Source organism: Pseudochaenichthys georgianus, chromosome 22 (assembly GCF_902827115.2).
Source record: "Pseudochaenichthys georgianus chromosome 22, fPseGeo1.2, whole genome shotgun sequence".
NCBI classification, from domain to species: Eukaryota; Metazoa; Chordata; class Actinopteri; order Perciformes; family Channichthyidae; genus Pseudochaenichthys; species Pseudochaenichthys georgianus.
The window spans coordinates 11,367,922-11,474,892 of record NC_047524.1 but is presented as its reverse complement, the minus strand read 5'-3'; the positions used below and the strand labels follow the sequence as shown (position 1 = coordinate 11,474,892).

General features: G+C 41.3%; 9 protein-coding genes across 15 annotated transcripts; 5 read left to right on the top strand and 4 right to left on the bottom strand.

Moving 5' to 3' along the window:
- Positions 1 to 2,221: 2,221 nt before the first annotated feature.
- kdm1a (lysine (K)-specific demethylase 1a) lies at positions 2,222 to 16,106 on the bottom strand. 2 transcript variants are annotated; one of them, XM_034111430.2, is made up of 22 exons: positions 16,022 to 16,106; positions 15,200 to 15,251; positions 14,383 to 14,685; positions 13,592 to 13,760; positions 13,238 to 13,371; positions 13,057 to 13,135; positions 12,853 to 12,945; positions 12,644 to 12,750; positions 12,350 to 12,431; positions 11,854 to 11,948; positions 11,055 to 11,072; positions 10,704 to 10,846; positions 10,482 to 10,572; positions 9,550 to 9,684; positions 7,792 to 7,865; positions 7,079 to 7,190; positions 6,834 to 6,966; positions 6,528 to 6,715; positions 4,793 to 4,907; positions 4,566 to 4,693; positions 3,944 to 4,090; positions 2,222 to 3,247 (listed from the first exon to the last, which is right to left on the bottom strand). In XM_034111430.2, exons 2-22 carry the CDS (start codon positions 15,242 to 15,244, stop codon positions 3,047 to 3,049), a joined length of 2,592 nt encoding a protein of 863 aa, XP_033967321.1. In that variant the 5' UTR covers positions 15,245 to 15,251; positions 16,022 to 16,106; the 3' UTR covers positions 2,222 to 3,046. The 2 variants fall into 2 exon arrangements, with proteins under 2 accessions (XP_033967321.1, XP_071063264.1); XM_071207163.1 differs by lacking the exon at positions 15,200 to 15,251 and having other exon boundaries at positions 16,022 to 16,080.
- tmem30b (transmembrane protein 30B) lies at positions 15,367 to 20,492 on the top strand. 3 transcript variants are annotated; one of them, XM_034111432.2, is made up of 8 exons: positions 15,367 to 15,988; positions 16,889 to 17,085; positions 17,372 to 17,479; positions 17,582 to 17,689; positions 17,880 to 17,970; positions 18,051 to 18,188; positions 18,299 to 18,505; positions 19,764 to 20,492. In XM_034111432.2, the coding sequence occupies exons 2-8, from the start codon at positions 16,897 to 16,899 to the stop codon at positions 19,940 to 19,942; spliced, it is 1,020 nt and encodes a 339-aa protein (XP_033967323.1). In that variant the 5' UTR covers positions 15,367 to 15,988; positions 16,889 to 16,896; the 3' UTR covers positions 19,943 to 20,492. The 3 variants fall into 3 exon arrangements, with proteins under 3 accessions (XP_033967323.1, XP_033967324.1, XP_033967322.1); XM_034111433.2 differs by lacking the exon at positions 15,367 to 15,988 and adding an exon at positions 16,213 to 16,422; XM_034111431.2 differs by lacking the exon at positions 15,367 to 15,988 and adding an exon at positions 16,423 to 16,504.
- Positions 20,493 to 23,045: 2,553 nt separating this feature from the next.
- On the top strand, positions 23,046 to 58,331 carry dync1h1 (dynein, cytoplasmic 1, heavy chain 1). Its single transcript, XM_034111141.2, has 78 exons — positions 23,046 to 23,420; positions 27,619 to 27,706; positions 27,905 to 28,078; positions 28,214 to 28,469; positions 28,590 to 28,776; positions 28,887 to 29,158; positions 29,267 to 29,494; positions 29,744 to 30,397; positions 30,533 to 30,955; positions 31,093 to 31,272; positions 31,420 to 31,569; positions 31,695 to 31,841; positions 32,055 to 32,195; positions 32,293 to 32,469; positions 33,656 to 33,766; positions 33,870 to 33,989; positions 34,100 to 34,339; positions 34,438 to 34,593; positions 34,795 to 34,908; positions 35,002 to 35,112; positions 35,214 to 35,423; positions 35,665 to 35,811; positions 35,917 to 36,083; positions 36,165 to 36,338; positions 36,474 to 36,828; positions 36,968 to 37,162; positions 37,238 to 37,520; positions 37,633 to 37,733; positions 37,935 to 38,094; positions 38,203 to 38,443; positions 38,528 to 38,711; positions 38,804 to 39,016; positions 39,141 to 39,379; positions 39,478 to 39,634; positions 39,730 to 39,954; positions 40,045 to 40,275; positions 40,383 to 40,523; positions 40,672 to 40,905; positions 41,074 to 41,280; positions 41,428 to 41,549; positions 41,662 to 41,827; positions 41,975 to 42,138; positions 42,332 to 42,461; positions 42,590 to 42,723; positions 42,828 to 42,942; positions 43,032 to 43,193; positions 43,307 to 43,521; positions 44,849 to 45,053; positions 45,138 to 45,311; positions 45,456 to 45,575; positions 45,771 to 45,891; positions 46,337 to 46,532; positions 47,209 to 47,326; positions 47,418 to 47,633; positions 47,801 to 48,013; positions 48,119 to 48,246; positions 48,362 to 48,515; positions 48,625 to 48,771; positions 48,919 to 49,069; positions 49,224 to 49,477; positions 49,664 to 49,798; positions 49,898 to 49,992; positions 50,087 to 50,261; positions 50,365 to 50,440; positions 50,806 to 50,966; positions 51,047 to 51,158; positions 51,275 to 51,335; positions 51,420 to 51,543; positions 51,657 to 51,770; positions 51,891 to 52,061; positions 52,356 to 52,573; positions 52,669 to 52,772; positions 56,049 to 56,257; positions 56,514 to 56,667; positions 56,907 to 57,049; positions 57,185 to 57,353; positions 57,631 to 57,755; positions 57,892 to 58,331. Exons 1-78 carry the CDS (start codon positions 23,171 to 23,173, stop codon positions 58,018 to 58,020), a joined length of 13,923 nt encoding a protein of 4,640 aa, XP_033967032.1. The 5' UTR covers positions 23,046 to 23,170; the 3' UTR covers positions 58,021 to 58,331.
- A 13,817-nt stretch (positions 58,332 to 72,148) lies between these two features.
- Positions 72,149 to 75,552, top strand: LOC117467850 (uncharacterized). The gene is made up of 2 exons (XM_034111735.2): positions 72,149 to 72,176; positions 72,951 to 75,552. The coding sequence occupies exon 2, from the start codon at positions 73,186 to 73,188 to the stop codon at positions 75,082 to 75,084; it is 1,899 nt and encodes a 632-aa protein (XP_033967626.1). The 5' UTR covers positions 72,149 to 72,176; positions 72,951 to 73,185; the 3' UTR covers positions 75,085 to 75,552.
- A 783-nt stretch (positions 75,553 to 76,335) lies between these two features.
- On the bottom strand, positions 76,336 to 78,459 carry LOC117467571 (uncharacterized). 3 transcript variants are annotated; one of them, XR_011645275.1, is made up of 5 exons: positions 78,075 to 78,459; positions 77,751 to 77,806; positions 77,552 to 77,620; positions 77,224 to 77,316; positions 76,336 to 77,055 (listed from the first exon to the last, which is right to left on the bottom strand). XR_011645275.1 is itself a non-coding variant. In XM_034111266.2 (5 exons), exons 1-5 carry the CDS (start codon positions 78,125 to 78,127, stop codon positions 76,473 to 76,475), a joined length of 927 nt encoding a protein of 308 aa, XP_033967157.1. In that variant the 5' UTR covers positions 78,128 to 78,459; the 3' UTR covers positions 76,336 to 76,472. The 3 variants fall into 3 exon arrangements, 2 of the variants coding, with proteins under 2 accessions (XP_033967157.1, XP_033967158.1); XM_034111266.2 differs by having other exon boundaries at positions 76,336 to 77,126; positions 77,552 to 77,622; XM_034111267.2 differs by having other exon boundaries at positions 77,243 to 77,316; positions 77,552 to 77,622.
- Positions 78,460 to 78,615: 156 nt separating this feature from the next.
- Positions 78,616 to 84,912, top strand: wdr20a (WD repeat domain 20a). The gene is made up of 4 exons (XM_034111262.2): positions 78,616 to 79,040; positions 80,830 to 81,012; positions 81,352 to 82,719; positions 83,822 to 84,912. Exons 1-4 carry the CDS (start codon positions 78,777 to 78,779, stop codon positions 83,873 to 83,875), a joined length of 1,869 nt encoding a protein of 622 aa, XP_033967153.1. The 5' UTR covers positions 78,616 to 78,776; the 3' UTR covers positions 83,876 to 84,912.
- A 1,419-nt stretch (positions 84,913 to 86,331) lies between these two features.
- Positions 86,332 to 91,077, bottom strand: LOC117467569 (MAPK/MAK/MRK overlapping kinase-like). Of its 2 annotated transcripts, none has more exons than XM_034111263.2 (12): positions 90,723 to 91,077; positions 89,354 to 89,468; positions 88,941 to 89,030; positions 88,779 to 88,849; positions 88,583 to 88,661; positions 88,438 to 88,486; positions 88,168 to 88,346; positions 87,829 to 87,930; positions 87,528 to 87,701; positions 87,255 to 87,414; positions 86,740 to 86,937; positions 86,332 to 86,624 (listed from the first exon to the last, which is right to left on the bottom strand). In XM_034111263.2, the coding sequence occupies exons 1-12, from the start codon at positions 90,979 to 90,981 to the stop codon at positions 86,547 to 86,549; spliced, it is 1,554 nt and encodes a 517-aa protein (XP_033967154.1). In that variant the 5' UTR covers positions 90,982 to 91,077; the 3' UTR covers positions 86,332 to 86,546. The 2 variants fall into 2 exon arrangements, with proteins under 2 accessions (XP_033967154.1, XP_033967155.1); XM_034111264.2 differs by lacking the exon at positions 90,723 to 91,077 and adding an exon at positions 90,312 to 90,529.
- On the top strand, positions 90,082 to 100,999 carry LOC117467567 (ribosome quality control complex subunit NEMF). The gene is made up of 33 exons (XM_034111260.2): positions 90,082 to 90,139; positions 91,224 to 91,299; positions 91,415 to 91,483; positions 91,906 to 92,008; positions 92,184 to 92,309; positions 92,423 to 92,574; positions 92,681 to 92,748; positions 92,877 to 92,966; positions 93,034 to 93,107; positions 93,204 to 93,274; positions 93,907 to 93,982; positions 94,126 to 94,266; positions 94,370 to 94,578; positions 94,657 to 94,830; positions 94,921 to 94,984; positions 95,101 to 95,189; positions 95,308 to 95,411; positions 95,511 to 95,573; positions 95,679 to 95,791; positions 96,391 to 96,448; positions 96,538 to 96,596; positions 96,677 to 96,797; positions 96,885 to 97,122; positions 97,234 to 97,276; positions 97,349 to 97,398; positions 97,591 to 97,732; positions 98,248 to 98,325; positions 98,459 to 98,674; positions 98,807 to 98,842; positions 98,987 to 99,093; positions 100,457 to 100,500; positions 100,582 to 100,661; positions 100,910 to 100,999. The coding sequence occupies exons 2-33, from the start codon at positions 91,241 to 91,243 to the stop codon at positions 100,985 to 100,987; spliced, it is 3,195 nt and encodes a 1,064-aa protein (XP_033967151.1). The 5' UTR covers positions 90,082 to 90,139; positions 91,224 to 91,240; the 3' UTR covers positions 100,988 to 100,999.
- A 66-nt stretch (positions 101,000 to 101,065) lies between these two features.
- klhdc2 (kelch domain containing 2) lies at positions 101,066 to 106,520 on the bottom strand. Its single transcript, XM_034111265.1, has 14 exons — positions 106,444 to 106,520; positions 105,460 to 105,771; positions 105,130 to 105,209; positions 104,932 to 105,049; positions 104,689 to 104,801; positions 104,133 to 104,217; positions 103,927 to 104,010; positions 103,615 to 103,695; positions 103,428 to 103,486; positions 103,199 to 103,308; positions 103,037 to 103,109; positions 102,846 to 102,933; positions 102,712 to 102,764; positions 101,066 to 102,630 (listed from the first exon to the last, which is right to left on the bottom strand). Exons 1-14 carry the CDS (start codon positions 106,516 to 106,518, stop codon positions 102,498 to 102,500), a joined length of 1,464 nt encoding a protein of 487 aa, XP_033967156.1. The 5' UTR covers positions 106,519 to 106,520; the 3' UTR covers positions 101,066 to 102,497.
- Positions 106,521 to 106,971: the final 451 nt, after the last annotated feature.

Genomic DNA, 106,971 nt, shown 5'->3' with positions numbered 1-106,971 from the left:
TTAAATAGGAGAAAATCCCTTGTTAACATTATCAGTAACAGCTGTGCTTTACCTACTGAAGTTAGCTGTGCTTCCAAATAAGGCCTATTTTACATCCCAGATGATTAGTCTCAAGGCCTCGTTCAGAGTAAACGGTAAGAGCCACAAGATAAATAAATTCCTCCCTTATCAAAGTTCACTGTTGGGGAATCAAGGGTAGGTTGATAAGGGGTCATGAATAAAAAATGGTTGAAACTCAGGGGTTAACGCTGTCTCCTGCTTGTGCGGTTTAATCTGTCCCAAGTTCAGATGCAGGGAGCTACTCTAACACAGCGGTGCCAGGGTCTGTTTAGACCCTGGTAGGCTACTCCTGAGCCTCAGCACCCATGCCTGACCTGAATTAGTGCTGTGAAGTCAACCATGGAAATGACTCAGTGGCACTCCAGGTGGGTGGAGGAGGAGGATGGAGAAATGTAAACAAGAAAGAGGAATCACTGACTAGGCCTACAACCAACCCAACAACAGGTGCCATAGGAAAGAGTGAGAACGCTGCCTTATAATGTCCTTAAGGAAAAGCACATGTGTAAATAATCAAAGTGATGATTTATGAATTCCATTTATCTATTTTGATTTCAGCTTCTGTGTTGTGCGTGATTTTTCACTGTCACTCAGCCATCTTAAATGTTATTAGTAACACATTTGTCATTTCCTTCTGTGAAGAGTCAAAAAGTACTTTGATAAAGGCCAATAAAGTAGTTAGAAAAACATACAGTCAAGCCTGCAGCTAAGAAAAATAAATCAGAAGTGATGCTTGCTTGATAATTTGTGCATGTTTTATGGAATTTTAGCTAATTTAGAACATTACAGTACAGCCATGCTAGTGACTCTATGATTCAAGCTAAATGCTAACTGCAGCATGCTAACATTTGTGCACAAAGACAACACCAACATAATAATAAATTTATTTTGGGGGGCGCCTTTCATAACACCCAAGGACACCTTAAAGGGCATAGGGGCAATATAGGGAACAATTTAAACAGTGGATTTAGTGAAGTATCAGCCAGGGTAAGACAAGACAAACAGGAAATGGACTACAGAAGGACACAGGGTACGGTTTATAAAGAAAATGCCAGTTTGAACAGGTGGGGTTTGAGTTGGGTTTTGAATGTTATGGAATGTGCTGATGTTTTGCAGGTAATTTTGACCATGACCACAATACAATACAACTTTATTTATAAATCACAAGTGAGTTAATTTACAAGGCCTACAGCTGAGGCAAATATAATGGGACTGCCATCAGTTTGCAGGTATTTAGCCATGAACCAAACTATTAGTTACGCGAGCTCAAGCCTAACACTATAACATTTGGCTAAAAATGCTATATCATTTTTAAAGCAACATAACTACAAAGGAATCACATACCCTTAGGGGATAAACAAAGCTAAAATACTGAAAGATGAAACCATTGTAGTCTCCATATCATCTCTGTATTTATGTCATGGATGATGTCCAATGTGCTTGTGAAACAGCACGTGGGAGGTGTTTGTACTAGTGTACATTCCACTCCACACCTATGATTCACACGAGATGTGCTCAGACATGCTGTGGTCTCATCAAAAGGACTTTAATAACTCCCTATCATACTTGGTACATCTCTGCCTTTCTATAAAGTAATCAGTTGGTGTGGGCTTGAGGCTATTATGAAAAATAACCTCACTAGTCAACAGTAACACACTGCTCTGAGCCTATGGTTTAGGTGAAAAATACCCGAGTGCCGCAGTCCACAACCCCAGCTCCAATTACTGTTGTGACATCAAACATCTCCTTTGGTCACGATAATAATAACCACATCTATGGGGGAAAACAAGGCCTGTGACGCTGGAGAGTGCATGGAAACAGAGGGGCACAGAGCCCTGAAATACAACTCACAGAAAGAAGCTCATAGTTCATGGCTGACCATTTTAATCTCCCCCCTCCTTCAGCAGATCTCCCACTATGTGGAGCTGCTGCCAGGGACCCTCATCTGTCCCTCACGCACACAGTGCCACAGACCCTGGGACGGGGCCAGGTCTGCAGTGAAGGAGGGTCATCGGCGGGTCAAAGTAGCCATGTTAATTTTGAACATGCATGTGCAAGTACATAAACTACACATCTGCAGGGGATAGGAGAGGAAGCATTTTGCAACATAAAACATCTGCATACAAACCACACAACTTTAAAAGAACACGCCGCTACCAAGAAACAATTTCTGTCTTCTTTTAATAACAAAACAACTGACAATATAAAAAAAGTATGTGATAACAGCCATAATAAAATACTTAAACCGCTATGGCAACAAAAACATTCACTATTCTCTCAACATATCTTTATTTTTTAGCTTTTAATACAAACTATATTCACTACACTCTGCAACCTAAGTGGTAGAAAGTAAATTTAGGAGGCGTACAGCTACAGTACATAGCAATGTTTTAAGACAACCAAGACAAGGCATTGAGGTTGAGACTGTGCTACCGGTTGGTCATCTGTTTTACAATATGATATCTGGCTCAATGTTGTGTGTACATTTAGGATTTAGACAAGGGCACATAAATAGATGTTGGGTTTTGCAGACATGCTCCACATGGAATAAAATACACTGAATCACTCCAAACATAAAGCCATGCTTCGGTTTTTAAGACTGGAACATAACATTTAGGATAGAATAGTTATTACATCATTATGTAACAAAATGGGAATTCATTAGTCATCCGTTAGCATAGCCCAGTCTTAGTAGAAGGTTACATCTGTCTCCATATTTAGCTGGAAATGTCAGCAGTCACTAACATCCCAAAATAAGTGTTAAGAACTGAAATACTCCATACATACAAGGAATCTCAATTTCACATCATAGCCAGAAAACTATTTCTGTGTGTTATTACTAGAGCAAATGCAATAATGCTAAGTGTTGTCAGGGTCTTCCAGGATCACGTTCAGAAATGTCCACAGTTTATGGATTTGTTTTTTCTCATTAACTGTTGAAGTTGGTCTCTAAGTTGGCCAGAGTTGGCAGTTACTATGAGAGGACATTTTAGACACTGGGAGTGGGCGGAGCCTGCTGAGGGTTGCTGGCCGTTGTGGGAGTGGCCTGTCGGGGAAGTGTGTACATGGCACCCAGGAACTGATCTGCGATGCGCCCGGCCTCCCGGAGCCCGCTGAGCAGGGCGCCGTGAACTGTAGCGGGGTAGTTCCTGATCGTGTGCTCTCCGGAGAAGAAGAGACGAGGAACAGGCTGAGAGGAAAAAGAAAGAAAAACACATTAAGATCTAAGTTGGATTGTTCCTAACGTAATAAGGGATTAAAAGAAAATAAGGGCGAAGTTGACAGAGGAAAAAGTGTGGTAGTCAACTGCCAGAACTCATCATCCAACACATAAATATGACTCAATCAGCATGCCAACATCAAAACAGCGGGAAAAACATTTGTGTGGAGAAGAAACAGCTCTGCTTTGGTTGAGTATTGTGGGCAGGCTGGGATGCCTGTTCTCCTTCGCTTTCACACACACACACACACACACACACACACACACACACACACACACACACACACACACACACACACACACACACACACACACACACACACACACACACACACACACACACACACACACACACACACACACACACACAATAAACTGACATTCTTACCCAAACACAAACTCAAGACTCAGGATTGTGTAAAATGTAAACACCAAAATCACAAGAAAACTCAAAGGCAATTTCTTTGAAACCATTCAAATGCCTTTATTGTAATAGCATAGTCGTGTAAGACCTAAAAACAAACGCCAACTTTTTACTTCTGACAAAGGCTTGATGGCGAAACGTCATCAAACATTAAAATGAAAGGCATGTTAATTGTTTTAAGGATGGTTCCTTGGAGTTGTCATTTTTGGTGACTATGGATTCTGTGCAGTTTGAGTGCTCACCTGTGAGGCTCCTGGTATCGCAGGGCCAGGCGTGATGGGCTGTGCCATGAGGTCATAGTCGTTGCCCGAAGAACCTGCAGCCACGTACGAGTAGGAGCCGCGGGCCCAGGGGTCGGCACGCCAACGAGTGACCACGGTTTCCTTTGGCTGCAATGAGGAGAAAACAACAAAAAGGAGTTTCCATCATGATATTAGAGGGACATGTAAACAGCTGCAACACTGGCCTCCAAGCATATGATTTTATCAGATTTGAAACCACAAGCAAGTGATTTATAATGACACATGGTTTGGATCCATATGCGCCTGCTGTGTAAAGTGGTGCTGGTTATGGGGATCAATTCAGGAACGGATTTGACATTCCAAAGATGCAACCAGAAAAAACACTAATGATGGATCATAAAAAAGAAAACTCTCCGTTGTTTACAGAAAAACAACGAACATAATTAACTGTATTTGAAGAAAACTTCCAGCTATTTCGAATAGTGTGCTTTTGGGTAATAGACAATTGGTATGTGGACTTGTAAAAGGTGAAGAAAAGACAGACAATCAAATGTCATAGTAATGTCAATGCACTGATACTAGGCAGTGTGAGGCTGTTCATAGATGAGGCACAAATGTGTACCTGTGGCACAGCGCTGCTTCCAAATATTCCTTTGAGGATGGCCAGGCAGCGTCCAACGATCACGTCATCGCTGATGTTCTCCATGATGCCAGCGGCCTCACCAGCCATCAGAGCCAGTAATATCGGGGCTGAGAAGACAGACGGCACAATTGGTTACCGGATATACAGGAAATACATCTTAATGCCACAACACCCTACAGTGTAAAGCTAAAAAAGGGATTTCTCACCTTTGTAGAGGTTCCAGAAGAGGAAGAGTTCGCCCCGACTTGCTGTGGTGGAGCCGACATGACCGAACAGGTTGACACTGGGATCCCAGAACACGCGGTCAAAACACAACACCACCTTCAGACAGGAGGGAGCACAAAAAAAGAGTCACAAAACAATCACAGTGCTGATTTTAATCAGAAGCTTCATTTCCTGTGGAGCAAATGTCAGTTCCATTTACTGCCATGGCTTTATGAGTTTTTAGAGTGGCTAAGTCCCTCCCCTTCTGGTGGACCTCCATGGGACCTTATTTTGGAAAAATCATGTATTGAAGTCAATGGAGAGAGAAATATTATCTTTTGATCCTGTTTGAATTGTGCAACGAATTACACATATGATGTTTGTCAATTGAAAAGATGATTTTGCAAGTCAAAAAAATAAAAATGTGTCGTAAAACTGTGAAGTAACACATTTTTTGTGTGAAACGCTCAATAAACTACAACTATGGTCTCGCACACGTCACCAACACCAAGATGGTCGTCACGTTAGCACATTTCCCCTCTTTCTTTCAGAATGAAGTGAAAAGTATTAAAAAGAGGTGAAAATCACTATAAGTCTGGGCATGTTGAGAACTGTACATACACACAAGGGGAGTTAGTCGGTTCCGTTAGAGCCAGCATGCGGGACCGGCTTTACAAGGTTTCGGTGAGTAACACGAGTGTAATGTGTAACGTTAATGTACGCGACACTGGGATTTGTAGTCTTTCTATTTGCGTATTTTTCATAGTCTTATATTTCAACAGTTTTAAGACAAACTGTGACTTTTCATGGAAATTACTTTTCATGGAAATGATTTTTTAAGATTGACAAACATCATATGTGTAATTCATGGCACAACTCAAACGGGATCGAAAGATACGTTTTCTCTCTCCATTGACTTCAATACATACTTTTTCAGAAATAAGGTCCCATGGGGCGGAAGTAGATGGGCGTGACTTCGCCACTCTATACTGTGTGAATAGGAGAGCGCCCTCTGCTGGAAAGATGGCATACTAGCAGCTCAGATTGCATAATAATGCAGTATTCTCCTCTGTGCTGCAGTAGAATTAGGAGATGAACCGCTCTGCTGCAGATGATGCTCAGTAACAGAGATAGAGAGCTGGTGCGTCAGTAGTGACACACAATGAGCACTCTGATCCGGTTACACACAAACTGGGAAAAAGCACCTTTCATTTGCACGCCATCCAGCTTCAAATGCCCCCATCATTTACACATTGATAATTCCTCCCTTACATCCCACCCTCAATCCTACGTCTGAGCACAGGTAACATCACTTAGGCACAGAAAACTACTAAATTCCAAATACTTGTTGTTTTTTTCCTCCTCTACCAATCAAGGTCAAGTTCCTAGCATAAGGACACTGCAACAGAAAGAGAAGGAGGAGGACTCTAAGGAACAGAATGCTCACTCCTGGCAGAAGCACACTACATGATTTAAAACCTGACTGAAACAGCGTGACTCACAAGACTTGAGAGTTTGCACTGGTCTACACAAAATGTGGTACATCACATTTGGCTCACATTTTCCTGTAGTAGGTGTGGGGGTTTAGTATTACAATCTATAGCACTAACTTATTGATTGTTCAGGGACATCTTAACTCATTTAGAATTTCGACAAATCAGAATGAGATGCTGTCATTTGCTTAAAATAAGCAAATTAAGGAAACAATCTCAGTCTGACAAATTCTAAGCTCCATACCTTGTTGAGGTTGCCGAAGCCCATCCTCTGAATAGCAGCTGTCTTCCACTCGGGCAGAGGGGGAACAAACTGCACAGCAGGGGGCTGCTGCTTCAGCACCCCGAGAGGCAGGGTGCACAGCACAGCGTCACACTTGTATATGAAGGTCTGGGTCGTGGAGCGTGTGTTGACTGCTATCACCTCACAGCCTGGAGAAAGAACATTTGAAAAACAGTTTTACACACATTTCACATCCATATACCATATACATCAAATATCAAATCCATAGAGAAACTTGTGGCCACATTTTGGCAGATGAACACGTACCAGAGGCCGTATACCGGACCTGCCGCACTGCTGTGTTCAGTTTGATGTCCAAGCCCTCAGCCAGGGCCACAGGAACACAAGAGTAGCCATTCCTTACAGTCAGGTGGCTGCCAGTGAACTCAAAGTCATCATCCTGTGGAGAAAAAAAGTACCTGTCACCGGTAGCACAATAACTTAAGAGGCCGTTGAAATACAAGACCGTTTTCAGGACAGTTATTAGGTTTCAAATGGGGACATGTATATACCTGATCCCAATGCTTGAGAGAAAGGGTGGAGAGGGGTGTAGCGTTGGCAAACTCCAAGTTGGCAAAGTGCCAGTCTAGGATCTGCCGATCCCTGGATGACAGGTAAACATCACTGTGGGAAAAAAAAGAAAGCAAAGAAACACGTTGAGGTATTCTGACAGATAATCACACTTCAGAGGGACAGGTTCAATCATGCACACGGTGAAAGAGCTTAACTCTAAGTGGTGCAAACGTAATAACACATACTGGGACACATAGCATTACCTTGAAACAAAAACAAAAATGCAAATTCCCAAAGGAGATACACAGGTAAACATCTGTTGCTAAGGGCTGCAGGGCTCCAACAAACAATTCTCTTCCATAACCATTAAGACTATTTTCACTTCAGGGCAAAAGGCAATGCTCTTTTCACATAGCCACTTAGCATAGCATAGTTGTGAGTGTAGGATGTCATTATTTAAAATATAAATAACAATCAAGTACATTTTTACAACTTGTATAAAGTCTTCTATCTAATACATTGTGACCAAATAAGAGTGTGATTTAACCATTCATCAAAATAGTGTTTGCATGCAGGGAAAAGAGGAGTAAACAAATACAGAAAAGTTCAATGTCAATCTGGCATTGTCATAGTGTACGTATATGATACCAAATAAAAAGAGAAGGAGAAGCAGCTCGGGAGATTATGCTGAAACTTCAGGAGGATTTGTTACCTGGGTGGATTGGCCTCGAGCTCCTGCAGCTTCTCCTCCAGCTTCACCTGCGTCTCCACCAACTCATCGTACTCCTACACAGGGACAGAACACACAGCCGGATATAAAAAAGACATCTATGTAGCATTGATGCTTGAAATATGATTTTCCACATTAAGTTCCAATGAAAACTAAGGACATCAAAAATCATTAAAAAAGAAATTGAGAGAAAAAAACCTGTTAATTGTCTGGTATATTGCGTCAACTTCAACTCAAACTGATTTGAATGTTACAATATTACTACTATGCTAATCTTTTTTTATTATTATTATTATTATTATTATACACTTGAAATTATTTCAATCCTTTAAAAAAACGTAATTTCGCCTGACACTGAATTGTAGTCAGACGTCAGGAGCTGGTGAGAACTTTAACTATGTGAACGTGTGCTGCGTGCATTGCGTGTATGTGCAGTAGGTACACACCCAGAGGGTTCAGGTCATGTAGAAAGGAGAAGCTGTTTTGACTGAGGGCTGACTCAACCTGTTCATCACTTCGCCACAATATAAACTATAGTCAATTCTGGTAATACCACCTACAACGCCAGGCCCCATCTCCACTGAGTCCAGTCTAAAAAAAATTACGTCCTTATGACGTCTATAAGCCAGCGAGCTGACATGGGAAAATATTACAAAGGGCAAGACTACTGGAAAGTATGCACAGCAAAAGCATTCTGGCCCACCCTTAAATCTTGTTATATGGTGTAGCCATGCATGTCTTACGCACACACACACACACACACACACACACACACACACACACACACACACACACACACACACACACACACACACACACACACACACACACACACACACACACACACACACACACACACACACACACACACACACACACACACACACACACACACACACACACACACACACACACACACACACACACACACACACACACACACACACACACACACACACACACACACACACACACACACACACACACACACACACACACACACACACACACACTTAAAGGGCTCATTCTGTCTCGTTGAAAGTGTGTGTCTGTGTGTACATCCGCAGACATGTGATTCAAAGACTTGAAGTGGTTTCTCACACAGCGGATGGGTCGCAGACTAATTCAGCGCAGACACAGCTGTGTTTAAACCAACTAAAACCTCCCTCTAAAACACACATGTATCATTGGTGGAGGTGATTTATCTGAAGCAAAAATAAAACAGCAGCGCTCACTCTAATAATACATCCTACCGAGGCATTAAACCACTTAAACACAGCCTGTCTGGTTTACTTAGAGAGCAAGGCATCCACCCTGACCTAGAAGCCCATAAAACATCCATCACATTATAATACTGCTTCAAAAGAGTTGATCTTCGGAACAAATTCAACGCTTCTGTGTTGGATACTGTGGTGGGTGACCACTGGGCCTACAGGTACACTTAAAAATGGTTCCCCCTCAAGTAGTTTAAACTATGCCAAAGGAAAGCTATGAAAACCAGAAATACAGTTCAATAAGATGTAAACTACATTTCCTTTATGTTTTTCAGCCTAATATCGATCTGAAAGTGATGAAAACATCATAGAAATGTGTTCTGGACAACAAGTCTGTATAACCTCCTACAGCTTTTAAATAAGTGTTAAGATGTAAGGTGGTCTTTGATCTTCATTGTACCTTTTCTTTTCTTTTTAGAATCTTTAATGTTTACATTTCTCTTTCTGGAACAGTCTTTGAGCTTACTTTGCAGTTTGCGGTGAGGTCACGGTTCTTGCTCTTCACCAGGAACTCAGCTGTGATATCTCTGGGGGGTTTGACGTCGCTGGCCTCTTTATGCTGCTGATGGAGCTCCTTCACCCGGTCCTTCGTGATCACCATCTAAAAAGGAGAGCAAAGAAAAGAGACGGAGGGGAAGAAAGTCATGAGAAGACGACGCAGATAAAGATGAGCCTCACATTTAAACTGTCTTTCAGTAATGAGCCTGCTTTTCCTCATAATGGCATTTTAGGACGGTCAGCAGCAATTTACAAAAAGTGCATACTGTCTTTAAGCTTTATTAGCAAATCAATCCCGCAAACATAGCTGACATAACAGCCAACAGATGTTTGCCAAAAGTAAACGGCAATTATATTTTGACAGTGAAATGTAGTCCCTTTAATCCCTTAATGACAAAACAATGGAAAATAAAAAGTCATTCACCACTTTAGAAGATTTCCCTTTAAGTTGGATTAAAGAAAACGTTTATTTTCAAGTTGAAAATTATGGAAACTACTCATAGCCGTTTACCCAAAATTAGAATATTGTCTTTTTTTCTCCCCTCTTTACTACGAAGTGTATTTAAGACTCCTGCAGCCTCACACTCTTGCATCATTGGGTATGTTTAAACATGCATTGTTATCTCACTTTCAACTGGTCTGTACTTGTTATAACTGATATTGATGAAACTGATTTGCTTGACTGTCTCAAATTGTAATGATTGTGTGCATTGCTTGAATTTCACTTAACAGACTGTATGTGGTTTGTCTCGTGTGTCATGTTTTGCATTTTGTCTTTTTGTTTATGTATGTCTGTAAGTTGTTGCTATTGTCGGGACCCCCTTGAAAACGAGATGGTGCATCTCAAGGGGTTTATACCAATGAATAAAAATGTCTATATACACAAGGACGTGTGCTCACCTTGTTTAGCTGATCCCGAAGATCTTCCTGAGTCTTTACGATCTTCTTCCAGTGTTCTATCTGCTCATCTTTGACATGCTTCTCCTGCAGCCTGCAAACACACACGAGATTAGCATTTGGAGTGTTTTTGTGTATTGGTATAAACGTCCTCCTTGGGTAAATGTACAGGATAAACCCATCACTATCTCCTGTGTGAGCTCATGTAGTGAACACCATACTCACTGGATGACCACCTCCAGGGCTTGTCCCAAAGAAACAGGCTTGTTGTTGAGGAAGTTAAAGTCCAGCTGGTGGCTGAGGAAGGAGGTGGCCTCCAGCAACCTGTTGAACTCCTGCTCCACCATCTCGTCCTTCTCTTTTGGCACCTGGACACACACATAATCACACAACAATCCATCAGTCACGCTAATGACAGCAGTAATGAATAAACAAAGGAACAGAAGGAAAACCATGCCAGATTCGAATAAAGCTTAAAATATATATGATATTGATGTGGCATTTATACATCACTATAATTCAACGTGTCATTTTGAATGTGTGATAAATGTGTTATGTTAATAGACCAATACTTACACTTGTGCATCGTTCACCCTTGAATAGTTCACCAAAGGATTACCATGGAGGAGGTTGAGGAGGGAAGAGGGGAGGGGGGAGAGAGAACATATTCAGTAAACAACAGTTTAACCTTGAACGGGTTTGCACAAAAGTAAAATATGAACATTTAATTTGCATTTTCCTGCGGAGGAGGAAACCAGTTACACATGATGTTGATGCTTCAAGAGCCCTGCCGGCTAGTCCCCACTTCAATGGATTTGCCCCAAACATGAACCTAAACATCCTACTACTGTGGCTGCCAGTTGACAGACAGAACACAAATGTGAGGGGAATATTTTCAATGTAATGGCATTAGGCAATATCTGGTGTCTGCTCTTACAGGAACTGAAGCTGTGGTTGATGACACGCAAGGGTAAGCGGTAAAATGAGCGCATCATTCTGTGTGATTGTGACTCGTGTAAAGCCAGATCCCTGCCTCAGGACAGGGCTTAGAGAATAGCTATAAACCCAAACACAGAGCATTCATATCCCGAGAGGAAACAACTGTGCATAAGTAAACATCTTCTCTTAAAGGAAGTAGACAACACAAGGTCCTGGTTAACCATGTATAATGCAGCTAAAGCCAGTGGTTAGCTGTTTGATCATAGCTACAATGTCGTAAGCAGACATTTTTCAGGAATCAGAAAATTAAGTATTTTTGCAATGTCTGTTCATATTTAGCCCCTAAGGAGGTATCCCTGGATTCCACTTAGTGTGAGAGTCTGCAGAAGATCTTTGCTGTGTAATGGAACTGATAAATACATGTTGTTATACTCACAGCCTGGCCATTTGCTTCATACAGTGGACACTTCTGTTTGATCTTGGCCAGCTCCATGTTCACCTGCTTGCTGATCACTGCCATGGGGTTCCCTCCTGAACAAGCACACAAGCACACAGTTGACATTGACACAACGTAAACATGGACAATGTCACCCTCTACAGGTAGGTGTCAGTAACTGTTGAATTGCATTCGAGGAATATGCAACTGCTTCTTATTTTGCATGAATAATATGTCACTAGATAATGAAGATTTATAGGAAAAGTAAAAAATAAGAAAATTAATTACCAGCTTACTTTTATTGCAAGGTAAACATCCTTTATTATTTATTTGTATTTAACTTACTATCAGGGACTTTTTCTGACTGCCAATCTATACCAAGGACTTCCTTAGAAATGTAGCTTGACAGTCATTGTTTAGATTTTAAGGAAGTTTTGGCATGTTACTGTTGTGATTGACTTCTGTATTTACAATTAAAAGAATATCAGAATCTTACCCAGCCCTGTCACCACCATGGCCCCCAGATCAGCGACATAATTGCCCTTCCTAAATGTTGCCACTCTGCCTCCAACACGGTCCTGCAAGGAAAAAGCGAGGATAGTAAAGGTCACTCAACTTGTTAAACCATTTGTATTTGTTATGCACCAATCTTACAATGCCATCAATTGCGAGAATACAGTAAATGTTTTACAATGATTGAATGATGTATACCAAAGCTTGTTAAGAAGATGTTACAAAACCACCTAATACCTGAAATAAAACATTGATAGAAAGCCTGTTGGTGACCTACCCTGGCCTCCAGTACTGTAACATCCATCCCGAAGCTCTGCAGCTGCCTGGCTGCAGCGAGGCCAGACACACCTCCACCAATGACTATAACCTTCCCGGTCTTCTTCGCTGCAACAACAAGCAGGGAGTACATTAAGAGGGTATTCTTACACTACTGACCATTCCGAGGTCAATGTCTCTGAAGGATTTAGTTTACAAGAGTGAACTTACTAGGTAATGGCTTGACCCTCTTGTAAATGCCAAAGTTAACGAGACCATGCCGTTCTAAGTAGCTGTGTATCCTGTGGACCAGCACAGCATCACCTGAAAGGAAAGCAACATCTCATCAAATCTCAATTTATGTGTAACAACAATATTCTTACAAAAAGAAAGAGAAATAAAAGTTACAATTCAATTCCAATATAAATGACTTACTGTTGTACGGAGCTTCAAGCTGTTGTGCAGTGGCCTCAAAGGTCAGCTGGATTTTAGGGTTGTCCAGCCACAGTTGGAGCTGTTTGAAGTTAAGATGAATTAAGAAAAAGTAGTACATAGGTTTAAAAGCATAATAACATAGTCCTTCTTTTTTTAGTCATGCGTTTATCCCAGTGCTTACCGTTCGGTTGCGGATGAAGAGGAAGACCTTCTGAGTCTGCTGGGGTCCGCTGATGATGTCAGGGAAGCAGGCTGCCTCCTGGGATGTCATACGGTCATGAGGAAGACGGCTCTGGAAAGCAGCCCCTTCTACACCTTAACAAGAAAATACATATAACCATACTATTAACATGATTAGGTGTCATTAAGGATTCATTTAGGACCAAAATATGGAGATATAATATGCGGTGAGCTGATACATTAAGCCCAAAACTAGGCAATTATCAGACTGTGAAAAACAAAGCCTATTACATTTAGTTTCTTTCCTCTGTTTTATGCCACTGCTTTGATATGATGCATCATATTGAAGACTCACCAGATGGCTCCTCTGGTTCACTGTCGTTCTCCTCCTCTGGTGGTGGAGGTGGTGGAGGGATTACTTGCTTCCTCTCTTTCTCTGCCTTGGCATTCCTCTCTTCCTCGGAGTAATATTCATCTTCCGACAGATTGGCCAGGCTTTCGTCCATCTCACGGTATTCCACCTGCTACGTTAGGCACAATAAAAGCAACATTAAAACCGGCTTTGCCATGGATTGGTCGGTGAGCTCCCACATCACCCCAAAACCTTTCTGGGTATAAGTACAATCCACTATTAATATCACACCCATTAGATTATCAATCAATCAACAACTTTATTAATCCTGCAAGGGGCAATTGGTTATGAGAATCTTATGTCATGTACACAGGCAGGAACATACAGGAATAAAGCACACAGATACACCTGGGAGCCTGGATGTGGATCATTCCAATATACACGATAAATAGTTCATAGCATCACAATAAGTAAATAAATAATCAAGTTAAAAGAACCTATCAAGAATTAAAAAGTGTGTGTGCAGAGGGGATAAATGATTTTGAAAAGAGCGATAAGAAATTACCTGTTGTACATTTCCACTGGGGCACATATAGAATGTAGGAACTTGTGACGTTAGGTAGATAGAAATATGGCACGTAATGTTTAAATTATGTTTAAAGCAAACAAATGGTCATACAATACCATGAATTTGTCACTGCCATAAAATACCCTTTTATTTATTTTTTTAATTGTCATTTTTCACCATCATCAGTTTTGGCAGCATGGAGGAAGGAAAACCCTTAGATATTTACTTTTGCTCGCTTGCGACGACTCGTTCTGCGAACTTCAGCTGCGTCTTGCTCTGCCCCCCCGGGGCCTGCTTGGTGAGGCACAGGGGCTCCTCCAGGCTCCCCACTAGGGGAGGACCTTTCCTTTTTCTTTACATCCATAGGGCCTGCCGCAGAGACAGATGGACCAGTCTGGGCATCAGCAACGCCGACCCTTTCCGCTCCTGCAGCTCCCGCAGCTCCCGCAGAAGACGATGTGGAAGAGGAAGAGGAGCCAGCATCTGACTTCTTGCTAGACAGCATCATAGACGATGTTGGAGGCCTCTCCTGAAGAAAGAGGGAACCACATTTTGAGGGAAAAAAACATAATGGAACAAACAACAGCACACATTGTGTTTTTGAAGGGATACGGTTTATTTGAATTTTCCAAAAATAAATTAAAAAAAAAGACATCAAACTATTATTTATAAAAAGATGAAAATGATGAAGTGTAGGCTTTGAGTGCTGGAAAAAATCAATTTAAAAAAAAGAACCTTTTAAGCATTCCCAAATGTGAGTGAAAGCCTACGAAATGGTAATTTCACTGACTTACTAGTGGTTTTCACATAAATTAATAACTCACTAAACATTGTTTACACCCCATAAGACTACTGGTCACTTGCTTTGCGGGGCAGTGAATGCACCTACAACAAAAGGCTAACCACCACCAAATACTCCCTGGCTTTGGGAGATGCTTCCCCCAAAAATGGCACATTTGCATCACTACATGTTTAAAGATACGTCAGCTAACGATGTATGAATGTCATGATTTATGAAATGAGGGCTCCATGGTAATAATAACCTTTTCCTGTTTTACCCATTTCTCCGGGCACCTGGTAATATCCATTCAAACACTAAAAAGAAATGAAGACAGAACCAGAAATATGGTTACGAACAGGACCAACTTTACAACAAATGTTGGCCTTTCACATCACATTGAAATCAAGCGATACCTGTTTGAAAATGTGTTAGCAAATATCATCTGAACAAGACCATCAGATAAAAGGAGTAGCTCACTGCTTTATCAGGACTCCAATTGAGGTTACCCACTCGAAAAAACCTTTAAAAAGCTGAGTGCGTAATGAACCCGGGTGTTTTATTAGTAACTTGAAAAGGACAGTCATCTTGTGCCGAGAGCGTTTGTAGTTGCTAGATATCAGTCCTGATCAAATTGACTTTGTTAGCTAGCAAGTCAACAGCAAAGCTAGCAACCGAATGCTAGCTAAGGCTATTAACGTTAGCTAGCGTTGACTAACGGTAGTTTTGTTCTAGACAGGGACTAGTATACAAGACAGATCAATAACAGATTACATTTATTTGTATGGGATTCCACCAAGGGCTGTACTGCAAACATGGATTTGGTCAATTCTTAATGATTTTCTTTTCACATCTATATTGCGAGACCATGCCATGTTAGCTAACGCCGCTAACAATGAGACATGGCTAGCTGCACTTCTGGCACAGTAGCAGGTGCGACCTAGTGAAAAACAAAGCACCGGCTTCGCTTTTGATGAGATTTGCGTTTATTAACTGAACGAATCGGTAGGCAGACTTCCTTTCACCACGCACCATCGTTGCTTTTAACGTAAAGGTAAGCAATACATATTGAAATTATTAATATTACCTCTCAGTCCTCCGAAAATGTCAACACAAAGACGGCAGAGTAGTAGGACTCCTTTCAATGAACTCTTCCGTGATTGGTCGACCGACAACGTTACCCAATACCTCCCTACAAAATGATTGATCAAAACAAACGTCCATCAATAAGTAGGCGGGTATTTAACACTTAAAACTGCTGCATTGGATCTACTTTAGTATAAACATGCCAAAAAAACATAATTCAATTTATTTTTGGTATGAAAGTAAAACAAACGTTTTTTTAAAGTTGTTTGTGGCAAATTGGGATGTGTCTGCCCCACTTGTCTTCCGTTAATGTAAAATAACAAAAAGAAGCTCTGCACACAAACTGACGTCATTCTGGAAGAAGAACAGGATGGGCAGGGGGGCGGGGCTAGACAGGTAAAGGTGAGCTTGTGTCGCGCCTATACAGGAAGGCATTCGGACTTTTTGTTGACTCCTTTGTTGTACCATTTTGAGCCGACTGAATGTAAGTAATACTTTAAATCCTGAAGTAAATGTGTTTGTGTGTGAATTTTACTATCAGAATGAGTTTTAAAGTGAACGAAAAGTCTTGCTCACTGTGTTGTTGAAAGGAGATGGTTTGGAGTTAAAATTCAAGATTTTTCTGTGTGATATGAAGCGCCTTTCGGGGTGGGGTGTGCTGTTTTAGTAAATACGCTATATAATTGCTGTGTGAAATCTGTAAGTCTCCGTCAGGACAGGTAAAATAGTGGCTCATTCATGTAGACTTTACAGGGAGTGTTTCTTATGTTTGCCATGGCCATTGTATTATACTAAGAGTATGATACCATGAAGGCCTTGTACAAACACTCACAAGTTGGTGAGCTGTTTCTGAAAATCTACCCAACAGAATCAAAAATGGTGAAGGAAGAAAAGGAAATAGCCAACCGGCCTGACAACACAGCCTTCACCCAGCAGAGGCTTCCTGCATGGCAGCCCATGCTCTCCGCTGGCATTGTCATCCCAGGGTTTGTCCTCATCGGCCTGGCATTCATTGGCATTGGTGTTGCTCTCTTTGTCACTTCAAGAAGCATCACGGTTTTGGAGGTATGACCTAAATAAGTTAGTTTGCATGCTTATATCATCAGCAAGAAGACAGGAAGTACAAGACAACGTTACACATCCAGATGGTAGATGTGAACAAACCACAAGCTGAATATAGGTTTTTCAGAATTGTTAAGTATTAAAATGACATGCATTCAATCTGTAAACTGCTCACCGACTTGTCGTTTGTAAGTAATATTGTACTGAATTAAGTGAGGTGTGGTGTAACATCGGATGGATAGGTGTTGTAGCCATCACTAATTAAAGCCTTTCTTGTCCTTTATCACAGATCGACTACACTGGTATTGAGAAAGATTCAGCATGCTTCAAGTGCTCAAACGCAGATGTCAAGAACTGTGTGTGCAACCTGGTCTTCTCCATTGACAGTCTCTTTGAGGTTGTATTGGAGTTTTGCAATATAACATTCACACATATACACACAATGATGAAGTTGAACTGACCCATGGATGTCCTTTTGTGATTCTCATTTTCTCCACAGGGACCCGTGTTCTTTTATTATGGTTTGTCAAACTACTTCCAGAATTACAGAAAGTATGCTGCGTCTAGAGATGATGAACAGCTGTCTGGGGACTTGGATGCCTTTACCGTGAGTTAAAAGAAATTGAAAAAAAAACAATAACAATGTGTTCTCAATTTCAATTTGGTTGAACATATGGGAACGGTTCATATTTGTAGCATTGAATATGTTTGTAGCCATGCTGTTGCCCATCTGAATTACCAAGAAAGATTTTTAGATATATTTTGAGAAATAAAAAACTATGTTTTGTCTCTTGAAGGCTCCCAGTGACAGCTGTTCACCCTATGATTATAACAGCAACGATAAGCCAATTGTACCCTGTGGAGCAATCGCAAACAGCATGTTCAATGGTATGTGAGGACAATCCATTAAGTCTAAAGTTCATTGACTGTATTATGGATGTATTAATTATTGTTTTTGTTTTTTAAAGACACTTTCGTGCTGTATAGGGTCGTCAATGGTGCAAATAAGCTGGTGCCCTTGGATGGAAAAGGGATTGCTTGGTGGACAGACTACAACGTCAAGTTCCGAAACCCCAGTGTGACACCTCTGAAGAATGCATTCAACAGTAATAACTTTCATTATTGTAACGCACTGTGTATTCTGTTGAAATCGTAATATTATTTGAAAATATAATGTAAGAAAACATGATGGCTGATTTATACATTTGTCTTCCAGATACTGTAAAACCCATATTTTGGCCCAAGCCCGCTTACCAGTTGGACGCCTCAGACCCTGCTAACAACGGCTTCATCAATCAAGATTTCCTGGTGTGGATGAGGAGAGCCGCCCTGCCAGATTTCAGAAAGCTGTATCGACGAATCACCGACGGGGAATATGCCAAGGGTCTCCCAGCTGGAAACTACTCTCTTACAATCGCCTACAGTATCCTTTTTATGAATACTACAGATTTTGGTACTTGGAGGTAAGAGTAATATTGTTAGTCCTGGGTTCAAGGATTAAACTAGGCCTTTTTAACTTGAATATTTTAACCATCACACAAATCAGTATTAAAAATGTCACCTTTTAGTGACAGAACAAGAATTTGCTAATGCAATTTCATTCAGCGAATATAACAAATTAATCCCCTGAGGAATGTGATATTATTAAGGGTATGTAAAAGAGGGCACTTATTTCTTGTTTAAAACCGTTTTAGCCTGGTTTAAACTCCTCGTGATTAGGTTTCATGCATTAACCAAAATCATCTACTGTATGTGGTTAGAGGAGTTTTACAATGTTCCATCAACGTGAACATATTTACAAGGCTTCAAGTAAAGGTGTTCAGCCATATTTTCAAATTAAATCAAGTTTTATTTATATAGCACATTTATATAAACGATTTTTGGTCGAGCCAAAGTGCTGTACATAAAATAAAAATAGCCTACAGTAGAGACACTTTACAGCAAATACAACAGCACAGATTGTTCAGAATATCAGTATGAGAAAAACGACACCCTCTATCCTTATGTTGTTTTGTGTCATGTTGCATCAACAGCAGCAGCAGCAGATTGGTTTAACTTGTTTGACCTGTTGGGTGTGGTTCACCTTTAAGTTAACACAATGACTCAGGACTTCCTTGATTTAAAAAAAAAAAATAACACAACAAAAAAAAAACCAGTCAAATATTTTTGACCTAAGTAAATGTGCTAGGCAAATAATTGTCTCATGATTGATTTCCATCAACCTGAAGCCTATGAAGGCCTATTGAAATACCTCAAACAGACCATAGCAATGTGTTTCCAAGTTAAACATCCTTTTAAAACATTTAAATACTTATGTATAGTTGTGTGTACAATTTTGCTTACCATTTTAATGTAAACCAGAGAAAGTTTATAGGTAGGTTTCTTTACTCGTTCAGGCAGCCATTGCTCTGATGGATTATACAGTGCAAGAATGTTTAGCGTCTGCTATTTTGACTTAGATATATTGGTGAAATGGGAGTCCCAAAAAAAAAATAAAAAACCCGGCATGTCTAATGGGTTGATACTGAATGTGTTAAACGTGCAAAAACCTCTGGTTGTAAATCATAGTATCTCAAAGGGGTTTTGTAAATTGAATTCTAACAGGAAAATGTTGTCTCAATGTCACTTTGTCGATTGTGCGTTTCCTTTTTTTCTGTATATCCTTAACATTTTGTCCCCAGACTATCCCGTTGAGAGCTTCGACGGGAGAAAGAAGGTGGTGTTCAGCAACGTGTCCTGGATGGGTGGAAAGAATGAGTTCCTCGGCATTGCCTACCTTGTTGTTGGCTCATTGTGCGTCTTGATGTCCATTGTCATGCTCATTGTCTATGCTAAATTCAAGTTTCCTGAGGAAGACTGAGTGCCTGGTGGGTGCAATGGTTTGCCTACTTAACCAAAATGTTTCCCTTTTTACTCAATGGCTCGATGAAAGCACAGTGCAGTGCTCACACAAAAGTTGGAGCGTAACCCCCTGAGAGTCTGAGCATGCAAGTCTGTTGATACTTTTTTTGAGGCTAGCATTGACACTGGAGTTTCCCTGCGACTGCAAGACATAATGATATCCATTATGGTTATGTTGTGTATATATTGATATTAAGTTAAAAACAATGCAATGTCAGCTAGCCTTCATTAAAAGTAGAACAGCTGAACGGGGTGGGTTTTTCGTCGTTACTTAATGAGCTGCCTCCTCATCTTAGGTCAGTAACAATATATTAAAGCCATAAACTGTTTGATAAGCCATATGATACAGACAATAATTTATAATTGATTTTGTGAGAGCTGTGACGTTTAGCTTAGCAATAGTGCTGTTAATTGTGGGAATATTAACTCAGGTATCTGGTGCACAGGCATGCAAGCCCATGTGTTAACTCTTAATGTGGTTCTAAGATTTTACTTCATGTTTATATTTATTTAATAAAATGTCTTTAAAACAATTCCTGTCTTATTGTGACACTTTGAATCCAAAAGGCAACAGTGCCTTGCTCAACTAATTTAGTTGTAATCACTTAACCACTTTATTATGACTTTAATAGGTCTCTATTTGATCTTTTAGACAGAACATATTCTGCATTATTTTTGGACTTTGGTAGGTCTGCCTTCTCATTCTTTATTGATGTTCAGATGTCGGGTTCAGGCAGGTTTTTATAAAAAATAAATGAGTATATATCTACTGCTGTTTGTGCACAGTTTCCCTTTGCAAAAATATATTGATTGAATTCAAAATAAAAACATCAGGTCGGGAGATTAGAGTAGTTCCGATGCTCTCCTCCCTCCACGTCTCGCACACACAGCCGTGCGGACATCGGCAGTCACTTCAGACAGACGGGTATAGTAGCACCTCCCACTTTACTGTTCCATGTTATGCCGGCTTTTCTTGACTTGTTTGAAGGTGAGTGGTGATGAGCAAATGACTAAACTGCCAGCAGAGTTGGGTGTAACGCGTTACTGTAATATTACTTTTGTCGGTAACGGAGTAGTGTAACGCGCTACTTTTACAATTCAGTAATCACACTACAGTTACTAACATTGCCCGACACGCGTGACTTCGTTACTTTTATAAAATCAGTCATAATCACACTGACAGACAAGAGGGGTTTCCGCCGCAGGTTTATATGTACATAATCTGCGCGATTTGCGCCTCCACATCTCCACGTGCAGTGCTGCATAAACATGGCTGAGTCAGCGATAACTTTCGAGGGGTGGAGGTATGCCCATTATTTTGAGTTCGTCCGAATAATAGACAGGAATGTGACGGTGAGGTGCAAACTGTGTCCAGGCCAGAAGCTGTTATCTACTGCTGTAAAACACCACGTCAAACCTCAACAAACACCTGCAAAGAACACATGCTAAGGTGAAGCTAACGCACACGCTATTTGTTGTTGTCTGTTCTTCTTCTCTGTCTTCCGGTTGTTGCCTGTTTTGAATGACGAATACACACTACCACCTCCTGCTGGTAAGGAGAGTTATTGCCACTCACGCATGTGCAGTTCGTACGTGCTCGGCGAGTAAAGTAACGAGTTACTTTATGTAGAGAGTAACGAAGTAGTGTAATATATTACTGTAATATATTACTTTTTTTTAGTAACAACCCCATCTCTGGCTGCCAGTGCCTCGAGTTTACAGCTAATTAGCCAAAAGACAAAAACAAATATAGTTAACTAAGGTAGGCTAATAAGTTAGCTCAAGGTTTAGCTAAGGCAATTTATCATCGGTAGCATAATGTACTGTAGGCTACTTGGGGGAGACACTAAAGGTGAACATGTGTATCTATTAACGTCATCATAATCGCCACATTGATATGCAAATTTGGCGTTAACTAGTACACTAATAAAGTACTATCTTATCTATTATCTTATCTTAATTCAAATGCGCTCATTTGCATGAAGTTACCAAGGCACATTGCAGGTGAAAAGGATAAAACAAACAAAAAAACACATCACCTCACAACTTCCCCAGATAGTTAGTGACAGTCAGTATTTCCCCTGAAATGTTATGTTTAAATCTACAGATTAGCTTTAAATCTATAGATGAATTCAGCCATGGTAGTAAAACGAACACCATTTATATGTGTTTTTTGGAAGTTTTCTTTCCATTAGAGTGAAAGAAAACATGGAAGCAAAATAGACCAAAATGTACAAGTACATGAAAAAACTATCTTTTTGCCTGTAATGTCCTGCCTTAAACAGTAACTTCATAATTTGGATTGTTGGCTGCTCATGTGCGTAGTGAATACTAAAGATCTGTGTTAACTGATTATTTTTTAGAATTCTATTGAGTTTTAAACAATTGCGTGAGTGTGAGGGTATTAAAATAAATTGGTCAGTAAGTCAGAGATGTGCAACTATATTTAACTTTTTTTTATATAAATGATTATGGGAAGTGCCCTTTTCTAATTTTAGCTCCCGCCCCCCAAAATGTCTGTGCACGTCCCTGTGTGTGCGTGTGGGGAGTGTTGCAGTAGAAAGTTCCATTGTAGCGCCCGGTACCTTAATGGGAAATCCTACGTGTTTGAGCAACCTCGAAACGTCAAGCTACCCCACAGCACCCCCAAAAGAAAATCTCTGGCTCCGCCACTGTGGGCTAAGACCCGAATGTTTCCAGGTCCAGAAAAACAAAATTGAGAATGAGGTTATGATCGTTTAATATCAAACACAACATCGTATTACCACTAAATCAGAAATACTATTATTAAAGGTTCAACAATATGAACAAAGTAAGTGTGTTGTAAAAGCTTTATTGCAGCTAAGAAGGATTTCTCGATTTTTAGCTGCATCATTGGAGACAACTCCCTTCTCCCCCTATCTGTCTAGACGGGAGAAGCATTGACTTATCGAATGCATTGTTGGTATTGTAGTTCTTGGCTTGCACAGTCTGACACAATACCATAGACTGTTGTGATCCCAAGAACTACAAATACCACAATCCCTTGCGCAAATAAACCTGACGGCCACGTGACGGTTGCTGCGTTTTGACAGCGGCAGTCAGTCTCTGACCAGCTCAGTAGACACTGCTGTCAGCAACAAACCCTCAACCTCGATTCTTTGTTCACTTTCACATTACTTCTGGCCTTCGTTGACCGCCTGAAAGTATGTCCGACGGAGGGGGGACGGAGGAAAACTCCGGCACCATGGAGGTGTCGGCCGTTCAGACGGTCGCAGATACATCGGTGCTGCAGAAGCACATGAGGAAGCTGGTACCGCTGCTCCTGGAAGATGGCGGCGAGGCCCCGGCCTCCCTGGAAACCGCCCTGGAGGAGAAGAGCGCCGTGGAGCAGATGAGGAAATTTCTGGCAGACCCACAAGTTCACACCATCCTGGTCGAGAGAAGTGCACTCAAGGGTACATTTAGCTAAATGTGAACCGCTAGCTAACATGAGTTTAATAACAACAGTAGTATGTTGGTGCTGCATTAAGTAAACCTAGCTGTTAACTCTGTATGAGATCTGGTATTATTTCTTTGCTATAACAATGTGAAGCTAGCTTGCTATCTCCATTACATTGTTCACGTGTAAGGCAACTGCGCCACACTGGGTGGGGAAGATAAAACTGAGCTATTAATAATGAAACAAACGATGAAGGTGCTCAGTGTTCGCTTTAAATGTGACACTGACTAACTTGTTCGCAGTTAAATATTCTTTGCAATGCTACTGTAGAAATAAAATGATAAAACCAAATAATTGCAGTGACACAACAGCAAATGGGATAGTGTCACAACAAATGACATCACTAAAGACAAACACCAAATAAACTATTTAACCTAAAAATGCAATGAGTAAACAATGTTGAATTCACATTTTAGCAATGATTGATATTGATAACGCACAGTTGCTAGTGGTTGACAGGTGACTGGGACACACTACTAATAATAACACAGCCCCCAATTTAAAAAGAACAAGCCTTACAATCTTAGACTTTGTAAGAGAATGAATCCTTTGTAATAACAGCAAGTCATGTTGTTTGCTCATCTTGGGGATCTATCATGTGCACCAGGGTGAGTCAATGAACACAGTATGTTCAGTTCCCTCCAGGCACAATTAATCCTGAGCTTTAGGCTGCGGCAACACGAGGATGAATTCGGTCCTTTGCGTTACTGTTTAGTGTCATATAGACCGTTCGGCCACACGAGGACGACCGAATACGGCACTAAACGACTGAGGAAACGATAACGGGTCCCAAGGTGGATAGAAAGGCATACGCAACTCTCTGGGGGGTCAAACGGCTCCGTGTGTACGCCCTATCCGAACATTTTCAGATCACTGATGGTCAGGGCCGGCCCTGACCAATTTGCCGCCCTAGGCAAGATTTTAGCTGGCCCCCCCCCCCCCCCCCAAAAATGCAGACACTCACTATGATTCGCGCGTGCACGGTTGTGGCATGACCACCAACACAGAAAGATATTGACACAAGATGTGTGCAACTGTATTTAGTTTCCTATCCATTTGAACATGATTTAAGTGGGGGGGGGGGACCTCACCTCCTCTAGGGGGGTCTGGGGGCATGCACCCCTGGGAAGACTTTTTTTTTTTAATATTGAAGTTAAAAGCATCAATCTGGTGCACTTTGAGAGCAACATTAGGAGATCTATGGAAACATCTCTCAACACCCATATGAAACAGAACTGAAAGCAGATTTTCTTTTTCTTTATGGATATTTTACAAATCACTCCCCTTTCGAACTGTATTCTTGTTTATTAATAACAACTTTTTTGTACTGTCATTATTTTATACCTGTTTTTCACCTATTCTCTTATTTTGTATAACTATAATGATCATATAAAGGTGTGCCTTTACCTCACTGAGCTGAGGTTATCAGAGCCTCTCAGTTTTTCAGGAGAGAGCTCTCTAAAGCTCTCCCCCCCGCGTCCGCTTACACAGTACATTTCAATGAAAATACAAAATTAAAACCTATAATTGCACACTAAAACCATTATTTCAAAAAAAGAACAATTTCACATAAACCTCTGGTTTTTACTGGGACTGGGGCAGTTCAACTTGATTTGGGGGGGAGGGGGTGCCATAGTTTATGGGCGCTGTACGCAATATATACGTAGTTCTGTTAGTATAAGATAATAAGATGTACTTTGTTGATCCAAAATCGGGAAATTGTGTTGTTATGAAATTTATAAAAATATTTAAAAAAAAAATTCTAACTTTTTTTTTTTTTTTTTTTTCGGCGCCCCCTATGGGTTCATGCGCCCTTAGCATTCACCTATACTGCCTATGCCGAGGGCCGGCCCTGCTGATAGTGATTGCGCAATAGCCCCGCCTCTCCCCACCTCTTCTGCTCACCTCCGCTTACCCCGCGCCATTGCTGACGTGTTTCGCCACCAACAACAACAACAATGGCGGATCGCAGAGTTGCTATCGTGCTCCGGACGCTATTGACCATGCTACAGTTGTTTGTGCAACATCTACAGCAATAATGATAAGGCAATAGCCCCGCCTCTTCCCACCTCTGCTGCTCACCCCCACGTCAAAGTAAACTGCACCCTGAATTCAGATTATTTATCTTTCTCTCGCGAGTGAAGTCTAATCTGACAGGACGGAGACACGCAGCTCTGCTCACCTGCAGCTCCTCCCGCTGCAGAAAAACACACACTTCAAGTCAGATCATCACCCTTAGCTATTTTAATTACCTCTCAAACTACCTAAACTAGTTATAAATATGTTTATTTTTTACAGTCGGCCGGGTCACTGATTACTGGATGAGCTGCTGCATGAGACAGACACTGACGCTGTCCGAAGAGAGGGAGGAAAAAGAGAGGCTCCGTGTATTTTATTATTATAATATATAGTCGTTATTCATTTGTTTTAAAGCTCAATAAATAACAAAGAAGACCTTTGACCGGCACTTTTATAATTCTGTCCAGAAGATTTAAACTTTAATACACGTTGACTGGCGAAAAACTCTTGCCCGGTTCCCTCGGCCCCCACCGTGGAGAATAAACAGAAGGGCAACCATGACAACCATGCTTCTTCGCTGCTTTTGTGGAGGAAGTTACAGCACCACGTACAGGCTCCTGCATATGTACTGCAACTTCTCCAGCGGTTGGAGCTAAACGGAGCGGTCTCGTGTGGACAGACACTGTCCGGATAACTATTGCGTGTGGACGGTAGCTTGTTTGCGTTAATCCTATGCGTTTAGCCGTTTTCGTCCTCGTGTGGCCGCAGCCTTAGAGTAGGGATCGACCGATATGGCTTTTTCAAGGCCGATACCGATTATTAGTAATCAAGGAGACCGATAACCGATATTTGGAACCGATATACATTTGCAGTAAAATCAGAAAATCTTGGTGTCAAAATGTAGAATAACACAAACTCCAACACAACTCAAATTCTTTGAAATGTATTTAAGCATATATTATGTTTAATTAACTTTTAAACATCTTACAACTGGTTTCCTCTCTGTGCCCTTTTCTTTAGTGTAGTCATCTGCAATGAGTTAGAGAGAGAGACAAGAAGTGGGGCTGCAGGCTGACATGCTTAACTAACAATAATGCTTAATTTATTATAGCTTGGGGAGTCAACGCGAGCAACACAACCAACAACCAATCACATGAATGTCCCGCACCGGACATACAAAGCAAAGCATTCATGCTACATCCATGCTGGCTAAATATACTGTCTATGCTTGCTAGCTGTCCATTCAAACGAAGTACACTGGATATAAACTCCCCAAACAAGCGAAAACCTACCAGTTTCACCCACTGTCTCTGCCACCTCCCCTCATGCCTGGCTCCTCCGGTTTGTATCCCTGTATGTAAAGAGGGACTGGTCATAGAGTACCGGGTGATTCCCTACCGCCACGATCATTTTCTCCTCCATTTTTTGACATATGGGAAATAACTGCGGTCTGGCTCTCCCAACATACACGCGGTTTGATTGGCTAGTGCTTGTACTGTCAGATTTTCATACGAGGGATTTGATTGGCTGACGCCTCCGTTGAGGCGGCAAAAGTAGAACAAGTAGTCGACCCCTACTTTAGAGCCACGTTCCTTCCTAATGTTTTATGAGGGCTGCTGAACCTTGATCCCTTGATAACATACATGACCAGCCTCTGAGCCTGTAGGTTTTGGATTCCCAGCCAGGGATTCACTGCCCCAGCCTTGCACCAAGAATACTGATGCTGCAATGCAGAGAGTGCGATTTATTTTCCCTTATTCAATGACCTCACTTGTAAAGAAGGGTGGGGATATAAATGGCTGGACATCGGATTGCACTGTCATCCTGCAGCAACATGGCTAATTGTACACTGATGAACTTAACTGTTTAGCTTCTGAATAATTAGCAGCAGAGTATTTTTGATAGCCTGGCCTTTCAGCAATCAAGTTTCAAGTTCCTTATTATCCTTGGCACTTAAATTACTCAAGTTACTTAATTGGCAATGAAAATCTTGGATCTCAGCATTGCTCCAACAATGCTCATTACATATGTAGGCCTATAGAAAAGAAAGACAAATCATGCATTTAAAAGCAAAATGAGAATGTAAAGGGCTAGAATATAAAATGTAGTTTTTTTTTGTTGTGTTCTTCACACAGAGGATGTTGGAGATGAAGGAGAGGAGGAGAAGGAGTGCATCACTTATAACATCAGCACTGACATCCACTATGGGATAAAGTCCAACAGGTAAATGATGCATCAATTGTCCCAAACAAAGGTCTTCTTTTTTAAACCATGCATTTGTATGTAATTTCCTCAGGAATAACTTAACTATACCAACCTTTATTAATAAACCTGTACTCAAATGAATAAACTCAATACATTTACTGTAAAACACTCCTTTTCCAAATGTTTTACTCTGAATCGCACTTTTCTCCCCCGCAGCTTGGCTTTCATCAAGAGGGCATTTGTCATTGATGCAGACAAGCCCATATCAACCCAGGTTCGAGTTCTGACCCTGAGTGAGGATTCTCCCTACGAGACGCTCCACTCTTTCATCAGCAATGCTGTTGCTCCTTTCTTCAAGTCCTACATCCGGGAGTCTGGCAAGGCAGACAGGTAATCCTCACAGCACGTTTTCTATTTTGAATAAAACATTGATCTATTAAACTACATCACAAACTCTGCAAGGAGGAGTAGAGTTACATTCATGCGGAATTAATCTCTGCAATCATCTCTGTCATTCCCCTCCAGAGATGGGGATAAGATGGCTCCCTCAGTGGAGAAAAAGATTGCAGAGCTGGAGATGGGCCTTCTCCACCTGCAGCAGAACATTGAGATTCCTGAGATAAGCCTGCTTATCCATCCCATCATTACAAACATCGCTAAGCAGTTCTATGAGCGTGGGGAGAAGCCCAAGGTGACTGACTTTGGCGACAAGGTGGAGGACCCAACCTTTCTCAACCAGCTGCAATCTGGAGTCAACCGCTGGATCAGGGAGATCCAAAAGGTAAGACGCTTTCTGATATATCTATCTGAATTTTCATAAAATAACAGGTATATGGACAAAGTTTATTTTCTTAAACTCATGACGGGGTTTCTTTGTCTCCTTCGCCCACTTATTTGTCAGGTGACAAAGCTCGACCGCGACCCAGCTTCAGGCACAGCTTTGCAGGAGATCAGTTTCTGGCTGAATCTGGAGAGAGCCCTCAACAGGATCCAGGAGAAGAGAGAGAGCCCCGAGGTTCTGCTCACACTGGACATCCTCAAACACGGGAAACGTTTCCATGCTACCGTCAGCTTTGACACTGACACTGGTGAGTAACAACATGCCAAATCAAATGTTTCCACGTCTTCTTTTGCTGGCTGTGGCAGACTTTTTTTATAGAGTATAAATAATAGTTTGTCCTGTCTTTACCTCTCACAGGTCTGAAACAAGCTGTTGAAACAGTGAATGACTACAATCCTCTGATGAAGGACTTCCCGCTCAATGACCTGCTCTCAGCTTCTGAGCTTGATAAGATCCGCCAGGCTCTGATGGCCATATTCACTCACTTGAAAAAGATCAGGAACACCAAGTACCCCATCCAGAGAGCACTGCGTCTAGTAGAGGCCATCTCCAGGGACTTGAGCTCACAGCTCCTCAAGGTGTTGGGCACCAGGAAGCTCATGCATGTTGCCTATGAGGAGTTTGAAAAGGTTGGTGAACTAAAACCTATTCACTATTTTACCCCTAGAGTACACTCTTAATGTAGCTACTCAAAAATTAGGCCTCTTTCTAAATGATCTTTAAACTTCTGTGTACAGGTGATGGTGGCCTGCTTTGAGGTGTTCCAGACCTGGGAGGATGAGTATGAGAAGCTGCAGGTGCTTCTGAGGGACATCGTGAAGAGAAAGAGAGAGGAGAACCTGAAGATGGTGTGGCGTTTGAGCCCAGCTCACAGGAAGCTCCAGTCACGTCTGGATCACATGAGACGCTTCAGGAGGCAGCACGAGCAGCTGAGGGCTGTCATCGTCCGTGTGCTGAGGCCTCAGGTAGAGTACCATCAGATTCTTAAATGGCCAAGTTGAACTGACCAGCATTTCTTGACAATATTTATTTAATTTTGTCATCTGTAATGGTTTCTTCTCGCACATACGAAGGATACTAATAAATAAATCATAAATTGACTTTCAAACAAATTGAAGCCACAAAACATTACTCTGACAATATAGGAATTCATATCATATCTGGTCCAATTTTAGATTTTGATGAATAATTTGTTTTCCCCTTTTGATGCCCAGGTTTCTGCCTTGCCGCAACATGCCCCTGGGGAGACGGTTGAGCCTCAGGATATGAAGGTAGCTGGAGTTCTCTTTGATGCTGCCGACGCCAATGCCATCGAGGAGGTCAACCTGGCATACGAGAATGTCAAAGAGGTCGATGGTCTGGATGTGTCTAAGGAAGGCATGGAAGCCTGGGAAGCCGCCATGAAGCGCTATGACGAACGCATCGATCGCGTTGAGACCCGTATCACCGCACGCCTGCGTGATCAGCTGGGAACAGCCAAGAACGCCAACGAGATGTTCCGCATCTTCTCCCGCTTCAATGCTCTCTTTGTGCGTCCCCACATCCGTGGTGCCATTCGGGAGTACCAGACGCAGCTCATCCAGCGTGTGAAGGATGACATTGAGTCACTGCATGACAAGTTCAAAGTGCAGTACCCTCAGAGCCAGGCCTGCAAGATGAGCCACGTCCGAGACCTGCCGCCTGTGTCTGGCTCGATCATCTGGGCCAAGCAGATCGACCGTCAGCTGACTGCTTATATGAAGAGAGTGGAGGATGTTCTTGGAAAAGGCTGGGAGAACCATGTGGAGGGGCTGAAGCTGAAGCAGGATGGAGATAGCTTCAGGGCTAAACTCAACACTCAAGAGATATTTGATGACTGGGCTCGCAAGGTATGAAGCTGTTCTAGGACATCATTTTATTTAAACATTTTCTAGTCATTGCCTGACGCATTGCATGTGTTCTTTGTTTTGTCAGCTCTTTTTCTGTCTTGTTAAATATTTGGAACTATTTTCTTTGTAAATCAGGTGCAGCAGCGTAATCTTGGTGTGTCTGGCCGCATCTTCACAATTGAGAGCACTCGAGCCCGCGGGCGTACCGGAAACATGCTCAAGCTTAAAGTCAACTTCCTCCCAGAGATCATCACCTTGTCCAAAGAGGTCCGCAATCTCAAGTGGTTGAGCTTCCGTGTTCCTTTGGCAATCGTCAACAAAGCCCACCAAGCCAACCAGCTGTACCCATTCGCCATCTCTTTGATCGAGAGCGTGCGCACCTACGAGCGCACCTGTGAGAAGGTAGAGGAGAGATCCTCCATCTGCCTGCTGGTGGCTGGCCTTAAGAAGGAGGTTCAGGTTCTCGTGACTGAAGGCATCACTCTGGTCTGGGAGTCCTACAAGCTGGATCCTTATGTTCAGAGGCTGGCTGAGACCGTCTTCAACTTCCAGGAGAAGGTCAGTGTGTCAATTTAAAATAGTTACATTCATAACAGACTTTCATTATTGTCATTTTAGCATGAAACAAGCTTTTGTGTATGTGGCCCAAACAGTCCTTCTGATGTTTTTTTTGTTCTGCTTTATGATGTTTCCAGGTGGATGACCTTTTGCTGATTGAGGAGAAAATCGATCTCGAGGTCCGCTCTTTGGACACTTGCATGTTCGAGAACAAGACCTTCTCTGAAATCCTCAACAGAGTCCAGAAGGCTGTGGACGACCTCAATCTGCACTCCTACTCCAACCTGCCCATCTGGGTCAACAAGCTCGACATTGAGGTTGGCACCCCAAAGCTATACAAGGATATTTGATTGATTTGTTTAGTTCCATCTGTTTCGAGTCAGAACGGAAATGCAGTGAACATTTTCAAACTTTTGAGTTGGTCTGAATGGTTTTCAAACTGGATTTTTGGTTTCTCTTCATAGATTGAACGTGTCCTGGGAGTACGACTGCAGGCTGGCCTTAAGGCCTGGACCCAGGTGCTCCGTGGCCAGGTAGAGGACAAAGCTGATGTGGACATGGACACCGAGGCTCCTCAAATGAGCCACAAACCTGGAGGGGAGCCCAAGATCAAGGTAGTTATTGTTATTGTGATTCTGTGTTGCCTTATGCCGTGTTTTGTTTTATAAAAATATATTTCTCATAAAACCTGGACACGGCATACTATATTTAACAACAAACTATTCTTCCCTTTTACCAGAATGTGATCCATGAGCTGAGGATCACTAACCAGGTGATCTACCTGAACCCTCCGATTGAAGACTGTCGCTACAAGCTCTACCAGGAAATGTTTTCTTGGAAGATGGTCATCCTTTCTCTTCCCAGAATTCAGAGCCAGAGATACCAGGTACTGATAGGGCTGTGAATCCCAGTGCAGAAAGCTGTGATAAGAAAGTATGTCTGTGGTGTGTAAACATATACACAAGCTTTTTCTAAAGAAATGATCTACAAAACATCAAATATGATATATTTTATTTCAAGCTTGACATATGGAGAGACCTATGAGTGTTTTGTCATATTGTATTGTTAATAAATAAACAAATCTGTCATTCTTCGCCAGGTGGGAGTCCACTACGAGCTGTCAGAAGAGGAGAAGTTCTACAGAAATGCCCTGACCAGGATGCCGGATGGCCCTGCAGCATTAGAGGAGGCCTACAATGCAGTCGAAGACATTGTCAGTGAGGTGGAGCAGTATGTCAAGGTAAGAGTCCTCTACAATCGGTTACTTTTCAGCTTTGTCGTTCATGTATATGTGTTTTTTTGTGAGTGTACATCTCTTCTTTGTCGTCCCTGTTCAGGTTTGGCTGCAGTACCAGTGCTTGTGGGACATGCAAGCGGAGAACATCTACAACCGTCTGGGTGAAGACCTCACTAAGTGGCAGGCCTTGCTGGTGCAGATCCGCAAAGCACGTGCAACATTTGACAACGCTGAGACAAGGAAAGACTTTGGACCTGCTGTCATTGACTATGGCAAGGTAATAATGAATGGCAGTTTTATTTTTTAAGTATTTCTCAAATGATATCCTAGTTAGTGTTAAGAGTCTATTACATGAAACAATCTTCAATACATTTTAGACCCATTTTTATTTAACTTTATTTTAACCAGAAAAAATGCTAACGCACTTAGCACAGAACTCACAGTAAAATACCCTTATTACTTATCGGATCTGCACAAACAAGATGTCACCACTGAGCGATCAGAACTCGCGACACGGGAAGCAAAACCAGACATCACACCACGTAGCTTTACAGAGCAAACACGGCCAATTTGTCTTACCTTTTGCTGTTTTTGATCAAAAGTTGTGTTCAAGGGCATTAAAACGATAAAAACACTGCTGAAGGTTAATCCAATGTGTCTGTCACTTTTAAATGATTACTGATAATCCATCATTCAATTTTTATGTCAATAACGGAGATTTCATATTAGCTGCTATGATAGCTACCAGAGTGTATGACAGCTTCCGGTATTGGGCATTCTGGCTACGCATCACTCATTCACCAATGGGTAATGTTTAGATGGATTTTAGGAACTCCCCCTCAATTCTATTGGCTCTAATGGTTAAAAAGAGGTGTCAATCATCAAAATCGACCGAGGGGGGCCAGAGATATGGAAAATGACCCCAGAAGTGGGTTTTCTTTTCTAAATCTCTCTAAAAAGGTCAAATGTCACTTGTTTTGCATCAATCTTGATACAGGGTACTTATTATGTTATAGTTTGGATTCCTAAAGCTTGTAGTCGACTCTCCCGTCATTCAAGGGTGGTTTTCACTATAAGTAATGTGTTTTTTTTGGATGGAAAAGTTTTTGGATGTTCAATCTGAATTTACTTTAAAATAAAAAAATGTTTTATTGATTCTGACTTTTCTACATCCAACTCACAGGTTTATCATTGCTTTGAGAAAAAAGATTATTAATGTACCCCTTTTTAGAAGTGAAGATATAGTCAATTGTTCTGGGAATGTCATTTTCGAGCCTGAGGCCTGAAAAACAGGCTCGGGGCTTAACTGGTTAAGGAAAGTTGAATGGGTGCTTAAAAATGATCAAATGTTAAATAACATCAATTTATTACATTTCTTATTTTTTTAACAGTGTTACAATTAGCAATCCCTTTTGTTTGACTTTGGGCTGTTATTAAATGTTCGTATTTGTCCCTGATAACAGGTCCAGTCCAAGGTTAACTTGAAGTACGACTCCTGGCACAAAGAAGTGCTCAGCAAGTTTGGCCAGATGCTTGGCCAAAACATGGCGGACTTCCATTCTCAGATCTCCAAGGTAATGCATAATATGTATAAACATATTTCTGAGCAGTTTGGTAACAATATTCAATTAACTAGATATTCATCTAATAACTATTCTGTTTCTGTTTCCTCAATAGTCCCGTCAAGAACTGGAGCAGCATTCTGTGGACACGGCTAGCACCTCAGATGCTGTCAACTTCATAACATTTGTGCAGACTCTGAAGCGCAAGATCAAACAGTTTGAGAAAAATGTGGATGTAAGTACTTAAAAAAGTTCACTGTCCTTTCCTTTTATTCTGTTGTAGCACTGCATGCTCTAAGACAAACAGCTCAGGGTCGTTATCAGTTTCTCTCTTTTTCCACCTAGTTATTCCGTAATGGACAGCGTTTGCTGGAGAAGCAGAGATTCCAGTTCCCGCCATCTTGGCTCTACATTGACAACATCGAAGGTGAATGGGGAGCCTTCAGTGACATAATGAAGCGCAAGGATACTGCCATCCAGCAGCAGGTGGCCAACCTGCAGCTGAAGATCGTCCAGGAGGACAAAGCTGTGGAGAACCGCACCACTGACTTGCTCAGTGAATGGGAGAAGACCAAACCAGTTACTGTAAGAGAAATTCAATAATCAAGTTTGTACTTTCTGCACGAGCTAAAGCAGTCAAAGCCTTTTTCTGTTGATGCCTAACTGGTTATCTGTTTCTCCAGGGTAACCTGCGTCCAGAGGAGGCACTTCAGTCTCTGACGATCTATGAGGGCAACTTTGGCCGTCTGAAGGTTGAAAGGGAGAAGTGTGCCCGAGCCAAAGAAGCCCTGGAGCTCACCGACACGGGCCTGCTCAGCGGCAGTGAAGAGAGGGTCCAGGTAATGACGGCAAACAATCACATAAAAAGCATTTTAAATCACAGAAATAAGGGGCGGGAAATATCTCGTAGACACTTATTTGGAAAAATAAGTATGTCAGACCTATTGTGCCCAAATTATAGCCCTTAACTTTACCTTCATCTGATTCCCAAACCTTTTTTTTAATACGAGTGTCTTTTTTTTATGGTGACTGACTTGCAGGTGGCACTAGAGGAGCTGCACGACCTGAAGGAGGTTTGGTCCGAACTGTCAAAGGTCTGGGAGCAGATCGACCAGATGAAAGAGCAGCCATGGGTCTCTGTACAGCCTCGCAAGGTAACAAATCAACAATAACCCTTTTTAGATAATTTTATCTGTTTATTTGTGAAATTCTCAGCATATAACGGTCCTTGTGTTCTGTGTTTGTAGCTTCGTCAGAGTCTAGATGGTCTTCTGAACCAACTGAAGAACTTCCAAGCAAGACTGAGACAGTATGCCTCATACGAGTTTGTCCAGAGGCTGCTTAAGGGATACTTGAAGGTCAGAAAGCTACTATTTTCCTTATTAGGCCCACATATTGATGCACAACAAAACATAAAAGTTGTTTTTTAAACTTTATACCAACTCTTTTATCTGACTAGGTCAACATGTTGGTGATTGAGCTGAAATCCGAGGCTCTGAAGGACCGCCACTGGAAGCAGCTGATGAAGCGTTTGCATGTAAACTGGGTCCCGTCAGAGCTGACGCTGGGACAGGTCTGGGATGTGGATCTGCAGAGGAATGAGATGGTGGTGAAGGACGTTCTCCTGGTAGCCCAGGGAGAGATGGCTTTGGAAGAGTTCCTCAAACAGGTGAAGATGGAGGGCCCTTAAAAAAATGATGCTGTTACAGTTTGTTTGTTTGTTTGTTTGTTTGTTTTCTTCATCTTTCAATGATGATTTAAAATAAGGGATGGGTGATAAAAAGGTTTCAAAATGTTCTATTACATACAAATAAACATATCTTCATAACATTGTAGGCCCTTTTGCCAACCCCATCATACATCACTTTTTCTTTGTTTGCAACTTCTTATATTTATTTTTTCGGCCTAAGATCCGTGAAGTGTGGAACTCGTATGAGCTGGACCTGGTGAACTACCAGAACAAGTGTCGTCTGATCAGAGGCTGGGATGATCTGTTCAACAAGGTCAAAGAACACATTAACAGCGTGTCGGCCATGAAGTTGTCTCCATACTACAAGGTAAACAGAAATCCATGCCGAGTTAATTAAGACAGTTTTACATTTTACATTATGATGTTTTCAGAACTGAATGAACACTGTGCTCTTATTCTTTTTGACTCCCAGGTGTTTGAGGAAGATGCCCTGAGCTGGGAGGACAAGCTGAACCGCATCATGGCTCTGTTCGATGTTTGGATTGACGTTCAGCGTCGCTGGGTCTATCTGGAAGGCATCTTCACCGGCAGTGCTGACATCAAACATCTGCTGCCTGTAGAAACCCAGAGATTCCAGAGGTAAATTAAAAACAAGAATTGATTTGTGAATTGTAAATATATTTTTACCAGAACTTACTAACACATCTGTTTATTCTACAGTATCAGCACTGAGTTCTTGGCACTAATGAAGAAGGTGACCAAGTCTCCTTTGGTGATGGATGTGCTGAACATACAGGGAGTGCAGCGGTCTCTGGAGCGACTGGCTGACCTTCTGGGAAAAATCCAGAAAGCCCTCGGAGAATACCTGGAGAGAGAACGATCCTCATTCCCCAGGTAAGACGATGGAAGTGGAAAAAGGACTGCATTGTTTTCATTGTGAATATAAAACACAAACATTAGTTGGGTTTCATTTATACACTCATTCATGAACTATCCTAAATTGTTCAATCACACACTTTTTGTTTCCAGGTTCTACTTTGTGGGAGACGAGGACTTGCTTGAAATCATCGGAAACAGCAAGAATGTGGCCAAGCTGCAGAAGCACTTCAAGAAGATGTTTGCTGGCGTTTCCAGCATCCTGCTCAACGAGGACAACACTGTGGTGCTGGGAATCTCCTCCCGCGAGGGTGAGGAGATAAACTACAAGACACCGGTCAACCTCGTTGAGCACCCAAAGATCAACGATTGGCTGACGCTGGTGGAGAAGGAGATGAGGGTGACGCTGGCCAAGCTGCTGGCCGAGTCTGTCACAGAAGTCACATCCTTCAACAAGGGCTCAACCATTGACCTGAGCCAGTACATCTCCTGGATTGATAGTTACCAGGTCGGTATTGAGAGCATTTATTCAACATATTGTACATATTAATCAGGCAACCAGACATGTGTATATTTATATCTGTATAGTGGCTAATTCATTGATTGATACACACTTACTTATCCATTTATCTGTTTTCACTCCACAGGCCCAGCTGGTGGTCCTGTCCACTCAGATCGCCTGGTCTGAGAACATTGATTCTGCCTTGACTACTATCTCTGGAGGTGGGGACAGCAATATCATGGAGGTGGTGCTGTCAAACGTTCAGGCCACCCTCAACGTGTTGGCTGACACCGTGCTGATGGAGCAGCCACCACTCCGCAGGAGGAAACTGGAGCACCTGGTCAGTGGGAATCTTTTAGGGTACATTTCTTTTCATCGAGAAAGTGTCTACAATTCTTCTTTTGCTCCACTCTAGATCACTGAGCTGGTTCACCAACGTGATGTGACTAGGACTCTGATCAAGAACAAGATTGACCACCCGAAGTCTTTCGAATGGCTCAGCCAGATGCGCTTCTATTTCGATCCGAAGCAGACAGATGTCCTGCAACAGCTGTCCATTCAGATGGCCAATGCCAAGTTCAACTATGGATTTGAGTACTTGGGTGTCCAGGACAAGCTGGTCCAGACCCCTCTGACCGACCGCTGCTATCTCACCATGACCCAGGCTCTGGAGGCCCGCCTTGGAGGGTCACCATTTGGTATTTCATTATTTTTCTAGCTCATAGTATATGAGTAATAAGATTTATAGAAATTCACAGGTTTACATATAAAATGATCAACTACTGTACACTCTCTTCTCCTTTCATCCAGGTCCTGCTGGCACAGGAAAGACTGAGTCAGTGAAAGCTCTGGGTCACCAGCTGGGTCGCTTTGTCCTGGTCTTCAACTGTGATGAGACCTTTGATTTCCAGGTAAATAAATACACACATATGTACAAGACAACAATGTAGCATAAGCGATAGTAAATGCATACAAATGTGATTTTTAATTTCCCTTTTTATAGGATGTAACTGTTCCTCATATGGTTTAATTTAACTAAGCGTCTTTGAGTTTGAAAAAAGCGCTATATAATTTTTTATTATTAATCAATTTTGTTGACATCCTCTTTTTAGGCCATGGGTCGTATCTTCGTGGGTCTGTGCCAGGTGGGAGCATGGGGCTGCTTTGACGAGTTCAATCGTCTGGAAGAGAGAATGCTCTCTGCCGTCTCCCAGCAGGTTCAGTACATCCAGGTGGCCCTGAGAGAGCACAGCAACCCCAACAGAGACAGGAGTATGTATATGTATAATATAACTATTCACATGTTAATTATGTCAACTTGACACATATGTAGTTCATCAGAACTGTATTGTAAATAAGTACTTATCTGTCACTTCTCAGGTGTACCAGTCACCACGGAGCTCCTGAACAAGCAGGTGAAGGTGAGCGCAGAGATGGCCATCTTCATCACCATGAACCCGGGCTACGCTGGCCGCTCCAACCTGCCTGACAATCTGAAGAAGCTGTTCCGCAGTTTGGCCATGACCAAGCCCGACCGCCAGCTCATCGCCCAGGTCATGCTTTACTCTCAAGGTTTCCGCACAGCCGAGACCCTCGCCAAGAAGATTGTGCCCTTCTTCAAGTATGTACTTTTTAAGACATGTTTATGGTTTGAGAGATTTATTGAGATCTTTCTTTCTGACTTTATTCCATCCCTCTATTTCAGGCTTTGTGATGAGCAGCTGTCATCCCAGAGTCATTACGATTTCGGACTCCGAGCTCTTAAGAGCGTGCTGATCAGTGCCGGAAATGTCAAGCGTGAGCGCATCCAGAAGATCAAAAGAGAGAAGTTTGAGCGAGGCGAAGTCGTTGATGAGAATGAAATTGCTGAGAACCTTCCTGAACAGGAGGTATAGCAAATGATTTTATTTTTTTAAAGTTCTATTTCTGTATTGATCTTTGACTGGTTGTTTCTAGAATCCAGTCTGTTTTCCTTCTTTAGATCCTTATACAGAGTGTGTGTGAGACCATGGTTCCCAAGCTGGTGGCGGAGGACATCCCTCTGCTCTTCAGCCTGCTGTCAGATGTCTTCCCTGGAGTCCAATACCACCGCGGAGAGATGACCGCTCTAAGGGAGGAGCTGAAGAAAGTCTGTGCAGAGATGTATCTCACATATGGAGACGGTGACGATGTGGGCAGCAATTGGGTGGAGAAGGTATGCAGCCGTGCCATGTCCTAGAGACAGAAAAGTCTGTTGGCTACATGACTAGTATTCAAGGTCCTTGCATAGAAAGCAGTCACTCTGATTTTCTGAAACATTTTCTTTCGTACCTTTCCAGGTGCTCCAGCTCTTCCAGATCACACAGATCAACCACGGTTTGATGATGGTGGGACCTTCTGGCAGTGGAAAGACCATGGCATGGAGGGTGCTGCTCAAAGCCCTGGAGAGGCTGGAGGGTGTTGAGGGCGTGGCCCACATCATCGACCCCAAGGCCATCAGTAAAGATCACCTGTATGGAACCCTGGACCCCAACACCCGTGAATGGACTGATGGCTTGTTCACACACATCCTCAGAAAGTGAGTTCGTAAACACATTTTTTTTTAAGGGGAGTGAATCAATCAGATCATTGAGCTTTCTAAATTGTGGTTTTAAATATTTTTTCTTTAAATTTCAGGATCATTGACAATGTTCGAGGGGAACTGCAAAAGCGTCAATGGATCATCTTCGACGGCGATGTTGACCCTGAGTGGGTTGAAAATCTTAACTCAGTCCTGGATGACAACAAGCTGCTCACCCTTCCCAACGGAGAGCGTCTCAGCTTGCCCCCAAATGTAAGAGCAAAACACTTTACTGTTTCTGTTTTTGTCTCTTTATAGTCTAAGCTAGTTAAAACCTGTTGTATAAACCCTGACTTCCCTTTCTCCAGGTGCGTGTAATGTTTGAGGTACAGGACCTGAAATATGCCACCCTGGCCACTGTGTCTCGCTGTGGTATGGTCTGGTTCAGTGAGGATGTCCTCAGCACCGACATGGTGTTCAACCACTTCCTGGCTCGCATACGCAGCATCCCATTGGACGAGGGAGAGGATGAAGCTCATCGCCAGAGGAAGGGCACAGAAGACGAGGAGGAGACTGCATCTCCGATGTTGCAGGTAGTTATATAGAAGGAAAGGAAAATAGCAGCAGTTCATTTAAGAAGAATGTTTTCTGACAGTTCTTCTTTACTGTTATTTCTACACCAGATTCAGCGTGATTCGGCAGCCATCCTGCAGCCTTACTTCACATCCACAGGCCTGGTGATCAAGGCCTTAGAGCATGCCTCCAAGATGGAGCACATCATGGACTTCACCCGCCTGCGCTGCATGGGTTCGCTGTTCTCAATGCTGCACCAGGCCTGCCGTAATGTGGCACTTTACAACAACAATCACCCTGACTTCCCCATGCCCATTGAGCAGCTGGAGAGATACATGCAGGTAATGTTTGCTCTTCATACAACTAAAAGGGGCATACATGTCTTATTGCTGTTATATCAACTTTGAGCTTAGAAGCTGAGACATGTTGTGGCATCATCTCTCTTCAGAGGTATCTGATCTACGCTGTTCTGTGGTCCTTCTCTGGAGACGGAAGATTGAAGATGAGGGCTGAGCTTGGAGAATACATCCGTCGTATCACCACTGTACCCCTCCCATCGGCTCCCAATGTCCCCATTATTGACTACGAGGTAAAGCCACTTGGTGTTAAACGGCATTTTGATTGTTGTCTTGAGGAAATTTGAAAATAAAAATGTGATTCTCTGCATAGCAAACCTAAACTACTGCAATCCTATGTTTCCTGTATAACCATTGCCTAATTGTCTTTGTGTTGTGCAGGTCTGCATCTCGGGTGAATGGCAGTCCTGGCAGGGCAAGGTGCCTCAGATTGAGGTAGAGACCCACAAGGTGGCCTCACCCGATGTCGTGGTTCCCACTCTGGACACTGTTCGTCACGAGGCTTTGCTTTACACATGGCTGGCAGAACACAAACCGCTGGTGCTGTGTGGACCTCCCGGCTCTGGAAAGACCATGACTCTGTTCTGCGCCCTCAGAGCTTTGCCTGATATGGAGGTAAGGGACTGGATAAAAATCTATCAAAAATCTGTTTAACCCGACATCCTAACTGATTCAATATATGAGGTTTAATACTTTTCCCTCACTACATTCTTTATTTCCAGAAAGCTCCTTCATACCCGTACATTTCATAATTGTTGCTAATGTTCCTTTACTCTCTACCAGGTTGTGGGTCTGAACTTCTCCAGTGCCACCACCCCAGAGCTGCTGCTGAAGACCTTTGACCATTATTGCGAGTACCGCCGTACCCCCAACGGTGTCGTCCTCGCCCCGATCCAGCTCGGCAAGTGGCTGGTACTGTTCTGTGATGAGATCAATCTGCCAGATATGGACAAGTACGGCACACAGAGAGTCATCTCTTTCCTCAGACAGGTATGATCCATTGTTTAAAAACGGCAGTTATACTTTGTGTTGTTGCATTTTGCAGCAAAAATCTTTATAGTATATGAAACTGTTGTAGCATAACATTTGATATCCCTTCTTGTATATAAAGACTCCCTGGTTGTGTTTTCTTTGCAGATGGTGGAACATGGAGGTTTCTATCGGACCTCAGACCAGACCTGGGTGAAATTGGAGAGGATCCAGTTTGTTGGAGCCTGTAATCCTCCAACTGACCCTGGCAGAAAGCCTCTCACACACAGGTACAGTATCCAGAGTTATTATAACAATGATTGATTTGATACCATGACTAACATAAAAAAATAAAACGAGAATGATAACTTACGCTGGCATGTTGTGGTGTGCTGTTTCCAGGTTCCTGCGTCACGTTCCTGTGGTGTACGTGGACTACCCCGGCCCATCCTCTCTAACCCAGATTTATGGAACCTTCAACCGCGCCATGCTGCGCCTCATCCCCTCTCTGCGTACCTATGCTGAGCCTCTTACTTCTGCTATGGTGGAATTCTACACCATGTCTCAGGTAAAGGAGGTTACTGAATATCTATTTGCACAGAAGTTTACTAAATAGTGTCCAAGGATATGAGTATACAAAAGATAAAACGTTTTTATTCTTTAAATCACACTTTTACAAATTTGCATTCCATATTTCTATCTTCTTTCCCTTCAGGAGCGATTCACCCAGGACATCCAACCTCACTACATCTACTCTCCCAGAGAGATGACCCGATGGGTGAGGGGTATCTTCGAGGCCCTGCGGCCACTTGAAACTCTTCCTGTGGAGGGGCTGATTCGCATCTGGGCCCATGAAGCTCTCCGACTCTTCCAGGACAGGTGAGAGCATGTTTCTATTCTTATCTAATGTTTTAAGGGAATCTGTAAGTTTGTTAGATGTTAACAGTATAGTTAAGTTGGGTGCTCATAGGTTTTTATATGGTATGCTCAACTGATTATCTGATAAAGTTCAACTTAAAGAAATGCTTGAGTACATTTGGTGATAACTGGCTCATCGTTAACCTTTTTCCAGGCTCGTTGAGGATGAAGAGAGAAAATGGACGGATGAAAACATCAACATGGTTGCTCTCAAACACTTCCCCAACATTGATAAGGAGAAGGGTCTCAACAGGCCTATCCTCTACAGCAACTGGCTCTCCAAGGTAAACCTGAAACGGTTTCAACATAACCTACTGTGATATTCCTGCTGCAGTATTAATGCTGAGATATTGAACGTTGACCTTAAGTCTTTAGCAGCTACATTTGAACTGAGTATGGTTTGTGGATGCAGGACTACATCCCAGTGGAACAGGAGGAGCTGAGGGATTATGTGAAGGCTCGTCTGAAGGTCTTCTATGAAGAGGAGCTGGACGTCCCTCTGGTGCTCTTCAATGAAGTTCTGGATCACGTCCTCAGAATTGACCGGTTAGTAACAGACGCCAAACTGATAGACTACTCGTATTGTCTTAGGCTACAAATATTAACATCTAAAATTATTGTTTTGGTTTAAATTGTTTTTCCTCTTTCAGAATCTTCCGTCAGCCTCAGGGTCATCTCCTGTTGATCGGTGTGAGTGGAGCAGGAAAGACAACTCTGTCCCGCTTTGTAGCCTGGATGAACGGACTTAGTGTTTACCAGATCAAGGTTGGTGAAACATATGAAGATAATTCAAGCCCTATCACTACACTCCTGTGTATCTGCATGTATTGAGGTTTGTTTGTGTGTGTTTACAGGTTCACAGGAAATACACAGGAGAGGACTTTGATGAGGACCTTCGTACAGTGCTGCGTCGCTCAGGCTGTAAGAACGAGAAGATTGCCTTCATCATGGATGAGTCCAACGTGTTGGATTCTGGTTTCCTTGAGAGGATGAACACACTGCTGGCCAACGGAGAGGTAACCATCAAGATCTGTTGTCCATCAGTACAGCTCAATGGGGAAAACAAATTGAGTTCTGTGCACATACGTTTTCTGTTTCCTAACATGATCATTTGACCTGTTCTTTGTAGGTTCCCGGGCTGTTTGAGGGAGATGAATATGCCACCCTGATGACTCAGTGCAAGGAGGGAGCCCAGAAGGAGGGCCTGATGCTAGACACACACGAGGAGCTGTACAAATGGTTCACCAGCCAAGTCATCAGGAACCTCCATGTTGTTTTCACCATGAACCCTTCATCAGAGGGCCTGAAGGACAGAGCTGCCACATCTCCTGCCCTCTTCAACAGGTACTGAGACACATGTTGAAGCATGAATTAACATGTTTTGTTGATGTTGTCTTTTCGGTTAAAAGAAGCTGAATATCAAATAAAATATTTTTGTTTTATTTCCCCCAACTATTCTGCAAATAAAAAAAAATCGTAATTCAGGAATTTAGATTATCCTTACCCTATTAGGTCTCCACCTGTTCTTAAATCATAACCTCTTGATATACCAGATTTTCCATATGCAACAGATAAATACAGTGTTAAAATGACGAGATGTCTATTCTTAGCTAATCAATAGGGGTGTAACGGTATACGTACCCGTACCGAAATTATTCAGTACAGGCCCTTCGGTTCGGTGCACGTGTGAACGTGAACAACTTCTTGGAAGTAATCTCAGGTGCTGCGTCGCAGCATTCAGAGTAATTTGCTCACATTGGGTTCAACGCGTCATAGAGCGACCAAGTCATTTCATTGGACGAGAGACATACTATGAGAGCTGGTCACAGGGATGCGTTCAAATGTAGTCAGTAATTTGAGGAACTGTCAAAATGGCGAACGCAGATAAAGTTGAGCTCGAAAATCCTCCAGCATCACTGAAGTCTCCGGTTTGGGAACATTTTGGTTTCGCAGTTACGTACAAGGATGACGGACAAAGACAGGTGGACCGAACCAAAGCTGTTTGTCGGCATTGTTCAACTAAAATTGGTTACGCGGCAATACATCAAACTTGCACACTCATTTGAAAAGGCATCACCCGAACGTGAATATCACCGGTACCAAAAGAAAAAAGACCCAACTCCCGCTAGCATTTAGCCTCCACCACTCGCAAAACGTTCAGACCGAGCCAAAGCTATTACAAACGCCAAATATCCTTATGTTGCCATGTTAGCAAAGCGCTACCTGGCTGTATCTGCTACCTAGCGAGAGGGTGTTCTCCACAGCAGGAGACATTGCTAGTGCCAGCAGATCTGCCCTTTCGGCAAGCAATGTGGAAAAGTTCATTTTTCTTTAAACAACATGAAAATACAATGACAAGCTAGTCCTAATGTCAAGCTGGCTGCTTAGGTACTAGTACAGTACATTTCAAATACAGATTATTTCAGTTCATCGAAATGCTGCACCTTAATGTTTATTTTATTATATTTTGTATTTATTTGAGTGAATACATTATTCACAGTTTAATAATAATAAAAAAATATATATATATATATTTTATGTTTTGTGGTGGGTTTTTTTCTGCTGTACCGAAAACGTACCGAACCGTGACCTAAAAACCGAGGTACATACCGAACTGAAATGTTTGTGAACCGTTACACCCCTACTAATCAAATAATTGTTTCTCTGTTAGGTGTGTGCTGAACTGGTTTGGAGACTGGTCCACAGAGGCTCTTTATCAGGTGGGTAAAGAGTTCACCAGCAAGATGGACCTGGAGAAACCAAACTGGAAGGTGCCGGACTACATGCCCGCCGTCTATGACAAACTGCCACAGACACCATCTCACCGGGAGGCTATCGTCAATGGCTGTGTGTTTGTACACCAGACACTTCACCAGGTAGGGATGTTGACACGTCTGCAGTGGTGTTTAATGAGGTGATTGTGTTGTATACTTCATAATGTTGTTATTAACTTTACACAGGCTAACAACCGCCTGGCTAAGCGAGGTGGCCACACGATGTCCATCACTCCTCGCCACTACCTGGACTTCATCAACCAGTATGCCAACCTTTTCAATGAGAAACGCAGCGAGCTGGAGGAACAGCAGATGCACCTCAACGTTGGTCTCCGCAAGATCAAGGAGACTGTCGATCAGGTAAAGTAAACTTGCATTTTATGTGCCAATTATATTTCACCTTTTTTCTCAAATAGACAGTTGTGGTTTTGTGTCTGTTGGTGGTTTTTACCGGCTGCTTGCTAATGTTTGACACCATGAATATACGTGTGCCTCCTCATCAAGGTGGAGGAGCTCCGTCGTGACCTGAGAATCAAAAGCCAGGAGTTGGAGTCAAAGAACGCTGCTGCCAACGACAAGCTGAAGAAGATGGTCAAAGATCAGCAGGAGGCTGAAAAGAAAAAGGTACACAGTAAATAATATAACACTTACACATTTTACAAAAAAGAAAAAAATAGAGGAAGAAACCAAAATCACAATAGAGGAATGAATTGTTCTTTTATAGACATACTATCCCCTTGATTATGTTAAGCCCTTGAGCATTTCTCATTTAGATTATATCAAACAATAACTCCTACACTGTTTCTATTATGATTCCAGGTGATGAGCCAGGAGATCCAGGAGTCTGTGTACAAGCAGCAGGAGAAGATCAAGGACAAACAGCTGAGTGTCAAAGAGGACTTGGACCAAGTGGAGCCTGCTGTCATTGAGTCTCAGAATGGTACACTGGTATTTTTACTCACAGCAGTCTTGAAATTGCATTAATTAGTTTTCTTAGAAAGAGTGCAACACTCACCTGCTGCAAATATGGATTTGTATACTGTTTCCTTAACATTAGCTATATAAATGCACTGAAATATATTCTACATTACTGTTATGCCAAGAATGGTGGTCAATTTTGGGCTTGAATTTATTGTTCAACCCTGTACAAAAAATGTTTGTATTACAAATAGACTTGATACACTATTTTGATAACTGATAAACCCTGACTTTTCCTGCAAATTCAACTGACATTCCTTTTGGAAAATAATCGTTAGTTATTTACAATGTCATCAAATACTCACTTATGGGCTTCGGGTTAACAACTTAATGTTTTCCTGCATCCTCCCTTCGTCACTGCCCCTCCCTTATCATAATCCACTTCCTTGTTTACCTGACGTCGATAGCTGTTAAGTCCATTAAGAAGCAGCACCTGGTGGAGGTACGTTCCATGGCCAATCCTCCCGCTCCCGTCAAGCTGGCCCTCGAGTCCATCTGCCTGCTGCTGGGAGAGAGCACCACCGACTGGAAGCAGATCCGTTCCATCATCATGAGGGAGAACTTCATCCCCACTATTGTTAACTTCTCTGCTGATGACATCAGGTGAAATAAGAAAACATGTATTCTGCCATTGTTCACTAAAGCTCTCTCCCTCTGTCTTTTTTCTCTCTCTTCAACCTATATTCTCCCTTTCCTCTACTTCTTCTTTCAAACACTCCTCCTTCCACCCAACTAGCGGTGAGCTCTATTAAGCGGCAGCACCTAGTAGAAGTGCGAGCTATGACCAATCCCCCAGCTGCAGTCAAGTTGGCCATGGAGTGTATCTGCCTTTTGCTGGGCGAGGAGACCAGTGACTGGAAAAAAATCAGACAAGTTACTATCAGGGACAATTTCATCAGCAGCATAGTCAACTTTTCCTCTGAGGAAATGAGGTACCAGTGTCAGAACGTCCGTCTTTAATGGAAACTCAAATGATGTCAATCAGTATATTAATCACTTGGCACCTGTGGTTAGTATTTGATTGTATCCTTTTGATTTAGCTGAATCAGAAAATGAGCTGATGGTAACAACACTGCTGTGTTTGTGATTTGCATTTTGTCACATTGAAGATGGTAGAAATTGCACTTCTTCACCACCCCACAGAAAAACTTACAACAAATAATCCTGTCCAATATTTCACATGTCAACATTTGCTTTGATTCCTCACCATTGATCAAATACTACACACTTTTTAATCTGTGACATGCAGCTTTTGTCTAACTTTTTTGACTTTATCCAGTGACAACATCCGTGAGAAGATGAAGAAGAATTACCTCTCCAACCCGACCTTCAACTATGACCATGTCAACAGGGCCTCTCTGGCCTGTGGGCCTATGGTGAAATGGGCGATCGCTCAGGTATAGGAGCCTCAATGATTTGAAACTGAACATGATAATTGGGTAAAGAGAGTTATCCTTTTATTGATGCTATGTTTTACCACTTCCTCAGCTTAACTATGCTGACATGCTGAAGCGTGTGGAGCCTCTGCGTAATGAACTGCAGAAGCTTGAGGATGACGCCACAGACAACAAGTCAAGGGCAGAAGAGGTGGAGCAGATGATCAGAGACCTGGAGTCTAGCATCGCTCGCTACAAGGAGGAGTACGCCGTTCTCATCTCAGAGGCTCAGGCCATCAAGGCCGACCTGGCTGCTGTCGAGTCCAAGGTAACTGTCATCAAACCTCATTTTTAAACTCTCAGATGTTTTGAATACTGCCTGTTCTACTCATTGCAACTGTTATTGTATATGTGTAATTGTATCCGTCTCATTGAATGTAGTTACAATTAAAGAATCTTGCAGCAATCTTCTGAACTCTCGCTCTCTCCTCCCAGCTGAATCGCAGCACAGCCCTGCTGAAGAGTCTGTCAGCCGAGAGGGACCGCTGGGAGAAGACCAGCGAGACCTTCAAGAACCAGATGTCCACCATCGCTGGGGACTGTCTGCTCTCTGCAGCTTTCATTTCCTATGCCGGCTACTTTGAGCAACAGATGAGGCAGAACCTGTTCACTACTTGGTCTCACCACCTGCAGCAGGCCAACATCCAGGTAGTTAAACTGTCATACTCAAGGCCATGACACATACTAATCCTGGACTCTAGGCACACATATGTTGAAGACTTCACATTTTAAAAGCTTTAATCCTTCCCCCAGTTCCGCACTGATATTGCAAGAACTGAGTATCTGTCCAATGCTGACGAGAGGCTCCGCTGGCAAGCCAGCTCCCTCCCGGCTGATGACCTCTGCACTGAGAACGCCATCATGCTCAAGAGGTTCAACAGGTCCGTATCTTTCTCTTCTCCTGGCAATGGTTTTAGTTTTTATTACTGCCGTTTAAACACTTAACATCAATTATCCCTTCCATGCTGATTCATTCTATACCATTTCTCTTTTTAGGTACCCGCTTATCATTGATCCATCGGGCCAGGCCACAGAGTTCATCATGAACGAGTACAAAGACCGCAAGATCACCAGAACCAGTTTCCTGGACGATGCCTTCAGGAAGAATCTAGAGAGTGCCCTGCGTTTCGGAAACCCGCTGTTAGTCCAGGTATGAGCAGCTACTTAACAGTGCCAACATTTAAAATGTACTTTTCAAAGCCCTCATTATCATCAAGGCTTTGTCTATTTTAAGTAATGTATGTATTTTTGGCTCTTAGGATGTGGAAAGTTACGACCCCATCCTGAACCCAGTGCTGAACAGAGAGGTCCGCAGGACTGGAGGACGTGTGCTCATCACCCTGGGAGACCAGGACATCGATCTGTCGCCTTCCTTTGTCATCTTCCTTTCTACAAGAGACCCAACTGTGAGTAGATTCAGCATCATGTGTCATCTATGGATAATGTTAGGCAGTATTTAAGTCTATCATTCAGGAAAAATATGCAATCATCCTGCAGTAAAATGATTGTATAAGGAAGTTAATCTGTGTTTTTGGTGTCTCTTGTGTATGCAGGTGGACTTCCCACCAGACTTGTGTTCTCGTGTTACATTTGTCAACTTCACTGTGACACGCAGCAGCCTTCAGAGTCAGTGTCTCAACGAGGTACTAAAGGCTGAGAGGCCTGATGTGGATGAGAAACGCTCTGACCTCCTCAAACTGCAGGGTAAGACAGAGAATGGCATTGTGCTTACATAATGACAGGGCACCGCTGAGGAACTATTACAGGGATGCCAGTGGATAGAGACTTTAGCCATGGTGGACAAATAGTTTATTGAAGCGCTAAAGTCAATAATCAACTGTCCCTGTGTCTCTTGTAGGTGAGTTCCAGCTGCGTCTGCGTCAGCTGGAGAAATCACTGCTGCAGGCGCTCAATGAGGTTAAGGGCCGCATCCTTGATGACGACACCATCATCACCACGCTGGAGAACTTGAAGAAAGAGGCAGCTGAGGTCACCAAGAAGGTGGAGGAGACGGATATCGTCATGGCAGAGGTGGAGGCAGTGTCACAGCAATATCTGTCCCTGTCCTCTGCCTGCAGCAGCATCTACTTCACCATGGAGTCTCTCAACCAGGTCTGGACACATCTTTTACCCAATTTATTTTTATTACATGCGTCATTCCGACTTGAAAAAAACCTCCCACTAACACCTTGCATCTGTGTTAAGTGAGAAAGGTGCACAGGCAAAATTACTATGACGTTCTTATAAACCAACCAATAACCATTTAATAAACAAACCCTTTTTTCTATCTTTCTCCAGATGCACTTCCTGTACCAGTACTCCCTTAACTTTTTCCTGGACACCTACCACACGGTGTTGTATGAGAACCCCAACCTCAAGGGCATCAGCGACCATACACAGAGACTCGAAGTCATCACCAAGGACCTCTTCCAGGTTTGTACCACACAATACTCTGTAGTACAATTGTAATAGACTTTTCTCTAATATAATTTTCTTATGCCTGGTTAATTAATTAATTAATTTTCTATGTAGGTGGCATTCAACAGAGCAGCCAGAGGTATGCTGCACCTCGATCACATCACGTTCGCCATGCTGCTGGCTAAGATCAGCCTGAAGGGCATGCCCAAGTAAGATGCCACCCATGTACTATTAGTAATATTAAATGAAAAATGTTTGTCAATAACACCAGACAACATAAAAACGTAATCCGTCTCTTTCCAGTGAGCCCCCATATGATGTGGAGTTCCAGCACTATCTGCGCGGTAAGGAGATTGTTCTGACGGGAATGACGTTGCCCAAAGTAAAAGGTCTGACCACTGAGCAGTGCGAGGCCATGGTCCGCCTCAGCCGCCTGCCGGAATTCAGCGACCTGGTGGACAAGGTTCAGGCTGATGAGGTGAGTATTTACATATACCTTCCATCTGGTATCACACATATTGGGATAATTTAACCAAAGCTGTAAGAAAAAAAATCATTATTTCTTTCTTCTGTTACTACAGCAATTCTTCATGTGGATTGAGAGTAACACTCCAGATCTGGCTGTTCCTTATCTGTGGTCAGAGGAGAAGCAGGCCAGTAAGTATATAGACTTGTCTTATTGTGCAAATAATGCATGATTATTTGTATATCAATTTACTCACCTTGCCTGTTGCCTTTTTAAATCTTGAAGACAACTTTGCTCACCATATGCATAAAAAGTGGTTACATTGACAAGATTTTTTTTTACCTAGTTAGGTTTCAGCAAAAATTAAAGTGGAAGTAGTGAGCATAAAACCAGATAAAGCAGACTTGGATTTTGGGTATTGGAAAAATTCCTTTAAGACCAAGTGGATGCTGATTTGAAATATTGATTGAATCTATATATATATATATATATATATATATATATATATTCTTTGTATACATGACATGCTCTAATCTGTACATCGCTCTCTGTTCAGCTCCCATTGGCCAGGCGGTGCACCAGCTGTTGCTGATTCAGGCTTTCCGCCCCGACCGTCTGCTGGCTATGTCCCACATCTTTGTCTCAAAGGTGTTGGGCGAGACCTTCATGAGCATCATTGAGCAGCCTCTTGATCTGGCTAACGTCATAGATAACGAGGTAGGTTCCAATATTTCGGCAATAATTTTCTCTGTCTTGTTGAATCTGTCGCTGACTTTCCTTCTCTTGTGTGTTTGTAGGTGAAGCCCAGCACTCCAGTGTTGATGTGTTCTGTACCAGGTTATGATGCCAGCGGCCTAGTCAGAGATCTGGCTGCTGAGGAGAACAAACAAATCACCTCCATCTCTATTGGTAAGGAAGGAATAAGATCATAGTCTTAAGACACAAATGAGATCCTCGGGTCAAATGTTGAATGAGGATACACATGATTATATTCTCACACGATTATATTCTCACACTGACCACAGGTTCGGCTGAGGGCTTCAACAAAGCAGACCGGGACATCAACACTGCGGTTAAGTCTGGCAGGTGAGTAATGTTTGTTCTGCGTATTTTCTTCGCATGCACACTTTGTTTTGTTGTGCTGATGAACTGACTGGTTCCGTCCTGCAGGTGGGTGATGTTGGAGAACGTGCACCTGGCCCCTGGATGGCTGATGCAGCTGGAGAAGAAGCTTCACTCCATGCAGCCTCATGCCAGCTTCAGGCTTTTCCTCACAATGGAGATTAACCCCAAGGTAAACCATGTCACTCATTAAAACATTCCATTATGAATTCATTCTCACTTCTAGCACCTGAGTTCCTTTCCACTTTCACTCCTCTAAGTCTCAGTACTGTGCTTCCTCACCAGGTTCCAGTGAATCTGCTTCGTGCCGGTCGTATCTTTGTGTTTGAGCCTCCTCCTGGTGTCAAGGCCAACATGCTCAGAACCTTCAGCAACATCCCTGTGGCTCGCATGTGCAAGGTGACCTAATCTGGATTTACAAAAGCACACACTCACACCTAAAGTCTTGTCATTACCAACCATCAATTCTGTCTGCGTTTGCTGCCTTAATGACTATTTTTCCTGTTTCTGTTTGTATAGGCTCCCAACGAGCGTGCTCGTCTCTACTTCCTGCTCGCTTGGTTCCACGCAGTCATTCAGGAGCGTCTGCGCTATGCCCCACTGGGCTGGTCCAAGAAATATGAGTTTGGAGAGTCTGACCTCCGCTCTGCCTGCGACACCGTGGATACTTGGCTGGACGACACTGCTAAGGTAAGATTTTTTATATTTTCAATGTAAACTTATGTCAACAAACCATAGATAAACACACTTCAACTACAATACGTTTTTTTATTCATTTACCAGTATATGCTCTGTATCGACCTAGAATTTCGGTGCATCCCCCCAGTAAATATAACAACCATGACACTCTTTCCCTTCACACACACACACACACACACACACACACACACACACACACACACACACACACACACACACACACACACACACACACACACACACACACACACACACACACACACACACACACACACACACACACAGGGTCGTCAAAATATTGCACCAGACAAGATCCCCTGGGCGGCTCTGAAAACTCTGATGGCCCAGTCCATCTATGGCGGCCGCATTGACAACGAGTTCGACCAGCGTCTGCTCACCACCTTCCTCGATCGCATCTTCACCAAGAGAAGCTTTGACAGCGATTTCAAACTGGCTTTCAAAGTTGACGGGCACAAGGACATCAAGATGCCCGACGGAATTCGGTTAGTAGTGTTTTTTTATCGTTTGTTAATATTTAAGGGATGTTTTATTTTATGACGCCACCCAGTTAAAGACTAATTTTTTTTATTTGTTACAGGCGTGAGGAGTTCATACACTGGGTAGAGTTGCTTCCTGACACCCAGACTCCAGCTTGGCTTGGGTTGCCAAGCAACGCTGAGAAGGTCTTGCTCACCACTCAGGGTACGCCACAGCCGGTCCTCTTCATCATCTGTATTTGGGTGCTCTGTTACATTAACTGGACCACAACATATCCTGATTCTCCTTCCTCAATCTATCTGTTCAGATTCCATGATTTCATTGTGCAGACCATTAACCATCTCTCTCTCTAGTGTCTTACCTTTTGTTTTGACAGGGGGTCACAATCTTTCATGTTTGCCTCTGCTTTGGGCAGAATACTGTGTGCATGTGGTGGAAGAAAATGATTCATTAAGGGTGCTTCCTTACTTACTAATCTCTCATCTTCTCATGGATTCACTTCATCAATTAGTTTTCCATGGCATCCCAAGTAGCTCCTAGTTTCAGTTTCTCATTCCCACAGGTCCTTGAAATCCATGAAAGAAAGTTTGATAAAGAATAAAACGAATAAAAAGCGTTGAAAGCTATATGAAAATGGAGATAAAACGATATGGGTCAATTGGGAAGGCTTGAATTCGTAATTTGTGTAAAAATGGAAGTTATTTTGGTATTACTTTTATTTAAAGCTAGTTGTGGAAATTCCTTAAAGAGCCTGTGACACGGTTTTCCCCCATCATCCAAACCCATCAATTTGAGTACATATTGTCCCCTTGAAAACCGTTACTGAACTGATTTTGGATATTTGTACTTTGATAACCATTAATCTGCCCTTCAATGTTGACAATTTTCTGGATCTTCTCGCGGATTCTTCAAGTCCCGCCAAATGATGGGTGACGTCATTGCGGGCACAGCGCTCCAGCTGCACCGTTCAGGATCCCAGCATCTGCATGTAAACCTATATATATATATATATATATATATATACAGTCAGATGTAAACGCACGACAGCGCACACAGCAGCAAGCTCAGACAGCGATGACAGGTTAATGTTGAACGTGTCTGAGAGCTCATATGAGGCTGAAGGATCGGTTTATGTTGTATCTGTTAGAAGTTTAGGAATGAGGTGCGTCAATATGGGCGATCATATGGTCATGTAGCCAGTGGTGGAATGGGACTAAAAATCATCCCGGGACTCTCGACCGGCCCACTTCGGTACCGCTAGTAAATTGTCAACGGGGGGAGCGGGGGGATGTAAAATACAAATATAATGTATAATGTCTGTGTCTTTGACATTAGCGCTGCTAGCCACCTGTGCCCTGTACTACGAAGCCAGTTCAACAGACCCTGGATATGTTTGAGTAACAAACAAACTAACAACAAACTAACAAACGAGATCTCGCTAAGCGGTCCTACGACGCTGGTTATCAACTCGGTAAATCAAGCCAGGGTTTCTCTCTCCAGCTGAGAGCGCGTTCACGTCTAAGACACGAGTGGATCTGACTTTAATTACATTTGTCTCGAGTGTTTCGTCAACATAATGTGTTAAATAATACTTCTGCATCCAGTCTGTGACACTGAGTGTTGCACGGCCAGATGAGGCTGGAGAAGCTGACTCAGATAAGGAAATATATGATATATTATGATATTATATGATCGATGATGTAATATGAATGATAAGTGCGACACGTCGGCGTCTTCTCTGCATACGGCAGTTTAAACTGTATTTTCTTTATCCTGTAATATGACTTGAGAGATTTAAACTCCGCACACTGAGTTAATCTCTTTTCTATAGACACCGGAGGCGGGCAGCGTCAGGTAAAATAAGTTATTTAGCCTTCTCAAACCTGAGCCTCACGCGCCGCCTATGGGGGATGTGCTAGTTACTTATCCGACCGGCCCACTTCGGTACCGGCCCATCGGGATTCGTCCCGATGGCCAGTCCGCCACTGCACCCAGCCCACGTAAACTGTCAACGGGGGGAGCCTTGCTGCGGGGAAACGGTGGACCTAGTGTCCCGATCGGAGTGGGAATAATAATAATAATCCGTGCATTTTATCCATTAATTTCCCCAACATTGTGGTAAAAAACCACACGTTTAATCCACGTTGGTGTACTACAACTACAAAAAGCATCGGTTTGTTTTCTCATCAGTAAATGCAGACCGGCTCAAACAAACGATTTATAATCATCATCCTCACTCATCATTTAATGTATCATATGTTCGCCGAATTGACATGAAAGCACTAATAAATGTAGTTTCATCCACTTGTGTTTATAACCACAAAAATAATCGATTTGTTTTTATATCACATCCGACGGGAGGAAATTCAGCAGCTCTCACTCCTGATTTTTAATCCTAATGTAATCATCATCTTCACCACGATCATTTATGTTTATGTCGCCGAATTGACATGAAAGCACTGACACATATGAATATACTGTAGTCAACTTCATTAAAATGTTATTAACGTGCCTAAACTCAGTAATTCACCATTTCTACGCATGACAACACACTTTGTCCGTGTTTGGCTCTCGAAGCGTTCCCGCATTGACGTCACTTCCGGCTTCCCCCAAAACTTCAAAATGAGTGAAGGAATTTCCCCGCGATGTTCGAAATTATTGATATTTAACGAAACGGTATCGCTTTTTCTTTTTTAAACTGACGGTTCAAGATTACTAGTAGCCCAATATTTCATTGCACAACAGTTGTTGGGATGGTGTCACAGGCTCTTTAAATGTGATGTTTCAGAAGGGAACCCAGTCTTGTATATTGTAGTCCTACATATCAGCTGTGTAGTCTAGCCTAGCAGTCTTCGTAGCCATCGTACTTTAAAAGGTGTTCTGCCCAAAGGAAGGGTGTGTGTGTCCTCACCCTCCAGCAGCTGCATTTCACAGCCATCATGTCGCTTTGCTGAAATTTGTATCCACTCCCCACCTTGAGATTAGGATTTAAACAACCACACTCCTCCCCATCCCCTCAATCACACCCCCCTTCCCTCCCTGCTTTGTCAGATTGATTTCCACACCCCTCCATTTTCCACAATCCCAGCTGCCAAATCCTCCCTCTTCTCCACCCTCACTCCTGTCCCTTTAGATTCTCTCTCCAGCCCGTTACCCTATAGTGTTTACATGTATTTATTTTACATATCCAGTTATTCATGAAAGTGCTTAATTCATCAACCTGGAAACTGTTAAATGGTACAATTTAATGTGAATATTGCCTGAAGCCTTGTGTCTTTTGTCCTGCTCAGTGTTGTCCTTATTTGTTTCTGTCTGCCACAATTCCCTTGTTTTATACAAAAAAATCTTTATTAACACTTCCTCGAGGTAATCTGTTTGTTTCTTTGTTCCACTATTAATTTCTTCTCCCCCTACCTCCCACCATGGCCTTGTCTTCCACCTCCTTCCCCGCTCACTCGCTCCCTCCACCTGGCTGCGCAGGCATTGACATGATGGGTAAGATGCTGAAAATGCAGATGTTGGAGGATGAGGACGACCTTGCCTACGATACGGAGATAAAGGAGCGCACTTCTTCCACATCTGATGCCCAGCCGGCCTGGATGAGGATCCTCCACACCACCGCCTGCAACTGGCTGCAGCTGGTGCCCCAATCTGTCAATCCACTGAAACGCACAGTGGAGAACATCAAGGTAAAGGCAGAAACAGGAGGAAGGTTGTTGGCAAGCAGACTTCTGGAGACGTACCTGTACAATTATGTTTAAACAAGAAGCTGTACAACATCCTCTGCAATTACTGCTATGTAGATCCGTTGTTTTTGTTTAAAATGTGTTATACTGATGAGGTAAAATGAAATGAAACGAAAGCACAGGTTTGAATTTCAACAGATGAACATGCACTTGCTTTTCTTCTGTATTTGATTTGATTTCCTTTTTTCCCAAACACCAGGACCCACTGTTCCGCTTCTTTGAGCGTGAGGTGAAGATGGGCGGCAAGATGCTGCAGGAGGTCCGCCAGGATCTGACCGATGTGGTGCAAGTGTGTGAGGGCAAGAAGAAGCAGACTAACGACCTGCGCTCGCTCATTAGCGAACTAGTTAAAGGTAAAATCTTCCTTCTCACTCATTTGTAACCATGTTTCTTTATACTTGCTTTATTGAGATCAATGAACATGGCAATTTAACTTTTTTTAGGGCTACAGCTTTTATTTTTATTTGTTAGACTCCTATTGCAGCTCTACATTGTGCACTTAAAAATCATTGGTTGTTTTGACCAACAAGATGTCCTTATACCGCTTGTACTTTGAGAGAATAACTGGTATACACCCTCTTCTTTTCCCCAGGCATCCTCCCTCGCAGCTGGTGTCGCTACACAGTTCCAGCCTCCATGACGGTGATCCTGTGGGTGGCAGACTTCAGTGAGCGAATCAAACAGCTGCAGCAGATATCCCAGGGTGCTGCCAGTGGGGGTGCAAAGGAACTGAAGGTACCGTTTGGTTAACTGTTGGTGCACAGTATCAAACAACCTGTATATGAATGTCATGTTAGATTCCTTAAACATCGACAGAGCCACTTAGAGTAATGTTATTTTTGTTTTTTTCTCCTGTTTCTCCTTCTGCAGAACATCCATGTGTGCCTCGGCAGCCTGTTTGTGCCGGAGGCTTACATCACCGCTACACGGCAGTATGTGGCCCAAGCTAACAGCTGGTCTCTGGAGGAGCTGTGCCTGGAGGTCACTGTCACCACCGCCCAGGGTGCTGCCCTGGACGCCTGCAGCTTTGGCATCAAAGGTAAGATAAGCAGGGTCAAACTATTTATTTAGCAGCATGTACCCATAGTGTGAATGTAATCATTTGCATCTAGGTACAACATTTATAACATACAGATATTTTTTGACTGAAAAGTTTGATCAGTTACTTCAAAGTATTGTACCATTATCCAGCTCTATATGGAGCCTTATTTCTGAGTGTGGCAAATACTTACTCAACTTTTGAAAACGTAAGTACTGTTCTATTATTTATTTTTTAAATGTTGTTCAATTGTGGAACATTTCACTGTTTCTCTCAGGTCTGAAACTGCAGGGAGCTACTTGTGCCAACAACAAGCTGTCTCTGTCCACCACCATCTCCACTGAGCTGCCTCTCACTCAGCTCCACTGGATCACGCAATGCAGCGCTGAGAAGAGACACATGGTACGAACAAGATGTTTTTACACAATATATATAGCTTCGTTTTTATCAAATAATCCATGCAGAGACTATTTAGGAAAATATGTCTTACTGAAATGATTTTGGCCACCTCCTCATTTATTTTTTATTTCTCTTGCAGGTGTGTCTTCCTGTGTACCTGAACTTCACAAGGTCAGATCTCATCTTCACCGTGGACTTTGACATCGCCACCAAAGAAGATCCACACAGCTTCTATGAGCGTGGAGTTGCTGTCCTGTGCACCGAGTAGATGGAACATTCCTCAAGACCAGCGTCTTGATTATTAAACCACATAATCCCTTACATGTATTGCTTATTAACCACCATTTAGAAAGTAGCCTGTTGCATTCCAATATAAAACGTAGTTAAAATAAATTGTGGAGCAGTAATTTACACGTAGCTATGATAGTGTTTTTGGAAGGTAAAGAGAGAAGTTGTCAGATGGTAAATGAAGAGGAGATGAAAAGGAAAGTTGAAAGTTAGTTTTTATGAAGGAAACTGTATGTTTTTAGATTGAATAAAGTATGTTGGAATCAAATAAAAATGCTTTAATGACTTCAATGTTGTCTGTGATGATAAATTGGACACAAATGGGGAAACGGATGACTTTAAAAATCAACATGGGGGGAATTTCCCTTGTCGTTTATAAAATAGGCTTAGCAAAATGAAATGGTTGACAGCTTCACATAATTTACCCAATCACTTCTATAACTTCATTAAAGTACAATACAAAAATGTTGTATATGCTAGACCTCATTATTTCCTATTCAATATCAGAAATTATACAGAAGGCCAAACTAACCAAAGTAGGATAAAATATTAAGTTTTCAGTGGATTACTGCCACCTGTTGGTTTAGATCAGGGGTCGGCAACAGGCGGACCGCGGTCCGGACCCAGACGCCGACCTATACGGACCCGGAGCTATAATCAATACATTAATAGGGGATTTTTCGAGATGGGTCTGGCTGCAGACCGCAGCAAGGAGGCGTTTCCTATAGGGGCATTTCCTAACTTTTTTTATCCAGCTGCTTTTATAAATCCTCGCAGAAGAAGTCATTGTTCTAGTGATGGGAATTCCGGCTCTTCTTGCTGAGCCGGATCATTTGGCTCACCAAGAAGAGCCGGCTCTTTCGGCTCCCAAAGGGCTCTTCAGTTTACCACATATTATACCTTTTAATTAAATCAAATGTAGCGCTGTTTTGACTAATGATTTATATGTGTACACATATCACTTAAATTATTCAAGACATCCTTTGTACTAAAGTATTCAAAAGTAAAAATTACATGTTTAATATAAATTATTTGCTGTGGCCAATTGTTTTCATTGCATTTACAGACCCGTGTAACTCTCCGATACCACCCAATTAATGCATTGACTTGCTTGTAGAACCACGCTACACAAAACAGATGGCAACACCTACAAAAACTATTTAAAAAAAAAAGGGGCTACTGTATCAACCTATATAAAGTATATAAATATAGTTTTTCGCCCTGCAGGAGAGGGGAGCGTGCTTTGAGATCAACTGCTAGGCTGCAGCGGGGAGAAGAGGGGGACAAAAAGTAGACTGCGGTCAAGCCAGCCTCCACTTGGGAAAACACAGTCAAGCCAGCCCGCACGTGATATTGGGGTGCGCGAATATTAGAAGCATTACGGTAAAACCCCAGGGCTTATTCGGTCAATAACAAAAACACCTATAAAAACAAACCAAACATATTAAATTAAGAAATATGTACTATATAATGTGATCAATAATTATTTAAAACAAACTACGTATAACTACCACGAGTAAATGTAAAATGTAAGGAGTTTCAAAATAAAAGTCCTTTGAAATCTCATATTGAAATCTCATATGAGCTATCAGCCCTGTTTAGATAAGAATAAAACGAAATCTCTCCCTGATGCAAGACTCATCTCACTGTAGGGTGATAGAAGGACACCCCATCTACTCACCCAGAAAAAATCAGGACATTCTGATGTGGAGTTTCAAAATAAAAGACCTTTGAAATCCCATATATGAGCTATCAGCCCTGTGTTTAGATAAGAATAAAACGAAATCTCTCCCTGATGCAAGACTCAACTCACTGCAGGGTGATAGAAGGACAGCCCATCTACTCACCCAGAAGAAATCAGGACATTCTGATGTGGAGTTTCTAAATAAAAGACCTTTGAAATCCCATATATGAGCTATCAGCCCTGTGTTTAGATAAGAATAAAGCGAAATCTCTCCCTGATGCAAGACTCATCTCACTGCGGGGTGATAGAAGGACACCCCATCTACTCACCCAGAAGAAATCAGGACATTCTGATGTGGAGTTTCAAAATAAAAGACCTTTGAAATCCCATATATGAGCTATCAGCCCTGTGTTTAGATAAGAATAAAACGAAATCTCTCCTTGATGCAAGACTCATCTCACTGCAGGGTGATAGAAGGACACCCCATCTACTCACCCAGAAAAAATCAGGACATTCTGATGTGGAGTTTCAAAATAAAAGACCTTTGAAATCCCATATATGAGCTATCAGCCCTGTGTTTAGATAAGAATAAAGCGAAATCTCTCCCTGATGCAAGACTCATCTCACTGCAGGGTGATAGAAGGACAGCCCATCTACTTACCCAGAAAAAATCAGGACATTCTGATGTGGAGTTTCAAAATAAAATACCTTTGAAATCCCATATATGAGCTATCAGCCCTGTGTTTAGATAAGAATAAAACGAAATCTCTCCCTGATGCAAGACTCATCTCCCTGCAGGGTGATAGAAGGACACCCCATCTACTCACCCAGAAAAAATCAGGACATTCTGATGTGGAGTTTCAAAATAAAAGACCTTTGAAATCCCATATATGAGCTATCAGCCCTGTGTTTAGATAAGAATAAAACGAAATATCTCCCTGATGCAAGACTCATCTCACTGCAGGGTGATAGAAGGACACCCCATCTACTCACCCAGAAGAAATCAGGACATTCTGATGTGGAGTTTCAAAATAAAAGACCTTTGAAATCCCATATATGAGCTATCAGCCCCGTGTTTAGATAACAATAAAACGAAATCTCTCCCTGATCCAAGACTCATCTCACTGCAGGGTGATAGAAGGACACCCCATCTACTCACCCAGAGAAAATCAGGACATTCTGATGTGGAGTTTCAAAATAAAAGACCTTTGAAATCCCATATATGAGCTATCAGCCCTGTGTTTAGATAAGAATAAAGCGAAATCTCTCCCTGATGCAAGACTCATCTCACTGCAGGGTGATAGAAGGACAGCCCATCTACTCACCCAGAAAAAATCAGGACATTCTGATGTGGAGTTTCAAAATAAAAGACCTTTGAAATCCCATATATGAGCTATCAGCCCTGTGTTTAGATAAGAATAAAACGAAATCTCTCCCTGATGCAAGACTCAACTCACTGCAGGGTGATAGAAGGACAGCCCATCTACTCACCCAGAAGAAATCAGGACATTCTGATGTGGAGTTTCAAAATAAAAGACCTTTGAGATCCCATATATGAGCTATCAGCCCTGTGTTTAGATAAGAATAAAACGAAATCTCTCCCTGATGCAGGACTCATCTCACTGCAGGGTGATAGAAGGACACCCCATCTACTCACCCAGAAAAAATCAGGACATTCTGATGTGGAGTTTCAAAATAAAAGACCTTTGAAATCCCATATATGAGCTATCAGCCCTGTGTTTAGATAAGAATAAAACGAAATCTCTCCCTGATGCAAGACTCAACTCACTGCAGGGTGATAGAAGGACAGCCCATCTACTCACCCAGAAGAAATCAGGACATTCTGATGTGGAGTTTCAAAATAAAAGACCTTTGAGATCCCATATATGAGCTATCAGCCCTGTGTTTAGATAAGAATAAAACGAAATCTCTCCCTGATGCAGGACTCATCTCACTGCAGGGTGATAGAAGGACACCCCATCTACTCACCCAGAAAAAATCAGGACATTCTGATGTGGAGTTTCAAAATAAAAGACCTTTGAAATCCCATATATGAGCTATCAGCCCCGTGTTTAGATAACAATAAAACGAAATCTCTCCCTGATCCAAGACTCATCTCACTGCAGGGTGATAGAAGGACAGCCCATCTACTCACCCAGAAAAAATCAGGACATTCTGATGTGGAGTTTCAAAATAAAAGACCTTTGAAATCCCATATATGAGCTATCAGCCCTGTGTTTAGATAAGAATAAAGCGAAATCTCTCCCTGATGCAAGACTCATCTCACTGCAGGGTGATAGAAGGACAGCCCATCTACTCACCCAGAAAAAATCAGGACATTCTGATGTGGAGTTTCAAAATAAAAGACCTTTGAAATCCCATATATGAGCTATCAGCCCTGTGTTTAGATAAGAATAAAACGAAATCTCTCCCTGATGCAAGACTCAACTCACTGCAGGGTGATAGAAGGACAGCCCATCTACTCACCCAGAAGAAATCAGGACATTCTGATGTGGAGTTTCAAAATAAAAGACCTTTGAAATCCCATATATGAGCTATCAGCCCTGTGTTTAGATAAGAATAAAACGAAATCTCTCCCTGATGCAGGACTCATCTCACTGCAGGGTGATATAAGGACACCCCATCTACTCACCCAGAGAAAATCAGGACATTCTGATGTGGAGTTTCAAAATAAAAGACCTTTGAAATCCCATATATGAGCTATCAGCCCTGTGTTTAGATAAGAATAAAGCGAAATCTCTCCCTGATGCAAGACTCATCTCACTGCAGGGTGATAGAAGGACAGCCCATCTACTCACCCAGAAAAAATCAGGACATTCTGATGTGGAGTTTCAAAATAAAAGACCTTTGAAATCCCATATATGAGCTATCAGCCCTGTGTTTAGATAAGAATAAAACGAAATATCTCCCTGATGCAAGACTCATCTCACTGCAGGGTGATAGAAGGACACCCCATCTACTCACCCAGAAGAAATCAGGACATTCTGATGTGGAGTTTCAAAATAAAAGACCTTTGAAATCCCATATATGAGCTATCAGCCCTGTGTTTAGATAAGAATAAAACGAAATCTCTCCTTGATGCAAGACTCATCTCACTGCAGGGTGATAGAAGGACACCCCATCTACTCACCCAGACAAAATCAGGACATTCTGATGTGGAGTTTCAAAATAAAAGACCTTTGAAATCCCATATATGAGCTATCAGCCCTGTGTTTAGATAAGAATAAAGCGAAATCTCTCCCTGATGCAAGACTCATCTCACTGCAGGGTGATAGAAGGACACCCCATCTACTCACCCAGAAGAAATCAGGACATTCTGATGTGGAGTTTCAAAATAAAAGACCTTTGAAATCCCATATATGAGCTATCAGCCCCGTGTTTAGATAACAATAAAACGAAATCTCTCCCTGATCCAAGACTCATCTCACTGCAGGGTGATAGAAGGACACCCCATCTACTCACCCAGAGAAAATCAGGACATTCTGATGTGGAGTTTCAAAATAAAAGACCTTTGAAATCCCATATATGAGCTATCAGCCCTGTGTTTAGATAAGAATAAAGCGAAATCTCTCCCTGATGCAAGACTCATCTCACTGCAGGGTGATAGAAGGACAGCCCATCTACTCACCCAGAAGAAATCAGGACATTCTGATGTGGAGTTTCAAAATAAAAGACCTTTGAAATCCCATATATGAGCTATCAGCCCCGTGTTTAGATAACAATAAAACGAAATCTCTCCCTGATCCAAGACTCATCTCACTGCAGGGTGATAGAAGGACACCCCATCTACTCACCCAGAGAAAATCAGGACATTCTGATGTGGAGTTTCAAAATAAAAGACCTTTGAAATCCCATATATGAGCTATCAGCCCTGTGTTTAGATAAGAATAAAGCGAAATCTCTCCCTGATGCAAGACTCATCTCACTGCAGGGTGATAGAAGGACAGCCCATCTACTCACCCAGAAAAAATCAGGACATTCTGATGTGGAGTTTCAAAATAAAAGACCTTTGAAATCCCATATATGAGCTATCAGCCCTGTGTTTAGATAAGAATAAAACGAAATCTCTCCCTGATGCAAGACTCAACTCACTGCAGGGTGATAGAAGGACAGCCCATCTACTCACCCAGAAGAAATCAGGACATTCTGATGTGGAGTTTCAAAATAAAAGACCTTTGAGATCCCATATATGAGCTATCAGCCCTGTGTTTAGATAAGAATAAAACGAAATCTCTCCCTGATGCAAGACTCATCTCACTGCAGGGTGATAGAAGGACACCCCATCTACTCACCCAGAAAAAATCAGGACATTCTGATGTGGAGTTTCAAAATAAAAGACCTTTGAAATCCCATATATGAGCTATCAGCCCCGTGTTTAGATAACAATAAAACGAAATCTCTCCCTGATCCAAGACTCATCTCACTGCAGGGTGATAGAAGGACAGCCCATCTACTCACCCAGAAAAAATCAGGACATTCTGATGTGGAGTTTCAAAATAAAAGACCTTTGAAATCCCATATATGAGCTATCAGCCCTGTGTTTAGATAAGAATGAAAGCGAAATCTCTCCCTGATGCAAGACTCATCTCACTGCAGGGTGATAGAAGGACAGCCCATCTACTCACCCAGAAAAAATCAGGACATTCTGATGTGGAGTTTCAAAATAAAAGACCTTTGAAATCCCATATATGAGCTATCAGCCCTGTGTTTAGATAAGAATAAAACGAAATCTCTCCCTGATGCAAGACTCAACTCACTGCAGGGTGATAGAAGGACAGCCCATCTACTCACCCAGAAGAAATCAGGACATTCTGATGTGGAGTTTCAAAATAAAAGACCTTTGAAATCCCATATATGAGCTATCAGCCCTGTGTTTAGATAAGAATAAAACGAAATCTCTCCCTGATGCAAGGACTCATCTCACTGCAGGGTGATAGAAGGACACCCCATCTACTCACCCAGAAAAAATCAGGACATTCTGATGTGGAGTTTCAAAATAAAAGACCTTTGAAATCCCATATATGAGCTATCAGCCCCGTGTTTAGATAACAATAAAACGAAATCTCTCCCTGATCCAAGACTCATCTCACTGCAGGGTGATAGAAGGACAGCCCATCTACTCACCCAGAAAAAATCAGGACATTCTGATGTGGAGTTTCAAAATAAAAGACCTTTGAAATCCCATATATGAGCTATCAGCCCTGTGTTTAGATAAGAATAAAACGAAATCTCTCCCTGATGCAAGACTCAATCTCACTGCAGGGTGATAGAAGGACAGCCCATCTACTCACCCAGAAGAAATCAGGACATTCTGATGTGGAGTTTCAAAATAAAAGACCTTTGAAATCCCATATATGAGCTATCAGCCCTGTGTTTAGATAAGAATAAAACGAAATCTCTCCCTGATGCAGGACTCATCTCACTGCAGGGTGATAGAAGGACACCCCATCTACTCACCCAGAAAAAATCAGGACATTCTGATGTGGAGTTTCAAAATAAAAGACCTTTGAAATCCCATATATGAGCTATCAGCCCCTGTGTTTAGATAACAATAAAACGAAATCTCTCCCTGATCCAAGACTCATCTCACTGCAGGGTGATAGAAGGACAGCCCATCTACTCACCCAGAAAAAATCAGGACATTCTGATGTGGAGTTTCAAAATAAAAGACCTTTGAAATCCCATATATGAGCTATCAGCCCTGTGTTTAGATAAGAATAAAACGAAATCTCTCCCTGATGCAAGGACTCATCTCACTGCAGGGTGATATAAGGACACCCCATCTACTCACCCAGAAAAAATCAGGACATTCTGATGTGGAGTTTCAAAATAAAAGACCTTTGAAATCCCATATATGAGCTATCAGCCCCGTGTTTAGATAACAATAAAACGAAATCTCTCCCTGATCCAAGACTCATCTCACTGCAGGGTGATAGAAGGACACCCCATCTACTCACCCAGAAAAAATCAGGACATTCTGATGTGGAGTTTCAAAATAAAAGACCTTTGAAATCCCATATATGAGCTATCAGCCCTGTGTTTAGATAAGAATAAAGCGAAATCTCTCCCTGATGCAAGACTCATCTCACTGCAGGGTGATAGAAGGACAGCCCATCTACTCACCCAGAAAAAATCAGGACATTCTGATGTGGAGTTTCAAAATAAAAGACCTTTGAAATCCCATATATGAGCTATCAGCCCTGTGTTTAGATAAGAATAAAACGAAATCTCTCCCTGATGCAAGACTCAACTCACTGCAGGGTGATAGAAGGACAGCCCATCTACTCACCCAGAAGAAATCAGGACATTCTGATGTGGAGTTTCAAAATAAAAGACCTTTGAAATCCCATATATGAGCTATCAGCCCTGTGTTTAGATAAGAATAAAACGAAATCTCTCCCTGATGCAGGACTCATCTCACTGCAGGGTGATAGAAGGACACCCCATCTACTCACCCAGAAAAAAATCAGGACATTCTGATGTGGAGTTTCAAAATAAAAGACCTTTGAAATCCCATATATGAGCTATCAGCCCCGTGTTTAGATAACAATAAAACGAAATCTCTCCCTGATCCAAGACTCATCTCACTGCAGGGTGATAGAAGGACAGCCCATCTACTCACCCAGAAAAAATCAGGACATTCTGATGTGGAGTTTCAAAATAAAAGACCTTTGAAATCCCATATATGAGCTATCAGCCCTGTGTTTAGATAAGAATAAAACGAAATCTCTCCCTGATGCAGGACTCATCTCACTGCAGGGTGATATAAGGACACCCCATCTACTCACCCAGAAAAAATCAGGACATTCTGATGTGGAGTTTCAAAATAAAAGACCTTTGAAATCCCATATATGAGCTATCAGCCCCGTGTTTAGATAACAATAAAACGAAATCTCTCCCTGATCCAAGACTCATCTCACTGCAGGGTGATAGAAGGACACCCCATCTACTCACCCAGAAAAAATCAGGACATTCTGATGTGGAGTTTCAAAATAAAAGACCTTTGAAATCCCATATATGAGCTATCAGCCCTGTGTTTAGATAAGAATAAAGCGAAATCTCTCCCTGATGCAAGACTCATCTCACTGCAGGGTGATAGAAGGACAGCCCATCTACTCACCCAGAAAAATCAGGACATTCTGATGTGGAGTTTCAAAATAAAAGACCTTTGAAATCCCATATATGAGCTATCAGCCCTGTGTTTAGATAAGAATAAAACGAAATCTCTCCCTGATGCAAGACTCAACTCACTGCAGGGTGATAGAAGGACAGCCCATCTACTCACCCAGAAGAAATCAGGACATTCTGATGTGGAGTTTCAAAATAAAAGACCTTTGAAATCCCATATATGAGCTATCAGCCCTGTGTTTAGATAAGAATAAAACGAAATCTCTCCCTGATGCAGGACTCATCTCACTGCAGGGTGATAGAAGGACACCCCATCTACTCACCCAGAAAAAATCAGGACATTCTGATGTGGAGTTTCAAAATAAAAGACCTTTGAAATCCCATATATGAGCTATCAGCCCCGTGTTTAGATAAGAATAAAACGAAATCTCTCCCTGATCCAAGACTCATCTCACTGCAGGGTGATGCAGTGCACTGCAGGGTGAAACTCAACATCAGAATGTCCTGATTTTCTCTGGGTGAGTAGATGGGGTGTCCTTCTATCACCCTGCAGTGAGATGAGTCTTGCATCAGGGAGAGATTTCGTTTTATTCTTATCTAAACACAGGGCTGATAGCTCATATATGGGATTTCAAAGGTCTTTTATTTTGAAACTCCACATCAGAATGTCCTGATTTTTTCTGGGTGAGTAGATGGGCTGTCCTTCTATCACCCTGCAGTGAGATGAGTCTTGCATCAGGGAGAGATTTCGCTTTATTCTTATCTAAACACAGGGCTGATAGCTCATATATGGGATTTCAAAGGTATTTTATTTTGAAACTCCACATCAGAATGTCCTGATTTTTTCTGGGTGAGTAGATGGGGTGTCCTATCACCCTGCAGTGAGATGAGTCTTGCATCAGGGAGCGATTTCGTTTTATTCTTATCTAAACACAGGGCTGATAGCTCATATATGGGATTTCAAAGGTCTTTTATTTTGAAACTCCACATCAGAATGTCCTGATTTCTTCTGGGTGAGTAGATGGGGTGTCCTTCTATCACCCTGCAGTGAGATGAGTCTTGCATCAGGGAGAGATTTCGTTGTATTCTTATCTAAATACAGGGCTGATAGCTCATATATGGGATTTCAAAGGTCTTTTATTTTGAAACTCCACATCAGAATGTCCTGATTTTTTCTGGGTGAGTAGATGGGGTGTCCTTTTATCACCCTGCAGTGAGATGAGTCTTGCATCAGGGAGATATTTCGTTTTATTCTTATCTAAACACAGGGCTGATAGCTCATATATGGGATTTCAAAGGTCTTTTATTTTGAAACGCCACATCAGAATGTCCTGATTTTTTCTGGGTGAGTAGATGGGGTGTCCTTCTATCACCCTGCAGTGAGATGAGTCTTGCATCAGGGAGAGATTTTGTTTTATTCTTATCTAAACACAGGGCTGATAGCTCATATATGGGATTTCAAAGGTCTTTTATTTTGAAACTCCACATCAGAATGTCCTGATTTTTTCTGGGTGAGTAGATGGGGTGTCCTTCTATCACCCTGCAGTGAGATGAGTCTTGCATCAGGGAGAGATTTCGTTTTATTCTTATCTAAACACAGGGCTGATAGCTCATATATGAGATTTCAATATGAGATTTCAAAGGACTTTTATTTTGAAACTCCTTACATTTTACATTTACTCTTGGTAGTTATACGTAGTTTGTTTTAAATAATTATTGATCACATTATATAGTACATATTTCTTAATTTAATATGTTTGGTTTGTTTTTATAGGTGCTTTTGTTATTGACCGAGTAAGCGCTGGGATTTTACCGTAATGCTTCTAATATTCGCGCACCCCAATATCACGTGCGGGCTGGCTTGACTGTGTTTTCCCAAGTGGAGGCTGGCTTGACCGCAGTAAAAGACGGAAGAGAAGTAATTGGTCAGAAACCCTCCTTTTTACGCAACGGTCCAGACATAGACATAGCTACGGCGACATATATTCAGTTGCCAGTTACTTTTGGCATTAGGGCAGGGATATCTTTCAAGGTTTGACATAATGAATTGTGCTACTTTTAAAGCAAGCAACGATGTTTTCAAATCTGTAATCAAAAAGCTCCTCAAAAACACTATAGAAGCAGTTCCTGCCGTTGTTACGTTAGTTCAAACAGTAACAACGGACTACTTTTATTAGCGGATGCATGTCAATTTAAATCAATACAAAAAACTATTTTTTAAATCAATAAAATCTTTTTCTAAATCCATAAAAGCATTTCAATTATTATTGGGAGTCATGTCGTTACTTTGTTGAGAATGTGGCCATGTGTAATAAGCGGGATAATGTCCACATTGCACATTGCATAATGTGCCTTCATGCCGATCTAGATCCCTCCGCAAAAACAAAACAAAAAACGTCTCGTTCGCGGGCGAGAGCGGGCTCCCGTCGTTCACTATAGGAAACGCCCCTATAGGAAACGCCTCCTTGCTGCGCTTTTTTAACGCTGATTTGGGTGACTTGTGTAATTGGTGGAGAACCGAAGAGTTTTCGTTTTGGGGGTGGGGGGGGTGGGGATTCCGTCCGTCAGTCTGACTGACGGACAACTTCTCACTTCAAAAAAGAAGAAGAAATCTAGACCGCAAAAATAATTAAACAAGTGAGTACCTGTTTTTCCTGGCCAAGGACAGGTTCCTTGAACACAACACGAGCGGAACGTGTCTTCACGTGGTATATGTCTCGCCTGAAAGGAGTGCTGACAGAGAGCACCGGAACGCCGCTCCAGCCCTTAAAATATTGCAATACCCATAAGGAGCCGTACACATGCCGCAGTGTTTGCGTGGCTGTGTCTTTAGTTGTAAGCACAGTGGCGATCTGTTGTTATTAGCATCTGGTTAGCTAGCTATGCTAACGAAAGCGCTTTTCTACAACCAGGTGGAAGAGAGCTCTCTCCTGAGAGGCTCAAATAACCTCAGCTCAGTGAGGTTAAGGCACACCTTGATATGATCAATATAGTTATTAATGAGACTAAATGAAAAACAGGTATAAAATACTATATGACAGTAACAAAAAAGTTGTTAAAAATAACAAGAATAGAGTTTAAAATGGGAGTGATTTGTAAAATATCCAAAAAGAAAAATATGCTTACAGTTCTGTTTCATATGGGTGTTGAGAGATGTATTCATAGATCTCTTAATGTTGCTCTCAAAGTGTACCAGATTGATGCTTTTAACTTCAATACTTTAAAAAAGATCTTCCCGGGTGAGCATGCCCCCGGACCCCCCCTAGAGGAGGTTAGGTCCCCCCCTCACTTAAATCATGTTCACATGGATAGGATACTAAATACATTTGCACACATCTTGTGTCCATATCTTTCTGTTTGGTGGTCATGCCACAACCGTGCACATGCATGCATACGTGAGTCATGGTGAGATATCTGGATTAAGAGGTTGCTTTTTCTTTGCACAGCATGAAAGAAAGGCCAAATGAATGGGCTGTGATTTTAGTTTTTTAAAGCAGAGGTTGAGTTCAATCATTTGTACGACCCTCGGAGGATGTTGTAAAAATTGAAAGGAAAAAGGTTCCCCACCCCTGCTGTAAATAATAATAAAAACCCTTGATTTTTAACTTAACATCTCTGGCTCCTATTGATCTGAGTATATTATAAAGAATAGCCAGTTAATTGAAGCATTATAGCGCAGGCCTTTGTCAGATGGTATATTACGCTGTTTCTTTTCTGCTTCGAATAGTTCTCTCTTTTTTCACCATACCTGTGTTTGCATCACTCTAACCAATGAGCACCTGCATGTGTGTGTGACAAGCTCGAGCTCAATTCTTACACTGAATTTAAAAAAAGTGAGTGAGGGACTGCAATATAAGAGGGAAAGAAAGAGAAACTTTAAAACTGTTCAATTGTTATGATGTGTAAAGACTGATATTGTTCTATAATCGTCTGAAACTGTTAAGTCATGATGTGAAACGGTTAACAAAGAAAAAGGGACTCTCAAGCTGCTGCTACACTTTATTTATCTAAAATTAAGCACTTTTAAGATGCACATATTTTAAAAAGCTATTTTATTTATTTTCTCTATTTTATTTGTAAATGCAGCCCGAGAGGAACATTACACATATCCACAGTATTTACTGTAGTAGTTCAATGTTAATTGACAATGAATATTGTTGTTTTTGAATTGTACTTTAGTTGATTGGCAGTCAGTTGTTGATTACATGCAGACGTTGATAAAGCTACAGGCTACTTCAATATATATCACACTAATTCATGAAGCAAGTTAGACATTTTGATGTTCCGGACCTTTGCATGGGGAGATTTTCTCTAACTGGACCTAGTTGAATTTTAGTTGAAGACCCCTGGTTTAGATGAACTTGTCTTTGCTCAAGAAAAGGGAGATAAAAGGAGAAAGTCAACTTTACCATTGGAAAATACAAAGAAGACTGAAACAAACCTTAAGTTATGAGATTTAGGTTCTAACATGTGACAAAACAAATCACTATCAAGACTAAACAATATTTTGTGCATATCTAAAAACTAAACAAATGGCTTCAAAACAATGGTTGGAACTAGTGAATACTTGTGAAATATGACATTGAGATACATTTTTAGAAAATAAAACTTCAGCTTGTCATTTCACACTTAATTTTAATTAGGGCACCACTAGCTAAAGTTCAGTGGAGCTTTGGTTGCTGAATGCCACTTTCTAGCAGTAACTTTTGAAGTTTTTGTGCGGGAAAACAACCAAGTCTTTTTCACAGAACTTATTTTTTCTTTAATTGGTCTATGGAAGAAATACAGTATATGAGTGATTCTACAATTTAGAGTACATTCCATGTCCATTGATGTCAATTGATGATAATTATAATTATTCTTTCTATTTTCTTCAAAAATATCATATTTTGCCTATTATTGGAAAGCATGTTATAATATCACACACACATTATGTGCATCCTATACTTAGTTTAGCTTGAAATGTGTCATGATGTTCTTAAATTGACAGTTTTTGCTCTGTCCGTTTTTCAGTTGAGGGTGTCTTGGTTTCAAAATAATGAATAAAAACCATTAAAGTAAATAAAAACTATTATTCATTTATTTGAAAAGTCTAAATACTAAAGATTAATCATATTTTTTTAATTGATTTCCTCCTTTAAATAATTTAAATATCTTAATATATGAATGTCCGCAAAAGTTCTGTCAACTATGTTACAAACAAAACTCTCCCCTTTAACTCAAAAATGGTTTGTCCCAATACCATGTTACCAGCATCACATGATGCCATGTTCCTCTTTGGCTGACATTTTGAACACACTGTGGTGAGTGTCCTCTAATTTTTTACAATATTCTATGTATAATAGTAATAGCACATTGTCAATGAGTATATTAATTGACCATCAACAATGTTACGTACATTGTTATGGTTTAAAGTTGTTTAATGATTTTAATTCAATGATATGTTCAAATGTGATGTTAACCTGTTCAAGAAAATGACATGTGGTCATCCAGGCAAGGCCTACCATTGAAATGAAGGGTCAAAATAGGGAAATTGTCAACTAGGTTACCTGTCAACTGAGTTACTGGGTAACTTAGTTGACAGGTAACCTAGTTGACAATTTGTATGACATGTAGATGTCATTACACAGCATTATAATTCTACATATGTCCAACACACTTTTTTATCCAATTATTTAAAATGGATGTCAGCGGCTGAGAAACAGCGGAGATACAGGGCTCGTCGAGATGCTGATCCTGCAAGAAGGGCAGCATATTTAGAGAAGCAGAGAGAGGCATGGCACAGGTTCAGATCAGAAGGAAAGGTGAAAACAGTGGCAGAGATAAAAGAAGCAAGAGGGCCTATTGGAGGAAGGCACAGCAGAGAAGCAGAGAAAGACAGCACAGGCTTGACAACTTAGCTACACCACCAGACAGTCCAGACAGCCAAGTTGAAGTTGTCCATCAACCTCAGGAAACAAGGTAGAAACAGGTTTATGTTTTCAACAGGAAAATTGTGTAACAAAGTAGAAGGTTTCCATTAATATGCTGTATACACAGCACATTATCTGTAACGTAATTTATTTTGTTTATTTCAGACAGAAAAAAGCTGGAAGAAAAAAGGCCAGGAGAGAACACTCAAAATTACACAGAGAAATACAAAAACTGAAACATTTGCTCGGGAAACAAAAAACAACAACAGACAAACTACGCAAAAGACTCAAAAGACGCTGTGCGGTCTCAGAGTCCCCAGCATCAAAAACAAGGCGACTGCTACACAATGTCCCTGTTTCTGGCGAAGTGCAGAGATCATTGCTTGTTCATCATGCCCTCATGGCCAACATCAAAGACGCCTTTGCCACCACCAAAAGGAGAACACACAGGCAGGCAATGTCACAAATTCTAACTGGGAGGATCCTTAAAAAGTATGGATTACAAAAAGAAGTTCGCACAGCACTACACATCTCCAGAAAGAGGAACAAGAATCCTGCTCAAGGCAATATAAAGTACCGAAGCCTATGCTTCCGAATTCAAGACAGCGTCATTGCTTACCTGACGAGGGATGAAAGCAGCCGATTGACAGCAGGCAAAGCACAAACAATCACCAGGCGGAAGATAAAGAAACAGAGGTTTTTAAATGATACCCTGAGAAACCTCCACAGGAAATTTCTCACTGAACATCCTAATTACAATCTCTCTTACTCCTTGTTCTGTCGTATGCGTCCCTTCTGGGTAGTTAACCCAACACTTGCAGACAGACAAACCTGTCTTTGCAAGGTTCATGAGAATCTTTCCTTTCTGGCTGAAAAGCTTCACACTCTCAAGTTAATTAGGAGCGTGGACATGGAAGACCTGACATCATCAATACGCTGCAATCCAAATTCAAAGGACTGCATGTACAACGAGTGTCCCCACTGCAAAGGACAGGAGTTTTCCATAGCAGCAGAAGTTAACCTTCAGGCAAATGTCGAACTCACTCAGTGGTCAACTGAAACAGTCATCAGAGAAAAGAAAAACAAAGATGGTAAAAAGGACAAGGTCCCCATGAAAATCACTGTGAAGAAGAAAAAGGACATAGTGTTGGCAGATCTGCTGGAGATGTTTCAAGGCCAATTGAGACATTTCAAACGGCATACATTTAACATTAAAAGCCAGTTCACCCACAACCGTGAATTAAGAAAAAGCATGACCAACCAAGAATGCTTGATTCATGTGGATTTTTCGGAGAAATACTCATGTAAGCTTGCAGAAAAAATCCAGGCAATGCACTTTGCCCCAAACCAGAAGCAAGCAACGCTCCACACAGGAATTCTTCATGTTGGTGGGACAGCAGAGCACATGTGCTTTGGCACAATTTCGGCATCAAAGGAGAAAGGCCCACCTGCCATTTGGGCACATTTGTCCCCCATCCTGGATGAAGTGAAGGCCTCGTATCCTTCTGTGGAGGTGGTGCATTTCTTCAGTGACGGTCCATGCACGCAATACAGACAGAAGGGAAACTTCTTCCTCTTTAGCACAGAGCTGATGAACCGTGGTTTCAAAAGGGGGACATGGAACTTTTTTGAAGCAAGCCATGGGAAGGGTGCTCCAGATGGAGTGGGAGGCCTTCTGAAGGGAACGGCTGACAGGCTTGTTAGCCAAGGTCATTACATCCCTTCAGCAGAACATCTCTACAGTGCTTTGGTCAACAGCGGAACAGTTAGGGTGTTCTACATCAGAGAGAATCTTGTGGATGGAGCAATTAACAAGATGCCAAGTCATCTGCCAGCAGTGCCCTCAACTATGGGTATCCACCAGGTGGTCACAGGGGCACCAGGAGAGATCTTGTATCGAGATGTAAGTTGCCCTTGCACCGCCAGACAAAGTTATGAGTGTCGCAGTGATGACACTCTTACTTTTAGTTTTGAGGTTCAGCAAACGACCCCTTCACTGCCTCAAGCACCTAAAGGCAACAGCAAAGAGAATGAAAGGCTGTGGGGTCCTGATTCAATTGGCCAGTGGTATGCCCTTAAATATGATGAAGACATTTACCCAGGAGTCATTCAGGAGGTCATGGACACACATGTGCAGGTAAAGTGCATGCACGTTGCTGGAGTCAACCGGTTCTTCTGTCCACTGAGAGAGGATGTGATTTTGTACCCTTTTGAGGACATTTTAAGAGTGATTCCTCCTCCAAAGTCAGTGACCTCACGCCACGTGGAAATTGACAAAGACATCTGGTCTAGTTTCTAAAAGGTCCAACTGAATGTTGCAATTGAATAGTACTGTTCTGTTGAATATTAATGTACTATTCTTTAATATTTCGTTATTCGGTAAGGCTTCACTTGGACCCCTGTGCTGGTTTGAACCCATTACAAAACCATTACTTTAAAAACTGTTCTTTATTTGTTCCTCTACTGTGGGTTTGATCTTTGTCTGACATAAAAGTCACTTTCGATAAAACCGTCAAATTTCTCAATGTAAATGTAAACTATTTAGACTGTTCTGTAGGAATTGAATTAGAAATGAATTCTGAATGTCTGAATTAGAAGAACTTGTTCCAACCCTTCACCGGTTACTGATCAGAGGGAATGTTTAATTTGCACTGTGTGATTTTTTGTTTTGCTTGTTAGTACATTTCAAATGTAATGTATTTTGTATGAATTTGGTGTTTCATAATTGAAAGTTTCAATTGGATTTTGCACTTCTTCCTTGAAATAAACATAGTGCTGATGGTTAATAATGTGTCCAGTCAACTATGTTATTTGCGTCAAATGTGTGACTTTCATTGTCAACTATGTTGCACCTCATTTTTTCAAATTTAAAATATATAAAATAGTGCTTCTGATATCCTTTATAGCATAATGTACATCTACTCAGGTTGGAGTTTTACGTGACATCTCTTAAAACTATCAAAATGACCTGTATGGTAGTTTTATAATAGAAAATATCCCTATCCTTAATGACAGTGCTGAACATATTACATGAAATAACAAAACTTTAATACAATTATTTTTGAATCTTTTAACAATCTTTGGATATATGGTAGAATAGAGTTCATTTTACTTGAAGTGCAGGACTTAATCAAATGATTGTAATGACATCAAGTTTGTCCGTAACATAGTTGACAAACTGAGTAGTGAAAACATCCTTACCCTTCAAATAAAAAATAAATAAAAAAAAGTGTAAGCTTTGCAACTAGTGGATATGTTACACTGAGGAATATACTAACTTGAACCACTGATTGTTCTATTGAGAAAGAACACAGTTTTTTTTACAGTTTTGTTGATGTGAAATGTACCCTAAATTATAGAATGACTCATATGTAATGCCAGTCCATAGGTTGTTCTTCAGTCCATAATGGAGACTGACGTTACAATGGTAATTCTCCCAACAAAAAGAATGACCGCCTAAGAACAATCAACACATGTGACAGATTTCAGACACTCAAAATAACTGGATAGAAATATAATAATAATAATGCATTTTATTTATATAGCGCTTTTCACAACTCAAAGACGCATAAATCCTCTGATCTTTTTACATGAGTAAACAAAGTGCATTGTCAAGTAACTATTTATAGTCTTTCATTCTACCTTAACTTGTTTAAGGCACTGATATGACTGCAGTACTTCAGTGTGTCAGTCCATGGTAAGATGGCTCGAACATGTTTCAGATGCAGAGTCCCTTTCTTCCTGTTGGTCCTCCATGTTGACAACACACTGCCTCTTTCTTTGCCCCAGCTCAACCACTTCTGCTCCAGGGAAACCCAGCTTTCTCTTGTAAAGCGACCTGAGGTTACAGGGGCAGGGGGAGCTCTCAGAGGAGAGATCTGTCGCCTGGGACAAACTCACTTCTGCTGGGGTTACAGGTGCAGGTGTGTGAGGCGTGGAATATCTAGTAGCATGAAAGCCGGAATCATCTAGTTGACAGTGCAAAGCTACATCCATGGTTTGGGATTGCATTGTTGAATCTTCGGCCATTTGCTCTGAAAGAGCTCTACCACCATCCCCGTCTCTGTGTGAGGTCAAAATGTAATCATCACACATCTCAGAGTCACTCCCACATTTCATCTGGACATTGTTGTCTGATACAGCATCTCTCATGCCATGTTTCTCCACATCCCTTAGGGAAACAGAAGCAGGATGATTGAGGATAAACCTTCTGCTCCTGCCCGAGAACCGACTGCCTCCTCCTCCACCTTTTCCCTGCTGCTTGAATCGCCTGCTGGAGACACCCCCATTATTGTTTGGCTCATCAGAATCCTCAGAGCTCCCATCATATGGGTCCGAAAACTGCAATCAAACATGCATTTATTCATAAACAAATAGGACAGCAGCATGGCCTTGTAGTGGTAGCTATACTTTAATTGAATAAAGGGGGAATGCTTACCAAAGAGCAACAGCCATACCTTCCTGCAGGCTTTTGAGTTATTGGCAATGTCCGCCGAAAAGTCAAACTCTCTGGTGTACTGCTCACACAACCCTGCTCAACAAGAAAGTCATTGTTTTTTGCCTTGACAAAACATGTTTATATTTTTAAAATCAAGAAAACTCAATGCTTTTTGGAGAACATTTCATTTCTGTACAATAAACTAAATTAGACTCCATTTTAAAATAAAATTCATTGTGGAAAATATCCGAACATTTGGGAACTTGGCCTAATATATTCTAAAGCTTATCCAAGTGGTTATTGTGAATATTGTGAAGTAAAGTATTACCATAGTGCTGGTGTCCGACAACCTTGGACTGATCTCGGAGTCAGAATCAGAGCTGGACACTTTACACATCTCTTGACAAAAAACAGAGGTCACTCAAGACTACATTTATGTCAATGTAAGACAGCAGTATAATGATTTTTGATTTAACTACTGAAAAAGAGGCCAGAGCACTCTCAAAATGGTGATGGCTAAGTTGTACCATGTATTTGAAGGCAAGCTGGTCCATGTTGTTGGGCACATGTCTCTCCATTTGATCTAATTGGGGAGAAAAATGTGAATTTGTAAGAGCAATATTGCATTTAACCACATTCAAAGGTACACAAAAGTTAATACCGGTAGCCTACTCTTATTTCATTGTGATAGAAATAAAAAAAATCCCAGCATGCAGTGCCATAGGCTATCATGTACAAGAAGAAAGTAAAAACAATATGGAATGAATAACGTTAGCACGCACTTCGTATTGCAAAATACAACTTAAGTATGATGAGTTTTAATTCTGCAAAAGAATAACCAATATTTATACCTGAAAATGACAGTTGACGTCTTCTTCTTTGGCGCTTGTACTTCTTTGACCATGATGGATTAAAACACGTAAAATATGTCTTTGTTGTTTGGAACGAGAAGATGGCTGATTAATTAACCAGCAGAGTAGCAGGTGTCTTTGATATGGCGCATGCAGCCATGTGTTCCCAAAGTCAGGTGAGCAGTCTCAAAGCATTGACACAGGTCTAAAACGCCACTTAGTTAGCTCATTACAAGATTTTAACAAAATAATATTTCCGGTGATTTATCGCTCTCCAAATTAAAAGTCAGCTATCTTTCTGCTGTATACCAGACCAAAAATGCCGATATATTAACTTTAAATGGGTCCCTGTTAAGTGAACCACCCTTCAGTCTGTTTTTATATTTGTTTTACCCAATATATAGATTTAAAGAGTTCCCGATCCAAAAACGTGTGCAAGAAAGTTACTTTAATGTAGAAGTCCACGTTGGTTTGGTTGAACAACCGAACTTACCATCAATATAAAATAAAATATCAAATTTAAAGTTAGTGTACTGTTGCAGAACAATTTAATTCTGATTAATTATAAAGCTGTGGCAACTTTGTTATTAAATATCTTCAGTCTACAGTCCTCCACCAGTTCCCCGCTGAACCGTTGGGGGAACGGGAGAGTCGGAATGCCCGCTCCCTGTGCGTAAGATCCGGTCTAGGGGAAAGAGATGAATGTTAAATTCAAAGATGGCGGCGGAGGGAGGAGGGAAGGAGATGAACGAAATTAAAACTCAGTTCACAACTCGGGAAGGTGTCTACAAGCTCCTCACTCACTCCGAATACAGCCGTCCCAACAGGGTGCCTTTCAACTCACAGGGCTCCAACCCAGTCAAGGTCTCTTTCGTTAACGTCAACGATCAGTCGGGAAACGGCGACAGGATCTGTTTCAATGTGGGCCGTGAGCTCTACTTCTACATCTACAAAGGCGTTAGAAAGGTAGCGCGTCAACCCGGGATACGGCATGTTGAAAAGCTTCATTTCTGGCCTAGCTGTTGCTGAAATATGGACTTTTGTGGGCTTTATTAAATAACTCTGACAGGTGCTTGACTTTCAAATTAGCAGGCAGCTTGTTAGCTTGAAGCTAATCTGAAGCTAGCCAACGTAATTTAGCTAACGTTAGCAGCAGCTACTCCCAAGGCCAGGGGCTAAATTCCGTCCACAGTCCGGAAATCTGTTTTGGTTTTAGTTGGATGGTATATAAGTAGGATTTGATAACGATCAGTCGGTTAAAGTGGAGCTTTTGATTTAAGTTATCAGGGTTAGCATTTCTGGTATAGTTTGTGGTGACAGTGACAGTTCTTGCGTTGACACCCATAACACCTGTCGACGACTTTTGTCATGTGTCGACAAATCAAAAATAATGTCGATTCAGTTTTAGGACAGTCATTCAGCTAAGCGTTGCAGTCAGCCTCTGACTAATGGCACTGACTCAGCTTTTAGCTCGGGGATGTGTCTCATGAAACTAGGCTGACTTTCTCTGCTTGTAGGGGAATGCTAACGTTAGCTAGTTAATGTAGCTGTGACTGTTATTGTTGAGCTTACAGTGTGGTAGTAATCTGTATTTGTTAGGGTTAAACATCTCTGGAAGCTCTGTATGGTGATGGTTTCACCTGACAAATACTGCTAGTTGTTAAACAGAAGGTGGAGGACTAGTGGAAATCACATAATTGTTCACTTTCAGTATTTTAACATAGTTTATTATTATTGTTATATTACAATACTAACAATCTCAAACCAGTCCTGTATTTTGTCAATAACCTTACATCAAGTGGTTTAGCTAACAGCTGACTTGACATCACAGATTGACAGGAATCAGCTGATTTCTAATTTGTGTCGAAAAGGAATGTGTCATGGCCTTTTTTTAATTATTCACAGTGACATGTGCTTGTCATGTGTGCCATTATTTCACTGTACATCAACATTTAGCTGAAGGCTAAACTACCAGAAGTTGGAACAATCACAGATTATTGTACAGCTGCAACAGATACATTTAGGCAAAACATAGTAAGATGTATAAACAATGTATAAATAAGCAGCTTTTTTTTCTTCCTGTAATGTATATCCATAACCTTCAAAGTATCCCTTAGCATTGTTGACATGGCATGTTTATGTACCCTTTTTGCTGATAATGTGAATAATCAAAGCATTGACATTTTTTAGGTGAGAGAGAAACACTCATGTTCATGTCACATCCATCAGTAATGGAATATGATGACTCAGTGGTTTTCGAATGTTCCACTCTTCCACCTAGTGTGCAATGTAAATCATTAACAAATAAAACTGGTTGTGTGCAGTAGAATAATGTTTCCTTATATTAATAACAAAGTGTACATCATACAGTGTGATTGCTAACATCTATCCAAATACAGAGAACAGTTAATCAGTGACCAAACAAGTTCAGTTTGACCTTTTTAAAAATGGATGTGTTCAGATGTCATTTATCTTAAACTTTTGCAGGAACCTTTTATCGAACAAGAATGTAATCAAATGTACCGGGTTAAAATAATTAACTTTGTCCCTTCAGTTCCTTTTTTAAATTCTATTTTCTGTGTTTGAGATGAAGCACAGGAAGAAAAAGTATAAACTAAAACTTTTCTCCACTGGTATGTTCTCTGACAGTTTGACAACAATAGCCTTTGTCATGCAACAAAGCCCATAGACTAATTTGAGATGGTTTTGAAAGTTACTGCTCTAACTTCATGTCATGCACACTTTCTTTCTTCAGGCTGCTGACCTGAGCAAGCCCATAGACAAGCGCATCTACAAGGGAACGCAGCCCACCTGTCATGACTTCAACCACCTCACAGCCACAGCAGAGAGTGTGTCCTTGCTGGTGGGTTTCTCAGCAGGACAGGTACAGCTTATTGACCCCATCAAGAAGGAGACAAGCAAGCTCTTCAATGAAGAGGTAAGCATCTGATGGACAGAGGTTACATTATTTAGAGTTGTGTGGACAAATCTTCCCTAAATAGATGAACAAAAAGTATCCTTGAAGTACACTCTTCAGTCTTCCTATGATAATTTATTGTTGTGAATGACAAAAAGTGTAATATGTTCAAAGATTTCCCAAAGCTTTTATGTACTTTTTATTACTTTTTGTATTTTCTGTTTCACACAATTGTCACACTTTCAACATGTTTGATTGATTGCTGATACTGTGCTGACATTATTTGCTTTCCTCTCCCCTTCTCCCTTCTCTTTTCCCCCCGTCTGCCTCTCAAACTCAACCATCGCTCCCTCCTGTCAGAGACTAATAGACAAGACCAGAGTAACATGCGTGAAGTGGGTGCCAGGCTCTGAGAGCCTGTTTCTGGTCTCTCATTCCAGTGGGAATATGTATCTATACAATGTGGAGCATACTTGTGGCACCACGGCACCACACTATCAGGTGCTTAAACAGGGAGAGAACTACTCTGTACACACATGTAAGAGTAAATCCACACGGAACCCTCTCCTTAAATGGGCAGTGGGGGAGGGGGCTCTGAATGAGTTTGCCTTCTCTCCGGATGGGAAGTTCCTAGGCTGTGTTAGCCAAGACGGCTTCCTACGAGTCTTCAACTTTGATGCGGTGGAGCTTCATGGCACCATGAAGAGCTACTTTGGTGGCTTGTTGTGTGTGTGCTGGAGCCCTGATGGAAAGTACATAGTTGCAGGTGGAGAGGACGATTTAGTGACTGTGTGGTCGTTTTTGGACTGCAGAGTCATCGCCCGAGGTCATGGGCACAAGTCGTGGGTCAGTGTGGTGGCGTTTGACCATTACACCACCAGCGTGGAAGAGAGTGACCCGATGGAGTTCAGTGGCAGCGATGAGGACTTCCAGGATCAGATGATCCACTTCGGACGAGACCGGGCCAACAGTACGCAGTCTCGACTCTCCAAGCGCAACTCGACGGACAGCCGGCCTGTTAGCGTCACGTACCGGTTTGGCTCAGTGGGCCAGGACACTCAGCTGTGCCTATGGGACCTCACTGAGGACATCCTTTTCCCCCATCTTCCACTCTCACGGACACGGACACACACTAACGTGATGAATGCTTCCAGCCCCCCTGCGGGTGCTACAATAATCGCTAACGCCTCTAGTAACACTACTAATGGAAACAACAGTGGTGCCAATACTCCTGGCATTAACTCCCTCTCCACTACATTACCACGCTCCAACAGCCTACCCCATTCAGCCGGCACCACCACCACCACCACCACCACAACAACAACAACAACGACAAACAACACCAACAAAGCCAGCAGTGGTGGCGGCATCGGGAGTGGTATAATGGACAGTGCCATTGCTACAGGTGTGAGTAAGTTTGCCACGCTGTCACTCCATGATCGGAAGGAACGCCACCACGAGAAGGACCACAAACGCAACCACAGCATGGGCCACATCAGCAGCAAGAGCAGCGACAAGCTCAACCTGCTCACAAAAACCAAAACAGACCCTGCTAAGACTCTGGGCACTCTGCTGTGCCCGCGCATGGAGGATGTGCCACTCCTCGAGCCCCTCATCTGTAAAAAGATAGCACACGAGAGACTGACTGTACTCATATTTTTAGAGGACTGTTTAGTGACTGCTTGTCAGGAAGGATTTATTTGCACATGGGCGAGGCCAGGCAAAGTGGTAAGTTCTTTTTAATCTAGGAAATGTGGGGACATTTGAAGTGTCTTTCAATCATAAGCTGTGCTAAAATCAGTTGGTGGGCTATAATAAACAAAACAAACAAAACAAATACATTTTCTGATAAAAGTATGGACATTTGGAAATACCATTTTTATCTTTTATAGTCAGATTGTCACTCTGCAGGCAGGCAAGTAACATATCACTTTTTAAAAATGTAAATCTGCTTTCCAATTTAAAAACCTATTACGTTTCAGATATAACCACTGCTATGGCAATATTAGTCTGGTTATAGAATGCATTCTGATTTGCTGTGTAGACCTGTGAGGGGACTTGAATCCATATGAAGTGTGTTCATTGGTTCATCCTAATCATCCCACAACGCAAAGCAGCATAGCCAAGAACTTATCTGCATACACGCTCGCATTTTAGCTTTATGCAAATGGCTCTGTATGCGCCAAAAGAATCTCTGCAGTGCCTCGCATGCTTACAGCTTAATGTGTATACACCATTGTATACTTCCCTGTTGTCTGTGTTTTTGAGAGGCCTTGCCAGAAAAAGGCACATGACGGTATGGATCTGGAACATACACACGGCTAGTTTGTCCATTTAGATCGTTTCTAAATTAACAGGCGCCATGAAATGTCTAATAAGTAAAAACAAGAACATTAGTGTCCTGTGAAAATTGAACACATTTGATCCCGGAAAACATTGGTAGAAGTTATACATTCTGAATAATACTATGTTATAAAAGTATGATACTTAACAGTTTGGCAAGCTTGCCCTGTGTAAATTAAAAGGACAACAATTCCCTTGAAGGTCAGATCAAGGAGGTTTTAAAACAAACAAAAAAAGCCTTTGGAAATTGACCTGGTCATTTATATAAGAAGTGCCTTGCTCAAGCAAACCTGTTAAAGACACCGTTAGTTTTGCACTGTATACTCTTCTCCACTTTGACTGCTGCACACAGGCTTTGAGTTAAATGCAGGGGACTGGGATATGGAAGGAAGAAGCTAGAGGATCACTTTTATTGAGCTATTTGTTGCTTGATTTTTGCTTCAGTATGTGAACTTTCCCAATGCAAATCTTGTTTTCCTTTTTCCAGGGTTTATTGTCATCCCAAAACCAAGCCAGCTCTCCCAGTGGAACAGTAGTATAGCCACAATATTTCTGCTGCTAAAGAACCCTGCAACCCAGTCTGATGCTGCTCTTCACCCTGCAAGCATTGCAAGTTTTCCTTTTCTTTTAAACCCCTTCGCTCCCCCCCTTCCTCATTTTGTTAATGGCTTTTTCTATTTTTTTTTTGTTTATCACCCACTTGACCTAGTGGAGGAATGAAGCAAGAACAGGTGTGGTGGTGCAATTGTGGACTTTATGCGCTCATGTACTATTGTTCTCTAGAGTTTTAACACATTTTATTTAGGTTTTAAAAAAATCTTTCTTTCATGTCAAATCTCATCAGACTGTCACCTCTGGCTCTGAGAGATGCAAACCAGATAATTATGGCTTGAGATTAAAGTGATAGTTTATTTAATTTTCATAATTCACAATTTTTTTTTGTAACCTTGTACTGTAGCCCAATCCCTACTCAGGGTTACAAGAACCAGACATTTGGATGAACTATCCTTTTACGACCAAGTGCGGGAGCATCCGAAAATGTTGCATCCATCCACATTGACCCATCCCTTCTGTCTTTTCTCAAGTAGAATCTTCCCATCAAGGACTTTGCACTGATGTTGTTGTTTATTTGTATAACTACTCTAATGGAACAAAAGAGAAGGGTTGAGGACTGCCATGTCGCACTCGGCGTTAACATCCTCAGTCTTGAAATCTGAATCAATAAAGTTGGATGATGCAATCATAGTCTTTTTAAAGAAAACAAATTATTTGCACTTAAATTAGTTTAGTAGAAGAAGATGGCTTTACTTTTTTGGGTGTGTTCACAGATGGCTAATAACAGTAGGTGAAGAAAAATCATTAAAAAAGAACTATTAAAACCTTTCTATCTATTTAGCATTTATTTTAATATTATTTCAGATTCAAAACTGCTCTGTATCATAATGTGTATATTGTAATTAATTGATTTGTTGGGGTCCTAATCAAACTACCATTATTCCAGTGGAAATTTTCTCATTGATAGTTATATTTCTAAAGCCTAAAGTATACATATTAATAATATTAAAATAATCTTGAATACATTGTTTTCTGTTCCTTTTTGGTTCACCCATGTGTGCTGTGTTTACACAACAAAACTGTGATGTTTGAAAATTGTTTTTATTGTCAAAATGCCCAAGCAGCTGTCAGGTCTGGATGTCTCTGAAGCTGAGACGAGTGAATCTCAGAAAGACTTGATGCAAGCTCGCCTACAGAATATCACTGAATGAAACATGGAGTTTAAATCCTCCGGTTTTTTTTTTTAACGAAATGTCCTAAAAGCCACATGAATAATTTACGAAAAGGAACTTCCAACAAGGATTCTTGCCTTTTTCACACTACTGCAGTATTCATGTACTATGTGTTTATGATAACCAGCTATTGATAATGCTAAGAAGATTTCAACAAACTAACTTTAGGCTAGCTGTGAAGCAAATATATTTTTGAAGTTGATAGTTTACATTTCCCACTTTCTTATATATTATTAAAAAAAAGATTCTCACCATTTTTTTTCTCTTAACATTTTTGATTAAGATTGAGTTGTAAACTAAGACAATTAGGTATGTATTGTGGTTTAATGACGACATACAAATGATGGCAAACTTCTTTACTCTGGTTATACATCACAATAACCAACAAAGTGCAGACTGAGTCCCAGTCCATTGCACTGAGCTCACAGCTCTAAATAACATGTTTTTAGCCACACTGCTTCAGTGAAGGTTCTGGCTGAGCTACATTCTAAACTAAACTGAAAAAAACGTTCTTAAGTCCATATCAAATACAGATGTCTTCACATACATAGGTGATGCAAGGGCGAATAGTTTGTTTTCAGTTGTTCCAAGTCTGCTTTGTGGCCCACAGCGGGCTTTTATTTACATTACAGTTTTGATTAAGTGATGTACCTTTTAATATACAATACTGTTGCTAAGGATAAATGTGAAGCACTTAAAGTGATTGGTTTTCCCTTTAACCTTTTGCACAGGAAGACTGTTGCCCTAACATCAGTTAATTCGGAGGAGTTTATTCATGGCTATTAAGAAAGAGACACTCACAAGTATACAGTGCCTATACAAAAAGGTATTCAACCCCGCGCTTGGAGTTTTTCCTATTTATTGCTTTACCACAGCTGATTAATAAGTCACTGTGTAGTGTTTGATCAAAGTCCTGGCACAAATTCTAGATTGGATTTAGGTGTGGACTCACTCTGGACATCAACATACTGCAGCGTAGTTTTCAAATGTTCCCATATTCTATCCGAGGATCTGGTCAAATCTTTCAAACAGCAAGTGGTCTATGTTTTTCAAATTGCTTAGCTTGTGTAATAAGATCATAAGAAAAAATATGTTTTAACACTTGTAAACATGTAACCACTTACCAGTTCAGGTAACACTGAGGTCATGACAAAACGACAGTATTGACCTCTAATATTGTTTGTGAAGATATCACACTGAACTTCTGGGGGGGGGTTGAACGCTTTAATGTAGCTATCCTAGCTGCTATGACGACAGGCTTGGCGGTCTTTGTTGCATCGTCTTGTGAAACATGTTTGTGTTTTCTTTCCAGATTTCAACATCAGGCCTGTCCAAACATTGTCCTCTCAACGATGTGTTTGACAGTACTGATCCGTCCTGTTTAAAGAGGCAAATTTGAATAAAACGTTGGAAGTGTTTTGGCTCTCAGCAGCCTCCATGTTTCCTATCCACAGGTGGAATGCAGTAGGTCTTGAAAGCAGCATGATGCGACTCATCTCTGGGCTGTGGAGAAAGGAAATGTAGCGTGAATGCCAAATAAAACTGAAAGAACTACCAAGGTACATTAAATTACTGTAATGTAAAAAGCCTGATATCTGTGCAGCACTCCTGTGTTTACCTTGGACAACCTTGTCTGGCACTTTTTAGATGGGATGGTTGGCAGTGTGCCTCTGTGGGTGACGGTAAACGCAGGCAGAGTGGAGACAGGGAAAGGCATCTGTGGTCCTGGTACTACCATGTTGAGCTTGGGCAGCTCTGCAGGGTAATGAGGAATGTTCCGTCGGATGAGAGGCTCTGCTACATGCTTCATGTTGTGCTGGAGAGGGTGGAAGTATCGCATGAAAACAAAGCAGTTGTATTCATATTTCTGACAACTTACTTTAGTTGAAATCAATCGACAAATGCATCATTTTTCATTAACTGGTCAATTTTGGCTTTCCTCTTGGCTATTTTGCTTACATAACATGGTCTTTATTTTTTAGAAAAGTAGAGAAGGAAACATCCAAATCCACATTTTACTGTATATATATATATATATATATATATATATATATATATATATTTATTTTAAATACAGGTTTGCCATTTGCTGTCAGAATCAATTGAAGGGTCTCTCCCTAAACTCTGACTTACGCTTATTAAAGGGGTTTGCCTTGTGTGTCTTCCCCTCAGCTGTTTGCCAAGTCTGGTTGGACGCCAGATGTGATCTAAGGAGTTGTACGTCCCACTACTGTCTAGTTCATCCATAGTCCCAGAAACTCTGTGAAGCGTCTCGGCTTTCTTCTCTGCCAGCCTGGGGAAAACATTGAGCAAGGGAGACTTCTATTACATTTAAAAGTATTTTGTCTCCGATTTGAAATGTTCTCATCTTAAGGTGATGAAATAATTCTAATTTGCATGGTTTACCTGATTTCCCTAAAGTATGTGTGCCGCAGGGCTGTTTCTGCAGTGATGCGTTCATCAGAGTCATAGGCGAGCATCTGATAGAGAAGTGACAGAGCTGGAGCCGGGCAGTGAGGGAGTAACCGTGAGATACCGCTGCCTTTTTTAGGAGGGAAGTTGAATTGCATAGTTCGAGACCTGCCAGAAATTAAGAAAGAATGATAAGCCTTTGTTTATTAAGCAAATCAAGGTGTCTGCACCTACTGTAACAATGTAACAATGACACACACCCTTCAAATGACATATTTAAAAGAGGAACACCTACTGCTTTAACTTCTGGAGGATACTTTCTTCCGGTGTCCCCAACACGTCATGGATCTTGGCAACCTGGTCCAACTCATTGGTTCCAGGGAAGAGAGGATTCAAGCTGAAACACACAGGTACCTGACTGTCACAACCAAACTATTTACATAGCATTTCTTTAATATTTGTTTATGCTAGTGGCTGCAGACAGGCTCAATCTATTAGAATGTGAAAAACTAAAAGGCAGACATTGATAACATTGTCATGTATAATCTTATGAGTGTTCCTATTCTGTCTTTTTGACTCACAAACTGTTGTCCTATTTAGGTATTAGAGAAATGCCCTTCCCCTGTAGTGATACCTCATGATCTCATAGAAGACACAACCAGCGCTCCACATGTCCATCTTCAAGCCGTAGTAGCCGTCAGTGAGGAGGCACTCTGGGGCTCTGTACCAGCGTGTGGAGATGTACTCGGTGTGGGGGGGCTTGGAGTAAACACTGCGACACGAGCCAAAGTCGCCAAGCTTCAGACCATTTTGCTGCAATTGTACAAAGCATTTTTTATGATAAAAACATAGAATACCACTGCTATGTTTAAGTAAAGCAAATTGTTATAAAACTGTATCTTACTTTGATGAGAATGTTTTCTGGCTTCACATCTCTGTGAAATATCCCACAGCTTGGGAAAAAAAGGAAGATGGGAAAAACAATTTAAAAACAGTTACTAGCGTTTTAATTAACAACATTACATGAACTGAAGCTTTTTCATAACTACCTGTGTATATGTTCAAGTGACTTGCAAAGCTGGTACATGTAGTTCTTTATTGTATTGTCAGGCAGTGGCATTTTTCTCCCTGTAAGGAATTAATAACATATGAGCCAAAAATCCACACACAGTTTACAGAAACACTTGTGTTCAACTTCAAGTTTCCATTTTGCGATTTTTTATATGCTCCTACTTGCAGACATACCTTGAATTAACTCATAGATGTTCATCTCCATCAGCTCACAAATCAAAGACACAGTTCCAGTTTCTTTGTCACTGAAAAATAGCATTAGATGAATATGACATGCAGCATGAAATACGCCTGAGGCAATACACTAACACAATCTACACCACTTAGTATACTCACAAAATCAGCTCATGTAGCTGGATGATGTTTGCATGTGGGCTCAGTCTCTTCATTGCCTGGACTTCCCGCAGGTTATTGGCCTGCTCCAGACTTGATGACAGTGAAGATATGGCATATAAGTGTACATATACAGTACATTGCTGTTATTTGTGTACTAAAATTACATTTGTGCTGTTTATTGGCATTGTAACACACAAGAGGATAGAACCGATTTAAAGGGCACAGTTTGTGATAACAGCCCACTCACATTTCAAGATGTCTATTGTTACCTCATAGTACAAGGTCAAAGACGGATAAGCTGACATCTAAAAGAATACTTAAGGTGAACGGGTTGTCAAGCTGATGACTCCAGTTACAAGTGTCCATACACAACAGGGTTGTTAAAGGACACCTTTTTGTTGCAGAGTACATACCTGTTAATTGTCTGCTTCATGGTTTTACATGCGTAGAACTTCCCATCTTTCAGGCTCTGAGTTTTCACCACCTCGGAAAATGTCCCCTCCCCGATTTTCTTGATTGTTTTGTAGCCTGAAAGACAATAGAAATAAGAATAGGGACTATTAAAGAAAACATTGTCTTTATATTCTACATTATATTTATGGGAACATTTGTTTCTTTTGACTAATCCTCTAATCACTTCAGAAGCACATACAATGAAGGGTCATTCTGTCAAAAAATAATTAGATAGACACAAGACAGTATAGAAGTATGCAGATATATTCCTTAAGTAAAAATAGCAGTACAAATACACTGTTACAAGTAAAAGTATTGCATTGAAAAATAATTTGTCAAGCACAGGTACAAAATTATAAATATTTACTTAAAGGACAACATGTGGAAAAATATAAAGTAGCATACAATTGATAGATCTAAAAGTACCTGAGCATAATGTATTCAGTTACAACCTAACAATACACAACTTGCAACAACTAATCATGTGCAGCTCAGTTATCATTGTCTGCTAAAGCCCCCGGTTACATTTAACTAAATTCAAACAAAACCATAACATCTGAATCTGATGTTCAGTTGAAGGTAACAGTTATACTGGCTTATGTTCCGTAAACAATTGAAAGATCATAATCATTATTGTTTAAAGATGATTGTCGCTCAAACAAGCTAACTAAACGCAAACTAATTGAACTGTACAACAACTGAAAAAAACAACCGGAATTCAGTCATTGACCTTTGACTATTACAAGGTAAGGTCAGGTATCTAAAACATCACGTCCACAGTGGTCAACATTTTCGGAAACATCTCCTGAAACAAAACTAAAAACTAAGCGTAAAACAGCAACATAGGTTCTCTTTGTGAAGAGGACCCTTAACGACCTGTCATCACGCTGCTCAGCCGTTAGGTATCTCACCACTTACAATTCATTCCTTTGTGTCTTATCCGCCACATGTAAGTCGATTATCCCTAACATACGTATCCGGATAGAACATGTCAACGTAAAGGTTGAAAAGTATTGTTTTCCTGCACATCGAGGTGACAAAAGAACACGAAACTCGCATTACGGGTATTAGCCTAGCCCCGCTAGCAAGCCCTGTTAGCTGACCGTCGCCTTGGTAACGGAGCACGCCTTCGCCCTCCACTCTGACCTGAGGAGGAAACTGGAAACTGTTTGCCTGTTTCTAGCGGTACCGTTTAAAATATCCAGAATTAAAGAAACAACACACTATATCCTGCCGCATGACAAAAAATACCATTCGAGCTTTGTCTCGCTCCAGGCCCACTTTTTTAAACCACGGTGTTTATATATCAACCCTAATTCACATCCTTACCTTTTTTCCAGAGATGGTTGGTGACCGTAACCCCGTGTATCTTCTGCTTAGGCTGCGGGTTATTGTTCTGCAAGTCGACCACATTTCCCCAGTCGATGTTAGGTGGTGTTCTGCGTGCATTTCGAAGGCTTACCCTGTTTTTCAGGCCAATAAGCCAGTTTGAGTAGTGCATCATTAGAATTGCACTTTTATTGCTAAAGAGCCTACCATTAGTTTTGTAATAACGAGTCCCTGCAAAAGCATCACAGGTCAACTGCATTCATGTCAAAGCATAACGTTACCAGGCACCATTGCACCACGTACACAATTAATGCATTCTATTCTCCCTCGTCTACTGTGTGGGGGAAAAGGCGTGGACCTGCTTATTTTGATTTACCTCGGCTTCCGTAGAAACTTGTCATTTGTACGCATGTTCAGTAGTCCCCCTGCATGTTTTCCTTGCTGATGTTGCACTAGACATGTGAATTTCTCAGTGTTTACATTTATTTTCTCTAATTGTAGTCAACTTCTCGGTCACCATGAAGACGAGATTCACCACCATGGATATCAGGGCAGTTATTGCCGAGATCAATGCTAAGTACGTGATATGTGTTATTGCCAGTAGCCAGGTGGCTAAGCTAACTATCGCTCATTTGGATGTTGCTGCTAATGCTGACGAACCATTCATTTATTGTTGCTTCATTCATTCACAGCTATATTGGCATGAGAGTAAACAACGTCTACGACATCGACAACAAGACGTATCTTATCCGACTGCAAAAGTAAGGACAGACAGTTCGAGGAAAACTTGCTTCCAAAAGTTTCAATCCTGTTTCATGTAGCTACTAGCTTTAGAGTATCCATGCCAAGAAAGCAAATACACTATTGCAAATACAATATCTGTTTTTAAATTGTGATTATATTTACATTACAATTATGCAGTGGTGGCAGTGGCCTTTTCACTGAAATTATATAAGCTCACTTCACTATACGTTTTGTATGAACATTCCTATAGCTGTCAGCTGGCAAGAAAATGTATAAAGGTGCAATACTACAATACACAAAAAACCTTGTGGAGTAGAAGTATACAGTATTATGTTCCTCAAAATTGCACAAAAGTACAGAACCTGCTAAATATACATTCTCATATTCCACCTTTCAGTCATTATGTATAAGCTAACTCAGTGTGTAATTTTTTTCTCAGGCCTGACTTCAAAGCTATTATCCTGATTGAGTCTGGGACTCGTATTCACTCCACAGACTTTGAATGGCCAAAGAACATGATGCCTTCAGGCTTTGCAATGAAAGTATGAACATCTGGTTGATTGAATAACACTGAACAACTTTTTTTATCATGACTGTATAGTCTTAATTGTATTTTAGGCTTTTATAATATTTTGTCAGTCAGATTTCACCAAGAATTCCATATACAGTATGTATCAGTAGTGATGGAACTGAGTATTTAAACATCTCTTTCTCTAGTGCCGAAAACACCTGAGGTCACGGCGGTTGACCCAGGTTAAGCAGCTCGGGATTGACAGGATTGTTGACCTCCAGTTTGGCTCAGACGAGGCTGCCTACCACCTGATTATTGAACTGTATGACAGGGTGAGAGAGCATTTTGAGATGCACATATTTAACGTTCGATCATAAACCCTCTAAACCTGAACCATGACATGTTTTGTGTGTGCATTTGTTGCTCTATTCATATCTATCTGCAGGGAAATGTCATTCTTGCAGACCATGAGTACACCATCCTGAACCTGCTGCGGTTTCGCACAGCGGAGGCAGAAGAGGATGTGAAGATTGCTGTAAGAGAGCGGTACCCTGTGGAGAACGCCCGACCCCCTGAACCGCTCATCAGTTTAGAACGGTAAGTGCTACAAGTGCTTGTTAAACTAAATGTGCATCCTTCAGAATTCAGTAAACATATTATTCTTATACTAGAGTGTTTCTCTCTTTTTTCTTACTTCATGCAGACTCACTGAAATCCTCAGCAAAGCAACTAATGGAGAGCAAGTGAAAAAGGTCCTGAACCCTCACCTTAGTAAGTAGACAGCCCCCAGTTTGAAATGTTTGACTTGAAACAGATACACTTGAGTTTATTTGTTGATCATGTATCAGAAAATCAACAGACTGAACCATGTTTGGTGTTCTTTCCTCACACACTTCTAGCTTATGGAGCCACTCTGATAGAACACAGTTTGATAGAGGCGGGACTGCTGGGCTCTGTCAAAATTGACAGCCAAGTTGATGCTGCCCAAGGTAAGTAGAGGTCACCATTATTCAGTTTTTCTGTAAGCACAGTATTTGATCTAAATGTTTTTTTCAGTTGCACCTAAAATCCTGGAAGCCCTGCAGACTGCAGAAACCTACATGGAGAAGACTGAGAACTTCAGTGGCAAAGTAAAGAATCTTTCATAAACAGTATGTACTTATAAGGTCCTTGGGATGTTGTTATAGATGTGTTGTATTCACAAACTCTGCTTTGTTTTGTTCAAGGGCTACATCATTCAAAAGAGTGAGAAGAAACCAAGCTTAACCCCAGGCAAACCCACTGAAGAACTGCTAACGTATGTGTGGTTTGCTATGAACAATTATTTAATTACCGATTAATCTGCTGATTATGTCCTAGGTACTTTTATATATTTTCGGTCTATGAGATGTCAGAAAATAGTCCAAAAACTAAAAGTAGCAGAGAAAAGAATGAAATCTCCGCATTTTAAAAACTGAAGACAGTATTTTCTGCAATTTCTGCATGAAACAGTTAATTGATTATCAAAAAAGTTACTACGTTTTTCAGCTCTATTCAATTTCATTTCATTTAATTTCAAACCTTTATTTATACAGATAAAATCCCATTGAGATCATTGATCTCTTTTCCAAGGGAGACCTGTTCAAGTAGTTCCACATGAGACATAAAAGCATAAACAGAACAACAAAAGGACATCATACAGCATCATTTACATAATTATCCACATAAGCAGGTACCAATAGCTTCCGATTGAGTAGCATCCAACCGAGCTTTAAAAACATTTAGTGGCACCAGATTGTTCAGTTTCCATTTAATTTGCAGACTATTCCAAGACAGAGGAGCTGCGCATCTAAAAGCTGTCTTCCCTAAGACAGTCCTAGCAGTTGGCACATTTAATACATGATATGTTACTTAAGCTACCTTTTTCATTTTCATGATGTGTACTTACAGGTATGATGAATTCCACCCATTCCTCTTTGCCCAACATGCTAACAGCCCCTATTTGGAGTTTGATACTTTTGATAAGGTAAATAATGGCATAGCTTCTAATTTGGTTGAGTTTCGTGAGGCCTTGTTTAGAAAAAGACTATTAATCCTTTCTCCTTAACAATGTGAATTCACACCTTTGACAATTATTGGATCTTGATCTACTGTGATCCACTCACTCAGGCAGTGGACGAGTTCTTTTCTAAGGTGGAGAGTCAGAGGATTGACATGAAGGCCTTGCAGCAGGAGAAACAGGCCATGAAGAAGTTGGACAATGTTAAGAAGGACCATGTGCAGAGACTGGAGGCTTTGCACCAAGCTCAGGTCAGCATCACTGCAATCATTAATGTTGGTGTTGAGAAGAATGCAACAGTAATTCAATTTGACTTTGCTTCAAATATATCAAATCTTGTCTGGTGTGTTGCAGGAGGTAGACAGAGTAAAGGGTGAACTTGTGGAGATGAACCTGCCTATGGTGGAGAGGGCGCTGCAGGTGGTGCGCAGTGCTCTGGCCAATCAGGTGGACTGGACTGAGATCGGGACTATCGTCAAAGACGCACAAGCTGCTGGAGACCCGGTCGCCTGCGCCATCAAGGACCTGAAGCTGAAGACCAACCATATCACCATGCTCTTAAAGTGAGACCATCTGAAATCCCACAAACTGATCTGCCTATTGTTAGACCATTATGTGCTTATATGTGTCTTTCCCCCTAGGAACCCCTATGTTTCTGAGGAAGACCAGGAAGAGGAAGAGAAAAAAGATGCGGTGGAGGAAAAAGGGAAGAAAAACAAAAATAAAGACAAAGGACAGAACAAGAAGTTGCAAGGGAACAAGCCCATGCTGGTGGATGTGGATCTTGGCCTATCTGCCTATGCCAATGCCAAAAAGTAGGTTCAAACATAATCCTTCGAACACAGAATTGAGCATTGTGTGTTGCTGTTTTCACAGCTGATGGACTTTGCCATCGTGTTCTTTAGGTACTATGACTTTAAACGCACTGCTGAAAAGAAGGAACATAAAACCATTGAAGCGGCAGGTAAGGTAAGAAAACTGTTTGATTCTACACTCAGGTTTTAGGCAAGAACCAGTCTTTGTTCATATGAAAAATGCAGTGATTTATTGCAGTGTGTTAATGTGATGTATTTATGTCATTCAAGGCTATGAAATCTGCGGAGAAAAAAACACAGAAGACCCTGAAAGAGGTTCAGACTGTGACCACCATTCAGAAGGCCAGGAAAGTCTACTGGTAAGACACACATCACCATTTTTAATTCTACATATTCAGACTTTGATGTAGTATTTTTATATTTACATGACAAGCAGCAGAGTCTTTATTCCGTTAACTGATTCACTTCTTCTGGAAGGTTCGAGAAGTTCTTGTGGTTCATCAGCTCAGAGAATTATCTCATCATCGCAGGAAGAGATCAGCAGCAGAACGAGATTATTGTCAAGCGCTACCTCCGGGCAGGTAATGAATGAACTTCAACACACTCTTTCTTTTTAAGAAAATGATATTCCTTCCAAACAGATCTAGTTTATCCCCTCATGCATGCCTTTATTTTCTCAGGAGATATCTATGTTCATGCTGACCTCCATGGAGCAACCAGCTGTGTCATCAAAAACCCCTCAGGTAAGCCTTTGCTTTTCCATTCGCTACTTGACCTACAGTTTGTGAACATGCTTAATTTTCCCACTCATTTTTGTGTGTCTCCGCCTCTCCATCTTGCTCCCTCAGGTATCCCCGTCCCCCCTCGTACCCTGACAGAAACTGGCACCATGTCTGTGTGCTACAGCGCTGCTTGGGATGCCAAAATCGTCACCAGTGCCTGGTGGGTTCATCATCATCAGGTGAGTCATCCATAGCAGGCCACTAAATATGCTAGCTTGTCATGTTTGTGTGTTATATCACATATAACAAATATAATACTAATATATGCAATTAATATGTATTTATTTAAATGTATTTCACAGTTCCTGTAAATTATAATTAGGCAAAATTATATAAGGTGTATTATTGTATGTATTTTACCACATGCCATTATTTTAGTAAGTTAAATGATTAGAGCTGACTTTATAACAAAGTTATATATTGGCTGCTAACAAGCTAAGAGGTTTGCTGTTAACTTGTGTTTTTTCTTTGATGTTCTGTAATAAAAACTCCACAAAGTCACTTTAACATATTTAATGTTGAATCAATAGGGGCAAAAAAAGTCTACAAAGAGATCAATGCATTATATCACAGCATTTTAACAACTCTTATTTTCCAATGCACATCTATAAAATAACAAATATAAAACAGATACAGGGTGTTTTATCAGACAGGGGGAATCAAAAGAAAAAAGGATACATGCAGCAAATACATAATAATAACAATGGATTTGATATAGTAGACATGTTTGAATATTTTTTTATTTATAAGCTGTTTTATATCTATAATTTGTGTTCAGGTGTCGAAGACTGCTCCTACTGGAGAGTATCTGACCACTGGAAGTTTCATGATCAGAGGTATGACACTGAAATTAAATATGTACACATTTTGTAACCGAACACTATGCTGATGTCTAGGACCTAACATTCGACACGTTTCTCACCAGGAAAGAAAAACTTTCTGCCACCTTCTTACTTGATCATGGGATTTGGATTCCTCTTCAAGGTAAAATACTTCCATGAGCTCCGAGTACATGTTGAACTCCTTGTCTTCAAAGATTAAATGTCAGGCTTGTCTCTTTGCAGGTCGACGAAGACAGCGTGTCTCGGCACCGAGGGGAGAGAAAGGTGAAGACCATAGAGGAGGACATGGAGGACGTCTCATCCAGAGCTGCCGAGCTGTTAGAGGAGGGAGAGGAGCTGATAGGTTGAAGACACCAAATGATTCATTCTAATAACTGTGTATGCATAAACTATGATCAGGTTTTAAAGCTGATTATTTTTGCTTTTGCAGGTGATGACAGCAGTAATGAAGACCAGGGGGAGGAAAGAGCAGCAGGAGATGGAGAGGTGGACGAAAAGATTAAAAAGGCAGATGATGGTGCGAGTGAACTGGCCGCTGTTCCTGAGGAGGAAAACATGGAGGAAGGAGACGGAGACAGCGAGGAGGAGAAGGAGATGAAAACTGAGGAAAGTGAAGAATTCAGCTTTCCAGATACGACCATCTCCCTCTCTCACTTACAGCCCAGCAGGTAATGTTACCTTTACAATGCTAACACTGATCAAATGTAAAGGCCTCGACCAACTTCCAACATTCTTAAATCGTTCCAACAGACAATGAAAGTGTATCTCCTTATTTCTAGGAATACTCAGAACCCTGGCTTTAAAAAGGAAGTGACCACTCAGGTAATTTATTGCTATATATTACAACTGTTTTATGGAAGTAACATCATAAAGGAATTGATTAATTCTCTACAGGGGGAAGTAGACTCACAGGTGACGAAACACGTGACTGTGAATCAGAAAAGGTAAATGAATGTAATTCAATATAACAACTTACAGTTACCATGCACTTCTTCCTGTTCAGCACATACAACAGACACAAGATGCTGTTAGCAACAGATAGTGTTTAGACAGTGGGCTGGTTTTACCAAGTCATATACAGAGGGATGTATTGTATGTAGCCCTTAGAAATATTTCTGAACTGTCTTTGCTACTAGAGAAGACAAGAAGAAGAAGCAGAAACAGGAAGGTTGCGACACGGAGGAGAAGACTGAGATTCCATCTGCTGGCTCAGCAGTCGATCAGGGATCCAAAGGTGGAGGAGTTCCCTCCCTGCCGCAGCCCAAGAGAGGCCAAAAGGTAAGAGGAGTGAGATAAGATCAGATGTTCTGCTCTTAGGACCAGATCAATAACTGTCATATAACGTGAACAACATACAGTGCTTTAACGTCTTTGAATTGCTTCAAAGGAAAACTAGAACACACTATAGTAAATTAACTAGGGATTAGGAGGCAAGCAACATTTATTATCTGTAGCTAAAAGAAAGCTGTGATCAGAAATGCATCTGTGCAGTATCAAAAGCTGTGACAAAATAAACACATTTTATTTATGACATGAAATAATTGTCTGAAATAACGTCTCAATGTCACAATAATGTAAAGGATATCAGTTGTTTAATGACTAAAGTAAAAGCTGTGACAAAATAAACACATTTTATTTATGACATGAAATAATTGTCTGAAATAACGTCTCAATGTCAAAATAATGTAAAGGATATCAGTTGTTTAATGACTAAAGTAGTTTAAAGAAAGAACCGATCTCTAACATTAATTCCCTGTGTTGTTTCTGTATTTCTTTCCTTTCCTTACATACAGAACAAGTTAAAGAAGATCAAGGAGAAGTACAAAGACCAGGATGACGAGGACAGGGAGCTGATGATGCAGCTGCTCGGGGTGAGGATGAATCAAATATTGTATTACTCTGTATGTCACCTCAAATGGTAACATGTAATACTTCATTACACTTGACAGCTGTCGTGCACAGTCCTTGAGTCTGACTTAATAAATAAGTGTCTCTCTTCTGCAGTCAGCCGGTTCCCCTAAGGAGGAGAAGAATAAGGGGAAGAAAGGAAAGAAGGGGAAGGGGAAAGACGAAACTGTCAGGAAACCTCTCCCCCAGAAACCACCTCCCAAACCCCGTACTGTGGAGGCTGCAGTGAAAAAAACAGAGATGGGAGGAGAGGAGGGTGATGAGGAGAAACAACCCGGAGAGGAGGGAGGTGCTGCAGAACAGGAAGACAAGGTACGATGCACTACCCGGGTCCGAAATGTACTATTTGTGTTTTTTGTATAGAATTAGATACTGCTGTATGCACACATTATAAAACATGCACAATGAAACGGAGTAAATAAACGTTGTTGTCCTGTCTTTCAGGAAGATGATTTGGACCTGGACAACCCTGGAGCAGAGGTGGGTTTATATTGTTAACCATGGTATATCTTCAACAATTAAAAGAACGTTTTGGTGATGTGAATTCGGCATGATGCCTTTAAATCCACTATTCAGTTTGCTTTTATTTCAGTCTAACTTCAGTGTTTCTTTGTGCTGCCTCAGGAAGCGGAGACTCTGCTCACCTCTCTGTCGGGCCAGCCTCATCCTGAAGACGTGCTGCTGTTCGCGGTGCCAGTCTGCGCCCCATACACCGCCCTTACCAACTACAAGTATGTGCTCAGGGGCCTCATTTATAAAGGGATATACGCTCAAAAAATGGCGTTCGCCAGTTTCTACGCAATGTTTGCGATTTATAAAATACTAACTTGACGGGAAAACGTGCGGTCCTCCACGCAAACTCTAACCCATGCGTACGCACTAAGCACACAAACGGGAGAGACGAGAAACTGCGACACCGCGTTGGCAGAAGGAAGAATGGAGATAAATATGTGGAAATACCATAAATAAAATGTTACCTCATTTATCATATATGAAGAATTAATTTTCAAACATTGATTAAAGCCAATCTTAATTAAACAAACGCCTGTTTGAGACTCCTCAGTGCACACAAAAACATAACTTAGAGAAATAAATAAATACGGATATGTTATTTAAAACCACCTCGAATATGTTGTGCTAATGTTGTGAAATGTTTTCTCATAAATGATGCGGTTTTGCATTTCTATAGGTTGTACGAGCATGGTTTTACATACTACCATGTTTAATCATGTTTTATGCCGTTTGCTAAGACTTCATAAGTCGCTCATAAAACACAGGAGGTATGGAAACCAAGAACACCATATGTGGTAAATTGTACAGCTAATATAACACAACACATTAGTTGTATTTCCTTTAACTGGTGGATATAGAGTTGCTGCAGTGGAGACGCTGCGCACAGCTGTTCGATAGTTTGGACACAAACCACCAAATACGAAAACATAGGCCTAATTCAGATCCAGTCGTCATGACTCCACACCGGCAGGGTTCCCGATCACTTCTTACAGTCTCTCATCAAGGGGGGTCTCCTGTCCCCGGTATAAACACACTGCCTGAGGAAGGCTGTGTATTTATTTTGTCGTGAACCTTTTTCGGACCACTTATTTATCTATTTTGGTGACGATCCGACCTCCATGCTGCTACTCTGGTTCAAACGCTATCCACCAAATAATATGATTTATCTCCACCTCCCAAAATAACCAAAATCTGACACGGTGTGAGATGTCTTTTTTTGCTGTTCTGTCGTCATTTCCTGCGATCTTCTTCATGCAGTCAGTCAAAATGAATGAATGGGCGTTTCTTTGACTATTTATAGGCAAATATGGGCGTTACGTGAAGCCCGCAAAAGCTGCACCGCATTTCGAGTCGGTTGTGATTTATAAAGGGAAACCGGCGTAGGAAGTGCTGTCCGCACTTTCCTCGCCGGTACGCAATGTTTGGTGAATCGGAAAATGTCTGTACCTATTTTTTGGATTTCTACTACGTAAGCAACCTTCCCACGTGAATCCTACGCACGGCGTTATAAATGAGGCCCCAGAACTTTTTTGTGACAAAGTGAGGTTTGCAGGAGCTAAATGAGTCTGTTGTTTTCCACAGACACAAAGTTAAACTGACTCCAGGGGCCCAGAAGAAAGGAAAAGGTATGAATAGTGATCTATTCTAATATTCGTAAAGCAATAATTGCTTTTATTTATAATTGATTGTCTTTTTGTTCTTACCAGCTGCACGCACTGCAGTTCTCAGCTTCATGAAAGCCAGAGATGCCTCAACCAGAGAAAAAGACCTGCTGCGCAGTGTCAAGGTAATGTTTACTTAACATACATTACTCTTTTTGGGACTGTTTTATAACATTTGTATGGCACACTATGATTATTGAAGTCATAAAATGTAAATTAAGCACTTTCAAGAGTCCCTTGGCATCTTCATTTTTTACTAATTTCCCAACAATTTATAGATTGGAAAAAATAATTGACAGCTTCATCTCGAAATTCATTTTTCTTGATGTTACGATTAAAACTGTGTCCCCTCCGTCTTCGTCCCGTTTTGCAGGATACTGATCTATCCAGGAACATGCCAGGCAAAGTTAAAGTGTCCGCTCCAAACCTGCTGGCTGCCAAGAAGAAATGAGAGAGGGCTGAACACAACCTGACGGGACTCTGACAACCTTATCTCCATTTCAAGAAGCATCACAGTACAGCGCTCCTGTTGAATATCAATCATTTTATTTTAATTATTGATTGTATTTGTTGACATACAATTTCTTCAAAATGAAAACATGTAAATTAACAAAGCTGAACAGAACACACCTTATGGTATGCGTTTATTCTGTGAGTATGAAGTAACAATATGCATTGTGTTGTACGATACAAAACACCAAGGGAACATTGTGCAAACCAGGCAAAATTCAAACAAAGCCCTTCTGACATCAGGTGTTTTAGTGCAACTTGGCTCATCATCCAATACACTCGCAGTTTTTTAAGTTAAAATAAAATGCAACCGGGGCCACTCATGACAATTTAAAAAAAAATCTTTCGGAAAAAAGAACCCACCACACATTTCCTCACAAATATATAAATACCTCTCTATATATAAATAAAAATTCACATTTCTGTGACTTCAGAGGAGATAGTCTTGCGTAACAAAGCACTAGTTTTAGGTCTGAGATCTAAATTATCCAGGATTTAGAAAACCTCTATATTAAAGATCAGGCCAAACGTTAAAGCAACAGGCTTCCTCAATCTGCACTGTTAAAGCAAACCTGCTCCAGCCGGTCACCGATGCGTTTAGTGTTAAGACATTAGTCAGCAAATCAGTTAAACTTCTGAGGAAGACCAGTGAAAATTCAAATTTTAAAAAGCGACTGGCGTTTGTGTAAGGACTGGAACTCTAGGGTTATCCTACAGGATGTCCCAACACATTATGGAGGAAAGGGAAGTCCTGCCCCTTTTCAAAACTAATTATGTTTCCAATAACACAATGGATTTTCTCACAGGGTTTCTTTCAGTGGATTTCCTTAAAAGCATGAGGGGGATTTTCTGTCTATATTCTAAGTTTAGCAGGTAAATATTACTGCACTGGCACGCACAACACATTGTTTTACCAAAAAGATAAGTTATTTTTCAAGCATTAAACAATAAAACCTCACTGGAATCCTAAACACAGAAGCGCTGTCATAGTGTCAAGTTTGATCTTAATCAAATGTTTGTTTACAGTACAGAAGTAGCAATCAATTTATCTTTGAACACCGAGATGAAAACCACTTGTATTTTTACCTTTTCAGTTACCTCTCAGAGTAATGAAAGTATGCTTAGCAAAGAAATCAGATCAAAGAATAACTGTAATGCATGATCTCTACTCTCACTCACATTAGTGCGTCACTGGCACTGCTTCTCCTCTAAAGGTTTGTATGATGAACAGAAAAGGTAATGAACAGCTATGAGGATGGTCTGACAGCTTGAGTTTGCATCAGTCTGGACCCTCTTCAGACCGTTTCCACAGCTGTTCACTATTGCTTGGAGATTCTTTTTTTAATTGGTTCACACACATTAAACTTATGCTTTAACAGGACTACCTGGTTTGACAATTACACTCATCCATACATACATGTATATTATCCAATCCTCTGGACTGGAGTTTCTCATAGCCTAGGAGATTCCAGTGTGTCGACGCGTGACATCCTCTGTTTGAGGCTGTTCAGGAGGTGTTTAGGCAAGCAGTCCCAGTAATTAGACAATCGCTCCCTATGCTGCAGAATGGCCTCCATACAGAACCTAAAGGGCGGGAAAAGGCCATCATAAGTACAAAATAACAAAAGGATAACATTCTGCTGTATATATATGGCTCACACTCACCGAACTAGTGATTTTGGCTGAACGTTCAGAACCAGTAACTCGTTGCTGTGAGCCTGTGGAGTAGGAAACAAAGTTTAGTAAAAGGGACTTCAAAGAATGTAAAAAAAAAAGTATGTGGACTAAATATTACTTACTGCTCTGTGATGAGACAAAAGGTTGTTGGCACACCCTCCAAACACAAACACCTCTCCATCAGGACCGGAGCATGCTGTGTGCCACAGCCTGAAATACATAGCACAATGTTCACTCACACTGCCACATTAATGAGTGATCATTTGGCTAAAACTTAATCTAAAAAGTGTTGAAAGTAATACGATAGAATTACCTCGGACTCTCTGTGTAACTGTGTTTGAAAGGCTTCCATTCATTTTTGCTTACATAGTACAGCCAAGCATCACCTGAAAATACAGATAATAACTCTGAGACCAGCGATCATTTTGAGGTGACGAGGAAGTATTTGCTACTCAAGAACTAGTGTCAAACTCACTCAGAGTCTCTCTCTCTGTGGTGAAACCTCCAAATAAGAAGATGTGGTCTGGTGACACCGGGGTGAAGGAGTGCCAGGACCGGCCCACAGGACCAGGCTGAGGAACGCTCCTGCGACAGGGGAGAACACAACAAAGAGTTATGTCAGTTTTGAATATCCACAACAGATGACCTGATATTAAGGTGTTTTTTAAACTATACTCTTTCCTCTTTGAGAAGAACAAACTTACATTTCATGCCACTCCCATGTGTCCAGGTCAATGTAGTACAGGTCATTTAGTCTGTAGTTCTATTATCCAAAGGAGATGGGCGTTAGAATTCATTATGTGATCGTAAACACGTAGGTATGAGAAGAATTTACAACAAAGAGGCAAAACCACACCCAACGCGAGAAATTCTAGTTTAGATTTTCCTTACCTTGTATCGTCCCCCGAACACGTAGCCTCGGTTACCAACTGTGGCACAAGCATGAGCCGCTCTGGGTGATGGGGCGTTTCCCTACATCAGGCCATATCAACAGAGTAAAATTGGTTTAAAAATCAGTTATTACCACGTGAGGGTCTAAGAGTAGCAATAAAATAACAACTTCCTATTATGGCAGGAAAATAGGGATAACGCTTCTTTTTTTTAAGGAGGAGAACATTATTTGGTTTTGTTTTATGTAGGCAGAGAGTTGAGTGTGTGATGAAGTTGTGTGAGGTGATCTTGTTAGTCAGTGCTTGTGTTTACCCTGGTTTTGGGCTGGCTCCATGTTGACGTCTCAAGGTCCAGGATGTGGATGTGGTTGTTCCAGCCTCTTCCAGGGATGTTCCACTGCAGTAGCAAACCAAAAAACATGTATTTAGAATATTATAAAACTGTGTCTTTACAAGGGAAGGAAAGAGCAGCGTTTAAAATATTTTATATTATATTAAATACGGTATATATTTGTTTACCACGAGTGAAGATGATTCATCATACTCAAAAGTCCCTTGCTGTGTTCCTTGCGGAACGTAGCCGTAGCCCCCAAAGAATATGAGTCTGTGGAAACAATAGCAGACAAAAATCACTTAAAGATATCCACAAAGATAATCTGTGATTACGATTGCAAATTAATTATTTTGTATTTACCATTAATACTATGGTTAATCGTTTCACATGGCTGAAACTTGATTTTAGACTTAACATAATGATGTAGCTCATTTGTGCTAAAAGACTAGATTTAGTTTGATAACTAAATATACCACAATATTGGTTTTGATTAGTCTAACATGTTGGAATCTTATGGTCTTGTAGTTAATAAGATACATCCCTTTTATTATCAAACTATATTCTTTCTATGGGCACATAGGATTTCTGTTTTTTCCTAAAATATAGTGAGATAGTAAAAAAACTCCTAATCCAGTCACTACAATTTGACTGATTTTGAACATTTATTCAGATGTTGCATCAGCACAGAACACATTCATCTTAACAGCAACATCCAAGAGAAAAAAGGCAGTCATCACTAACCTGTTTTTCTGAACCCAGCACCCTAGCTTGTCTTTGCAGGATGGAGGGGGTCCTTTAAGATCCCTCATTTCCTCCCAAACAAGCACGGGGGCTCTCAGGGGCAGGCAGTATATCTGCAAAGCACAGCACAAAATACAGGAGTTCTGAAACATAATCTCAGACAGCAGGCTGACCTGCTCGAGGGTCTTTTGATTTAAAACAAAATGACAGAGGACATTAACCAATGTAACACACAAACTATACCCTGTTAGTGTTCCCTCTGGCGTGATGACCTCCAAATAAGTAGAGGACTCCATCAACACACACCCCACAGCTGCCCGACCTGGACGTTTGCAGATTACCTCCGGCTGCATGCTTTGTCCTGTGAACATTTAGAGTTTTATTTTATTTATGGCCCATGACTATTGCATCAATATACATTTTAAATATAAAATCAATTACCATACTCCTGACTCCATGTTGTATGTCCAGATCTCGTTTTTCGGCAGATACAAGTCAAAGAATCCATGGTTTTGAGCATTCTTGTACAGAGGGAGGATAAAATGATATTTATATAAATATGCTGTGTTTTTTAAGGATTTTTTTCCAGAGCTGTAGTGTAAGAGTATACATTTAGTCAAATAATTCACGCAAGTTCAACTTTGAGGTACTTGAACTTTACTAGATTATTATTTTTCATGGCACATTCTACTTCTACTTTCAAGGCAATAATGGAAAAAAAAAAATATATGAATTCCTCTGCCACTGCATGTATCTAATAAAGCTCCTTACCTTGTATCCACCCCAAACATACATGATGTTTCTGTCAACCACTGCTATATGACCACTGCGCTCAGCTGGTGTATCCACCTCAAACGTTTCAGATACTTCAGTGTCCAAAGGCTCCTCCTCCTCCTCCTCCGCCTCCTCCTCCTCTTCCTCCTCATCCTCTTCGTCCTGATCCATATCATCGTTTACCATCCAAGCAAACAGTCTCTCTTCTTCATCTCTGTCTGAGTCATTGTCATCCTCTCCAGCTGGCTGGTCTCCAATGTCTTCCTCCATCTCTGCCACTCTCTCTGCCATGTCAGTCTGTACTGTCTCCTGTCAGTGAGAAAGAGAAACCTTTTAAGTAACTGCTGATAGGGTTTCTTTAATCAGCTGTTATTAATGTGAATCTGCAAAGTAACTAAAGATATTAAATAAATGTAGTGGAGTAAAAGCACAGTGTTTACCTCTGATTTGTAGTGGGGTAGAAGTAAAAGTAGCAAAACGTTTAAATACTCAAGTAAATTAGTCCCTCAAAATGGTACTGCAGTATCTAAGCAATTGTAAACTCATTTTGGATCCACACCTTTTAATCCACTTTTGTCTCTTTCTTACTGATATTGTTTCAGTTAATTTAAGACAATAAACCACCAGATAATGTTAGCTGGCAGCTCGTTAACTGCTGACCTACTGTGTTAGCTTAACTATTTAAGATACTAAAACATTGTTGTAGCTTCGCTTCCAAATAAAAGAGGGGACGAACTATAGTCCTAAATTATGATATATTTGATAAAAATGCCTGGCCACAATTGTAGCAAGCCCGAAACAGCTGTTAATCAGTTAAAACGGTTAGCATGGGTAACAAAGCGTCTGTTAATTTGAACATACAAAACACTCCGACTATTCAGTGCAATAAACGCGCACAAATTATATTGTTCACGTTGGTGTCGAAGCTAACCTATACATCATTAGTAGTTAGGGGTAAGAAATAAGCTTGCCAGCAGTTACCTTGTATTGTAAGATGTTTGTTTTTCTTGCAAATTCAAAAGAGGTACGCCATGTATTTGAGGTCATCACAAGCATTCTGGGGGCACGACCGGAAGTTATCGTCTTCTTAAAGACGCCATCTTGGTAAGGTCGGAATCAATTTGTTTTAAAAACGGCTACCCATCTCTGTTCTTCTAACTGGTGGGCTTTATGGTTTTAACACGCACCTGGTATCCGATATCGTACAAAATGATAAACACTATGTACTATTAATTAATCCATGAAGAGAGTTTCGAATACATCGTAGTTTAAAAGATGTTGACAAGTGATTTTCAAAGTAAAGGTCTTTACTTTGTTAACCCCCGTAGTTGATCATTTTAGAGTATTAAGATCATGTTTTGGCAAGCTGAAATATATATATATATTCTCCACATTTTAGGTTCTGAAATGTTTTTAGGGCAGGGAGTCCTTAATATAGAGATGATGTAAGCAGCTAATTCTATTAAAAAAAAATGTTATTCGTTTTGTGAATATACATTACATTTTGAC

Bases quoted from the DNA above. Each gene is read 5' to 3' on its own strand.
- kdm1a (XM_034111430.2), bottom strand. From the start codon at position 15,244: ATGGATATTACCAGGTGCCCGGAGAAATGGGTAAAACAGGAAAAG. The intron at 12,751-12,852 runs GTAAGTTCACTC...TTGTTGTTGCAG, and splicing joins GAGGGTCAAGCCATTACCTA to CGAAGAAGACCGGGAAGGTT. The intron at 4,694-4,792 runs GTGAGAAATCCC...CTGTCTTCTCAG, and splicing joins CTTCTGGAACCTCTACAAAG to CCCCGATATTACTGGCTCTG.
- tmem30b (XM_034111432.2), top strand. From the start codon at position 16,897: ATGGTGAAGGAAGAAAAGGAAATAGCCAACCGGCCTGACAACACAGCC. The intron at 17,690-17,879 runs GTGAGTTAAAAG...TGTCTCTTGAAG, and splicing joins GGGACTTGGATGCCTTTACC to GCTCCCAGTGACAGCTGTTC. The intron at 17,971-18,050 runs GTATGTGAGGAC...TGTTTTTTAAAG, and splicing joins CGCAAACAGCATGTTCAATG to ACACTTTCGTGCTGTATAGG.
- dync1h1 (XM_034111141.2), top strand. From the start codon at position 23,171: ATGTCCGACGGAGGGGGGACGGAGGAAAACTCCGGCACCATGGAGGTG. The intron at 36,339-36,473 runs GTAAGACGATGG...TTTTGTTTCCAG, and splicing joins GAACGATCCTCATTCCCCAG to GTTCTACTTTGTGGGAGACG. The intron at 37,521-37,632 runs GTATTTCATTAT...CCTTTCATCCAG, and splicing joins CCTTGGAGGGTCACCATTTG to GTCCTGCTGGCACAGGAAAG.
- LOC117467850 (XM_034111735.2), top strand. From the start codon at position 73,186: ATGGCCAACATCAAAGACGCCTTTGCCACCACCAAAAGGAGAACACAC.
- LOC117467571 (XM_034111266.2), bottom strand. From the start codon at position 78,127: ATGGTCAAAGAAGTACAAGCGCCAAAGAAGAAGACGTCAACTGTCATT. The intron at 77,623-77,750 runs GTACAACTTAGC...TTTTTTGTCAAG, and splicing joins AGCTTGCCTTCAAATACATG to AGATGTGTAAAGTGTCCAGC. The intron at 77,127-77,223 runs GTAAGCATTCCC...GTTTGATTGCAG, and splicing joins GGTATGGCTGTTGCTCTTTG to TTTTCGGACCCATATGATGG.
- wdr20a (XM_034111262.2), top strand. From the start codon at position 78,777: ATGTTAAATTCAAAGATGGCGGCGGAGGGAGGAGGGAAGGAGATGAAC. The intron at 79,041-80,829 runs GTAGCGCGTCAA...TTCTTTCTTCAG, and splicing joins TCTACAAAGGCGTTAGAAAG to GCTGCTGACCTGAGCAAGCC. The intron at 82,720-83,821 runs GTAAGTTCTTTT...TCCTTTTTCCAG, and splicing joins GGGCGAGGCCAGGCAAAGTG to GGTTTATTGTCATCCCAAAA.
- LOC117467569 (XM_034111263.2), bottom strand. From the start codon at position 90,981: ATGCAGTTGACCTGTGATGCTTTTGCAGGGACTCGTTATTACAAAACT. The intron at 88,487-88,582 runs GTAGTTATGAAA...TTTTTTCCCAAG, and splicing joins TCACTTGAACATATACACAG to CTGTGGGATATTTCACAGAG. The intron at 87,415-87,527 runs GTAAACCATGCA...TGTTTTCCCCAG, and splicing joins ACATACTTTAGGGAAATCAG to GCTGGCAGAGAAGAAAGCCG.
- LOC117467567 (XM_034111260.2), top strand. From the start codon at position 91,241: ATGAAGACGAGATTCACCACCATGGATATCAGGGCAGTTATTGCCGAG. The intron at 95,412-95,510 runs GTAATGAATGAA...TTATTTTCTCAG, and splicing joins CAAGCGCTACCTCCGGGCAG to GAGATATCTATGTTCATGCT. The intron at 95,574-95,678 runs GTAAGCCTTTGC...TTGCTCCCTCAG, and splicing joins TGTCATCAAAAACCCCTCAG to GTATCCCCGTCCCCCCTCGT.
- klhdc2 (XM_034111265.1), bottom strand. From the start codon at position 106,518: ATGCTTGTGATGACCTCAAATACATGGCGTACCTCTTTTGAATTTGCA. The intron at 103,110-103,198 runs GTGAGTTTGACA...CTGTATTTTCAG, and splicing joins CACAGAGAGAGAGACTCTGA to GTGATGCTTGGCTGTACTAT. The intron at 102,934-103,036 runs GTAATTCTATCG...TATGTATTTCAG, and splicing joins AGTTACACAGAGAGTCCGAG to GCTGTGGCACACAGCATGCT.